The sequence below is a fragment of the Amblyomma mixtum genome, chromosome 1 (genome assembly GCF_055824585.1).
Source record: "Amblyomma mixtum isolate Tamu chromosome 1, ASM5582458v1, whole genome shotgun sequence".
Lineage (NCBI taxonomy): Eukaryota > Metazoa > Arthropoda > Arachnida > Ixodida > Ixodidae > Amblyomma > Amblyomma mixtum.
The window spans coordinates 167,032,333-167,176,511 of record NC_143012.1 but is presented as its reverse complement, the minus strand read 5'-3'; the positions used below and the strand labels follow the sequence as shown (position 1 = coordinate 167,176,511).

The 144,179-nt window shown below is 47.6% G+C and overlaps 1 protein-coding gene and 1 pseudogene across 1 annotated transcript; both read left to right on the top strand.

The window, feature by feature from the left end:
- The first annotated feature begins 27,972 nt into the window (after nucleotides 1-27,972).
- On the top strand, nucleotides 27,973-29,393 carry LOC149369706 (uncharacterized; annotated as a pseudogene).
- A 51,355-nt stretch (nucleotides 29,394-80,748) lies between these two features.
- On the top strand, nucleotides 80,749-139,719 carry LOC149369705 (uncharacterized). The gene is made up of 11 exons (XM_089576163.1): nucleotides 80,749-81,108; nucleotides 82,481-82,777; nucleotides 96,181-96,228; nucleotides 96,640-97,004; nucleotides 99,033-99,046; nucleotides 101,797-101,807; nucleotides 109,146-109,393; nucleotides 112,712-113,052; nucleotides 118,923-119,134; nucleotides 121,868-122,062; nucleotides 139,483-139,719. Exons 1-11 carry the CDS (start codon nucleotides 80,749-80,751, stop codon nucleotides 139,717-139,719), a joined length of 2,328 nt encoding a protein of 775 aa, XP_089432289.1.
- The last annotated feature ends 4,460 nt before the right edge of the window (nucleotides 139,720-144,179 follow it).

Here is a 144,179-nt window from a genome sequence, read left to right as displayed (position 1 = left end):
TCGTGCTTGCGGTAGTTGTGGTAATTTTTCGCGTCGTCGTCGTGCTCGTCGTCCTTGTTGTCGTTGCCGGTCTGGTTGTAGTGCTCGTGGTCGCTGGGCGGGTCGTCTTGGTGGTTGTTGTTGGTGTGGTCGTAGTACGTGTACTCTTGGTAGCACTTTCTGTGGTGGTTCTGGTGGTTGTCGTCCTCTTAGTTATCGTTGGTGTGGTCGTAGTACGTGTACTTCTGGTTGTACTTTTTGTGGTGGTCGTGGGTGTCGTCTTGGCAGTTGTCGGTGGTGTGGTCGTAGTACGTGTTCTTCTGGTTGTACTTTTTGTGGTGGTTCTGGTGATTGTTGTCCTCTGGGTGGTCGTGCTTGAACTGGTGGTCGGTCTTCTTGTCGTACGTGTAGTCATTCTTGCTGTGGTCGTCTCTGGGGTCGTGGGTACAAGTATCGTCGTTGAGGGAGTGCGTGGCGGTGGGGGCTCCGTGGGGGCTGCAGGGAAATGAAAATGTCGCTTGAATTAACTGAACGTACCGGTCGAGAGGCCCCATATAGAGTAGAAAGTGGCTGCTTTACTCAGAACATGTCTAAATAACTAGCGCGTAGGGATTAGCATCGACGTCGAGACCAGCGCTATCCCTCCAACTTAGAGCAGAAGTCATATATTAGGGAGGAGGAATAACCGCAAACTTGACAGGACTGAAGATCGAGAAGAGGACAGGACGACCCAACATGTCTGACCAACTGGCCCAAAGCTTCCCCTTGTTGAATCATATATTAGGTTCAGCCATATAGCCCTGCGTTTTATGGCGGAATCTACAGCGTCTACCGTAAGGCCTTAATTGCTTAGTGCAATATAACTTATTTAATAAAATTTACTTTATAGAATTAAATTTTCACAAGCAGCGGGGGCGGTTGACAACTGAATTGGGTTGAATCAAGTTAAATTAATTCGAAGTAAATACAATCCAATTGCCACCTGCCAAGCGTGACAAAAGGCAAAATGCCGAACGGTGAATCTTCCACTACGCGTTTACAGGGGAAGAGGATGAGGCAGAGAGTAATGCGAGAGGGAAGGCATAGAGGTGGCAGGCGACGGGTGGTCTGGTGCCCTGGGGGGTAAGGCGATATTGGAGGAACGGGCATCCGGATGGTGGCTGCCACCGGAAGAAACCTGCGGAGAGGAGGGAGATACTGCCGTGGAAGGAGAATGTCATGACGAGGACGGAGAGATTCGCAATCAAAGGGTGGTTCTAAGCAAGTCAGCAAGCATAGCTTCTTTAAAGTTAACGCCAGCTCCTGATTTCAAAAATACTGAGCAGTGAAACATCATTCGGCAATCAGTTTATGCAGAAGGAGTTTCATTTCGCACTCCGTTGCAAAAAAAAAGCTTCTGGCGCAGAAAAGCTGGTCCTTTGCATCGCCGATCTTAATCGAGTGTGCGTACGTACACGAAATTGTTTTGAAGTTGCACTGAATTAAAAAAAGAGCAGTGCGTCCAGTGCACTCGAGTCCACAATTTTACATTAGTGGTTCCATCGGCTACTAGAAAAACGAAACATTTGTTACTTGTCATTCGAACAACTATGTAATTTTATTCACTGTGTAATCCCACTCTTTGCGCGCTTGCTGACACAGCAAAACCAAGACCTCTCTTCACGTAAACTGAGACAAAAGAACTCAGGAAAAAAAATCGCACGGGACGCTGCAGACTGACAACGTTTGCATTTCACGCGGGCCGAAACCAATGCCGAACGGGCACAGAGCGTCAGCCGACCTCCAGTTACTTTCTGCCTTCGTTCTTCGTCAAGCTCACATCGCGCGCGGGACGGAACCATCGCCAGCGGTTTTCGCGACTTCCTCGTTTGTATTCCTCGCCAGCTGGGCACCTCTACACTGTAGTGGAGACAAATGTGAGCTGTCACTGAGTCGGCGTGCCATCGTGGCCTGCTGCGTAGCCTGCACCCGCTGTCGCTAGCTTAGCAACCTACGCCCGGCCCTGGACGCCTGCTGTCCAAGCAGTTATCACCACTTACTGCGATGCTGACCGGCGCCGAAGTAACTTGCGAGCACGGCAACGTCGCTTCAAAGCGGCCTGCATTTTAGATTGTGTACAAGTTCGCCGTAATGCCGTCGCGTACGGATACGTAATGGAGTCGCGTAGCTGTTAGCGAACATTCGAGATACGGCGTAAAAAGTTACCGCAACAGTGTGGATCAACGTACAATCGGCTCCGCCTCGATGCGATCAGTCGAGATAAATATGGTCGCGTCTTGCATCACAAACAAAGCGATAATGTCGCGTGCCGGCAGCTTTGAAGAATGAACAAACAAACAGTACAAAGATTCGCGATAATAGTTGCTAGCTGGTCTAGCATGCGCGTTCCCTCATACCTTAACATTTTTCAAGCGAATATATTACTGGATTCAGGCGACTGGACTACTCGGCCATCTCTCGTCCCGGAACTTTTCATCGCGATTACACATTGTGCAGCCCCCTTCTTTTTTTTCGAGTAAGAATTTTTGGAGAAGCTCCAGTGCGAGGTGTAAAAAGGTGGCATGCTCACTTGTCATTTGCAAGACGTAGGTAGCGAAGATTAGGGCCACCACTCCTACCAGAAGCACAGTGATCGCTGCACACCAAAGCCAGCAAGGCGCTGATGCCCTGCGAGCATGAGAGGCATGTTTCCGTGCATTGTCATTCAAAAGTTTCTTTCATATGGTAGCCGCACAAACGTCAGAGCAGCACAGAAGGTCCGAAGGCAAACAAGACAACATGTACAATTTTTCGCTCTGCATATCTGTTGTAGCAAATTGTTAGTATCGGAATAAAACTGTACCTGCGTGCACATAGCAAGAGCAGCATGTTATTCCGTTCTAATTCTAACCATGACTTCCGTACCGGAAATTAAAGTAATCATTTGCCCATGAGAAAGCGCCCTGGAGTCGGCTACCAGCATGCACATACCAGGGCAGTACACGATCCGATAATTAGCGAACACAGAGTGAACATGTGGGGCGTTAAATCACGTGATTTATTTACTATGCTGAGAGTGGGGATGAATTAGTAATATAGGCCATTATTATGTCACGTCACCCTACACACGATGATTGTGCTTGTTTATTTATTTATTCAAATACCCTAAAGGCCCGAGCGGGCATTACATAGGGGGGAACAACAGAAAAAATTTCCGATGAGTACAAAATTCGTTGGCCGGGAACACATTGTTGAAAAGCATCAAACACTCAAAATATAAAGGCACATGACAAAGAACACTCAGGTTTCCTTCAAAAGCAGTGCTTCAACAAGAATGCAAAAATATGAAGGTTACAGCTCGAAGTGACGTTTTAGAGCGGTTACAAACGCTTCGTAATCATTGGCAGACGCAATGGTGCCAGGGAGTAGATTCTATTGACGGATGGCGATGAGGAGAGGCGAATGAAAGAAGAGATTAGTTCTAGCAAAAATGGGTTCTACTTTCAGTTGGTGATCAATGCGTGGGAATACCCGATGAGCCGGCTTGATAGGGTACGAAGCAAAGGAAGAATGACTGTGATATAATTTGTAGAAAAATGACAGTATGGAAACCATTCTCCGTTTTTCGAGAAGAGGTAAATTTAGAGCTTTTTTTATTTCAGTTACACTCGCTGATCGAGAGTAGTTCTTCGATATGAACCGAGCGGCTTTATTTTGCAGGGACTCCAATTTTGTTACTAGGTATGCTTGATGGGGGTTCAAGATTAAAGAGGCGTAATCCAATTTCGAGCTAACTAATGTAGTGTATGCTAATAGCTTTGTGCCTGGATTAGCTAAACGCAGGTTACGTCTGAGGAAGCCGAGTGTTTTGGAAGCTTTGTTAATAACTGTATCGATGTGCCTGTTCCATGAGAGGTCTGCTGCTAAATGCAAACCTAAATATTTTATGATGGGTGCCGATTCTATTCGCACATTGTTCAAATTGTAACGACAAGGTTCGGCGCTAGATATTGTGGTAAATCTAACAACTTTTGTTTTTGAGGTGTTAATCTCCATTTGCCATTGTGTGCACCAGTCATTAATTTTTTTAAGGTCTGATTGTAGACGAGTAGAGTCGGAAGGATCAGTAATCTGTCTGTATATCACGCAATCATCTGCAAATAATCTGACAGTGGAATTTAGGTTATTACTTATATCATTAATATAAACTAAGAACAAGATAGGTCCGAGTACAGACCCTTGCGGTACTCCAGATTTAACGGGGGAGAGGGACGATGAGTGCCCATTAACAAAGACTGTCTGATACCGACTGGCCAAAAAACTCTTGATCCAAGAAATAATTTTAGGATTTAAGTTCAGATTCTCAAGTTTATTTATTAGACGTATGTGTGGGACTTTATCGAATGCTTTGGCGAAATCTACGAATACGGCGTCTATTATAGAGTGAGCATGAATAGCGTGATGAAGGTCAGTGATCAGTTCAAACAGCTGTGTTTCGCAAGATCGACCGTGTAAGAAGCCGTGCTGATTGACAAAAAAGAAGTTATGCTGTACCAGATAGCCCATGATGGCAGATGAGAGTATGTGCTCGAGCAACTTGCAGCTGATGTTAGTTAACGAAATGGGCCTGTAAATTTAGGTTACTAAAATAAATATTCCCTGTACTATTAATCGATTAGCGGCTGAAGCCGCCAATATGTTGCTTTGTCATAAAGGGTGCCATGCATATTAGATGTTATTAATGCGAAAGCATTACTATGCTATGTCGGTGGATTTCTGTCATCAAAGTCGTGTCCCCAGTGATTGCGGCAAACTATAAAAAATATCGTCTCAAAAGTGGTGACAATGGAAGGACGATGATATGAGGGTGTGGCACAAAAATTTTGGTGCCAATCGGATCAGTAGTTGAATTATCAGAGCCAAAGAAATGACCAAAAGTGATCGTGGTCGGGCCGGCAGTGACGCGAAGTTTGAATCGCCGGAATTGCGGTGCCACACCATATGATGTACCACGTGAAGGGTCCACGTGACCGGATAGGTGGGCGGAGCCAACGTGCGGCGCCAAATTTGAATGTCCGAAATGAATACCGAGGTGGAACGTGGGGGCTTCGGAGTTCATCGAAATCTAATAGATAATAACAAATTATAGGAACGGCAGTACTAAATGAAGATGAATTAATGTGCATTAGAGTGGATTACGATGAATTAATTGTGAATTAAGGCGGTGTATTGCAGGAATATTGTGAATTAAGGATGTATTGCAATGAATTAAAGATGAATTAAGGTAAATCAAATGTCAATTAAGTGTTAAATACATGAATAAAATCTGAATAAGGGAATTAATTGTGAACTAAATATTATAAGTGTTTCACAATATTGATTTAAGTGAAATAAGTATGATCTAAACGAATTATTTGTGAATGAAATGCGAAATAATTGTAGGGTAAGGTGCAATAACTAGCTTAAGGTGAATTATGTGATTCAATTCTCAGAGACGACGTGACAGTCGATATAGAGGAAAAGAGCAGCTAGAGAAAAAAAGAGGTGCCACTACAGGGAAAGAGGAGCGAGGAGGCGTCAATGCTTTCGCGTTACTCCAATGCGGTTTCCGCTGTGCCCTCTAACGTTATTTTATCAACTGCTAATGTGTCAGGTTATTTCATATACGAGTGCATATAGACCGTTTACAGCGCGCAGTTCATCAGCTTGAGACCAGATGGCGCCACACGTGAGCTCGGAACACGGTGCCATTATGGGCCTCATAAGTCGCCGGCGTGTACGCCTCGACGGAACAGTGGAAATATCGCGGGTGGCTGCCGAATGTGTTCTTTCTACGAAGTGAAAAGGCAGAGGAAATACGTACTGTGCCGTGGATTGCTAGAATTGCTACAGAGTTAGAAGTGCGGGAGGCGATCGTTCGCGAGCTTCACGGAACCGAACTGGACAATGAGGTAATGTCAATGTTCGCGCCCGTTCTCCGCGCACCCTTTCCGAAACGCTGAGCGCAAAAAACACGGCCGCCAGCGCTAGATAGCCAGTATAGAAAGAAATTGGTTTCGAACAGTGCCGCATAAACAAGCTATAGTGCCACAGAAACCGTCACTTCGTTCTTTCTCTTGCTGTGCACTGTGCTCAGACCCCATTGCTCGCAAGTTAAAGGGACCATGAAAAGAATTAAAAGACGCTTGTAAATGTTAGAAGTTATGCTCAGAAGCACTGACACCAAGTATGAGTCTTCGGAACTGAGCCGGCAATTTATTATGGCTTTTTAAAAATCGCGTTTTTTAAAATTCGCGGGCCGATTGGTGTCTTCGTAGGGAGCGATTTTGAAACCAAAACCGGGAAAACAGACGTCACTAGTCCCATGACGTCGGTAGGCCACCACACGCTGTCATTCGCTCGAGCCGCGGCAGCTACGACGTCACGGGCACACTTCCGGTAGCGGTGAAAATCGTCTGCTCGAGGCGCCGCGCGACCCCCTCGGCAGGGCATTGCCTTCACGCATATGTTTCCAATTTACCTCTGCCGCCTCTTTCTGCCGGAGTTCGGGAGCAAAGAAAGCGCCGAGACCGGAGAGACGCTGCCGACGCACGCTGCTCCTCGGGAGTGCGACAACCGGAAGCCGTAAACCGAACGCCAGCGAATGACGTATTCATGGGCGGAGCCCAGTCCCGGAGCTGTTTTCTTTATTTTTTCTTGGTGCTCCGCGCGTATGAGTTGAGGGGGGAGAGGAGGAGCGTGATTTTTAATCGTCTATAACTTCGTTGTTATTCATGCTAGCTCGAAAATTCTTTCGCTGGGGTGACGAGTGATGGATTGCCTATCTTTACGTAATCTCAATTAATTTGTTTCATAGTCCCTTTAAGGTGTGCTGCTATTAGTAGAAGGAGCGCCCGATGCTGCATTAGGAACGAAAAAAAAAGAAAGACGCTCCTACATACCGCTACTCTTTATTATGCACAGCACAGCCGTGTGAGCGGATAACGCTTACCGTTAGTCCGTGTATTACACGCCGCATTGGTGCTACTGAACTTTGCTCCAAGTAGCGCGGTTTTCTTGCACCATATTCTGAATAAAGCATTTGCTTCACGGCTGCTGTGCTGGCTGGGTGTCGCTGGCTCGCGGTACATCCGAGACTGTCACTAAAAGTGACTCGCACGTTCAGAGTGAAGCTGATGAATTACAACCAAAGAGACCTCGAGAATTTATACATCCGCATATCGAGCGTGGAGCGTACCACTATTTTATATGTGAGGCTGACATAATTATGAACTTCATATAGTAGCTTTGCCATGCTTGCGTTATAACAATTATGTCGCTGAATCCTTCGAAACTGTTGAAGGTCAGTTCATGAAGGCTGCTTCATGCATGGTACTGATAAAATGATAGACATCATTTCTGTGTCTTTTTATATTTATCGCCTTTATGTGTTTAACAAACATGCAGAAAATATTTCAAGTCTCCTAACCATCGTTAAAAGGTTATAAACAATCGCGTACGATGTGCATTTGAGCGTTTTAGATCAGGGTCCGCATGCAGATACACAATAGGACAACGACCTGCGCGGCCGCAGGAGCATCAAGCCTTGCCATTTTAGATAACAATAAATAAAACATTAAGCACAGCCTTCACCGCACGCAAAGACAATCATTCAGACGATCCATCCATTGGCTCGAAGACGCAGAAAGTGAGCGGTTCTCCGCAACATGCAACCCAACCACGTATTCATTAGGCTTCTCACATGTCCTTCGAAGCTTTGGCAGAAAGCATAGTGTCGTCTTCCCACTCCCTTACAACCGTATCAGCCGAAACACTGCCTGTCGGAACCGAACCATCAGACGCAGCAGCCTTCGCGACAAGGCACGCGCCGAACAGTCACGAGGTACGTAATGGCGTCGTGATCACGTGATCAAAGATGGCAGTCCCCATGATACGCCGCTGTAAAGCGTGTATAGGTGCAATCAGGAATGAATGAAACGCGAACATGGAAACTGAGGTGACATCTCAAAGACGCCGTAATATTAGCTCCTGGAATGGAAATGCTAGCGCGATTGAATAACACTCCTGAAGAAGAGTCTTCGCGCCTTCCAAGTCAAAACAACGCGAGCAAGTATTGAGCTTCCCCGGGCTAAAATATTCTTATTTTGCGTTTCGTGGCTCAGCTGTCTTGTTCGCGTTTCATTCCTTGCTGATAGTACAAGTGCGGAAGCGCGAAACAGAAGACGCGTGCGAAACAGAGGAGCTGCCTTCTGAGATTTTTTACGCGTTTAGTAATTGAAACTGGCGTCCGCTACCAGCGTGCACATACCACGGCCTCCAGTTTCAATTACCAAACGCGTGAAAAATTACTGAAGGCAATAGTGTCCTCAGTTTTTCTTTTGCACTTGTAGCTATATGCACTGGTATATGAAATAACCTGACAGATTAGCAGGGGATCAAATGGCAACAGATATGCACTGTACTTTTTTGACAAAACAACGTGTTAGCGGCTTCAGCTGCTCAACCTCATCGATTATTATTAGAGGAAATATTTATTTTAGTCGCCTAAATATACAAGCAGAATCGCCGCGTGTAGCGCGACGTGACATAATTATGGCCTACATTACTAATTCAACCGATATCTCAGCGTAGTAAACAAATCGCGTGATATAACTCAAAAACATGTTTACTCTGTGTTCGCTAACTTTTCATTTTCATTTCATTTTCATTTATTTACCTTAAAGGCCCCTTTAGAGGTATTACATAAGGGGTGGGGTAATCAAAAACTGTTACATTTGTTCACGATGACATATGAAGTTCAATGTTCGCGTTGAAGAGTGATGGGCAGGTGATAGCAGCAGCCGAGTGGGAGAGGCCGTTCCAGTCTGACGCGGCTCGTGGAAAGAAGGAGGTGGAAAAGGTTACGGTACGGGCACGTGGACGAGTGACTTGAAGGGGGTGACCAGTGCGAAGTGATATGCGCGGCGGAGGTGCGCAGATGTATAGTTCGTGGCCGAGTGAGCTCTAATAAAATTTATGAAAGAGATAGGGTTGCGACGGAACGACGGCAAGAAAGACTTCTTAAGTTGGACAGTAATTTCAGGGACGACACACTGACTTCGTATGAATATCGGGAGTGAATGAAACGGGCGGCGCGATTTTGCACGGCTTCAAGTGCATCGATTAGACGATCAGTGTTTCGTCCTTAAAAACAGCATCCCGATTGTCACCCTTATCGCTCCGCCGTCGCATTTCTAGCATGTCTTTATTTCACAAATTCTTCCACAGCCCTATGCACATCGCACCTTATATTCTTCCACCCGCACGCATATCTCACCGCACCAGCCATCGCCTACAAGTTGCCCGTCCACGATCACGCACCGTCACTTTTTCTAATTCCTTCTTTCCTCGTGCAGCCGCAGACTGGAACGGCCTTCCGAACAACGTTGCCATCATCACTTGCCCAAGTCTTTTCACTGACAACGTAGAAACTTTCCTGTCATTGTGAATTTGTGTGTTTACTCTTGCCACCCCTTATGTAACACCCCTTTTAAGGGGCCTTTAAGGTAATAAAATGAAATGAAATGAAATATGCTTGATGGGGGCTCCAAATGGGGGATGCGTATTCTAGTTTTGATCTTACCAATGATGTGTAAGCGAGTAATTTGACCTCGTTTGTTGCGTGACGTAAATGGCGATTCAGATATCCAAGGGTTCGGTTTGCAGATGAAATAACGTATGTTCCCGCCAAGTTAAATCATGACACACTGTGATACCTAAGTATTTATGAATGAATGTGCTCTATTCGATTGTTAGACATTCTATAGGAAAAGAACAATGGATTAAGTCTCCGGTGAAACGAAATAAGGTTGGTTGGTTTCTGGGGTTTAACGTCCCAAAGCGACTAAGGCTATGAGAGATGCCGTAGTGGAGGGCTCCGGAAATTTCGACCACCTGGGGTTCTTTAACGTGCACTGACATCGCACAGTACACGGGCCTCTAGAATTTCTCCTCCAAAGAAATTCTAGCCGCCGCGGCCGGGATCGAACCCGCGTCTTTCGGGACAGCAGCCGAGCACCGTAACCGCTGAGCCTAAGCGGCGGCTGAAACGAAATAAGCTTACATTTGTTAGGGTTAAGTGTCATTAGCCAATCATCGCACCATTTTTCAATGCGGTTAAGAACATCCTGAAGGGCTTTTTGGTAGGAAGTGTTGTTATTGAGTGGTAGATAACGCAGTTGTCAGCAAATAAACAGATATTGCATGATAGATGTTCTGGCAAGTCATTTATGTATATTAAGAAGAAAAGTGGACTTATCGGATCGTGGGCTGTACCTTTTTGATTATGGGTTACAGTTGCAAAGCACTGAGTTCAATTGAATATCTGTAGCATATACTACCTTTGGAGACCATCACCTTCTAATGTAGGCAGCCCTGGCAGCGAGGGGCTTTTCTGACTCGTACAATAACCTCGTTTTACACTCGCGGAAAAATGACGGCAACGGTTCATGAGACCTATAGCGCAGCGCCCATAACTAATGGTATCGTACTCCTTGTATTTTGTTGTGGGGCTTGCATCCGACACTGACGTTAGTACTCCCAAAACTCCGCGGTGTCCGTTATGAGTGAAAAATTGGCAGTGGTCGAAAAGGTGGCTAGTCAGGCGGGAAAGAGCGAATTTAGGGTTATTGAAGGTTGCAGCATTACTCAAACCTCATTAAAATTAAGTATATAGAGTAAATGCAATGCACTGAATATAAAATTGGTGTGATCAGTGCGGAATAGAAGCCCCTTACGTTGCGAGCCAGGGCCCATCAGCGTTATCACGTCAGACCATTAAAGGGAGACTGAAGCACTTTTTCTGAAAATCGGGCTGGCAGCGGCATCCTATAGTTCTTCATGCTGTATACTGGAATATCGCATCCAAATAAGGCAAAAACAAGCGCGAATTGCCTTTTTTTGCCGAAATATGCGGCCTGTGCCGCGGGGCACGCCGCGCGGCGCGCCGCCGCCCGTGATTGGTCAAGAGAGGTCGTGACGTCACTTTGAGGACTGGAGAAGCTGCCGATGCGGATCCGGAGCTGCGTTGAGGGCAGATCGCAGCTTTCCGTGTCGTTGTAAAAGCGAATACGGCGACTATTTTTTTTTTACTGACCACCGAAGAAAAGGATACTACAGTTTGCTCATTCCACTTATCGCCTGAAACCAAAAAAGACACAAGAAAAAATTCTATGCCTAGCACAAGCATACGCCAGCATCAAAGACGCGATGCAGACCATGCGTAAAAGGTGCCAGCACAACCTCGGCTCATACTCTCGGAAAGGAAGGGGTGCGAACAATACTCAAGTCAATTACCACTACCGGACGCCTCTTGGCTCGCCCGGAAGAGCGTCATCCTGAAGAAAAGGCCCAAAGCACTGTGTACAAAAAATCCTGTTCTCAGTACCCGGCGTTGCAGGTTGGGGCAAGAAAGTATTTCAAGGAAACGATGAAGGAGCACAAAGTTGGTGTCAAAATTAGCGAAGCGCAGTGCATTGGCCAAGCACTGCGAGGCATGTGACCACAAGATAGCGACGCAATCATGGTGCGCTGGAAACCAAGCCAAATAGGCGCACAAATACGCTTCACTCCTGGCGCGTTCAGCAGATGCCAGAAAATATTAATCGCTGCCTCGGAAACGTTCGCCCTTCCTAGATTTGCAGTTTAGGTTCAGTGAAGTAGTTGCCTACTATATGTGTGTTTAAAAGCCAAGCTAGCTGCAACTCGCCTGCTGCCACAACTTGATGAAGAAACCGAGTAAGGTTGCGGTGTTTTTTTGCAAAAACTCGGTTGGCATTCATTTCTCTCATAAATTTGCATCCGAAATCAACGTCGAACGCTTTCATTTTAATTGCTTAGCTAGGATTAAACGAGATGCCGCATATGAAGAGCTTCGATGCTTGCTTGCTTTGCTTTATTGTGTGCTTGCTTGCTTGCTTGCTTGCTTGCTTGCTTGCTTGCTTGCTTGCTTGCTTGCTTGCTTGCTTGCTTGCTTGCTTGCTTGCTTGCTTGCTTGCTTGCTTGCTTGCTTGCTTGCTTGCTTGCTTGCTTGCTTGCTTGCTTGCTTGCTTGCTTGCTTGCTTGCTTGCTTGCTTGCTTGCTTGCTTGCTTGCTTGCTTGCTTGCTTGCTTGCTTGCTTGCTTGCTTGCTTGCTTGCTTGCTTGCTTGCTTGCTTGCTTGCTTGCTTGCTTGCTTGCTTGCTTGCTTGCTTGCTTGCTTGCTTGCTTGCTTGCTTGCTTGCTTGCTTGCTTGCTTGCTTGCTTGCTTGCTTGCTTGCTTGCTTGCTTGCTTGCTTGCTTGCTTGCTTGCTTGCTTGCTTGCTTGCTTGCTTGCTTGCTTGCTTGCTTGCTTGCTTGCTTGCTTGCTTGCTTGCTTGCTTGCTTGCTTGCTTGCTTGCTTGCTTGCTTGCTTGCTTGCTTGCTTGCTTGCTTGCTTGCTTGCTTGCTTGCTTGCTTGCTTGCTTGCTTGCTTGCTTGCTTGCTTGCTTGCTTGCTTGCTTGCTTGCTTGCTTGCTTGCTTGCTTGCTTGCTTGCTTGCTTGCTTGCTTGCTTGCTTGCTTGCTTGCTTGCTTGCTTGCTTGCTTGCTTGCTTGCTTGCTTGCTTGCTTGCTTGCTTGCTTGCTTGCTTGCTTGCTTGCTTGCTTGCTTGCTTGCTTGCTTGCTTGCTTGCTTGCTTGCTTGCTTGCTTGCTTGCTTGCTTGCTTGCTTGCTTGCTTGCTTGCTTGCTTGCTTGCTTGCTTGCTTGCTTGCTTGCTTGCTTGCTTGCTTGCTTGCTTGCTTGCTTGCTTGCTTGCTTGCTTGCTTGCTTGCTTGCTTGCTTGCTTGCTTGCTTGCTTGCTTGCTTGCTTGCTTGCTTGCTTGCTTGCTTGCTTGCTTGCTTGCTTGCTTGCTTGCTTGCTTGCTTGCTTGCTTGCTTGCTTGCTTGCTTGCTTGCTTGCTTGCTTGCTTGCTTGCTTGCTTGCTTGCTTGCTTGCTTGCTTGCTTGCTTGCTTGCTTGCTTGCTTGCTTGCTTGCTTGCTTGCTTGCTTGCTTGCTTGCTTGCTTGCTTGCTTGCTTGCTTGCTTGCTTGCTTGCTTGCTTGCTTGCTTGCTTGCTTGCTTGCTTGCTTGCTTGCTTGCTTGCTTGCTTGCTTGCTTGCTTGCTTGCTTGCTTGCTTGCTTGCTTGCTTGCTTGCTTGCTTGCTTGCTTGCTTGCTTGCTTGCTTGCTTGCTTGCTTGCTTGCTTGCTTGCTTGCTTGCTTGCTTGCTTGCTTGCTTGCTTGCTTGCTTGCTTGCTTGCTTGCTTGCTTGCTTGCTTGCTTGCTTGCTTGCTTGCTTGCTTGCTTGCTTGCTTGCTTGCTTGCTTGCTTGCTTGCTTGCTTGCTTGCTTGCTTGCTTGCTTGCTTGCTTGCTTGCTTGCTTGCTTGCTTGCTTGCTTGCTTGCTTGCTTGCTTGCTTGCTTGCTTGCTTGCTTGCTTGCTTGCTTGCTTGCTTGCTTGCTTGCTTGCTTGCTTGCTTGCTTGCTTGCTTGCTTGCTTGCTTGCTTGCTTGCTTGCTTGCTTGCTTGCTTGCTTGCTTGCTTGCTTGCTTGCTTGCTTGCTTGCTTGCTTGCTTGCTTGCTTGCTTGCTTGCTTGCTTGCTTGCTTGCTTGCTTGCTTGCTTGCTTGCTTGCTTGCTTGCTTGCTTGCTTGCTTGCTTGCTTGCTTGCTTGCTTGCTTGCTTGCTTGCTTGCTTGCTTGCTTGCTTGCTTGCTTGCTTGCTTGCTTGCTTGCTTGCTTGCTTGCTTGCTTGCTTGCTTGCTTGCTTGCTTGCTTGCTTGCTTGCTTGCTTGCTTGCTTGCTTGCTTGCTTGCTTGCTTGCTTGCTTGCTTGCTTGCTTGCTTGCTTGCTTGCTTGCTTGCTTGCTTGCTTGCTTGCTTGCTTGCTTGGACACGTCGAAATGTGTATAAAATCACTAACCGAGCCTTGATGAGCACGTCTCAGGTGGTCTGGCCGCACCTAAGCTGAAGAGAGCGATACATGCTTAAGCCTCTATAAGGTTTCTTCAGGGGCTAAGTGAGCATGTTTCTACTTTTAAAAGAGGCGCTTCTTCGGAATGGTCGGAATGGGGACACGTCTCTTATGCGCGAGGAAATCGATGAAACTGTGTCATGGTTCAGCCGCGCCTTTTCGACAGAAATCTCCAGAGATCACACTAGGACAAGCTGCCTGTAGCCGCTGTTACGAAAGTGTTTCGAGCAGAGTAAGCTTGCTTTAGTCGGCTTGAATTCTTCGTCACAGCAGCGAGAGGTTGCGCTGCGAGCTTGTGATCTTGCGGAAAACAGTGGAAGACGACACAGTCGCGGCCGTAGTTGTTCGTGGACACGAACGCAGAGTAGTACCTGTTGAATCTGATTCTCAAGGTCGGCTGACACGCTTTGTACGTCACAACGCACGCAGTACGAGGAACAACGCATGCAGCACGAGAAACAACGCGCGCTGAAAGCGCGCTCGGGTGCGCCGAAGCATCCCCGGCTCCTCAACATGACGTCACGCTGGCCGACATGGACGAGGTTTCCCTCTCCGCTGTTCCCCTCTCCAGCGCTCGCGCGGGGCGCGGGAAATTTAAACATCGCGTTTTTAATTGGTGATTGCGCCACTGTTCTAGCCAAAATCGAAAAACTAATTGCACAGACGTCATCAGCAATGACACTACTTCAAAACCCTAGAAGGTTAGCTGATTCGAAAACCGCCTCAGTATCCCTTTAAAGGCAGAGCTTAAGTTCCCTCATCCTTATTTTTTTTTAATTTACTCACAGGAGATTTACATGTTTACTCAACATTTCATCTATCTTGTCGGCCCGACTAGATATCGGTGCATACGCCAGCACTACTTCCAATTTGCGCCGCCTTTGACAAAAGTATCCTGGCTGCCATGAGCGCGGGAAAGGCGAGCTGGAGAACCAGCGGCAGCACTTCAACCGCCAGCGCCCCTGGTCTGCGAGAACAACATATCTGACGTAAGTCTCCGTCTTCAAAGTGGCTATATTCTTCCAATAGCATAAGAAGCAGTTAGTGCAGCCTGGTTGCTTAAAAAAAAGATGGTACCACTTATTATTGTTAAAACCGGCCACTGTGATCATCTGGCTTCAGATGATAGGTTAATTTCGCCGCCGCGGTGGCTCAGTGGCTATGGTGCTCGGCTGCTGGCCCAAAAGACGCGGGTTCGATCCCGGCCGCGGCGGTTGAATTTCTTTGGAGGAGAAATTCGAGGCCCGTGTACTGTGCCTTGTCAGTGCACGTTAAAGAACCCCAGGTGGTCGAAATTTCCGGAGCCCTCCACTACGGCGTCTCTCATAGCCTCAGTCGCTTTGGGACGTTAAACCCCATAAACATAAACATAAACATAGGTTAATTTCAATCCTGTGGACCAAACCTCAACAAAAGAATAGGTTGCCCCGTATCGACAGGGTACACTATTCGAATCGCAAGCAGACCACTCGCACCACAGACAGAGCTTTTATCAGCTAGAAAATACAAACAAACTAAATTTAGGTGCCGCTATCACATTCCGATTTGGCAGGTAAACTGCAGGCGTCGACACTGAATTTTTGCCGAAGGTCTCATAGTGTACGCAGCAGCACCATTTACTTCAAACTTGCGGCAGCCAGTCCGTTCCGTGCAGGCATCACGAGTTAGAATCCTGTGACAAATATGGCTCGAATGTTATTCCTTTGGCCATGCGGCAGCAGGCACTCGGGGCTACAATTGACCCTTGGTGCGTTGTTATCATACGACGTGGCTGAAACTGATATCGCGTCTGCAAAGCGTGCTCGAAGGCGCATTCACTGCTGAGCACGAGCTATGACGAAGAACTTGTTTTCGAACACGCCCTCATTTATATAATTGGGTAATGGAGTCAGGTTTTTAAACCAAAAATTGTAAGTCACACGAACTCTACTACAGAAATGACCTCGTCCAAGTTGTGCAACACAGCTGGCCGTGCTGCTGGGTTTAATTCGCATATTCTTCGGGCACAATGAGCTATATTGTGCGTTTTAAAGCTGAGACATTTTGTGTTTGATATATCTTATACCTTGCCACGTTTTTTTTTCTTATGCTTCCATCTTCTCGTACTCTGAATACGTAGTTTCCATAAACCCTATATCATTTTAAGGCCCTTGGCCAGCAGTGAACAGTCATCGATGCAACAACAGTCGACCAACTACAAGTTTTTCGCATAGTGCAATTCTTCAGTAGGTTCAGGTTGCGCGCTCTGACAATATCACCTTACTAACTCCTTCAGGAACTGCCTTCAAATTTGGCATATGAGCACTGTCAAATGGTCGTATGCAAGACGCAGTGTCTGGAAAAGTTGCCACTATAAAAAATCCCAAACGTGAAAAACATTCTGTACTACTACTCCAAGCAGGCATCCCACAGGAACGCAAGGAACATAATTCCTAACATGGACACCTCCTCTTTCTACGCTAGCTCTAATATGGTTGTGGTTGATTTGCAAGCATGAGGGCTTTAAAATGCCACAAATGCCACAATATTTTCAACGACGGCTTCCTTTCACAGGAGTTACTTGCGACGAGGATCACGATACCCTGAAATAAGTGTTCAGCCATGATGTGGAGATTTGAGGTCTTGAGAGAAACTGCTTAATTAGTCTAGGAGAACTGGAATATCTTTCTGCGCAGCCTTTAATATGCTGAATAGATAAATCTAAATATTTTACCATTTTCCCCTTTTTGTTTAATAATTTGTGCCTGATGGAGCTAATGACGGCATCGGTACGAGCAACTTTGGCAGAAAAAGCTCCAGTTCTCACCTGCGCTGTCTCCGCCGCACCACGACAGCACGCACAGCACGGGTATTGACGGATGGAGCTACGGCGCTCGATCCCGTGGGCAAAGTGCCCCCGGTTCCGGTTGTGAACAAGGATGTAGAAGTGGTGCCTGGAAGGGTGCTCTGCGAGCAGCGGTTGCATGAAAAACTACACCGCTCACACAAAAACACATAGTACGTACGTCAGGCAAAGTTCTTTCCGTGTTCCTTTTCTTCCCTCTTTCATTCTTTCTTTCTTTATTATGCATACAATGTTGAAAATACACTCCAGAAGTGTTCGGACATGGCCACAAGGCTAGGGTTCGGTCAAGTGCAGACCACGGTACAAGGGCAAGCAAACACAAAATAGCAGCGCTTCACAAAAGACCTCTAGATTATAGGTACAAAACAGCAATGGTTCACACAGGCTTTGTAGTGGTCAAACATGAATATCTTAAAAGAAGGGTGCAAAGTAATCATTAGGAATTTAATTCCACATTCGGGTACCATTCAATTCGCATAGTATTGGACCTTAACTCTTATGGCATGGCAGAAGGTTGAAATTGCTCTGGGTTGCCGCTCTCATTCTATATCCTTTAGGAAGGCGTCAAGATGTGCGTTCCGTGAACTATATGCGACTAAATACTTATGTGCGGCTTCTTTACGAACTAGATACTTGTTAACCATATATAAGTAATGAATAGTTTTTTATTTTGGTAAAACAGACATGAACGCACTTTTTAAGGTTCCAATTCTTCAAATGAACACCATATCTAAAACCGTGTTGTATCTGTTTGTAAAGACAAAACATCATGGTTAGCGCATAATTTTTATACGCACAACAGTCATCAATAAATAACCGCACAGAGGATGTTATGTCTTCACAGATATCATTTACATATACCGAGAACAAGAATGGTGCAAAACAGGGCCTTGCGGAACACATGTTGGAACATTTACATACCCTGAGCTTTTCCTATTTTATACAACACACACCCTCGCCGCTGAAACGAATAGTTTTCTATTGATTTTAGTACAGAGCAGTCAATATTTATTAATTAAAGCATTTTTACAGGGATTGCCCCTATCCATCGACACCTGATGCTAAGCTGTGATAAAACTCGATCAGCTCGATGGTGCAAGACAGCCCCTTGCAGAATACATGCTGTTCTATAATTATTTATTCTCGGCACCATGCCACATTATCGCTTTATATAAGATATGTTAAAGGCTATTGCATGCCAGTGATATGAGTGATATGGGTCTGCAAGTACTGAAATCTGTTTTTCGAACCACAGTACTTAGCAGGAACGACATGAGCAATTTTCTAGTGAGCGGCTAAAATAGGTAAAATGTTGTTAAAGCTTTCATATAAGTCAAACAGCGATAAGAGAAGTTGGTGCATAGCATCGTTTAAGAAAACGTGACGAAATATTTCCAACGGTCGCTCAATGCCGCCTTCACTAACTTCTCCTTATAACATTGCATTGACATTGTTCACAGGTGGTACCGAGTTTAAATTGTATTTAGGCAAATAGAGTGATAGTAGCTACTAAGACACGTTGCTTTCTGTGCATCATAAGCTAGGACCTGACCATTTAAAACAAGGTTTGTTAACAATGTTTCATGAATTGCACAACAGAAGATTCAAAATATGGTTATCGCGGGTTGGTTTATCTAAGTATTGCAGCAGCCCAAAGGTGTTAGCTATATATTTCATATCCGAAACAACTCGACGACAAGCTCCGCCCACGCATGAGCCATCGTGCCAGCGGAGATCGCGATCATTAATCTCTTCCCTCTAGCCGCCGCAGTGCATCCCAATCGGTGGTTATCGCGCTCGGCTGCTGACCCGAAAGACGCGGGTTCGATCCCGGCCGCGGCAATTGTATTTCAACACAGCCAAAAATATAGAGGCCCGGTTACTGTGCGATGTCAGCGCAGGGTAAAGAACCCCAGGTGGTCGAAATTTCGCGAGCCCTTCACTACCGCGTACTTCATAGCCTGACTCGGTTCGGGACGTTAAACATCCACAAATTAAGCTACCCCCCCCCCCCCCCCCCCATGTGACAGCGTGTAAGCGCATGCCTCGGAAACTACATAGAGATTGTAACGCTCTAAAGACAGAAATTGGAGGGCGATAAACCGCTCCAACAGGTAGTGCAGTCGAATCAGGCAGGACTACCCTGGACCAGACGGATTCAATGTGTGTCGTCGTCGTCAAGATATAATGTCAATGATGACAGAGCATTGCACACAAGCAAGAAAATTCCTCCACTACTTGTGGTCTATCTTTATGATAAACGGCAAAATCGTTCTGGAATACCTCAAAGTGGGAAATATCTGGATTCAGCTACATTCTGTGCCAAAATAATGTCAGCCTTTGCTGAGTGAATAAGTCCAGCCAATTCATCAGCATTGTTCAGTACGCTTCGAAAGTTAACAACTGGAGCAACAAGGGCGCGACGTATACATTGCGGATTTCATTACGACGTCATGTATTCTTGACAGGCATACCTTCATCATCATCAGCCTCACTACATCTACTGTAGGGCTAAGGCCTCTTCCTTGTCTCTCAATCGACCGTTTCCATTCCAAGCTGCGGCCACCGTATCCCCACAAACATCTTAACCTCATCCACCCACCTAACATTGTGCCACCTCCTGCGACGCTTGCCGTCTCTTGGAACCCACTTCGTTACCCTAACTGATCGGCCTTTATGTTGCCTTCGCTTCAAATGCTCTATCCAAGTCCATTCCTGCCTCGACTTCGACTAGGATGTAATTAACCCGGGTTTGTTCCCTCATCCACTCCGCTCGCTTCCGATCTTTTAACGTTACACCTATCATTTTTCTTTCCATTGCACGCTGCATTGCCCTTAACTTAAGCGAAACCCTGTTTATTAGCCTCCATGTTTCTGCCCCATAGGTGAGTATCGCTAAGGTACAGCTGTTATAGACTTTTTTCTTGAGGGATATTGGCAAACTACAATTCATGATCTGAGAGAACCTGCCATATGCGCTCCACCCCATCCTTATTCTTCTAGTTATTTCCCTCTTATGATCAGGATCAGCGGTAACTACCAGCCCTAAGTAGACATATTCTCTTACTACTTCCAGCACATCGCTGCCAATCGCGATACTGCTGCTCTCTTGATAGACTGTTCAACATTGCTTTCGTTTTTGCATGTTAATTTTTATCCCCACCGTTCTGCTCTGCTTGCTTATCTCATTGATCATGCTGTGCAGTTCATTTCCAGAGTGGATTAAAAAGGCAATGCCGTTTCGTTCATCTTTAAATGGGGTTTAAAGTTCCAAAGTGACTGAGGCTATGAGGACGCCGTATTGAAGGGCTTCGGAAATTTCGACATCCTGGGATTCTTTAACGTGCACTGACATCGCACAGTAGATGAGCCTTTAGAATTTCAAAATTCGACCGCCGCAGCCAGGATCGAACCCGCGTTTTTCGGGTCAGCAGATGAGCGCCATAACCAATGAGGATCGTAGCACATATAAATGCAATGATCAGCGAACGGCAGACTACTAAGGTATTCTCCATAACTCTTATCTCCAACTATTTCCGACCTAGGCCCCAGAGTACCTATTGCAAACAGGCGAAGAACAGCATCGGCGAGGTCGAGTATCCCTGCCTGTCACTCTTCCTCATTGGAATTTTATTACTGGATTAATGGAGGACTCTTGTAGCTGTGTAGCCGTAAAAGATATGTTTAACTATTCCGCAGAAATTTAGTAGCCTTGACCTACGCCGCGTATTTTGAATTTCTTTGCAGTTAGCAAACACGGTTTGGTTTAAGTTGGTTAAAATCCCAAGGCAACTTAGGCTATGTGGGACACCGGAGTGAGCGGCTGCGGAAATTTCTACAACTTGTGTTGTTTGCCGTGCATTGACATCGCACAGTTCTGTACTCTCTATCCTGGGGGATGACGGCATGCCGCCGTCGCCTATTCGGCACGCGTCCTCAGGTGTGTTGTCACTGGCTGTGCATTGTACCCTCAAACAAGGTACAAGTACGCCGCAGAGTAGCTCAGCTGACCGACATCGCAAATTACACGAGCCTCTAGCGTTTCGCTGCCATCTAAATGGGGCCGCTGTGGCCGGGATCGAATCTGCTTCTTTCGGCTCTGCAGCCGAGCGCCATAGCCATTGAGCCACTGCAGCTGCTAGCAAGATGTTCTGCTGCTCCTTATACAGTGAAAACCTGGCAGTAAGTGGTCTTTCTATATTTTCAGTCTAACGGCGGACTTGATGTGCTCTTTTTAAATAATTTCCTCTGATTCCTCGGACGTCTCAAATGGACTGTTATCGTCTGTACCATAGAAGACAACATTCTGACCGCTGCTCTGGTTTTCCAGATCGGCCGTCTTGCTTTGCAGGATATTAACTTGTTCCACGGGGTGTTGAATTATGTCAGTTTGGGGATTTACTACTTTGTTAGTATCTTGAATCCTGCCTTGAGTTAAGCTTATTTTGTCTCTGACTACTTTGATTGCAGTCTCATGCTGGGAAAACGTTGTCCCGGTACTGCCAAGTTTACTTATCAATGTTACCTGACCTTGATGCAGCTCTTTCAACAATAAAACGACCAATTTCGACCTCCATATCACCCGCAAGCAATACTGATAAAACCAAATGGAGTACGCGGTGGTTCTAGTGAGTAGTCTTAAGAGATCGAACCGAAGTAGGTGATTAGGCGCTACATACCTTGGACTGTTAATGCCGTTTTTAGTATGTATTGAGAGTTCAGAGGTTGCAATGAGCTTTTTGAATAATGGAATTGTTGAGTCCGAGCACTTCGAAAATATACATTGCTACTTGCTCGTTTTCGCATGCGAACTGTATCTAGACGCATCGTATAAGTGGTACCCCAAGCTTCTGTGTGCCGAGGTCAAATCGCATGCTGCCAAGTCAAAGCATATAAGTACATCTATCGACTTCAAGATGTAGCTTGCGAACTGCCAGCAATGAGCTCCTATAAAAAACAAGAGGTATAGAGTAGCATACGCAAGTTTACATAGAGTAAACGCGAGCATTTTGAGAACCTTAAGCCAGAAGTCTCATGACAACACCTTCTCCTCACCTATAGAAAGGGCACATACGTAACACATATGGGACTTCGTCCCTGTAGTGAAAAAGTGAAGTAGCAAATTACTAACAAAAATTTCCGTTAACTGCGTCTTTTACAGTGCTCAAAATCTTTAGAAGCGTGCGTACTGACTCCTAAAAAAAAAGATTGAGCTCCAGCTAAAACTGAAAGTTGCTGGGAACAAAAACAGTAGAAAGGCGCGACCGGTACTATTTTCGGCTGCGCGCTCAATGAAGAATGTTATATGGGATAAGAAGGAGCACACTTGGCACCAAGGATAATGTTGGATTGCACTGTCTGCGTTGAAGCGGCAAGAATAAAATAATAAGGCTGGGCGCACCTACAAGTACAATTAGGTCCAAAGGTTCCAGGTGCAAAGATATTTTGCTCTTGCTTTTGATATATTTCTAGGTTTGTTCGCATTTAAAGGATACATTAGAAGAATATGTGCATTTGTGGCACTTTCACAGTTACATGCACCTAGACAATCTGTACGTTAAAAGTAATTCCTTGCCATAAGGTGCATAAGGACAAAGCTCAGTGATCGTCGTCCAAAAGGAATGAATGAACTGGCAGGTAGCCTGGGCAATATTTTACTGTAATGCTGGTGTCGCTCGTGCCAGAGTGCTTTCCGGTTATGTCACCTTCGCAGTTACTGGGGTGTAGATTACACAGCCGATGTACCACACGTTCCTTCATTATGGCCTTGTCGGTTAATTGCTATGGAATTCTGCACCACGTGCACGTTCGGACTGTTCGGGCCATCTCGTACAATGTCCGAACAAATTCATTGTGCGAACACGATGAACCAAGTTAGTATTGCATCCTACACAATGGTGCGCGGATCAGGCCGCAGTCCCCAGATTGCAGGCGCTCAATGTCAGAGAGCCTAACAGTGATTTCGTAATGTGCAATGGCGACAATTTTCAGCTGAAAACTACATTAGCCTTGTAAAGCGCATGCTTACCGTGGTCTGCTGTGTAACGACTGAAAAGCACGTCACGCAAAATGGACATGAGAAATTTGCATGGAAACTTTTTATGCGCGTGAAAGTAGCAAAAAGCACAGAACAAACAAAAACACCGAAGGCGAGAACATAGCGTTTTAGCAAAACCAATTGTTACTTGCATGGTTTTAGTAGCTCTCCTTAGTGACGCTAACGAGGGTAATGGAGATTGCAGTATTGTATAAAGCAAGAAATTTATTTTAATCTTAATTTGAGGAGTTTTCCCTACAGATGGAGAAAAAAGCAATACAGGAACGATGTAAGCCTACTGTGTGAAAAATCTAATCGATAAATCGAGGGACCTGAGAGATAGCAGGGTCAATTTATTAAGCAGTCTAGCAGTTCTTCAATTTTCTAGTGTGTCCGTTATCTATGAAGAGAGCACGAGAAATATATCATTACCATTGAACAAAGAATTGGAAAATTCCTATAATATTACGGGTCATTTCGTAAAAACGACGGTAGGCTTGGGTGGAAGCGCAGGTACCTGGCAGTTCAAGGTAGTTCTAGTTCTAGGTAGTTTTTCGTACCGGTTACACTGCTGGAATTGAGACTAAGTTTAATCTTTCTGTTGACCATTATGTTTGACTATGAGTAGCAATCTTATAGAGTGCTCTTCACCGCCATTTACTGCCGCTTTTTCGCGGCACTTACGTGAATCAATCGGCTACCGTCCTTTACGGTGAGTTATGCGTCTGTTCTACTTGCTAATTTGCTACGGCGTTCTGCAGGTAAGCATGAGGCGTATTTGCAATCCCGGCCGCAGTGACCGGAATTTACCAGAAGGCAATCTGACGAGCATCAGTGAGATGAACTCTCGGTGTAAACTGATGAACGCCACCTGGTGGAAGTTATTCCTTAGTCTTTCAGTACAGTTTGACTTAAGAGCGTTCCCTTAGCCCTGGGCGATAAAAACAACTTCGTTACCAATGAGTTCAGGACGTCTAAGATTTAGGGTACTGCGAGTATTTATTACTGGTCACGTTAGGCAAATCTCATGCTGTCGAACAACTGAAAGCAGGGTTTCTCTCGACTACGATTTCGCTGCTCAGGCGTACCATTACATTTCAGAGAATAAGTAGATTTGCTCAATACGGCATGTGTTATTTTAGCGTTTCAGTATTGAAACAATGCTACTGAGTATGGAAAATGCAAGGCGATAGTATGTGCAGAAATAACACGACGCTGAAGGATGCGTAATTCGTACTACGCCTGCTTACAAGCTCTTCTGGAGGCAAAAATGAAATCATGCCGACAGAGTAAAATGGATTTGAATACTAGCTGTTGCAACTACAGGCTGGCATAGCGGTCCTTGCACTGAGTAGAAACGGCAGTCGGAGATAAACTCGGACAAATGTGATGGAGGATGCGGGGGTCACTTTTTCGTTAACTTTTTTTTTGTGGTGGTGCGCATACCACCATAGCAATACCACCACAGCCCTCCTCGCTTACGCAGCTTTTTGCGCACTTGTATAGCCATGGCTGCATATTGTGAGTCAGGTGCAGTGCCATTAAGCTATGACACATGTCGGCGGTAGCACTACCAGCGTTTGTAATAAGCAAGTGTTCTTTATATCTGCGACCGTCATAAGCGGGCCCGACTGCATTTGTTAAGCACAACCTATAATTCACTTCAGTGTATTTCGTAGCCCATGTGTAAAGTATAAAGGCTTTTTGTGCGTCTGCCAAGCCTATAATTATAGCTGCATCTGCAGAGTTTGTGTTTGTGAATTGTTGATTCGCTGTCGGTTCAAAATTGCCCCATCTACGTAGTTCCACAATTACCCATAATTTTTTTTTGCTACCATGACTTCGCGAAAGGCTTATTGTAAAACGCCATGTTGTTCTAAAAGGCAAAAAGCGAGAACGTGGCCACCAGGCAGAAGAGCAATAATGAGTAGGTATTAGACTCTGCGTCCTACTCATTTTCATAAAGAAAAAACGCAGGCACATGTTTTGTAATATTTTTTTTTCACAAAGTGTATCCTATTGCATCAGATTGCATAAGTAAACGCGCCAATTAAAGCCAGCTCGCCCGGAATCTGCAGTTGAAGAGGGTATACTTTAGAGTCCCCATCACCAAACTCTGTAAATCTTTTAACAGGTAACTCTGGCCCACCTGCTGGTTCTTACGACGATACAGAACGCCCAACTCCTCGCCTTAACATTAGTAGCATAGCATAAGTGTCTTCTTTCCTGCTGTGTTCACCATAAAAGCTGTTTTCTTCCAGACTCAGTACTTCTTGTATACTTACATGTGCTGGTGGTACCTGTACACGGAGAGAGATATGCATATATCTGTTGCCATAAAGGAAAAATATATCTGCAGAATTCATTTCTCTATACCGTTCTTGCTTCTTGATTTCATAAATTAGTTCTAAGTGGGAAAGCGCAACTTTGCGGAGTGAAATCTAACGAATAATCTTTTGGCTTGCATGAAATTCAGTGTGCAGAAATAAAATGACGACTGCCGGGACTGTGTTTCGAAACATGATGAACTTATTGGCCATTGCACGAGAGCACTATGCTTTCGCCGCTGCTGATCACGCCTCGTGTTGAACTGCAACACACTGTCCTGCTGTGCATTGCACATCGTCGCCTTCATTATATTTCATTTGCAGTGCGAACAGGTCAGATCAGCTTAACCTCGATCAGAGCTTAAAATGAGTCTAATATCGCCGCCAGGCGGGCTGACGACCCAGCAAAGCAAAGCCATCAACCGAACAGGCTTAACACATAATTTCGCACGTCTACTCGGTTTAACTACTTTAAAATACTACCACATTTTTCATCATAGCGAAACTGATCTAATGTTAGAGGTACCCGCGGGAGCCGTAATCCCTGGCCCGCTGTACGATTGCCACCTTTTCTAGCTTCCACCAGCGATTTCTTCTCGAGCACTAAGAGAACAGTGGAGTTTTACACACAGCTCACTTATACGTAAACCGCTTCGTATACATCCTTGCACGCTAAAACATGTGGTTTGCCACGAGAACATATGCCCTCCCACCTAACGAAAAATAGTTTTGCAATAAGTACTAAAGTCACAAACTGCGGGCTGTATTATTTTCTACAGTATTGTTGCCCCTCGAGGAAAACAAAACACCGTGCACCTACACTCTGAGGCCTTAACTATATAAGCCGAGTATCCCAAACAAACGAAGAAACAAGCGGGCTTCTTCCGGCAGTATTACGCAGCAGACTGACTAACAAACGTGCACAAAGATGCATCCGCGTACGCTGCGGTTCCAGAGCACAAGCACATCACCAAACATTTTTCCTTTCTAGCTCAATCATCAAATGAATGCTCTGAGAACGATGTCAAATTAAATACCTACCAAATTCATAACGCTAGAACAATTACCATCACAAAACAGCAATTTTTAAGCGTCAACAGTAATGTGTAGACCTAGTGACAGCATTGAATCCTGAGGCGCTAAAGCGCAAAATAAAATTTAAAGACAAACATTTTGCTCAGATGAGCCACAGTGCGAATACCCGGCTGTAGAAAGATTCCACTTCATTTCCACACTTGATAACAAGTCTTTATAATTTCTGCTGGCTCACCTAGTTCTGTGGTGGTGCCTGCGAGTCAGATGGAAGAGGAAGAAGAAACGTTGAACAGCAACGGTGAGCATCACAGAGTGTTCGGCATTGTTGACTAAAGCAGTTGATCTTACAGAAAGTTTGTAGAATAAAAAAATCAACATGCTAACCGCTTGCAACACATATGCTGCGCATCCTCAATGGGGAATGTTTGCGGTTCAACCTTCACTGAGCTGTGTCAGCCCTGGCGACACATTAGACACGTCTGTCAAGTAGCTTCTTCACTAAATGCCAAAAGTACGCAGCTTTCTCATAAGACAATAATGCAGGGCACGGAACGTCATGTAGGGCGTAGAATCGCTTGACACCAGCGACATAGCCGCAAACCGGGAAGCTGAAATCTCTCTCTTGAGCAGCAGGACGGCTGAGGGAGCAGCGTGCACATTAAATTTCGCATGTACTGCCCTCTTTATAAGAACATTATTCCTGTTTAGTAGGATTCACGGCGGCATCATTAGCATGCCCCGCTGGCCTTAACTCCCTAACAGCTGCCAAAACTTTAAGCAGGCCGAAGCAGCTCCAGATGGCCTTTCAGCACAGAAAATATTTTTTTTTGGAGTGCGCGCAATCAATCTCCGCTTTCCTTAAGATAAAATCCGTCTCGTTTTCCAGATCATTCGCCAGCTCTTCTTAATCCGCCGTAACAATGTTTCAGCCAGAGAATGGCGACGCAAGCCACTCTGCTTGACCTCTGGCTGGCTCCAAAAATGTTTCGTCAAAAATAGGAACACTTCCATATCATATTCAGTCTGGAAGTGAATGTGAGATACGTGGCCATACCTCCCGCCTATCATTAGCGCACTTGCGGGAATATAATGGACGTCTTAACGCCACTCATTACTCGGTATTCTGTTTCCCAGTTCACCCTTTCAAGACTATTGAGGCGATGCACAATCAATCATAATCGGTGGAACTAGTCATGTTTCGCAAATTTCTCTTTTAATACAAAATATAAGTTTTGGAAAGGCGCTTTTTCAAGCTTGGGCCTTGTGTAAAACTTACCGAAATCTGACGCCCCTGCGTATCGTAAAGAAACAGTTTTAGTATTGCTTAACTCAAACAAAAGTACGCTGTCGCACAGAGAACCTTTGCTTCTACTCAGAAAGCGTTGATTTAACTACAAAGCTTGAACAAACTAATATTATCAGCATAATTAGAATGATGCTGTTAACTTTTGTCAGGTTTTTTTGTCTTTTCCAAGCAGAACATGACAAGAAGTAATGCTGACGGCGTAGTGAGGCTCAGAACGGCAGACAGCATCATATTATATTGTCATGTGTGTTATTTGTTATTTTCCACTTAACGTCATCTTCAACCAGCGGGGAGCCGATCGCCGGCAAAGAGTTAGAGGCTCGGTGGGAAATCGCTCGTGAGCCCGGCCGCGACCGCTTGGACTGTCTGCCGCCTACTCTCCTGTGGTCCTGGTCCTCTAGTGTCCCCACGACCCGCGTCGTTTGAACGACCCGTGACATTCTGGTGGAGGTGCCGTCTTATGCCACGTCATCCCCTACCTCCCGCTTCGCCGAGTCCCATTCCCAGCCCGGGCCGCCGCCCCTCCGCTGAGGAGGCCGAGATACGTGCCAGCCGGCGAATTCAAGGACTCGGCCCCGAATTCGGCCTCTTGCCGCACCTTACCACAAGGTCCGTTCCGGCAGCGCACATGGCTCGGTCTACCGTGAGCCAAGGCCAGCAGACGGATTCTTCGTCCGTGTCTGCCGTGGTTTACGTCCCCGTCGCTCCTCGTTCAGCTCTCCCGTTCCGTGGTGAAGCCTCCGAAGACATCGACGATTGGCTTCAGCACTATGAACGCGTGGCCCGCTACAACGGCTGGTCTGCGGAACATTGCCTGCAAAACTTGTATTTTTGCCTTGAGGACACCGCCCGTCACTGGTATGAGAACCCCGAGCACACCCTTACGTCGTGGGATACTTGCAAGGCACAGCTGCGACTCACTTTTGCTAACCAGCATCGCCGCCAACGCGCAGAGGACCTCCTGCAAACCAGGTTCCAGGGCCCCAATGAAACCTTCACAAGTTTCGTCGAAGTCGTGTTGCGCCTTAGTGCCCGAGCCGATCCCCGCGCCACGGAGGACAAGAAGGTGCGCATTCTTATGGGAGGAGTGAAGTTAGACATTTTCGGCGGTCTCACTCGGGATCCTCCCACAACCGTGGCCGGCTTTATATCCGAGGCGACTAACATCGAGCGCGCCCTGGCAGCCAGAGCAGATCATTACCGTCGGCTTGCTGGAGTTTCTACTGCTTCCAGTATTTGCGCTGACCACCCGGCGCTTTACCCGGGTGGCTTACCCGTCGACGCCATGCACCTATGCGAGGTCATCCACGCAGTTCTTAGGGAGGAACTCCAGAAGTGTCTGCCACCCACCGCTTGCTCCTCTTCGTCCCCCTTCACGGAGGTTGTCCGAGAAGAAGTGCAACGCGCACTTTCTCCTCGCTGCACCGTCACCTCTCCTCCGGCACAGCCCGCCATGACGTACGCCTCCGTCGTCCGTCGCTCGTCGCCGCCACCGCTCGACCACCCGTCCCCCCCCCCCCTCTGCAGCCACTGTCACCTCCTGCGCCTGTCTCCACGCCTCGTCTCCAACAGCGTGGGCCAAGCAAGGCCGACGCGTGGAGGTCCCCCAATGACCATCCGCTTTGTTTCCACTGCGGGGAAGCCGGTCACGTCTATCGCCGCTGCCCTTATCGTGAGCTCGGTCTTCCCGGATTCCGACGAGATGCGCCCCGCCCCCGGTACGGCGAACAGCCTCGGGAAATTGAGGAATTTCTGCGCCATTCCCCGCCCCCGCCACCTGAGCGGCCATCTCGTCGTGCGTTTCGCTCGCCGCCGCCGCGCCGCCTCGATTCCCCTCTGCGCGACCGCCGCGGAAGCCTTTCTCCTCGTCGGGAAAAGTAACCCCGGCGACGCCTGGAGGTGGCGTTGCCGACCGAGAATCTGTAAAAGAGCCTCCACGTACGACGTCCCGCTCCCCCTCACCGACCGACGACCTTTCCGCCGATCCTATAGCCGCCTCTGCTCGCCAAGTGTACAATAATCCTGACGTGCTTATCGACGGCCACGCCACGACCGCCCTCGTCAACACCGGCACCGACTACTCCGTTGTGTGTGGGGAGCTGACCCGCCGCCTTCGCAAAGTACTAACGCAGTGGGCTGGCCCACAAATCCGAACCGCCGGAGGCCACCTCGTCACCTCGGTAGGCCGCTGCACTTCTCGCGTTGAGATTACCGGTCTCGCGTGCCCCGTTACCTTCGTCGTCTAGCAGCGCTGCTCGAGAGATATTATTCTCGGTATGAATTTTCTGATCGAGTTCGGCGCTGTTATCGACCTCGCCGACTGCCGCCTCACCCTTCGACGACCTTGCCTTGACCCGCCGAGCTCCGAGCCGACGTTCTCCGAGGCACGCATCTTAGCGGACCACGTGACTTTGCCGCCTGACTCGAGCGTGTTTTTGCTGGTCGAGTCCACACCGGTTGCCTCTGGCGAAGTTCTTCTTGAGGGTAGTGTGCAGCTGCTTCTTGGCAGGGGTGTTGGTGTTGCTAGAGGTGTCACGCGCCTTCACTCTGGTTGCGCCCAAGTCCTCGCCACGAACTTTCGCAGCGCTCCGCAGCAACTCACCAAGGGCACAGTAATCGGCGTTATCGAGCGCCTCAGCGCACCTGTCGACGCTGAGACCCTGTCTGCGGCTCCTTCCTGTCCGCCCTCTCCCCAACACTCGGCGCCGCCTTTAGGTGTCAGCATTGCACCACAACTCTCTGCTCAGGAGAGAGACGAGCTCGTCGCTCTGCTGGGTGAGTTCCTGCTTTTCTACGTCACCAGGGGATCGCCAGACGCCAATAGCCAAGCACAGAATAATTACCGAAGACGCTGTCCATCCTGTTCGTCAGTCACCTTATCGAGCTTCGTTGAAAGAACGTGAAACCATACAACATCAAGTGCGCGAAATGTTGGCTGATGACATTATCCAACCATCCCACAGCCCGTGGGCTACTCCGGTGGTGCTAGTGAAGAAAAAAGACGGCACCCTTCGCTTCTGTGTTTACTACCGGCGCCTCAACAGAGTCACGAAGAAGGACGTATATCCACTTCCACGCATCGATGACGCTCTTGATCGCCTGCGCCATGCCCGTTACTTTTCGTCCATCGACCTTAAAAGCGGGTATAGGCAGATAGAAGTGGATGAGCGCGACAGAGCGAAGACTGCTTTCGTCACTCCAGATGGACTTCATGAGTTCAAGGTGATGCCCTTCGGACTCTGTACAGCCCCAGCGACCTTCCAGCGCGTTATGGACACCGTGCTCACCGGCCTGAAATGGTAAACATGCCTTGTCTACCTTGATGACGTCGTCCTTTTTTCAAGCACGTTTCATGAACATCTGGTTCGCCTAAAAGCCGTCCTGCAGGCTATCAGAAACGCTGGCCTCACCCTGAAGCCTACGAAGTGCCAGTTTGCCTATGACGAACTGAATTTTCTCGGTCACGTCGTCAGTCACGAGGGCGTCCATCCTGATCCAGATAAAACAGTGGCCGTCGCGCCTTCCCGACGCCGTCAGACAAGAACGCCGTGCGGAAATTCCTGGGCCTCTGCGCTTACTACAGACGCTTTGTTCCCAACTTTTCAGATATCGCCGCGCCGCTTACTTGCCTCACGAAAGAGTCCGTCCACTTCCAGTGGTCTGATGAAGAGCAGATTGCATTTGACCATATGAAACGGCGCCTGCAGGCTTCCCCTGTACTAGGCCATTTTGATCAGGACGCCGCGACTTAGGTCCGCACTGACGCTAGTAACATGGGTCTCGGGGCCGTCTTGATCCAGCATCAGAATGGCGCCGAGCTTGTCATCGCATACGCCAGTCGTGTTTTATCGAAGGCAGAAATCAATTACTCGAGCACCGAGAAAGAATGCCTCGCAGTAATTTGGGCGATCACAAAGTTCCGACCCTATCTGTACGGACGCCCATTCCAGGTGGTCACAGACCATCACTCCCTGTGTTAGTTGACCAGTCTAAGGGACCCTGCAGGCCGACTTGCGCGGTGGGCTCTCAGACTGCAAGAATTCGACGGTACGATCGTCTACAAGTCTGGTCGTCGACACACTGATGCTGACTGCCTGTCCCGCGCTCCCGTCGAATCTGCGCCTACTGATACGGACGACTTTGACATCTTCCTAGGTACTCTAAGTCCTGTAGATATGGCTGCGCGGCAGCGACTCGACCCCGAACTTCGCGCCGTTATCTCACATTTGGAGGGTCAAGGAGGCGTAGTTCCACGTCCTTTTGTGCACGTACTGCCTAATTTATGCCTCCGAGACAACGTCCTTTATAAGAAGAACTTTGCCGAGAGCCCGAGGTCATGGCTTTTGGTTGTGCCCACTGATCTACGCGACGAAATTATGGAAGCGTCTCATGATGACCCCTCCTCAGGACATTTGGGGTTCAGTCGAACGCTCGCGCGAATACGGTCGAAGTATTATTGGCCACAACTTGACAAGACAGTTGGCCATTACACAAGAACCTGCTGCGAGTGTCAACGGCGCAAGACCCCACCCATGAAGCCTGCGGGACTCCTTCACCCAATCGCGCCACTGCTCAGTCCGTTCCAGCAAATTGGTACGGGCCTACTCGGACCTTTTCCTCAGTCGCGATCGGGGAACCGCTGGATCGCAGTTGCGACGGACTACCTTACGAGGTATGCCGAATCACGTGCTCTGCCGTCATCAACGGCTTCGGATGTGGCTAAGTTTTTCGTCGAGTCAGTTGTTCTTCGGCAGGGTGCCCCAGAGGTCCTTATCACTGATCGTGGTGCCGCGTTTGTGTCGCAACTTCTTTCCAAGATACTGAGCTTTAGCCATATCGCTCTCCGCAAAACTACCGCATACCACCCGCAAACAAACGGGCTGACCGAGCGCCTTAACAAGACCTTGGCTGACATGCTTTCAATGTATGTAGACATCGAGCACCGAACCTGGGACGAAGTGTTACCTTACGTCACTTTTGCCTATAACACCGCGGTTCAAGAAACTACCGAATTTTCACCAATTCGCCTGGTGCACGGCAGGGAAGTCACTACCATGCTCGACGCTGTGCTGCCCCACCAGCCAGACTTATTTTCTAGTGAAGCAGCGCAATGGCACAAGGCCAACGGAAGAAGAGGACAAACACAGCGCTGTGTTTGTCCTCTTCTTCCGTTGGCCTTGTGCCGTTGCGCTGCTTCACTAGAAAATATGTCATACCAACTCGCCCACCAGTTCATGTTGACCAGCCAGACGTCTACACTCACGCCGATGCTCAACTCGTTGCCCAACATGCGGAAGAAGCCCGACCACTGGCCCGCCTTCGCATCCAAGCCCGCCAACAAGTCGATGCTCGGCAATACAACCAAAGCCATCAGGATGTTCAATTCAATCCTGGTGATCGCGTGTGGGTGTAGACTCCTATTCGACGCCGTGGCCTTAGCGAGAAGCTGCTCAAAAGATAATTTGGCCCGTACGAAGTGATTCGCCGTATAGGCGAGTTAAATTACGAAGTGCTGCCGATAGTAACGCGTGCGTCCCGCCGCCCGCCTGCCTCCGAGGTTGTTCACGTCGCTCGCCTCAAACCGTACTGTGACCGCTCGGAGCACGTGGCCTAACGCTTCGCGCTTTACGCGTTTTTCAGCGTTAATTGTGCCTCTGCGCATCGGGCCGATGCGGCTTTCGGGAGGAGAGCAATGTCATGTGTGTTATTTGTTATTTTCCACTTAACGTCATCTTCAACCAGCGGGGAGCCGATCGCCGGCAAAGAGGAAGAGGCTGGGTGGGAAATCGCTCGTGAGCCCGGCCGCGACCGCTTGGACTGTCTGTGGCGCCTGCTCTCCTGTGGTCCTGGTCCTCTAGTGTCCCCACGACCCGCATCGTTTGAACGACCCGTGACAATATAACACAAATGGTACAACCTTAGGGGGACAAAACATTTTGCACATAAGCACCGGTTCAGAAAAAAACGCAAGTTCCTTGAAACAGGCTCGTACAGTAAGACATTACTAATAATCAAAACTCAACACCGACGGCGGTACCCTGAAAAGTCGCAGAATTTGCAATGGAAGCTGCCTAGGCATGTGTAGTTTCAATGACATCAAACGAATCCTTGTGCATGACATGAATGAAAGGAGTTAATCTCGGATACGAGCTCTGACATTGCGAATTCGACGGAAATCGCTAATAAAATTATTCGCTAAACTTTATCCTTTGTCAGAAAATGTTGACCCTTACTGGTAGCCTCGCGCGTTTACATTGGTCATAAAGCTAGCATTTAAAAGTTAATTACCTAATATGTCCAATCGACCCGTAAGTACTTATGGCTTCTCACCCCGAGATTTCAGCCGTGCTGACAAGGCACATAGCGAAAGTGGAATTTCCTAACCGGTAATCTGAAAATTTTCAGTTAGAGATAACCTCTTGCGAGCACTACACTTTTCCGATTCACCTGCCATGTTCTTCAAAAATCTGCAGGTAAAATTGTTCACGGTTAGAAAAGAGCTATAAAATTGCATCGCAATATTACGCGAAAACATATCTGCAAAATTCTGTTTGGTTGGGAGCCCACGTTATAATGGAATTTCAGACCGAAGACAATAAAACGTGCTACTTTCAAGTGATGCACACTTCCAACGAGTTTTCATTCCGTACTGACACTTTCAAATATTCATACTTCCCTCATGCTATACGCGAATGGAACACCTTGAACACATCCATTGTTAGTAATCCATCATTAAATTTCTTCAGCACACGTGTGGAAAATCAACTACTTATATCTTAGTATTTATTGAGTTCATATATACGAAGTTACTCCTTCCGTTTGTGTTATCATGTGTAGTATTATTTGTCTGCCAAAATCTTGTCACTGGCAACTCATTCTGGTTTATTTGTTACACGTATCTTCTAATGTATAATCTAGTGTCATATTTTTGATGTACTTCGATTAATTACCATTTCTATTTTTTTGTGCCTCTGTACTTTTGAATGCCCTCCCTGTTACGATCACTGATGGGATTGACAGTATCGAATAAATAAATAAATAAACAGAGAAATAAATAAATAAATAAATAAATAAATAAATAAATAAATAAATAAATAAATAAATAATTAGCAGAGCTCTATGATCCTATTGGTACTTGGATACAAGGTACTCTGCGTTGTAAACGTAGCCCTGTGTAAAAAAGATCACCTGTGCATCAGTCTACCGTGGTCTGATCACTCAAGCCAGGTTTACGCAGTCACTTGCAACCTTTCGCAAACAAGGTATTTACGCGTGTCGTGCTAGCGGCCTAAGGATGGCCAGTAATGAAAAACGGAGAGGCAGTAGAACGTTAGGTCGCAATCGAGAGCATCACAAGTGCAATTTGCAGGTCTTTTACTTGAACCTTTCATGAAAGTTCGAGCGTCGCATTTCAAAAGACATTTAATGTCACTTAGAATTTCCAAAGACGTGAATTAAAAATATAGTTTGGGCCTCTTACGTTTCGATGCACACTTCCAACGCATTTAGTCACACTTCTCTGATATATATTTCACTTAATGGCAGCATTTATCGCAGAAGTTCCCGCGTTAATGCACTGCTGTCTGAATTGAAAGCGCGAACGTTCCTCCGCGTGACAGGAACCGTGATATTCAGAGATTTCTTTCTTTCCATCAGCGCATTCCAACCTTTTCAAGGGCGCTCCGCAAAGGAAGATGCTTCAGCGGGAATTAGTGTTCGCCACAAATCACAATCACAGCGGAACTGAGAATAATGAAACTTTCTCCTTGGCCGCCCTAGAAATTCATTTAGAAACTGTGCGATACAGTGCCCATGAGTTGCTTTTTCTCTTTTTCCCCGAGCCAAGTGCGCTCCAGGATGATCTTCATCGATGCTTACCACTGCGCGCCGTTCCTGCGTGACGTGCAAAAAAAAGGTGTTATTAGAAGGCAGATAAAATATGGCGCATTTATATTTCCAATAATTATGCATGGAAACGAAGTATTAAAGGGCCACTGTGCATTGTCTTAGACGGGCGGTCCGCAAGGTGCTTGAGAGCGGTCTTGTTTACTGGTGACTATCGCGAAGGTTTCACGGGTACAGATACGAGGCAGATCAGTGTAAGGACCCAGGGCGTATTTCACGATCTGGCTGTCAGGCACGATCGAATAAGCAGCAGTTCCGACCTGAGCTCGTGAAGCCTCTGTGCTGGGAAAGGTAAAATCTAGGGGATAAGTGTGCTGAGTAATAGGAGCAGCGCGTCCGCCCGGGTTGGGATCATCTATGAACGTAAAGTATTGAATGAATTAGCTGTAGTCTGGGGAGAAGGTGAGGTAATAAACATTGAAGGTCGCGACCAGTCACAAAGTGCCAGAACAAGCGACCATTCTTAATAATGCGACGCCCGATTCGCCGACCCTGCGCAGAGATACGCCGCACTTTGAACGAACTGAAGAATTTTAGTTTTCCTTCTTCCCTCGTACTTCTCAACTCGCCGACATAATGAGTGACGGCGCATAGCGATGCTCCAATATTTCCAGTTCTTCATTTTAGACTGAAAACTGCAGGTCACGGTAGAGCTTCAAAAGTCATTTCATTGCTGAAGCCTCACCTTGAATTGTCCTTGTGAGCCTAAATAAATAAAACAAATATTGCCGCGGCTGTGTTTCGTACTCGTGGCGGCGCGAACAGATCACCTTCGCTGGCCTCTGCGCGAGAGCACTGCAAGCTGTCGCCGCAGCCAATCGCGCCTCGTGTTAAACTGCAACACTGCTATCGAACTAATACCGTCGGCACTTCTGCCGAAGGCTTAGCAAAGCAAAACCATGAGCCAAAAAGTTCAAACACATGCTGTCGCACCTCTCCTAGGTTGAACTACTTTAAAGTCTAGGACTTTTTTTATTGTTGCACTTCTGCTTGGATCTATAATACGGTCTCAAGTATAGCCTGAGTCGCTTTGAGACTTGAAACGCCCATAAACCAACCCGAAAATAAATGAGCAACACTTTATAATGATACGCGCCGGTGGTGAGACGACGGGAACCCATTGCTTGCTTCTGCCGACGTATCTGTCGGCTTGGGAACCACCCGCACCTACAATCAACCAATCTCGAACACTTCCTTTTACGGCTTCGCGGCGGTGCCTCTCCTGTTTTACCATTCAGCGTTCTTGTTAAAGAGGCAATGAAAGCTAGCTTCTAGAAATACAGCACGATAGCCTCAAAGATGCGGCCGGTAGCGAGAGTTCAGACTGGAGCCTGCGACACGCAGCATAAGCACTGTTTTATTTACAAATGCACAGTCAACTGAATGCGTAGAACAACACAACTAGGAATAGCTACAACAAATAACTCCAGGAATTCCTCTATTTCCATCAATACAATCAAACCTCTTCAAGGACGCGGAGTGAAGGAAAGTGCATCAGCGACAATTATGGTTCGCCACAAATCACAGTCACAACGCAGTTTAGGTTGTTAATTTTTCTTTCGCCATCCTATAATTCTATCTGCCAAATATTCGAAACAGTGCCCATGAGCTATTGCTTTCTGAATTCGGTGTGCCAAATTCACTAGAGTAAAAATGGTCAACAAACCTTACCACTGCGCGTAGAAGTGCATCAGCGACAATTATGGTTCGCCACAAATCACAGCAGTTTAGCTTACTAAAACTTTTTTTTCGCCGTCCTATAATTCTGTCTGCAAAATATTCGAAATATTGCCCATGAGCTATTGTTTTTTAATTCGGCGCGCCAAATTCACTGCAGCAAAAATGTTCAGTAATCCTTACCACTGCCCGCCGGTCCTGCGTGTCGTACAGCAGAAAACAAAAGGGAGTTTTTCGAAGGTAGATTAATGTAGACGTGCGTACACTAACAATAATTATGCAATGAAATCAAGAATTAATGCGATAGTATTCGAATTTACATTCCGCAAAATGGCGGCGTGGGCAACAAAATTCACTAATTGGTCGGGAGAGGTTACGTAACCTTGCGACGTCATGACAAATTGTCCACCATGGCAGGCGAAAACCAGCCCACTGGACTGAGGAATCCTGTGACCACTTGAGGCTATCAAAGCCTACCCATAGGGGTAGGCGGCAACCGTAGGCGGATAGGTGGAGAAATGCCCACCGAGTCAAGTCAGAATCGAATCAGTGACTGTTAGAGGTCGTGCGACCTAGTGGCACCAACACAACGGGAGAGAAGGAAGAGAAGCAAGAAAAAGTGGCAGGGAAATCCGTTTAGAACCAGTTGTTGCCTTGCGGTAGTGCAGAATAACCGCTTTTTTTCCCTCTTGTTTATTCAGCAGTTAGGTCAAAGTGAACGGATTGAGTGCTGACGAGCGTCTCAGGAGTAATCCGAAACGCATAACATAAAGTTACAAAGAAACATTAAGTAGCAACAATGACGGTCCCTTAATGATATCGCATTCCACCCTTACGTTGCATCAAGCGTTAGCCGTGTTGTTGTTCTTTTTATTTTAAGCGGCAGTGCAAACTGCCTCAGGCGGACGGTATGTAAGGTGTTTTCTTGGGATGGCGTTGCGCACACGAACAAACGTACACAGGAAGAGGCAGAGGACAGAAAGAGCGCTCTTTCTGTCCTCTGCCTCTTCCTGTGTACGTTTGTTCGTGTGCGCAACGCCATCCCAAGAAAGCTATGCACCAACTCGCCCAGCAAGAAGTTCTTCTACGTATGTAAGGTGATTGGGAGAGGTCTTGTATTTATAATGATGATTATCGGTAGAGTTTCGCGGGGAGCGGCAGGAGGCGAATTCGTGTAAAGTCCGAGGGCGGATTTAGCGATCTGGCTGCCGCGCGCAATGGAGTTGGCAACAGTTCCGATCTGAGCTAGTGAAGCGTCTCTGTAGACTATGGTCGAACCAAGGCGATAAGTGTGGCGGATAATATGAGCAGCGCGTCTTCCCTGGTTGGAATCGTCTGAGAACGCAAAATATTTTTGATGAGAATATGCTGCCGTCGGACGAAGAGTGGTCGAATCGACAAACGTCTCAACCATCGGTAACCAGATGCTACTCATGCGATGGCGGTTCCCTGTAACCAGCTGTTAAACGTTCAAAGTGCCAACAGCCTTCTCAGCGCTGCGTCCAATTCGCTGACCCTGAGCGAACTTCACAATGGGGAGCGCTTTTCGCGATATGAAGGAGAGTTTCTGCTTTCCTGCCGATGTAGTTATCTGCCAACTGGCAACTGGCAAATTGACAACTGGCAAATATCGAACACACGCTACTCCAGCTTCGCGGTGCCGTCCACTCCTGGTTTAGCATACCGCTTATTCATGCAAGAAAGGGTTGGTATCTAGCTTCCAGTAATAGAGCACGACAGCGCCAATGATTCCGCCTTGCCGCGAAAGACCAGATTGCGGTGTCCTACGGGCAGCATGTGCGCTGTTTTGTTTACAAGCTGCAGGCTCAACTTAGGGCGAATCAGTACACATCAGTACACTGCTTAAGAAACGTCACACCAAATACTGCAGAGATTTCCCTCTTCCCATTAATACACTCATGCCTCTTCAGGGAGGCTAGGCAAACTAAGGTGCTTCAACGGCAATTATGGTTCGCCGCAAATTGCAATCAAATCGCAACTGAGACGAATAAAAGTAGTTTTTTTTTCTTGGCCGTTCTAGAATTTCAGAGGAAAATTAGGCAAAATTGTCCTGATTTTTTTTTATTCCCACGCGCGAAGTACATACACTACAGGAAAGATGCTTAGTAATGCTTACGACTGGGCGCCGGTCCTGCGTGACGTGCAAGAAAAAAACAAATGGGTGTATGTCGAAGGCGAATTAAGCACGGCGCATGTACACCTACAATATATTGAATTATAAAGCAGCAGAGCGAATTTTCTGAGACGACCAGTACTTCTCAGGTAACTGTTTGAAAGTATGACTTGAGAGTATGTCAAGCTTACCAGGTCGGCGCATGGCTGGCCCCTGTTTAGAAAGAAAATACACATGAATTACTGAGGTGGAAGGAAATAGGACGCAGCCGACGCATAATAAGTGGGCCTATGTTAACATCAGACAATTAGTTGCTCACAAACCACAACGTATATGTGCTGTTATAGCGTCAGAATAGCGTAAAGTTTTGGAATCGTGAAAGCATTGTCTTAACACGTTTGGTAGTCTGTAAACAATATTGTACGTGAAAAATATCTTAGAATTTGTCTGACGATAACGCCTTACTATAGTACATTTCTTTGTACAGAATGTATTATTTGTGTACGAGAATACGAGACCTTGTCCTTAATAACAAAAGAAATAATCGAACTTCTTTCAACCTTGTTACCACTAAAGCTAACTGCCGCAAAAATAAGCCTATTCGTCTGTTACTAAAGTGTGAGGACACATAGGAGACACTGAGTTCAGGTATTCCTTTTCTTCACAGATGTCATTAGGCGTATAGCTGTGTTGGCAAAAAGTGGCGAGCCCCACCAAATTCCCTCTACGGTAAATTATACAGAAAACTTTTCTATTCGATATACTCAAGGATGTTAATTCAAACAGCAGTAAAAATGGCGACGTGTGATTTATTGGTAGAAATCTTTCAACCGGTGAACTGGTAAGGCTGTCTAGCGAATTCTGGTAGAAGTATTCCCGCTAACTAAGGCCATGCTCGACGCTGAATTACGTGTAAAGTGACGTCACTGTTGGTGAGGAAGAAAGTACTTTGGCACTTGCAAGTGCGTGCGTTGAACATAGTTTGATGGAACACCCTTTATAACTTTACCTACCGGGGCCATAAACAACGGTGGGGCGGACCATCCGAGTACTTGAACGTGTGGTGAGCCTCCAGCTTAAACCAACAGTCAGTAATGATGATCGAAAGAGACCTCATGTTTAGTATAGTGACACCATAACTGAAACGTAGCGCCTTCAGCTGTCGCCAAGATTTGCGAGTAATGTTCAAGATTATGCCGCTAGTAACTTCCTAGCACAGGGTGAAAAAAATCTCCTAGTTTTCTTATATAGTTTAAAATAGATGAGCTTCTGATGCCTTTGACTTAGGGCTAGCTCTACATGGGAACAAGTTTTGGAAACGGCTCCGAATCTCTGCAAACTATTCGCAGCTCCACAAAACAGCCCAAAGAAAAGCTTGGCAGAGTACCGCGCCTTCGCAGATTCTGTCTCGTATAGCCGACCATGCGGTGTGATGCTATGCGCCTGCCGACCACTTCATTTAGCATGCCTCATGTAGCTTGCAAAATTGGCTGACGTTTCGTTCCTGCTGGTCGCTACGAATAAGACATGCACTCAAGGGTTAAGAATGTGTTCTGAAGGTGAGAAGTTGTGTTTTACACGCATGTGTAAAGTATCAAATTTAGCAACTAAGATTAATATAGGCGCCGCCTTACAATGGCAATAGGGCGCTGCTGTATCGCGCACCCACCAAAGAGGAAATTGCGCAGAATGGAAGCAGTAGTAACACGTATTGGCTTGATGTGAAGTCACTATTTTATGTTCTACACTGTGACCATGAACTCCTCTAGTTCAAGAAATCATTGATGCTGTCAGCAGAATAAAACATTCACTCCTGCTCAGAGAGGACACAGATAGAAAACAAATGCAGAGCCGCTATCGAAGCGCGAGGTTATTTGCTGCGACGTGACGATGTCTCATCTGTGATGAAGCAACTGAACAGATAGTGCACCGCGAAACATTTACATCCGAAACAAAAACTACGGATCACCGTTTGTTCTTTTCAGTGAGGTTGTTCAGAAGGGAACAACCCCATGAAGAGTTGAGAACAATGAGAGTTAAGATGGAAAGCAACGGGGGCGAGGAAGAGCTAACGGCCCGGGGCACAAGATGAAAATTGGTGTTTTAGAAAGACAACACAACACATGACGTTTGCATAACTGCCCTCAAGAGAAGATCAAACTATATTCATCATCATACTAGCTATGTCAACTGTAGGGCAAGGTCCTCTCCCATATCCCTGCAATTCACCTTGATCATTACCCTATGGAAGCGTGGATTTGGTCTTAACACAATATCCTCTGCCAGTGTCTATTTCTTGTCTTCGACCAGGCTACATTTAGCTCGCGCTTCTTGCATGAATCGTTCTGGTCCTTTCCCGTCACCTAACGTTACCGCTATCATTGTCATTTCGATAACTCGCTGTGATTTCAACTTCATTTCAAGGCATTACATTAGGCTCGAACTTTCCGCCCTATAGGTGAGCCCTGGTAAGAGAGAACTGCCGCATATATCCTCATGAGGGAGGCTGGTAAGCAAGTTATTCATTATCCCAGAGTGCCCCCCAAATGTTCTCCACACAATTCTTATGCTGCTGCTTATTTCACTCTCGTGGTACGGGTCATGATTTACTACCTGCCCTGAGATATCTTCCTTGATGACCTAGACTATAAAGCCGTTCCAACACTACTGAGCACAACTTTAGGTTTATTCATATTCATTTTATGGCAAGAGCAGTTGTACGCAGCCAGCCCTAGGTCTTCGTGCAACTGAGGTCCATAGAATTTGGCAGGCGCCAGGAGGCACACCCACCGGAGGGCGCTCCAGAGGAGGCACCTTGGCGGCCCGGAGGGTGCCCAGAAGTTGCCCCGATCTGCTGAGATCCGTTCGGGCGCCGGGAGTGGAGGATTCTTCCTCTCTTTCTGACATGCGCACGCATGCAGATTCCGGCTTCTTCAAACAAGAGGGCAAACCTTGAATTGCCATCTGAGGCGAGGTTCGTGCTAGGAGGGCCGTTCAGCAGGAAAAATGCAGGAAGCGTCGGCGCTAAACAGCCACCACCTCCGCGTGACTTTTCCGACCAATGCCGACTTTCGCTGAGTCTTTTTAACAAAGCAGCAATCTAGTTTAGCTAGTTATAACAATTTTTAACCTCTACCTTCTGCCTTACTTGTATAGATCCTCAGTTATGCTTTTATATTTGTGCCCGTATTACTTAGCATGGCATTATAATCAGGAAATCTCAGATGGATGGAGATGATGAGAGGATGCTTGCACAACATAGTACCTTTTTTATTTTTCGACTCGCCAATCCGGCTCTTTCAACGTCGCCTCTGGTTCTCCCGCTGGCCGATGAATGAGCCGTAAGCTATCCGTTTCTGTCAACCCTACTAAGAAATCCCTTCTAGGTTTCTCAGGATATATGCCGTAGTCTCACGATGCCTCATCTCCTGCCTGGTTCTTTTCTTGGAATTCGGCGATCAGTACAGCGCACTGAGTTTTTTTTTTTTACTCCCAGTTGGTTTAGCGCCTTAAGGGAACTTTTCGTTTACCCCGTCATTATGAAAATGTCGCTGCGTATGCCTGTTTCTTTCAGCTTCAAACCTTTAGTTTGTACATTTTTACAGGCTTAATAACGATAACTCTTCCTTTCTCGCTAATGCTGCAGAATTTCTGTATGGTGCCAGCTGTATCCTTATTGATCAAGAATACCACAAGTCGCTTTCTTCTGTGCGCGAAACCGGGACAGCGTAGTCTGGGCCCGCTTTTAGACGCTATATAAGCTTTATCTGTAATCTTGGCCTCGCTAAACCCCATGAGGTCTCATTTATTACCCGCTAGTTCCTCGACCAGTCATGCTAAGCCAACCTGCCAGGGTATGTTGTGTTACGAGATGTTTCTAAGAGGTTTCTATTTGCAGCGTGCCAGAATCTATATTCTTAGCACCCTTCGCTTCATCTCATGTCTGACCGCTGTCTTGTCGAGCTGCTGAGCTGACGCTAGGGACTGAGAGCCAGGTGCAAAATGTGTATTTACTAACATGTTTCGGTCATTGCAATGAAGAAGCACTCGAATATGAGTAGTAAACATACAGCATGCACTCGGATGAAAGACAGGCGGTCTTTACCGTACAGGTATACGACTGCTCCCTTACTGACAGTAGTCTCATAGCCGCCTTTATTTAACTGTCTCGTGTGAGTGCCACACCCGCACCATCCACTGAACTTTCACCACAACTTTCTACTTCACCTGCTATGGCTTGCTTCATTTCCAAGCCCTAAAGAAACATTGGTGCACATCTCCACCGACCTCTAGACACGACATAAAGAATTCGGCTTGGGTGCCTTATGTGCGCTATCTGGCTCTCTTGCAATCTCTGAAAGAGGCGATGCAAATAACAGGATGTTGGCCTATATAAAATGCTTCCCACTGTTCCAACGACAAACACACTATTTTGGGAGGTTTTAGACGGTAGAAAATTTCAAAATATGTAGTACAGGTAGCGCCCTCGGAGGCAGCGTTCACAAGAAATCTTGGATGACGTCACAGTTCTTTTTACTCTTATATGGAAGGAAGACCATACCAAAATGCAGTTCTAACCAGCCTTCGCGGAGTGCATAATAGTATTTCCTTCATCCTCAACATCGTAAGTTTTGATCGAGTAAAAGAGGGCTATAATTTCTCAGCGCGCAATCTATATTTTGATGTTATTATTTTCTCTTTACCAATATCTGCAATTTTTACGAAGAGTGCTGTCTGTTAGGAAAAGTAACGGCGAAGTAGTGCGTCAGAGCCGGAGTTCCCGGGTTCAATCCCGGCTGGTGCGGCCGCGTTTCGATAGAGGCGAAATGCAAAGGCGCCCTTGTGCTGTGCGATGTCACTGAACCTTAGAGATCCCCAGGTGGTCGAAATTATTCCGGGGCCCTCCACTACGACACGTCATTCTTTGTTTGTTCTTTCACTCCCACCCTCCTCCCTTACTTTACCGCTGTTCGGGTGTCTACCGAAATGTGGGACAATTACTGCGCCATTTCCTTTCCTCAAAACCCAGAAACCAACTACGTCAGGGTGACGAATCAATCGTGTTTTTGGTGTTCCTCCAATATGTCATACGTACATGCGGTTTCACGCTGGCTAGCGTAGCTCTACTTTTCTCATGGTTGTTCGGCGGGATCAAGCAACGACCGCGAACTGTTCCTTAACTCTTTATTGGCAAATTTGTGAATTAAGCAGAGAAAAACATCAATTCTACCACACTGCGTTCGTAGTGTACCTGCATTTAAAAGGCAGTAGACAATTTTTATTACCACCAAATAATAAATTATAGATAGACATGTTGCCAACGAGCAAAAATTAGCATTTCCTCCGTTTTCCGCAAATAGTTGGAGTTACGTGCAAGACCAAATCAAAGGCATCCAACCACCTTAAACTCCCCGGCATAGTAACCAAGTTTTTATGCAACAAACGTTGCATAACAACATTCTGTTAAGGTTTCCTAATGCACCTGAAGAGTATCGCACAAGACCAGTGCGGTCGCGCCAGAAGACGAAAGAGCAGCGTAAAACACGAATTCTTTCTCTCAACAGCGCAGACAGAGTGCACGTCTTTCTTTATGCAAGACAACGTTGTAATACGAGACGTCAGCGAATTCGGTTTATCTACCCCAATGCTTATAATATCCGACTGTTCAAAAACGAAACCACCATCAGAAGAGTCATTTTTCAAGGAAGTGGGATTTCTCATATGGTGAAAGTTCGACTTCATAAGGCCCACGCTGTTAATCGCGTCGCCACGTAACAGTGGGTAATATTCGGTTATAGATTACACTCCACAACATGTTTAAATGCCCATGACCATGGAATCAGCCTAAAAGGAGCTTTAATAAGCAGTTAGAGCTGCGTCGCTCATATAGCTTTTCACGTGAGAAAGGACAGCGTATAAACTGACGTGGTATTTTCCCATTTTTGATTATAAGGGGATTTCTCGCGGTTATGAATTTTGCGGAACCTCAGCGTAAGCCACGGAAAGAACAGTGCTTCTTTCACTCGTTATCTTGGTAACGTTAAATTGAAATGAGCGACGACCTGGACATTTTCTTGGAAGCACAATCTGAATTTTTGCCACCCGAACTGCGGCCTCACTTGACGTGCGCGTTGCGGCTGCTAATTACAGGTGAAAGGTAGTATATAGTGACACGAATATTTCGTGCGGTGAGCAGTGAAAAGGAAACTATAAGCTAAAAACCCGGTATATGGCCGATTGATAATCTTTTACAGCCGTGGCGTGTTTTCCAGCGTGCATTATTTGGTAGCTTCAAACGACCATGGCTTCTATCGTCTCTTGTAGAACTATCCGCATGGCAGACGTAGTGCTTTTATCTGAATATGTCATCTTGAAGATATCTGATTGAATCAAAGGCGTAGAACACAGGCTGTACAAACAAGTTCTTGCTTTTCAAAAGTGCTGTTCCTCCGAGGCTGGCTATACACTGTAGCCCTTCAGCAACCCAACATAGCGGTGACAGCAGCTCAGTTTGGCGCTCCTCTGTAAGGTCTACCCCGGACGAGGACAGCCATCTTCCTCATTGCAAATAATTTTCATTTGCAGATGCACGGATGAGTATGTCATGAATGGTGGTCATACAGAAAAGCGCCAGTTTTTACGAATATGTGTGAAGTTAAGATTTAGGTAATTTCTCCACCAAATGACACAATACATGGGCTCGGTCGCCGGTATATGCTGCACGGCCTCTTTTCAAGGCTACGCGCGGGAAGTATCATTGTCATCTCATTTCAAAAGGTGTATTGTTGACCGCTTTGGGAATGACGGTTTTGAGGCTCTTATAAAAAATCAGTGATGGTTGTAGTAGACTGTACTCTCAAACAGTTCGCTGGTTCTACAATTCGTATCTACTGCTGTGCCGACTGAAACACTTCGAAAGTAAGAACGGCTGCTGATTCGCTAAAACCCATCACGATCCAATATAAGATAGCCCAGCGCACAATATCACAAGTGCAAGCGATTATAACGGCTCGTTCAAAAACGAACACTTTCGTAAACTAGGCTCCTGATTTAGTGGCGTCAGCCACAGCCTGTATTTAAGCGCCGACATAATGCAAAAGTGAGCACAGTGGATTTGTGGACGGTGACGCCGCGCCGTACACAAAAACGTTGAACTAACTGGACACAAAAATCTACTGTGAGCAATCTCTGTGCCCTGAGATGCACAGGGATATGTCTAAAAGGTTTTCATCTCGGACGGAATCGGTATTGGATTCGACGAGGGCGCAGACTGATGGTCAGAATAAATAAGTGTGTTTTTAGCGATAAAAGGCTACAGCAAGCGATCAACACAGTTTTAGAGCCGTCGTCGCAGAGTTAAGTTCAGACAGAATTCCTTCATGCAGTTCATGTTCGCACATTTTCATGCTCATTGTAGTGCTATTTATGTTATAAATTTGCTACTTGTCATCAATAATTTTTTTAGAAGCTTGTCGTCGCAACTACTGAATTAAGTACTTAAGTTTACGTGGTTTATCACAGTAGCTCACTGCTAATGGTTAGCCTGACGTAAAGTTTGCGTAACGCCTTTAGTGTATGCTGTGAGGCTCTGAAGTTATAAAATTCGCAAAATAACTTTCACATTCACGGATTTTTGGAAGCCATATTCGAACCCAGTCTCGACCTCAGGAACAACCATACGCTTTTCTGCACAGCTGTTTGCTTTCAAGGCATCCTCTGCGCATGCACAGCAGGTGGAAACAAGGCAGAGTGCGGTCAGGGAACGATGCCAGCAAATAATACCCGAGCTGCGTCAAGAAGTCAGAAAGGGCAGAAACTATATAGCAAAGGCCAGATAAGTGACGCAGCTAAGGCTAATAGTCTAGATTCCAAGGGAAGGCAAATGTAGCAGGGGGTGGCACAGTTAGGTGGGTGGATAATTTCAGGACGTTCAGAGAGATAAGGTGGCCGTATCTGGGGCATGCCGGAGTTAATTTAAGAGATATGGGAGCGGTGCTTGTTCTGTAGAGGGCATGGTTAGACTCATGGTGCTCGTACCGAATACATGGAGCGACCAAGGCCGACGCGGATGATTGGCGACCATGGGTGCAGCAATGTGCAGAGTGTTGAAGGGGTTGAACATTATGGTATTCAGGAAAACTAAAAAGTGGGTAAAAATTCTGTGCAATCTCGACACGTCCATTCGGTGAAGAGAACAGGTATTAAAGGCTGCGGCGCGTGCACAGGAAAGATTAACACCTGTGGAGACGTTGTCTTAGTGGTGCGTAGACTGCTCTGTTACCTTTTCTTCCAATTTAACTGTATTTACGGAATTCGATTCAACGCCGCCGCGGTGGCTCAGTGGCTATGGTGCTCGGCTGCTGTCCCGAAAGACGCGCGTTCGATGCCGGCCGCGGCGGTTGAATTTCTTTGGAGGAGAAATTCGAGGCCCGTGTACTGTGCGATGTCAGTGCACGTTAAAGAACCCCAGGTGGTCGAAATTTCCGGAGCCCTATACTACGGCGTCTCTCATAGCCTTAGTCGCTTTGGGACGTTAAACCCCATAAACCAAACCAAACCAAACCAATTCGATTCGGATGCATAGTTTCGCAGACAACAGGGATCATTGACGGTTGGGAGAACTCCTGTTTGGAAAAAGCCTATAGCGTGGCATCGTGGTCCGGCCGCAGAAGACGACGACAGCCCCAGCGCGCATGCCAAGCAAGCGCAGACTGGATTTCGTGGCTGCATGTCGGCGGCACGCGCTGTACCGTTCCCGCTTGGCTGAGCGCGTCCAGCCAAATATATTTGTCGAGTAGAGCAGAACTTTGGGCCAGTTGGTGTAGCGACATATTCAAGAAAACTTTGCGCAGAATGACACAAGACGGAGGGAGAAACACGAAATTGATTTTCTTCGCGACCGATAACCCGCTTTCTTGTCCCTGCTTTCTGGGCTTTTCCGTTGAGTTTGAATTGTCTTGTGCCGATCACTGATGCTATATTTGCTGTACTAACGTGCTCCCAAAGGTGTTGCACTGGCTATCGTACGCTTGCGCCCTTTCTGCTTTTTAAGGCGATGTATCGTTTCCGAAACTACAGTTGCAAGTTTGCGCTCGGGTGTGTGTCGCTGTTTCTCCCTCCGTCTTGTGTCATTCTGCGCAAAGTTTTCTTGAATATTTATCGAGACCCGAAGACGACTTGTGTCTGCGATTCGTCTCCAGAAATTTATGCCGCACCACGATGACACGCTATAAGCACACAAAGACACAGCTGGGTAAGTCGCGCCATGCGACTCACGTCAGCGATGCTCGGCAATATACGATTTAGAACTCTATACAACGGTCAAAAAGGACGCCTATTTCTCAATGTAAAAATGGTCCCTCTGAATTAAACACGGTCCTTCTATGGTCCCTCTCAAAATAACGCACGTCGCCGAGTTCGAAGTAAAGAGTGCTGGCCAATGGCAAAGAGGAGTCGCGGGCATGCCGACCACGCCAAACGTAAAATACACGTTTGTAAACACGCACAGTTAAACACGAAAGAAAATAACAAAAATCAGACGACATCTCTTCCATTCAGCTGCGCTGTTGTCCTTCCGGACGACGCGAATTCGACGTACTCATGATAATTATTTCGCTTTGTGTATCTCGCATCTTAAAATGTGGTCAGAATAATCCGTCGGAACGCTTTAACACTATATCAGGATGAGAACACCAATCTAGAGTAATTAGTGGGAACATAGCTGCTTCGTGTTGTTGCGTCTTCGTTCTTCGTGCGCTGTGTACCCGCTAGATTGAACATTAAACCATTTCAATTCTCTTGCGACAGAATATAAATATTTTTTCAGTTGACGTTTATAAACAACCGACGGCCCAATGCTTCGTTTATCCTGTTTTTCGGGCAGCCCAGCTCACTGATGCACCAAACCACAGCCATATTAAAGCCTACAGCAGCAAAACACTGTGCGGAGAGCGATGAACGTCGTAGCTGAAAGCGCTGTAAGGATTAGAAAATGATCCGAAGAGAACTTTCGTAAAAAGCAGCAAACCGAAAAAGGGGTTCAGGACGTGATGCAAAATCATTGCAACAAAAATTGAAGCTGAAGCAGTAATTTATTCGCACATAAGACGCGTATTCAAAGAATGTATGGCTCCATAAATCTGTGTATATATGATGTAGGGCATGACGATTCAAAATAAGTGCCCGACGCATGGGGTAATAATCCCTTGGATTTTAACTCATGCGCCTTAATTCCACTACACGGGATTCTTACAGCTGTCCTGATGTCTATTTCCACTTTGTGTACCATGCTGTGGGAAACCGTTGCTTTCCGCAGACACGGTAGACAATGCCTGGAGCGGGGCACACATGAGATATATGTTCTGTGAGTGCTCCTGTGATATTAGTTGAGCTCTACAGAATTACTCGAAACACGACCACTTCATATGTCAGAAAAATGCTGTTATCTACAGCATTTGTTATCTACAGTCACTTGGCAGCAGCGACGTGCCCCGTGCGCACTGTGTTAACAGTTGTACGCTGTTGTCACAGGCACAAACCGCTTGGCTGCACTCAGCGCCCGCACCGGACCAAGCCAGCTCTCCGCGCCGGACTTCAGATTGTTACGCCGGATTTTCCGCAAGTTGTACCAGGAGGCGTGACCGTCAGCTGCGCAGAACTACTGCGCTGCCCTACGCCAGTGCCAGGAGCTACAAAAGGGGCCACATCAGCGCAGCTAGCCTCACTTGGCAGCAGCGACGTGCCCCGTGCGCACTGTGCTAACAGTTGTACGCTCTTGTCACAGGTTAGTGTTATCGCCGTATCGATTCCTTGACTTATCTTCTGTATTGTGTGTCGTCGCTGCTGCCTGATTTGGACTTGTGCTTGTGTGTTGTCTCAAGCTGTAGTGCTTTATTATCATCTTGTTGCACCCGAAAGGCTCCTTGCTTTCAAATGTCTAAAGACATTTGAAAGCAAGGAGGAAGCTGAAGGAAGAAATGAGGGCTGAATTAGTTAAACTTAAAGACGAAGTAAAACTTGAACTGAAGGCCTTTCGAGAGGCGATGGAAAGAGATTTGCGAAACGAAATTCGTGAGCTATAAACCGAGCAAAGAAACTTGACCGAGAGCCTTGAGTTCGCGCATGTAACAATAGAGGACATCAAAAAACAACTGGATGATGAGGTTTCCAAAAACGTGCAACTATCAACTGATAATGAGGCGCTGTGTGCCAGATGCGCATCTCTCGAAAGTAAATTACAAAATGCAGAAAGCAGGCTTACTCATGCTGAACAATATTCAAGGAAGTGTAATATTGAAATACAAGGAATAGCAGAGACTGAAGGCGAATCCCTGAGTGACATTCTCTCTAAAATTGGCAACACCATCTCAGAACCGATAGAAGAAGCTGACATTGAAGTCTGCGATCGTGTGCCGACGCGAACTGCTGGGAAATCGCACATCCTCGTTCAATTCAAATCCCGCAGGAAGCGAGACATTGTCCTGACGAAGGCGAAAAAAACACGGCTTACAAGCAAAGACATCGGCCTAGACAAATCAGATGCAATATATGTCAATGAGCACCTCTGTCCCGCATTGAAGAAACTACTTGCAATGGCTGTGAAAAAAAAAATATGAGTGCAACTGGAAATCGGTGTGGTCCTACAACGGGAAAATCTTTGCCAAGCAGGCAGATAACACGCCCACTGTGCATGTGACAGGTGAGGACGTTGTCGACAAGATTTTTTCTACTCAAGCGGGCAACACAGCTCGTGATGCCGATAATGTGTGATTGCCCACATCGTGCTCATCTGGCTATCTGCTTCGTGTTTTCAAAGCCTTGAAAGATGGATTATCAGGAGCTTACTCTGCCATCTGATGTGAAGTTTGATTATTTATCATGCGAATCAGTTATGCATATCAATGCACGTTCAGTGAACTGTAAAGAGGATGACATTGTCCTTTTATTACAGCAATTTTGCTCTCAATTTTCTGTCCTAATGCTGTCGGAAACTTGGTATACAAACAGTAGCAAAATGTTGGAACTAGATGGTTAGAATAACTTCTTTCTTAATCGTAAAAACAGCAGGGGTGGTGGCGTCGCAATTCTAGTTGCAAAGCACAAGAAATGTGAAATTTTGCCGGAATTCAGTAAGACCACTGTGGATTATGAAATCTTAACGCTGAAAAATAAACAAGAAATAATTTCTGTCTTGTATCGTCCACCAACTGGGAATGTTGCACGCTTCTTAGAATTTTATGAAGACTTCTTGGAATTTATTTGTAAAAACAACCTTAGGCTCATCAGTGGTGGTGATTTTAACATAAACATGTTAGAGGAAAATAACTGTGTTCGTGACTTTAGCACAAAACTGGTTTCATCTGGTTTCATAAATGTGATTAAAACACCAACTCGAATTACATGTTCTACATCATCCATGCTAGATCTCATTGTTACGAATCTTGACACTGAAATTTACAATGCAGGCACAGTTGCCTGCGACGTTAGTGATCACTGTCCTACTTTCTTAACATATCGCATTGATTCACTGGACAGGAATGTGAAAACGGAAACATTTTTTGTTCAGCGCATTACCGAAGGAAAGCTAATCTCGTTCAAGAATGAAATCATGAACCAAGATTGGTCTGCCGTGCTAAAAAATGTGGATGCGAATGACGCGTATAACGAATTCATAAATCGTTTTGTGTGCATCTATGCTAAACATTTCCCTTTGCAAACTATCGTGCCAACAAAAAAGATTAAGAAACCATGGGTCACTCGAGAACACTTACAAATGATCAAAAATAAAAATCGTCACTTTCATTCTTTCTGCGTACACGTTCAAAAGAAACTCTAAAGGAGTTTAAAATATTGCGGAATAAGCTAAGCGCTGAGCTTCGGAGAGCCAAATCTTTATACTATGAGCAGTTATTTGCAGATTGCGCTCGACAACGCCCGGATGCTGCATGGAAAGCAATAAACACTGTTTTGGGTCGTAAAAGTAAAAGTTCCTTTCCGGATGTTTTAACACATGAAGGTGGTGAATTGAGCGGTAAAGCGCTTGCGGATTACCTTAACAATCATTTTGTGAGTATTGCAAATCCTTGTGACTATCCTCCAGATACAACTGGAATCTCCACTAGTACAATGAAAACAATATACCTTCAGCCTACTGATGAGCAGGAGATTTATAACACTTTCATGTTGCTCCGAAACAGTAAGGCGCTTGATATTGAAAACATTCAAATCATGGCGATAAAGTATGTATTGACCTTACTTACATCCGTACTTGCTTACATATTTAATTTAATACTGGATTCGGGCGTCTTTCCTGAAAAAATGAAATGTGCTAGGGTTTCTGTAATCTTCAAGGGCGGCGACCCAAACTTGGCAACAAACTATCGCCCAATTTCAGTCCTCCCTGTATTTTCTAAGGCACTAGAAAAGATCATTTTTGCTCGTATAACTAACTTCTTTGACAAACAAAACATAATAACAAATACACAGTTCGGTTTTAGGAAGGACAGATCGACGGAAACTGCTTTACTAACGTTAAAAGAAAATATTTTACGAAACATAGAAAGTAATTTGTTCTCGTTGGCTGTTTTCATAGATTTCAGCAAGGCCTTTGACTGCCTGGACCATAACATTCTTCTATCCAAAATACAAGCTTACGGGATCCGCGGCACGTGTCTAGCGTTGCTGAAGTCCTACCTCAGCAACAGGTTTCAGAGAGTGTTTCTCAAAAACTGCAGCTCATCCCTTTTTCCGATAAAGAGTGGCGTACCCCAAGGAAGTGTGTTAGGTCCGCTGTTGTTCAATACATACGTTAATGACTTGGTGAATATTGATAATACAGTAAAACTAGTGATATATGCTGAAGATAGTACTATTCTTATTTCTGGCCCTAATGCTGATGGTTTAATCATGCAATGTAATGAATTTTTAGCTAAGCTATCTACATGGTCCAAGTTACACAGACTTCAAATCAATTGCACTAAAACTAAAGCTATTATATTCCGCGCTAAAAACAAATTAGTTGAAATAAATCACACTATAACCTATGAGCACCAAGAAATTGAAATCGTTGACAACCATAAAATATTAGGTGTACATTTTTCCTCGCATCTAACCTGGGATGCTCACATTGATCACCTTCGTAAAAAACTTTCCTCGATTACAGGAGTTATATCGCGCTGTCGTACAGTACTTCCACCCAAGATAAAACTTCAAGTATATCATGCTTTGTTTAACTCTCATTTAAGATACTGCAGTCTAGTTTGGTGCACAACCACCAAAACCAATTTAAATAAACTCCTGGTTTTACAGAAAAAAATCATCCGTTACATAGCAAATGTTGAGCCCATGGAAACTACAAAGAGTGCATTTGAATCATTCAATATCATAAGTGTAGACAAGTTGTATGAATTTCGCCTATTACCTTCAATCTACTTTTCCTCCCCTGAAGTTACTAACCTTCTAACGTCCTTGGCATCCTTAGAGCGACGAAATATTAGCGTGCAAACAAGAAATGTTGATGCGTGGGCAGTTCCTCATTTTCGTACATCTTATAAATATCAGTCACTTACCCATAACCTCCCTACAATACTAAACAAATACAGACACACAGTGGGCTTGAACAAAAAACAATTACATTCCTATTTTGTGCAGTTGTGATCCATTAATTTTTTTTGTTGTTTCCGCGTATGTGCTTTTCAGTTGTTTTATTTTGGTTTCAGTTCATTACTGGTTGCTTTATGTGATTGACATCATTATTACTTGTCACAGTAACTGTTTTAATATTACCCTATTACTGTCTTGCTATGTACTATTCATCTATTATGTTTCTATTCTTTACGCTGCAGCCTTGTATTGGTCTCTTGGGCCTCGTCAAGCTTTTGTGTAGCTTTTAGCCCAAGAGACCATCCAGTTGTCTTCTGGAAAATAAAGATGTATTGTATTGTATTGTATTGTATTATGGGCCCTGTTGTCCCGCCTTTCTGTCCCGCGCGTAATTCTTTGCAGCGTTGCCAATTTTATAGAAACAACCACCTGCTTGACGTTAACGCTTTGGTGAACACTGACGATGCTCAGCTAGTTTTCTTTCCTTAATTACGGTTACCTGAGGGCTGTTAGAAACGAGGAAGTGTCAGGGTTACGCTTCACCTGATATGACGGCGGTCATCGCGATCAACCTCGGCTGATTAGGAAAGTACTTCCCTCCGGAGCATCGAACATCAAGCACTTCATTGTAGGACTGTTCATGTGGGGCTGCATTCGCTTTAGGGTCATCATTCGTAGCCTGAAAACTATGCATAGTGCGGCTTTATGTACCGAAAATTGCGCCTCTACCAGGTAAGAAGCTGATGGCGAATTACTCCAAGAGGTCAGATCAGACGCATCCGGCCATTACCTTTTTGAGTCTGTGACAGTGTAGACTCCTCTAAGCCATCTGATATACATTCTGGTTTTATAGGGTTTAATGTTCCAACACGAGTAAGGCTATGAGGGACGCCGTAGTGAAGGGCAGCTCCAGATAATTTCGTCCACCTGAGGTCCTTTAGCGTGCACTGATGTCGCGTAGTGGACGGGCCGTGAGCATTTCGCCTACACCTAAATTCTGCCGCCGCGGACGGGATCAAACCTGCGTCTTTCGGGCCTGCAGTCGAGCACGATAACCACTTAGCCTCCGCCGCGGCGGCGGTGCGTTCTATTGCGTTTTGAAGTTCACTTCACGGTGACGTCTGAGCAGCGTTGCTTTGTGTACTTTTTTAGCGTCACTCACCTGTATGTGGAGGGTGGGGCTGAAGGGGGCGTTGAGGCGTCGTTGTCCCTTGTCGTCCACAGGGCGCCGAAGTCTCGAAGTCGCTAAAGACAGGACGAGAGGTGCCGAGACGTCCGTGCGCACGAACAACGCTTCTTCTTCTGTCACTGCTTCTGCTTCTTCCCAGCTTTTGCTCTAAATTTTCGTTTTCATCCTCGTCGCACACATTTTTAAGAAAATAATGCTTTCAAGATACCAATTAAGTAAAGCTTAATTAGAGGAAAGGCGGAAAGATCTCGATGGAAAGGTCGTGATGCTTGTGGGTTTCCTCAAATTCCGTAAAAACCACTTCCCAGGAGGTACGTTAGCAAATGAAACTGGATCTGTTCTTTCTGAGCACCTATACATCTTAACAAAATGCACTTAGCCTTCAGGTGAATATTAAAAGTAAGTTATCAAGCTGAATATAAAAAAGTACTCTGAGGAGCGTCACATGGTGGCAGAGAATATGTCGTTTATTTGGCTGTGCTTTCTTTGTTTTATTATCTTTAGCTCAATTTGCGTGATACAGCCTGTATATCTAGTAGCAAGAAAAAAGAAGGCTGTGTTTGAACAAGGTGACTGCCTAAGATTAATATTACAAGGAAAAAGGCACACATGCCTTGCATAGGCAAATAAAATGCGCATTTCGTAGTTTTTGTAGGGAGAGCTACATTCGCCAGAGTTTCGCCTTTTCGCGTGCCTCCAACAGGTGCAGTTCTGCGCATGCGCAAAGAGCAGAGTGACGTCACAGCGCGCATCCGGCGCGCCCTTCGCAGCTCGCCTAGCCGATGCTCCGACCGCTTCGCCTCTCCAGCTGTGCGTACGCGCGAGGAGCCGAGTGACGTCCTTAAGAGCAGTGTTGCCAACTCAGAAATAAAACAAAACCCGCGACAGGAACTCCCAAAACGCGATAAAAACTGGCAAATGTAGTTTTTGTGCCATAAAGTTCATTTTTGTACATTTTATTCAAACCAAAACTGAACCATTTTATTCAGTCTGGAAACAAATATAACTAACCGCAAATATAGAAAAAACGCAAAAAACAGCCAACAAGGCTTAAAAACTGCTAAAAATTCCGCCTCCCTCAATACAGTATTGTCGACTTCTAAATATTGTAAAAATTCGCTAAATTTAGCCGCAAAATCGCTAAATTGGCAACACTGCCCACGAGCGCCGCCGCCTTGCCAGCTGTGCGCATGCACGGAGCGCGCTAATGCGCAAGCGCAAGGAGGCTGCGTCGCCGTATAAATGAGGGGTGATACAGCCGCGGGGCCTAGCCGTATGCCATTTAGAAGGAGAGTCGCGCCGTTGCCGAGTGGCGCTGGAGACTGAAGAATCTCAAATCCTGCGACCCCGAGGTTGTGGCCTGGCGGCTGGCCGCCGAGAACAGGAAGAACGAACGGCGCAAGGTCAAGCGAGAGACTGAGACGCCGGAGCAGGGAGAAAAGCACCTGGCCAAGAGACGACGTCGGGAAGCACGGAACACTTTGCAGCCTCATTGGACGACTCACGTTTCAGCTGCATGGAACTTTGGTACACATGTGGAGAAACCAGGGATCGGTATGAAGGGGCTTCGCAAGCATATTCGGAGGCGTAGTTTTTCCTGCGTTTTGGGTGTTCATGACTTGCCATTAGTTCAGGCAGGAGCCAAGGTGTCTGAAAAATTCATCGCTGCCCTGCGGAAGCTACAGGTGTCCCCCACTCGTCAGAAGTGCAAAAGAAGGAAATGTCAAAGGCAATTAAGATCATCGTATCTGCTGACCACAGCGAGAGCCGGGGCGAAGACTATGGAGAGGGACTTAAATCGCTTGTCATCTAACACTGTGAAGGCATACTGGATTTTTTCTTTCTTGTTTTCTGCAACACCTGTCGCAGGATCGGAGGCAGTGACAGTAGTAGCAGAAACAAGAATAGGCAAGCACACAACTTTCATAGGTTGTCGATTGACGCTAGCAAAAATACGTATAATTAGTGTCTGCTTTGCGGTTCCCCACCGACAGGTAGTGACTCCTGTGTGGTTGCACCTGTCCTGCAGAAAGAGACAAGAAATTTTGAATCAAGGCACAGCGCAATTTTTTTTTTTCAACTAGACCATTGCATTAGAAACTGTGAGGTCGGTGTTAGAGGTTGCCAACAATTATGCACGGTGTTTCAATTTTTCAAATACTGCCTTTTTGAATTAGAAGAGCGCTTTTTTTTGCATTGCATTGTCAGCGGTGCAGTGCATCAAAATACAGCCAAGACATGATAACTAGCAGGCTGTTTAATTAGATATTCAGCAGTTAAGTTTTTGACTGTTACTTTTAGGCTCCTTATTTATTGAGATGCGTGTAGCCCACCGTGAGTAATATCCATATCGGTTTTTAGACTTTCGAAAACGTGGGTACTATGGGCGGCGGGGTCCAGCAATTTTGAGTATTTTTTGCTGTTTTGGCTGGGGAAGTTGCTTTGCCTGCAAGCTTCTCGAAAGCGCATGTAGTTTTGTGCGATGTAGCCAAAATTCGTTGGGCCCCAGCGCTGAGGGCAACCGCGTTTGGAAATTCTAAAAACTAATACGGGCATATTTTACGGTGGGCTACATCCCTTTCAATAATTAAGGAGCCTAACAGTATTAGTTAAAAAGTTAACTTTTCAATATTAGTTAACCAGCCTGCTTATTATAAGCACGTCGTATCTGTATCCTGATGTACTACACTGCTGACAATGCTATGCCCGAAACAGCGCTCTTTTAACCCAAATACCCTATTGTGTGAAGTCTGAAGTGAAAGACCCTGTATATACAAGCGTTACTGTAACAGGGGTCGACAGGAGAGAGTAACACAGAATATATAAGAAGCCGGATATGAGGTCGTCACTATTAGTTAAGCCGTTCGACTGTAACCTTGGCATATGCCTGCTGAAATATTTAGTTTGCTGTGTTGCAATGTGAATTGCCATTAAAATTTGTCATTTACTTTCAACAGGGTTTCCTACATTTCTAACCTGATGCCACCTCTTTGCTTTTCGGCCATCAATCTACCAATCGCTTTTTGCCAACTTCCACAGCAGATTTACTTACATGGCCTTTGCTATCTCTAAACCCTAGGGCCTCAGGGAGAGTGACTGTGCCTGCTCCGACATCCGGACAGATACCATCACATTTGAATAAGAGGTGTTCAATTGTTTCTAGAAATACGCCACACACATCAGATGTGCCATCTTCTTCGTTAACTTTGTTCGTGTTCTAAGACATCCTGACCTGGCTTCAAAGAGCAGGGCACTTGCCTCTCGAGATGTCACAGAAGAATTCCTTCCTGATCTGCCTTTTTCAGTTTCTATATAGTTCGAGTGCTATGCTTCTTTTCCATTGAATTAATCCATTTATACCTGCTGCGTTTTTAACCTCTCTTTAATGGTCTTTCCTTATTCGTTCACGTGTCCGGCATATTTACTGTTTAGTTTCCTCAATCTTTTCCGCCATTCAGTCAACGCTCTTTCTGTATAAGTATTTAAATACCTTAGCTACCCACCTGTTATCCTCCAATACCTTCAGGCGTTCTTCGTATGGTGTTTTATTCTGATCTTCCCGTGCTTTGAATGGTGCTGAGCCCAAATCTCTCTGTACTGCCTCGTTTGTGGTTTTGCCGTGGGCACCTAGGGCTAATCTTCCAACAGCTCTCTGATTTACTTCTAATCTTGACTGAACTTCTGCCCTTAAGCACAGAACCACTTTCCCGATAGTAAGCCCCGGCACCATTATTCCTTTCCAAACACCTCTTAGTACTTCATATTTTTTGTTCCCCCATAATACGCTATGGCTCATTATCCCGGCATCTCTTCGCCTTTTTGCCCTTAGAGACTGTTCCTGCTTTTCTGTGTATATCTGCCCTTCATTTAGCAACACTCTGACATATTTGTATTCGCCACTATGGGTATTTCGTGGCCTTGTATTGTAAGCACCTGATCAGTTGTACCGTTGAAAATCATCACACCTGCCTTAATTGCGCTTAAAATGAAACCTAGAGCGCCTCTTTCATCTCCTCAACAATCAACCAGAGTTTTCAAACCTTCCTGGCAATCTGGTAACAGTACAATATCGTCCACGTACATTAAACATGGGCGCCTTTGCTCAACGACGTTTCCGCCTAATTTGTACGGCATATTACCACCTAGGATACTTCCTTGTAGTCTTCTTTCCATATTTATCACATAAAGCATGAACAGCAGCGGTGATAGAGGCTAACCTTGCCTTAATCCTTTGTATACATCGACAGTTTCGTACTTTATTTTTCCTTCCCATGTAATTTCAACTTTATTTTCTTGGTAGATTTCCTGTACAAAATCTGTTACCTCCTTACCGAAGCCTTCATTTTTTAATGTGTTTCATAGGAGTTCTCTGCTGGCGTTGTCGTATGCAGCCCTCATGTCCATAAAGGCTAAATACAGAGTTCTCTTCTCCGCCTTAGCTATTTTTATCACTGGGTATGTACGAACAGGTATCATCAAAGCGTCTACCCCTTCTGAACCCGTTCTGAAGCTCTTCGAGTATCCTATTACTTTCTACCCATGACTGCATTCTTAAATTCACAGCCTGCATTGCCAGCCTGTATATAACAAATGTTACCGTGATCGGTCGGAAGGATTTTATGTACACCTTATCTCCACTCTCTTTATGAATCAAATTCATTTAACTCTTGTCTCCTGCTGAGCCGAATTTGCTTATTCATTATGGCTGTCTCCAGTGCTTTTATCAGCGTTTCCTTGCTTCTTGGGCAAAGTTAATTAATCAGCTTGATTGGAATTTCGTCCATGCCTTCGGATGTTGATTTAGGAATATTTGCTTCCGCCTTTTTCCCGCTAAGACCAGTCAGGTCTCAGCTGTTCTCTATTTTGCTGTCCTGTGTTGCTCCCTCACTCGGGGAGACTGCCCCAGCGTCGTTCCTAACAACAACGGTAACAACAACAACTGTAGTTTAGCGCGCAGTGTTGTGCTGCAGTGATGGAGCAAAGCTCTAATTAAGTGGCCGACGGAGCTGACCTGCTGGCGCCGACCTGGGTTCGATATCCACTTCGGAAGAAATCTTATTTTTCTTTCTTACCTGAGATGTAGCCAATACCGTAGACGTCATGAGGTCATGTGGGTTTTCGGTCCGTTTCTCATTGACGGAACGCCGGGTTTGCTGACTGATTAGCCAGCCATATTGTGCTTTTGCTTTTAAAAGAGCTCTAGACGTGCGCGCTGCCTTCTGATGAGCGATGCCCATTTCCACCCAAGTTATTATTTTCGCTTCACTTATGAATGCCTCGTAACAGCAAATAAATTATATTGTAAAATATTGTGGCTTCGTGATGCAAATACGATGAGAGTGGCGTTATAGTGCACCTGCTGCATTTTATTTGAAGCGATAAATCGCATCCTACCGGCCGCGCTCAAGAACAACCCATATCGCATTTGCACTGCAGCGACATTTGATATTCTGCTATCTGGAATAACGCTAGAAACCTCAGCTCCGCTTTTCCAGAGGCTACACCTTACATCTTGAAGAGTTGCTAAAATAACATGCTGATAGGAACCCCAACCAGAATCAAACCTTCTGCAAGGTCGGAAAGCCGAGGCAATCCAAGCCTTTTCAGTTGTCCGCTTATCTCGTTCTGGGCCACACCGGCGCCTTTCCAGCAAGCAACTTCGCTCGAAGAATTCCGCGCTGTTCAGCGCAGCTCATGGTGCGATTGGAAGTTGAACCCTTGGCTCGTTCTGCTTGAAAGGTAAGGCATCGCACGAATTTCCAGCTTTTCCTATGGTAGTGAATGGTTGTCTTCGAGCACAGCAGTGGCAACAAATTAGATAATGCACTAGCAATCTGGAGGAGACCTTCAAGCTTGCCTGCCTTTAGTACATGAATCTTTGAAGCAAAGCTACCGCGGAAAGCACCATTTTGAAGAAATTGCCGCCTGAGGCTGTGGCTGGGGCTGATACAATGTTGTAGGCACTAGTGCCCTCGTCATTTGCTTCCTTCCGTAGACGGTGGTTACGGCCGTGCAAGTTCAACCACGTCTTAGCTTTGCACTCTTGGGCAGTGGCATGAAAAAAAAAATTAACAAGTGTAGTGCGGCGCGCCGCAGAATAATTTTTACAAGACCTTCAGTTCCGCAAGTTTGATGGAGCACTATACTGAAGGTTACGCTACTGTGAACACCTAAGGTGCGGCGAATGTACTGAGCGCAAAACTCGCTTTTACTTATTCATGGTACACAGATTTAAACAGGAGCACAATACTCGATTACAAGACCGAAAAAGAAGTGAAGATGAGTGGTCCTGCTGTAGCATTCAGATAATGTGCACCCCTTCAAACTTGCAACCATGAACCTATCAAGCTTTAGTGGGAGCAGGCTGAGTTTTCGGCATGTTTGTGTGTTTGCTGCGAAAGCGTTTTGTAGCTAGAAGGGGTAGGAAGTGATTTTTTTGACGGTGTCATGTGCTTGCTATGAATGCGCACATTGTTGTGGAAGTGGTACGTTAATATTGTATGGCTATGAAACATCTGGGATAGGGTAAACTATAGTGAAAAAAAGCTCTGACCCTCCCGATCGCAGCACATGGGATTCACGCGGGACAATGCTTTTGCGACGGATGCATTCTATGTCATGAATAACGCCGCAACAACGAATTGAAATTATTGATGGGAAGAACCTTTCTTAGAACTTTCCTAATTGCTATTCCCTCGTTATATTTTCTTTTTCTTGCGGCTAGGGTTAACCTTGAGAGAGTAGCTACTCTGAGTTTTTAATATTTGGTCATACCAGTGTTGGAGAGGTTGCTTGGGCAAGGCTTAATTTTAAGTTCATGTCCCTTCCTTTTGCTTGGTTCCATGTTGGGCGGCTCGCACCGTGGCGGATTAGCATATATATTTCAAAATGATCACCCTCTAAAAAAAGAGGCCGGACCCAGGCAGCAGAATTCTTCTGAAGGAATACCCGAAATTTCCCCAAATATCTTGTTTCCCACACTGAAGAAAAACACGATCCGGCCCGGAAAATATCTCCATTCAGCTTATAGAAAATTCTGGCTGGTATCCTGGGCACAGGGACAATGCAAAAGAATTGACCACCGGGGCCTTGTGGTCGAACTTCGAAACAAGCCAATTGTCGCGAAAGCTTGTAATGCTTGTTTCTTCACGCTCAAAGCTGCCGAAGCGCGGCTGTCTCGCTTTGTGATGCAAGGCGCGACAAGATTTATCTCGAATGATAGCATTCAGCAGCCACTGCTTCTACGTTTGCCGAGATTGATGTGGTCACCTTTCGCGCTTCATGTCGAAAGATCTTTGTCAGCTGAGTGCGGCCGAGAGCAGCGGTAATTCTGCTCTTCGACGACCACGGAGCCCGTTGGTTGCTATTGTCATGACTGGCATCCAGGAATTTGGCGGCCTAAATGAGACATCGTGGAACGTTTTTTTCTGCTACTTCGAAGGCTACAATCAGGTTTCAGTACTGAGTGCGATGGGCCCGTACGTGCGTTCTTTTTAAAGCCAGCACGGGCTATTAAATGAGCGATAGCAGAAGAGTGCGCATGCGCATACATCACGCGGTAACAACACGTGTGCGTAGTTTCGCGCGCGCACAGCTATGGTCGCCGCCACATAGTTCCTCGAATGTTTTTGGCGCAAGTCAAACCAACAAAGGATTCCTCTAAGAGCTACTTCAGTGTACTAAATTTCTCACGCCATTCGCACCATCACGTCACCATATCTATGCAAATCTTTCGAAGCCTCTAATACGAGGACAGCCCAATAAGATGACCTTCCTTAAGCGCTGTCCGTGTAGCAATATCCGAAAACAACTTGCTGTATTTCGAAGAAGAAATGAAAGAGGGTGTTTTAACTGTCAGAGATTCCTCCTAGTCTTCCAGACGTGTCGCGGCCGCCTCACGAGAGCCAAAAGTGCTTGCGCTTTGGTATGGTTAATGGGGTTGTAACGTCCCAAAGGGACTCAGGCTATGAGGGACGCAAATGTGCCTCTAGTGGTCAGCACTCCGAAGACTTCGAGGCCGCGCCACGCTGCTCAAACTCTGCAGGGGAGTACCTCGCCCACTTAAAATCCTGTCCATCCTGGAAAAAAGAGGTCATAAATAAAAAAGGCAGAGGGAAATATCACTTTCAAAGTAGCACGATGGAATTTTACAATGACACAAGAACACAATGTTCACCGCATAAACAAATTCAGCACATGCGGTACAGCACAGTCGGTAGCCCGCAAGGCCTTCCCCATGGGGAGGGGCCGACAACCCGCATACCCGCGGCTCCTCGGGCACCTCCAGCGGCTGTAGTGCCGCAATGGACCCAACCCGAGCTCGCCCGTGCTACAACGCGGCGTAGCTTGCTTCAGTTGGGTATAAAAAAAAAACAACTCGTGTAACGGGCTTCAAGAAAAAAAAAACGAACGTAAACCTAAGTGCGAAACTGCAGCGGCGAAAGTGATGAAACATAGCGTTCGTAATACATTGAAACTCCCATAGGCTTATAAAAGCTGCTACTATGTAACAGATTTTTCCAACCTGTTTTCAGCGGTCGTTTTATGGACATCAGCACATAAATACTTTAAAGGTCTGTAAAGTATTAAGGCGGAAGCCTTTAATGCCTCATCGTTGTAAGCAGGGGTTGTCGACAGAAATGTCACGCTTTTCAACTGGTCGAAACGGTCTAGACGTCATAGTGAGCGAATTTCAAACGGGGCAATTGCACTTTGGCTAGTACCCATGCAACCAATTAAAGGGATCGCACAGTGATACTCCAAGTAAGTGGGAATGAGTTTAGTTAATTGCTTAATTACTCAATTAGCCTAATCAACCTTTCTAGTCAGGTCAGGTAAATAAATAAAACCGAGTAGAAAATCGGTCGAGTTCGGGAATCGAACCCCGGTCTCCGGAGTGCGAGACGAGCATGCAACCACTCCGCCAGGCCAGCTTTCTTCTTTCTTTATTGCCTGGCTTTTGCAAAGGAAATTGGACAAAACAAACAATCAACAAAACACAATAAACGCTATGTACTACATACGACTCGTGGTCAGCCAGCATGAATCTGGCTTCGTCTAATTAAAATTCAGGCAATGTAGAGAGCGGCTCTAGTTTTTAGAGCCACTCCGGAGGGTCCGCACCGGTCTCCTGAATGGCCAGAAACATGTCCATATTTTCGCGAACGTAAATCCTGGCAGGTCTTGTGTCTCGGTCACAATGGTAGCCTACCGTTCTGGAGCGCCATATACAGTGGAGGCCTGTCAGCATTATTAAGTCGAAAGGCACCCCATCCTCATTTTCAACAGATAAGTACCGAATGCCGTACGGGTCTGGCGGAAATTCTTTCTTTAAGGTTCGCTGCAACACATCCCACAAATAAACCCCTTCCCAAAAGTGTAAAAGAACATGGTCTATTGTTTCCGGCTTCCTGCAAATCAAACAGTGAGATCCCCAGGGTAAAAGAATTCCTTTCCCTCTAAAAATTTTTTAACCGGTAAGGTTCCGGTGTGCAGCCTAAAAAAGAAGGTTTTTGTTCCTGGCGGCACCTGCATTTTTTTCACTCTCTTTAAAACACCTTTGCCTGGGCCTCCACTGTACAAGGCCGTGTACAAGAGCACGGGGAAAACTACATCGCACAAAGCACGGTACATTTTCTTTCGTTTCACAGTGGACAGAAAGTCATTCGAAAACCGCGCGGAAAGAAACCTTCCACTGGCAACGACTTCCCGGTAAAAACCGCTGACCCTACTGTAAACCTCAGCAGTTCCGACTACGTACTCCGGCAGCAGGCGCCGCAGCCTAACTTGGCATACGGTGCACAAAAAACGGGTCTCTTTTGTCCCGAAAAAAACAAGAAACGATTCACCAGCTGCCGAAGAAACAAATGGCCCAGTCCCAGCCCACCTTGCTGTACCCGTCTGAACAGGTTGGTCCGGCTGTAGCGCTCCCATTCAGGCGACCAGATAAAGAGGGCGAAAATTCTGTGCAGCTTTTGAATGCTTAACCGTGAACAGTGCAACACCTGCATGACGTACCGGAGCCTGCTGATGAACAGGTTGCAAACAGTGGCTCTTACAAAAATTGACAAGGTCGTTCCTTTCCACTTATCCGCTCTCTCCCGTATCTCTTTGACCTGCCCTGTCCAATACTGTTCGCTGTCACGGTACGCATCGAGCGGAACGCCCAAGTACTTATCTGGTGTCGTCGTCCAAGGCACACTGGCGAACCATTCAGGCGTAGACGCCCACCCGCCATGCCACAGCCCGAGGCACTTCGACCAGTTAACCCCGCTTCCCGTAGCTTGGCTGAAATCGCGTACACATTTAACTGCCTCGCTTATGCCTCCCTCGTCCACGGCAAACACTGCAATGTCATCATCGTACGCTAAGAGCTTAACTTCGGCTGCTTGCAAACTGAATCCGTTTATACTCCTGTTTTTCAGTATCTTCAAACGAAGGGTCTCCACATAAATACAAAATAAAAGGGGGCTGAGGGGACAGCCCTGGCGCACCGAACACTGCACGCTAATGGGGTTCCCCAGACTCTTGTTAACGATCAATCTCGTCGTGCAGTTCCGGTACGCCAGGGCCACACCCTCGCGAATAACAGAACTGTAAGAAAGAGAGTTGGGGTTTGCTGCCTCAGCGGCTAGCGCTGCCGAAGGAGAGGAAGATGACGGAAGACGAAGCGGACGAAGCTCGGGTGCGCGCTTGTGTCAGCCTATACCCTATTAATACTCCTTTTCCTCTAAAACTCCTAATCATTCCAACAGTTCACCGCCTGTGTCTTGGCCACTCCCCCGTAGTGGGTATGTGCCATTCTACTTGGGGCCAACCAACCAACCAACCGAACGCCGGCCTGCTGAGCAGCACTGCTGAGACAAGGACTGTGCCCGACCACACTAACTGTGCGAGTTTCCACATTACACTTGGCGGAGGTGCTGCTTGTTCTCCCCGTGGATCTACGCCACGATGCCCAGGCTACCAGGCTCTACCACGACGTCCGACACCTCGGTCCAACCTGCCCAGGCTGTCATCTGTTCCGGTGCCGTCCGTCAGCGCGACCCGGCAATCTTCAGTGGCACTGACGACACCGACGTAGAAGATTGGCTGGCCTCCTACGAACGCGTGAGCGCCTACAACAAATGGGATGACGTCGTTAATTTCACGAACGTCATCTTCTACTTGACTGACGTCGCCAACTTGTGGTTCCGCAACCACGAGGCGGATTTTACTACCTGGGCGGCTCTCAAAACCAGCCTGACAGATGTCTTCGGCCGCCCCGCTGTCCGAAAACTTCGTGCCGAACAACGTTTGCGCAGTCGTGCCCAGCAGAATGGCGAGAATTTCACCAGCTATATCGAGGACGTTGTTGACTTGTGTAAGCGGCTCAATCCATCTATGAGCGAGCCTGACAAAATCGAACACATTCTGAAAGGGATTGAGGACGACGCATTTCAAATACTGGTGTCTAAAGATCCTCAAACCGTCTCAGACGTCGTTTCTTTGTGTCAGAGCTACGACGAGCTCCGAAAACAGCGTCATGCCACCCGCCGTGTCATTTGCCCGGTCGAGAACCTTTCGAGCTTGGCGGTAGGCGGTCCTGCTAACGATCAGCGGACCCTTCTTCAGCACATCAAGCAGTTTGTGCGAGAGGAGGTCGCCCGTCAGTTATCGCTGGTTACCTCCCAACCCGCCCCAACGCCATCACTATCGCCTTCGATTCAGCGTGTAATCCAAGAGCAGGTAGCTGAGGTCCTGCCGCCCACTCATTCACCTACTCTGGTCACTGCACCGTTGACATACGCTGAAGCAGTCGGCCGGCCACGACCTCAGCCGGTTCTTCCGACCTATGCGCCGCCTGTCAACGCGTACCCTCAGCAGCGCTCGCCAACGTACGACGCTTCATTTCCCTCCGTCCCTGTCTCTTCTCCTCTGCCGCCTCCGAATCCCTCTCCGCCTCGCTCCGCCTCCTACAACCGAAGCCATCGGTCACCGTCTCCTCAACGCCGTTCGCTCTCTCCTATGCGCCGCCGGTCCCCACCTCTTCAAGCGGAAAACTAGGCGCCGCAGTTCCGGAGGCAAGAACTGCGCCGTCAACGACCGTCTCAAGCCCTATGAACGTTATTGAAGTGGTCGTTGAAGGTGTTACTGTTGACGCGCTTATTGACACTGGTGCTGCCGTGTCCATCATTAGTCGCAACTTGTGCCACAAATTAAAAAAAGTGATGACGCCGCTTTCTGACCTTTCGCTTCGCACCGCCAGCGCTGACCCCATTCGCCCTATCGCAGCGTGCACTGCCCGCCTCGTCATCCAAGGCCTCTCATACACCATTGAGTTCTTCGTTCTCACCCGCTCCTCTCATGACATCATCCTCGGGTGGGACTTTCTGTCCGCGCATCACGCCATCATTGACTGTGCACGAGCAGAAATTGATTTGTCGCCGCTGTGTGATGCTCTTGTGGACGCCTCCCCTGTTACCGCCGCGCCTATTCTCGCCGCTGACGACGTCGACGTGCCAGCTTTCTCTTCTGTTCTCGTGCCGCTGACTTGTGCTGCGCTCTCTGACGCTACTGTCCTTTATTCACCCTCACCTCTTTGTGCGCACCGCAAGTCTGTCTTGATCCCTCATGCCGTGCTCACACTTGCTGGTGGTTGTGGCGCTCTGTACGTCGCAAACCCGTTACCTTTCCCCACCACTTTACTTCGGGGAGAATCGCGTGGTACGGCTGATGTCATCGATCTCGACGACGCTTCTCCTGTCCTTGATGGCCCTGACGCCCATGACATCAACGCCCTCACTCCTCCTGCCAACGTCGCCGACCCGTCCTCCCCGGATATGTTTTCCCATTCTGTCGATGCCGCCGCGGTGGCTCAGCGATTATGGTGCTCGGCTGCTGACCCAAAAGACGCAGGTTCGATCCCGGCCGCGGCGGCTAGAATTTCTTTGGAGGAGATTCTAGAGGCCCGTGTACTGTGCGATGTCAGTGCACGTTAAAGAACCCCAGGTGGTCGAAATTTCCGAAGCCCTCCACTACGGCGTCTCTCATAGCCTTAGTCGCTTTGGGACGTTAAAAACCCCATAAACCAAAACCATTCTGTCGATGCCGCTCTACCACCTCACCAACGCGCCCAGCTCATCGCTTTGCTGCAGCACTTCCGCGCATCCTTCGACTCTCCTCAAGCACCGTTGGGTCGTGCCGCAGCGGTTCGCCACCATATCGACACTGGCACCCATGGACCCTTGCGCCAACGCCCATACCGCGTCTCCTCCGCCGAGCGCCGCATCATTGATGAACAGGTGAACGACATGCTACATCGCGGCGTGATCCAGCCCTCTCACAGCCCGTGGGCTTCTCCGGTCGTGCTCGTAAAGAAGGACGGATCCATTAGATTCTGCGTAGACCACCGCCGGCTAAACAAAATTACTCGGAAGGACGTCTACCCCCTGCCTCGTATAGACGACGCGCTGGATTGCCTGCAGGGAGCGGAGTACTTTTCTTCGTTGGATCTGCGCTCTGCGTACTGGCAGATGCCGATGGCCGACGTCGATCGCCCGAAAACAGCTTTAATCACGCCTGATGGGCTGTATGAATTTAATGTGATGCCCTTCGGTCTCTGCAACGCGCCTGCCACTTTTGAGCGTATGATGGACAACATCCTCCGTGGCCTTAAATGGCAGACATGCCTCTGCTACTTGGACGACGTTGTCATGTTCTCTCAGAATTTTGCGTGTCATCTTTTTCGCCTCGAGAGTGTTCTTCGCTGTCCCAGTGACGCTGGCCTGCAGCTAAACTTGAAAAAGTGTCGCTTCGGCGCTCGACAGCTGACTATCCTAGGCCACGTCGTGTTCAAGGATGGTGTACTCCCGGACCCTGCCAAGCTCCGCGCAGTTGCTGATTTCCCGAAGCCCACATCCCTGAAAGAACTCAGCTTTCTTGGCCTTTGCTCCTACTTTCGCCGTTTCATCAAGAATTTTGCTGCCGTTATCGCCCCGCTGACGCAACTTCTCGCTGGTAGCCACGACTTGTCGGCTTGGTCCCTTGCATGCGACGAAGCTTTTGCAACGCTGCGGCAGCTCCTCACCTCTCCTCCGATGTTGCGCCATTTCGACCCTTCCGCGCCAACAGAACTGCACACAGACGCCAGCGGCATTGGTCTCGGTGCCGTTCTAGCTCAGCGGAAACCTGGTTTCAATGAGTACGTCGTTGCTTACGCCAGCCGTGCGCTCACAAAAGCGGAGACTAATTATTCCGTCACAGAAATAGAATGTTTGGCGATTATTTGGGCTATCACAAAATTTCGTCCTTACTTATACGGGCGCCCGTTCGATGTCATTACCGATCACCATGCCCTTTGTTGGCTGTCGTCACTCAAAGATCTATCTGGCCGCCTCGCTCGTTGGGCTCTGCGTTTACAAGATTACGACATTCGGGTCATTTATCGTTCCGGTCGTAAACACTCCGACGCCGACGCTCTCTCGCGCTCCCCTGTGACCTCTGAGCCTGACCCACCATCTATTTCCGGCCTCACACCTTCTCTCGACACTACTGATATGGCTTCTGAGCAGCGCAAGGATCCTTGGATTACTTCTCTTATGCATTTCCTAGCCAACCGCTCAGCGCGCCTCCCTTCTTGAGCGTTCCGACGTCAAGCCCATCACTTTGCCGTGCGCGACCAGCTGCTGTACCGTCGGAACTACCTCCCCGATGGTCGCAAATGGCTGCTCGTGATTCCAAGGCATCTCTGCTCCGCCATTTGTGCCAGTTACCATGATGACCCCCAATGCGCTCATGCCGGTCTCCTGAAAACTTTTACCCGCCTACGCCTTCGGTATTATTGGCGGGGCATGTACCGTTTCGTCCGCCAGTACGTACGCTCTTGCCTGGAATGTCAGCGTCGCAAGAACCCACCACCGCACTCACCTGCCCCTCTGCAACCTTTACCGTGTCCCGCCCGGCCATTCGACCGTGTTGGAATTGAGCTTTATGGCCCTCTTCCTATCACTGCTGCAGGACACCGATGGATCATCGTCGCCATTGATCATCTCACGCGCTATGCCGAAACTGCCTCGTTGCCAGCTGCGATGGCCTCTGACGTAGCCGGTTTCATACTTCAGAACCTCATTCTTCGTCACGATGTGTCTCAGGAATTGCTCAGCGACCGTGGGTCGCGTCTTCTTGTCCGGCGTCGTGGAAGCCCTCCTTCTGGTGTGTCGTATCGTTCACCGCACGACGTCTTCGTACCATCCGCAGACGAACGGCATGACCGAGCGCTTTAACCGGACCCTCGGCGACATGATGGCCAAGTACATTTCTGCCGACCACTCAGACTGGGACCGCGTTCTCCCCTTCGTTACATACGCCTACAACTCTGCAACGCAAGCCACTACTGGTTTTTCCCCGTATTTTCTTCTGTACGGACGCGAGCCTTCCTCCATCATGGACACCATACTCCCTTACCGCCCCGATTCGTCCGAATTTACAACCGTCTCTCAGGCCGCTGCACATGCCGAAGAATGCCGTCAACTCGCCCGTTCCTTTACTTCACACGATCAGCACCGTCAGAACAGCTGCCGCGCCGCTTCTCCCAGTCCGCCGCCGCCTTATCTTCTGGACTCCTTGGTTTGGCTTTGGGTGCCCTCCTCCAGCTCAGGGCAGTCTACAAAACTGCTGAGCAAATACCAGGGCTCCTATAGCGTTGTTCAGCAGACATCGCCAGTTAACTATCTTGTGGAGCCCATCACGCCTTCGTCGGACCATCGCCGACGTGGCCGTGAAATCGTGCACTTAGACCGCCTGAAGCCCTACTAGGACCCAGCTCTCGTCTCGTGCCCTTAGGCCGCCAGGATGGCGCCTTTCCACCCCGGGGGTATTGTAAAAAAAATTACCGACGATTACGTTACTTCCTAATGCGAAATTTGAGCGCAGCAAATAAGCTGTTTCACCTTTTCGATAGATTGGTTGGTTGGTTTGGTTGGTTTATGGGGTTTAACGTCCCAAATCGACTAAGGCTATGAGAGACGACGTAGTGGAGGGCTCCGGAAATTTCGACCACCTGGGGTTCTTTAACGTGCACTGACATCGCACAGTACACGGGCCTCGAATTTCTCCTCCAAAGAAATTCAACCGCCGCGGCCGGGATCGAACCCGCGTCTTTCGGGCCAGCAGCCGAGCACCATAGCCACTGAGCCACCGCGGCGGCTTTCGATAGATTGAGGCAAAGAAATCGAGCAACACATGTATGCGCTATCACAGAATTTTTTTTAAGCATGAAATGCTTTTAGCTCCCGTTGTCGGCAGTGTGGTGACGTCACGCCGAGACCGAGAGCCATCATCCGGGCACTGAAATCCACTCATCCGGGCACTGAAATCCACTCATCCGGGCACTGAATTCCAGTCATCCGGGCTCTGAAACGAGAACATCCGGGCATCGTACGAGACTTAACGAGATTTAATGACTCTCTCTAAGCCCTCCTACGCGACCGGCATGCAAGCGCCGGTTGGTCTCCAAACGAGACAAAAAATAACTGCTGCCAGTGCCTTCTCAATGTTTATCAAGATATCAGTGGAGCTGTGGGTTTGATAATGCACGGAATTATAATTTCCGATTTCTAATAACGCGTGCAAAAAGCACATAAATGCCACGTTACACTTCGTTGTCATACGTGATCCGGGGGAGAAGCGCTGCGTTCAAAGGGCAAGGCATCGCGCCGAACGGGTGGTGGCGTTCCTCCCTTCCTTTACGGTGCGGTTCGGGTGTCCACCGAGATGACATTAGGCCCGTAAACATTTCATGCTTACTCTACTCTCGTTTACGGGAGAGGTCGGGTGTCCACCGAGATGACATTAGGCCCGTAAACATTTCATGCTTACTCTACTCTCGTTTACGGGAGAGGCAGAGATTTTTTTATTTTTCACACGTATTCTTCTGCCCCCATCGTTTGCCGCTGGGTGTACACGCCGCCCCCCTCCCCCCTCTTCCTGCGAGTCTCCGGTTGTCAAAGCGCCGGCTCGAACTTAATTCCTTTCTTCGCTCCTCCTCCAATGCAACCCCTGTGCGGTGGCAATCAGAGAGCCAGATCAGTGGCGGCGGATTTTCACACGTATTCGCAATTTCGGCTCGGGCGGTGCACATATACAGATCCGCCACCATACATAGCCACCGAGATGCGTGTCACTACCACCAACGGTCAACCGGCAAATTGGGTGTATTTACCTGCGATATTAAACTGCCACAACATTTGTGCTACATGAACGATTATATAAGTGAGATGCGCCTCGCAGGGGCATCTGCTTCATGTAGATGTTGGCGAGTAGCGACGCCATGGGTTCCTGAGCATCCGCAGGGAAATTCCCGCAGGGGGATGATGGTGAGCAACTCGTCCCCACGGACCCGAGCGCCCACGCTCAGCCGTTCGTGGCGTTGCCGTGTCCGGGGAAAAGGGGATCCTGCTGGTTGAGGCGCTGCCAAGCGCTTGCACCTTTAATGCCCCTCGGTAGAGGCAACATAAAACTTGGACCCAGCTTCCTGTAGACGGCACCTTCGGCCTGAGACGACCGGGGGAAATCGACAGTCGCCTTTTCCTGTCCTCCAGTTCATCTTTCGCTTTCTATTTTATTTCTTGCAACTTTCCTGTCTTCTCCTTTCTTACTGACTTTTTCCTTTCTCCAGGCGGCGAGGCTTAACCTTGTGTAGCGAACTACCCTGCGTTACGTCATATTGGGTTATAGTTGGGGTGAACAGATAACGAGGGTAGAGCTTGTTTTCAAGTTACTGCCCCGTGCCCTCGTTGGGCTCCATGGTTGGTGGCTGGCACTGTAGCCGAAAAACATACATATTCTATGGCTCCCCCTCGGCCACAAAATGATCACCCTCAGTAAAGAGTAACCGCTCAGTTAATAACCAAACCCGCCGGGGCACCTTGAGTCTGAAGGTGATGGTGCTTGGCTCCACCAAAGGCCATTAGCTCCCATACCGATGCTGTCATCTGAACCGTGGCGATAGGTTTTAAAGTGAACATGAGCGATGGTGGTCGGGGCCATGGTCAAGCTCCGGCCGACGGGCTCCCCGTCTGTCTAAAAGTCGGGGGGCTCCCGGACCTCCCCATGAATGAGACGGTGAACCACAGGCGACATTTTAGGAAGCGTCAGCATATCCTCATTACATAAGTAGTTCTTCAAAAAACCTGATTGGTCCCTGAAAAGGAACCGCACCGATGAAAGCTCTACCAAAACTCGACCTGACCGTGAATGCTTTCCTCATTTCCTGGTTATCCACTCTCTTTTAGGTAACGACATAGTCAGGAATGACCGTTTTTCTTATCGCTAGAACGCTTGAGAAAAGGATAGCGAAATACTACTGATCGAAAGAACTTTCACCTGGTGACCTTCTTGTGGAAGTGTACAGACAGGTCGCTCTGATATCCTTTTGAGGCATAAGCAGTTGGCTCCCCTCCTTGTGACCATCACCTCCCACAGCAGTCTAAACAGAGTACAAGGTGTCATATCAGAAAGAGATCTGATCCGCGAAGCTGAGTCTGATCTCCTGGAAGGCTTCCGAGATCAAGGTGTCATTGCCCTTCGCCGCATCACCATAAGGCCGAACGGTGAAGAGGTGGTGACGCCCCATATCGTCCAACCATTTGAAAGGTCCCGTCTTCATGTTGTGAAAGCATAATTCAACCAGTGTAAACTTTGTCCCTATATTCCAAACCCGAAAAGATGCTTCGGCTGCCAAGAGTACGGACACGGATCCAAAACATGCCGTGGAAAACTCACCTGTGCGAAGTGAATTGTCCATGAGGACCCTGCAGAAAACAGCAGTGCCACCCAAACCGAATATCCCAGCTGCACGGGCCACATGTCGCACAGCCGCGAACACGTCAGTCATTCCAGAACGAGAAAAAAGTAATTCAGATCAAGGTAACAGAAAACGTAAGATACTTTAAAGCCCGTAGAAAGCTCTCGCTTCTCTCCGGAAGACCCTATGCTGACGCAGCCCGCCGGGGGCCGAGTGGCGGCTCGTCACGGTGGGCACGCAGTACAGCATCGCTGATGCACGCCCATCTCGGCACCCAGCAAGCAGCCAGCGGCTGCATTAATATTCTATGTCCCAGAGGTCAACGTTTCACATACCTCTGGCAAAACGCAGACAAGTGAGAGGGAGTCTCTCCCTCCCGTCAAATCCTTATCTGCTTCTGCGTCTCGACCAGAAGGAATGGAGGTGACACCGGGACCTTCAGTGTCAGAGACGCTCAGAGAGTCCACCAAAGAGAGGCGGAGTCTGCTAGACCATCTTAAATCGAAAATACCTCTGCTGGTCAAGCCGCCCGATAAAGTGGCGATATCTGAATAAATCTCGCTAGTCTTCCTTTCCTCACTAAGAACAATGGCTGTCGAGATCATTATCCACTGGAACTGCCGAGGACTACTAAAACCTGGATTACATATACAAAATATTCGTGCAATATCAACCAAACATACTTTGCCTACAGAAAACAACACTTAAACTCCACACATAAAACTTTCTCTAAAGATATGTATAGCATACCGGAAGGGCAGGCAAGGCTGTGCCCACTCATCAGGTGGTGTTGTTATTGTGGTTCAGAACTCAATTCCCTCTCAATATTTTCGACTATCTACTGATTTAGAGGCAGTGGCAGTACCAGCCCTTCCTTTTGGTAGAGTAATAACTATGTTCCACATAAGCCGCCGCGGTGGCTCAGCGGCTATGGTGCTCAGCTGCTGACCCAAAAGACGCGGGTTCGATCCCGGCCGCGGCGGCTAGAATTTCTTTGGAGGAGAAATTCTAGAGGCCCGTGTACTGTGCGATGTCAGTGCACGTTAAAGAACCCCAGGTGGTCGAAAATTCCGGAGCCCTTCACTACGGCGTCTCTCATAGCCTTAGTCGCTTTGGGACGTTAAACCCCATAAACCAAACCAAACCATGTTCCACATATATCCCATCAGATCATCGCATAGCCATTGACGGCCTTGCAAAATTTATTGACCAGCTCCTGGAGTCGTTTCTGTTGGTAGGCGATTTTAATTCGCACCCCCTATTATGAAAAGGTACTAGAAATGATTATCCAGGAGTGCTAATTGAAAAATTGCTATTGTCGTCTGGCTCAAGCATATTCAATAGAACAGTTCCAACACACTTCAATGCAACACACAACTCATACACAGCAATAGGCGTTGCCATTGGATCTCCGTTGCTCTTGGCTGCTACTGGGTGGCCTGTTATTGATAACCTTTATGGAAGTGACCACTTTTCCATTTCATTAAAATACACACAAAATATAACTCCAAAGCTAGCAAGTTAAAAGAACAGATTGCGGACTGGAAGTTCCTCCGGGAAATTTCTGTATTACCGAGTACACCAATTACAGGTCTACGTATGGAGGAATCGCAGTCTTTGAACACTCTTCATATTGTCACGTTGTTGTGACGGACGTCGAGCGGTCAGTAGCACACAAACACGACTTGGAAACGAAGCTCTTTATTTGGGCTGACTTGCGCCCGCAAAAGAACTGAATCACTCGACGGCGGCGTAAGCAACAAACGTGTTCGTCAGAAGTCGAACTACGAATGCCGCCGCTCGCGGCATCGCTCAATTTAAAGCCACCAAGGAAACTTCGAGATAACAGGTCAAGATCATCTACAGTATTCTAGAAAAACGTAGATGCAGCTCTCCATGGCTGGGATCAATCGAGATTAGTCCGCTCGCTTCTCGCGTCACAAACAAAAATGATAACACCCCTTTCCTGCGGCCTTGAGCGCTAACGAACGGACACTAAAATGATACGTGCATTACCCCCCTCCCAAAGATGCTTTAAAACGAAAATAAACACGGAGAATGCAAACTTCGAGTTCTTTAGCGTTCATAATACGGCTTGAGGCGTACGACATGTACGACTTCCGGGCGTCTGCGGCGTCGCTGAAATGCTGTCGTGCCGTCGGGGATGACTTCATAGTCGAGGTCACCGATGCGACGGAGAACCCTGTACGGGCCAAAGTAGCGTCGCAGCAACTTTTCGCTCAATCCACGGCGGCGAACTGGCGTCCATATCCAAACCCGATGCCTGGCTTGTAATGCGTGTCTCGTCGGCGCAGATTGTAGCGTGGGGCGTCGGCTGATCTTGAATGCTGGTCTTGAATCTAACAATATTGAAACACTTGAAACGCGAAGAGGAAAATACCGCCTTGAGTTTCTTTATTCTTTACTTAACCATAAGTTTTATTTGGATCCTTCACAGTACATATCCCCTTTAACCACACGTTATACCCGACATCATCACATTCACTCATTGACACCGTATTTTGCGAAAACTGACAGTTTTAAATATTCGTTTTTTCCACGGACAATATCCGATTGGAACCATGTTATGGCATCGTAATAGTTTGCAAAATGTGTCTCCTCATTTTTATGTATATTTCTTTTCATTGTGTTCTGTATCTTTTGAGTTTTAAGAATATATGCCTGTCCTGCTTAGACCCCGAAAAGGGTCGGCAGTATGTACTAAATAAATAAATAAATTAATAAAAAAAAGGAAGAGCCCAGATAACGGGCCGAAAACCGAAGTAAATCTCCGTTCCACCGGAAACAAACAAACAAACATGACTTTTCTAATACAGTTAAAATGTAGAGGGCTCCTGCGGAATTACAATGACATAATACATATTTTAGGGTCAATGTGGCCTGTAGCATTATTTCTTCAGCAAACCAGTCGTGGTCCACAACACGTGAATATCCCGAAACTTTACAAAACTTCAAGACGCCATCGCGAACATGCAAGTAGACTCTCGGGAGGCGTCGCAATTGTCGATCAAAGCGGCGTGCCTGCTCAAGTAATCAAATTTAATACAAAATTTGAGGCGGTTGCGACTAGCGTCACCAGCTACAAAGCCACACTAATATGTTCTATCTTCCCGCGCGCATCGCACTAACAATCCAAGGTTTAAAAAGCCTGATTAATAGACTGCCGGAGCCATATCTGGTAGTTGGAGATTTCAACGCGCACTCCCCGTTTTGGGTAAGTGAGCACTGTGACTAGGGGCCGAACAATTGATGTCTGAATTTAAACCCGAGAAAAGCCCCCTCATCGTGCTCAAGCTCAGCAAAAATAAGATTCGTAACACCATCTCTATTTAACGATTTTAAAAGGGATATTTTAATTGACCCCTGGGAAGTGATCATTTACCTACAGTCATCAGGTTCCCATCATCTACTCCAGTCATCCCAACTTTTTACAAGAAGTGCCACTCTGGAAAATGAATTTTGTGAAGACCTCAGCACAGATTAAATTAATGGCATGCATAACATCGGCCGCAAAACTCGCTCTATCAGGAACAACAGGGCACGTACAGAAGAAGCACAACGTATGGTGGACACAAGAATGGACATTGGGAAAAAAATAGCAAAACAAAGCCTGGGGCGCTCTCCGTCGGTGTCCCACTGCAGAGAACTTGCTTACCTTTAAGAGGGCTAAGGTCAGAGCACGGTGCGTTCGAAGAAATGCAGAGAAAACCTCCTGGCAGAAATGTGTCCTACATAAACAGGTCGAATGCAAGGAACCTTCTGGCAGAAATATGTGTCCTGAATAAACAGTTCAACGCCTTCAAAAAAAAATGTGCGAAAAAGTTCATAAATTCACTGGTGACCATACTCCTTTCATACTTCCGCTTTTGACGAGACTCTCTGCGAAACCTAAAGTGATGAACTCACAGTAAATGACATTTTTTTTCATGTGCAAAACTTAAACAACTAAGAAAAAAGTATTTTAACTTTCTACAATGAATAAATCCCATTACACCCCATGTTGGTACAGAAATATCTTTAGAAGAACAAGCTCGCCCAACTTCACAAACATATCCCAGAAACAAAGCAATAGCTTAAAAAAGGAGCAGGTATGCACGAGGACTACAACCAGCCTCTCACACTGCAGGAATTAAATAGGGGGTTATCTTCTGTTAAAACGACAGCATCAGGCCTAGACAATGTGCATTACACTATGCATGCCCATCTCTTTGAGGGGTAGTAGAGGCATTGCTGAATTTCTTTAATAAATAATGGATTACTGGAAATATACCTAATGAGTGGGGAACAGCAGTCATAGTAACTTTTCTAAAACCCGGAAAACCACCAACAAATCCCAGTAGTTACAGACCAAGAGCCATCACTAGCTGCATTGCTAACCCTTTCGAAAGTCTAACAAACATTATATTGACCTTCGTACTTGAATGCCGGCAGATTTAGACATACATCACTGCGGATGTAAAAAGTAATGGTAAACCACTGATCATCTTCTCGGCCTAAAAAACACCATCCGGGAGGCGTTCATCCAAAAGCAGCACTGTATCGGGGTCTTCTCCGACCTTGATACGGCCTATGATACCGCGTGGAAGTTCGGCACCCTCCGTGATCTAGCAGAGCTAGGTGTCCGCGGCAGGATGAACTTGAATGACCTCCTGGCTAACCGAACATTCCGAGTCATCCTAACAGCAAGTTGCTCGACGACTTTCGGCCAAGAGAACGGCGTACCCGAGATGTGTATTCTAAGCACGACACTCTTCATAGTAAAAATGAATTCCCAAATTCCCCTCCCTACGCTGAGTAGCATGCCAGCGATTTTTAAACGCCGGCTAAATTCTCTGCTCTTCATTAAAGAGTCTCTCTCTCTCTCTCGCATTCAGTTCTTTTAGCATGTGAGAGCCAAATGCGAATCGTACTAAATAAACTAGCTGCTTGGGCAGAGCAATGGATTCAAATTTTATCCTTAAAAACCAGTAGCTGTTCTGTTCTCATTAAAAAAAGGCCTACAGGTCGGTCCCAATCTATACCTGAACCAAACCGCGCTACCAATTAAACAAGAACAGAAGTTTTTAGGCACCACTTTTGACAAAAAACACACATTTCTATCACACATTAAAAACCTCAAACAGAAAGCCTCCCAAGCTTTTAATATCTTAAATGTGCTCTCACGGAAACGGGGCGAGGGGGGGGGGATCTGATAGACTATGCCTTTTACAATTCTACTGGTCTCTGGTGTGCTCCAAGCTGAACCTCGCGTGCATAGTATATGGTTCAACAAGAGCGTCCTACATGAAAATATTAGACCCTGCTCATAATTTGGTCTGCGCCTATAATCTGGAGCATACAGAGCATCGCCTGTAGCCAGCCTTTGCGTTGAAACTAATGAGCCGACTTTAGAGGATCGAGGATTCGCACTCACATGCACATATGTCATGAAAATGTGTTCTCCTTCAAAACGTCTATGCCACCCCACTGTCACCAAGCGCCCATCTAAAAGATTATTCATCAATAAACCACATTTTATCAGGGCACCAATACTGGGCTTTGAAGACAAATGCGAAGAGATAGCGGTACTAGATGCTCTACCTAACACTGCATCGAGACAAGACCATTTGCCACAGCCTCGCCGCAGTATGTGACTTCACAATGACACATTTGGACAAAAAGCCAACGCCAAGCGTGCACACACTACAACAATTCTTCGGATAGCAGGAAAATATGGCACCCACAGAGAATTTTATACTGATGGCTCCAAAAAGAAACGCTTGTCGGAAGCGCAGTAATTTAAGGCAAAAGGGAAAAATTGATACGATTGACACAATGTGCACTGGTTCTTACTTCTGAGTGTTAGGCCATCGCCATCTTCGTAGCTGTAGAGCAGATAGTAAAAGAGAACATCAAAAACAGCATCATCTACAGCGAATCCCTGAGTATGCTCAAAACACTGCACTCTAGAAACGCTGCTGAAGCCATAATAGGAAACATCATACATAGCTAAAATCACAAAACAAAATCTTAACGTATTCCGCTGAGTCCCTAACTATGTTGGAATTGCGGGTAATTAGAAAGCAAATGCAGGCGCTGCTCAAGCCTGAATTGGCCAAATAAAACAAGTGAACATACCGCACAGGGAATTTTTGAATTAATGTACAGTAAACTCAGAAATAAGTGGTAGGTTACATGCGAGGAGCAAGTAAACAACAAACTACTCTGTAAAGCCCAATTTAGAAGAATGAAACTCATGTAGACGTCAGGAACGTTTTGCAGAAGTTGTTTTATGTCGACTACGCATCGGACATGCACGCTTTACACACAATTTCCTACTGGCATTGCAAGGCAAACCTCTCTGCGAAATGTGTGGTAATTAACTCACAGTAAATCATATCTTTATTTCATGCCCAAAACTTGAATAACTAAGAAAAGGTTTTTTAGAACATTCTACAATGAATACATCAAATTACACCCCATCTTTCTCTTAGGTGGTCATGTACTTATTGATTTTTCAAGTATTTTGAAGTTTCGTAAAGAACAAACCATAGACATCTCCTTTAGCACAAAACATACTGGCCCTGTGTTTGCCGCATCATAGCGTTTATTGCTTTGCAACACGAAATCCAATCTAACAAACATAAGTTAGGTCCATATACTATTTCACTGATCTCCGCTAACTTCGCCATTTATTCGCGCATCAAACGTGAACATGCCACAAACAAATCCTTTAACCCTTTGAAAGTCGGCGCGGACGTAAATCGTACGCAGCCAGAAAATCTTTTCCATGATGAATAAAATGAAAACACTGATGTCTTCTGTACGCAATCATCTACTCCGTTTGCAATTTTCCCGATTTATAAGGTCTGTGTAAGTGCAGGTTTTTTGTAACGGCCCGCCAAGCACGTAGCTGTCTTCTTGCTCTTGCTGCTCGCAGAGCGTGATGGTCCGGCACATCATTCCCAAGGCTGTACGAAAGTACACTGGTGGAGGCCTGCCAAAACATCCTGCCCTGCTGGCACTGCAACCCCCTGAACCAAGTGGAGGTTGCCTCGCACTGCCCACCCGCTGCACTGGCAGTGAGGAGAGGGTGTGTCATCTCGCCAAGAATCTGCCAGCGGTCAACAGCCTGCTCTATTTCGCGGCGGCAGAGATGACGGAGGTAGCTCTGGGAAAACTGGCGCTTCGCTCGCTCAAGAACTGTTCGCCCAACATACCCGAGGAGGATGAAGAGTGCCGGGAATATGCGGCCGTATTTCTGCACTACATTCTTGCTCAACACCACTGTGTGGAAAGCGCAGAGGTAAGAGCCATCCCAGACTCGTAGACGTCTGGGCGTCTTTATATCCTGTGCTCATTAAGAAAGAACAATGACGGCTTTGCACTGTGCTCATAAGCAACTTCGATCCGAAGGTAGGATAGAAGCAGGCAGTCCAGGGACCACTAGTAAGCTATGACAATTTGTAGTTCAGCAGTCTGGGTAGCGAGCAACAGTTTAAGGCAGCTAGCGAGATGTTGGAAGTGGCAAAGGAATATAACCATCTAGGACAGCTAGCGACAGCACATACCGGCCACGAGGAAGAATTATCAAGATAGAACGGGGTGGAATGCGCCTCGCAGGCGCTCCGAGGTCGTGATAGAACCTTACCAATAGAGTTCGCCCTACTTATAACAAAATTAAGTCTAATGATATTTCATGGAAGAGGTGGGCAGTCCGTCCTTGGTATATGCGAAATGCAGTCGCCTACTGAGTTCACGAGGTAATTCGCATTTCGGAGCAGACATGGTTTGCATGTTGCCAATAATACGGGCAGGGGCTATTCACCAATCGACATGCTTAAGATATGGTGTAGTGAGCGTGCGTTGATGGCTGCCATGTTTCAATATGTCGTAATGACACTGTGGGATGTCGTCTGGGTAAGCACCGATTCGCAAATATCCATCCTTAGACAGGACAGCGGCGGCGCCCGAGGCAATGCTCCGACTTTCATAGTTCGCATAGTGAAGTAGAAAGTTTGATGCATATTGCCATTTTGTTATTCGCGTTGGTGCGTGCTCTATCACATAGAAAATTTTCTTGTTTACTCTGCATCAGCGCAGCTGCCGCCTTGGCAGGAATTGTTAAAGGTTGCCACCCCGGAATTTTTTTTTCTTGCGCCTCCGTCTCGTTGAGCAAGTTTGTTCTTACTTTTCACAGAGCGCGTGTGTTAAACGCAGTCGTATTTTGAACAATGCGTACAATAGCGCATCGCAGACACACCGAAGGCGAGGTGTGGAGATTATTATATGCATTTATCGCATGCCATGACGCAATTAAAGCCATCAGGTTCACGCCCGCTGCGGCGCGCACGAGTTGACAAACACAGGGCGATATTGGCGAGGAATCACCCCGCTTGCCTGCGCGTTCTTGGCGAATGCAAAGTTCATTGCAATTTTATCTACTAGGCAAATAATATGAAGAAGCGTCGTTAAAAAATTTTTAACAGCAGTCGCATTGAACTCATAGACGTGTATGATGTCACTGCTCATTTTTTTACCTAAGTGTCCGCCCCAGGTTAAATACAACTGCTTGATAGATCTTTTGCGTCCATCATTTGCGTACCGTTGCCCTCAGTAGTTTCTCAGTGACGGGTGCAAGTTGCGCCGCGAATGGATGTTTTTTTTTTTATGCGCAGTTACTTCTTTCTTCGCGTGGAAACCGACGCTCCATGTTACTTCTGTCCGATGCCCTGATGTCGGCCAAGTCCCTAACCTGCCTGCGCCTTTATGGATGCGAGCTCAGCGCCGAGGCCACGTCGAATGCCTTCGCTGCCATCCAGCGTCTGCTGATGCTGAATCTCACGGACCTGGCTCTGGACAAAGTAGTTGTCGTCGTGACATCGCGGGCGTCGCTGGATGCCTTGACAGAGGGCCTGTCGAACACGAAGACTCTCAAGCGGCTGACAATTGTACAAGTCGACGTTGCCACCATAGTAAGGCCATCCGCATTGGCGCCGCATACTCTTTCGATAGTTGGTTACCACTCACAACTGCGCTGCTACAATGGACAGAGCATTTCGCATTTTAAAGCGTAACGGCTCTAACAAGTTCTACATCACCGCCAGCGTCGCGTGGCCAGCACAGTGGGACAGGATGACGGGGGAGTAAACTTAGGGGCAGTTAGGATGGACTTTGTTAAAGCGGAGATATTTTCCGCAGTAGCTTCGGCCACCACTTCTCTTTACATGCCCGGACGTTGCTATAGCAACGCCGACGTTTGGTTATCCTATTCTTTCTTGACTCTGTAAATCTTTATATTCAGTGCAAAGCGGAGGCGTTGCTTTTCCCCATTTTACATAGGCACGTCACAAAAGCGCTGAATTAATAATGTCAGTGGACAACGAAGAAGACAGTGCTGTGCTCGTGCAATGAGCGCGAAGAGGACGAAGTGTGAGCTGTGCGCCGTTGGCCGGCAGTGGTTCGACTGAGCTGCTGTGAGCTGCTGTCAGCATTCCTCAGTGACTACTCCTTGTGTGCCTACATTTACGCAACATCTCTTGGTGGAGGTGCTGGGTTCGAGCCGCCATGCCGCTGACCCGACGAGCCGACGAGCCGACGAGCCGATCCGTCGAGATAGCTACCGACGCGCCTGCCACGCCAACTGTCGTCCTAGCCCACCCTCGAGACCCGGGCACATTCTGCGGGACCGATGGCGTGGACGTCGAAGACTGGCTCTCGCTGTACGAGCGTGTGAGCACGCACAACAGGTGGGACCCCACGATGAAGTTGGCCAACGTCATTTTCTACTTGACGGGCACCGCAAGGGTCTGGTTCGAGACCCACGAGGAAGAACTGACCAGTTGGGACCTGTGCAAGCAGAAGCTTGCCGAATTGTTCGGTAAGCCATTCGGACGTCAGCTGGCTGCGAAGAAGGAGCTTGCATGCCGCGCACAATCGTCAACAGAGTCATATGTGTCCTATATTCAGGACATTTTAGCCCTCTGCATGAAAGTTGATTCCGCCATGTCAGAGAGTGACAAAGTCGGTCACGTTCTCAAGGGAATTGCAGACGACGCCTTCAACTTGCTGGTGTACAAGGACTGTGGAACGGTTGACGCCATCTTAAAAGAATGCCGCCGGTTTGAACAAGCGAAAAGCCGCCGTATTTCCCCTCAGTTCACGCGGTTGCCGAACACGGCGGCAACGTCGTCCTGCGTAGACTCATCCCAATCGTGCTCCCTGCCAACATCCGACAGCCTGACACGACTTGTACGCCGAGAACTAGAGGCAGTGTCTCCCACAATTTCCCAATTATCGGTACCAGACAGTGCCCCTGCAGTATCCCTTATACAGGCTGTTGTTCGACAAGAATTCGCCAATCTCGGGATCCGACCTGTATGCTCCATTAGTTGCCCAGATGCTCGTAATGTGTCTCCCGTGCTCGGTGTCCGACATCCGTACCACACTCGCCGCAGCCGCAACCCGGATGAGTGGAGAACACCTGACGACAGGCCCATCTGTTTTAACTGCTCCCGAGTTGGTCACATCTCCCGACACTGCCGAAGCCGTCCGTCCTCGACCTACCGCCGCTATCCTGATTCTTTCTATCCCCGCCGCTCGTCGTCGCCCCATGAACCACAGCTCGCAAGCTCCGACGCTCAGGCCCCTCCAACTAACCGCTCGTCGTCTCCTTACCGTCGTCGATCTCCATCGCCTCAAACTCGCCGCCCATCATCTCCTGGCCCGTATGCTCGATCCCGTTCGGAAAACTGATGGCTGCAGCGTCTGGAGGTGATGCTGCTCCGACGACCGACCTTGGAAATCCTCCTTTGACTCTACATGCCCGACGGAATATACTTAGCGTCGACGTGGACGGAGTCCCTGTTACCGCTCTCATCGACACGGGAGCGCACGTCTCCGTTATGAATGCCTGTCTACGCCGTCGCCTAAGGAAAGTGCTCACTCCTGCCCGCTCCGCTGTTGTTCGTGTCGCCGATGGCGGTACTTCCGCTGTCGTTGGAATGTGCACAGCCCGTGTGTCAATCGCCGGCCGCCATACTTCGGTTCTCTTCACTGTCCTCGAACACTGCCCTCATGACCTCATCCTTGGCCTTGACTTTCTTTCCGAACATTCCGCCCTCATTGATTGCGCCACAAGTGTCGTTCAGCTCGCCCTACCTTTTAACGAGGAGCCACCGGCTCCAGTTGTCCATCGCCTATGTACCGTGGATTTTGTCCGCCTGAACCCCGAAGCCGTCACTTACGTATCATTCTCTTCCGTCCCACCAGTTCCCGATGGCCAATACGTCGTTACTCCAGCCCTTGATGTGCCTCTCACACGGAGTGTTGCCCTCGCACATACAGTGGTCACTATGTTTGCCAATCGAGCGTCCCTTCCGATCCTCAACTTTTCATCGCACGTTCAGCCGCTTCCCCAAGGCATGTCGCTCGCCACGCTGTGCCCTGCTTCCGACTGCGTTGTATCAGCTGTCACCGGCTGTGTACCTCCCTCGCCGAAATGCCCCGAGTCCAACGTGACACCATCTGACCAATACGCAAAAATGATTGCCCCTGACCTCTTACCAGCCCAAACTCACGACCTCAGGTGTCTTCTTTCCTCATTTCACGACATCTTTGACTTCGACAACCGCCCTTTGGCTCGGACCTCTGTGGTTACGCATCGCATTAACACCGGTGACGCCGCTCCTATTCACAGACGTCCGTATAGGGTCTCCAGTGCAGAACGGAACATCATTCAGCAGGAGGTGGACAAAATGCTTACCAAAGACATTATAGAGCCCTCGTCGAGTCCTTGGGCCTCACCAGTTGTCCTAGTTAAAAAGAAAGACGGGAGCTGGCGCTTTTGCGTTGATTATCGGCACCTTAACCGCATTACGAAAAAGGACGTGTATCCTCTCCCCAGAATTGACGACGCTTTGGATTGCCTTCACGGAGCCAAATTTTTCTCTTCCATCGACCTTCGATCCGGCTATTGGCAAATTGCTGTGGATGACCAAGACCGTGAAAAGACTGCATTCGTCACACCAGACGGCTTATATCAGTTCAAAGTTATGCCGTTCGGTCTCTGCAATGCGCCAGCTACCTTCGAGAGAATGATGGACTCTTTGCTTCGAGGATTTAAATGGGTTACATGCCTGTGTTACCTGGACGACGTCGTGGTTTTTTCGCCCTCATTTTCCACGCACCTCGAACGACTGACGAGCATTCTTTCTGTCTTCCGTAAAGCCGGGCTGCAGCTCAACTCGTCGAAATGCCAATTCGCTCGTCGCCAACTGACCATCCTTGGACATCTAGTCGATGCCTCGGGTGTCCGCCCGGACCCTGCTAAAGTTCAAGCTGTCAAAGACTTCCCTCCTCCGCAATCGTCCAGGGACGTGCGCAGCTTTGTAAGCCTGTGCTCTTATTTCCGACGTTTCATCAAAAATTTTGCTGGCATCGCTCGTCCCCTCACCGACCTCCTTAAGAAAGACAGCCCTTTTACCTGGGGCCCTGCCCAAGGAGAGGCCTTTTCTTCCTTAATCCAACTGCTCACTTCCCCTCCTATATTGGCCCATTTCGACCCGTCGGCACCAACTGAAGTTCGCACAGACGCCAGCGGATATGGTATCGGAGCTGTGCTCGCCCAACGTCACCAAGGTCAAGACCGTGTCATTGCATACGCCAGCCGTCTTCTTTCCACCGCCGAGCGCAATTACTCCATAACGGAGCGCGAGTGCCTCGCCCTTGTTTGGGCGGTCGCTAAATTTCGACCCTACCTGTTTGGCCGCCTTTTCTCAGTTGTGACTGACCACCACGCTCTTTGCTGGCTTTCTTCGCTGAAGGACCCCACCGGCCGGCTTGGTCGTTGGGCATTGCGCCTGCAAGAGTACTCTTACACCGTTGTTTACAAGTCCGGGCGCCTACATCAAGACGCTGACTGCCTGTCTCGTCACCCTGTGGAGCCGCCAGATCCTGGAGACAATGATCTCGGCCCGTGCTTATTCGCTATCTCTGATCTGCTTAACATCGCGGCCGAGCAACGGCAAGATTCCTCCTTGCGTCCCCTTATTGACCGCCTCGCCTGTGCCAACCCCGATCCTTCGCTCCAGCTCTTTGTTCTTCAGGATGACATCCTCTACCGACGCAACCTTCGCCCTGACGGCCCTCCGCTCCTGCTCGTCGTTCCTCAACGTCTCCGCTCGTCTGTCCTCACGGAACTACACGACCTGCCCACCGCGGGACACCTCGGTGTCTCCCGCACGTACGATCGGGTCCGACGCCGCTTCTTTTGGCCCGGCCTTTACCGTAGTGTTCGCCGTTACGTTGCCAGCTGTGACCTCTGTCAACGCAGGAAGCGGCCCTCCACTTTGCCTGCCGGCCTTCTGCAGCCTATCGACGTACCTCTGGAACCCTTTCATCGTGTCGGACTAGACCTCCTCGGACCTTTTCCTACGTCCAGTTCCGGCAACCGTTGGATCGCCGTCGCCACTGACTACGCCACTCGGTACGCTATCACACGTGCCTTACCAACCAGTTGCGCCACCGATGTCGCCGATTTCCTGTTGCAAAATGTCATCCTTCATCACGGTGCCCCACGCCAATTGCTGACGGACCGCGGTCGCTACTTTTTGTCCCGGGTAGTTGACGACATACTCCGGTCCTGTTCCACGCAGCATACACTCACTACAGCGTACCATCCTCAAACGAACGGGCTTACCGAGCGCCTGAATAGGACCCTCACTGACATGCTATCTATGTACGTCGCACCCGATCATCGTGATTGGGACATTGCCTTGCCCTACGTAACATTTGCTTACAATTCATCGCGGCATGACACCACGGGCTATTCGCCTTTCTATCTTTTGTATGGCCGGCATCCTGCGTTGCCATTGGATACACTCCTGCCGCCTTCTTCGGCCTCGACCACGGAGTACGCACGTGACGCAATCGCTCAAGCAACCTCGGCCCGCGAAATCGCCCGCGACCGTCTCACCGCCTCCCAGACCTACCAGAAGTCAGTTTACGACCGCCGACATCGCCCAGTACACTACACGCCAGGATCACTCGTCCTCGTTTGGTATCCCTCTCGCCGTGTCGGCCTTTCAGAGAAACTCCTACATCGGTATAAGGGCCCTTATCGCGTGCTCCGTCAGGTGACCGACGTGACTTATGAGATTGCCCCCCTCGACCCTCCGTCGCCATCCACCCCCCCTACCACTGACGTTGTTCACGTGGTTCGCCTCAAGCCATACCGTGCACCTGCTCCGTCTTCCACTTAGCATCGGGACGATGCTTTCGCCGCCGGGAGTTGTGTCAGTGGACAACGAAGAAGACAGTGCTGTGCTCGTGCAATGAGCGCGAAGAGGACGAAGTGTGAGCTGTGCGCCGTTGGCCGGCAGTGGTTCGACTGAGCTGCTGTGAGCTGCTGTCAGCATTCCTCAGTGACTACTCCTTGTGTGCCTACATTTACGCAACAATAATTTTGGTTTTGAGCTGTGTGGAATGGAATGCACTAACGCGAACACACGGCGATGAAAAGTAGTAAGTTTCCTCCTTTATTTTAGACCCCGTCTATTTGAGCGTAAATAACGAACGGCCCTCACGTAGATCTGCGTAATGCGTAGAACTCCGTTGGTGTCATGTGACGTTGGAATTATCAGACATCATTCCAGCGCACAAAACACACGGATGAAAAGAGTAGACACCACGGACGCCGGACTCCAAGTGAGGCTTCGTTGAGTTTCCCCTTCAGGTGGTGACGAGAGGAAAACTTGATGATGATGAATAGATGGTTCGGACTCGCAAACAATCACGTTACTCGACGGCTGGACAAAAAGGTTAACTATTTTTTAACACATGAATAAACGAGAAGAAGCAAGCAAAGAGAAAACTATTTTCAACATGACTAAACCGTTGATTACACGAAATCAGCCTCACTTAACTGGGAGCGTTCCGTTTTAAGCCTTCTGTCTCCGCCCTGGGCGGGAACAGCAACCAATCAAATACTGGGGAAAGGATGCCAGCCAATCAAATACCTAGGAAAGGAGAGGTTCCGAGCACGCACACAAAAAGCACTGAACTCGCCGCGTTCCGAACCTCCGCCTTCCTCTTCGTTTCCCCTCCCGCACACGTGCATACGAGACGCACGTATGCCACGGGAACAATCACCGAAGGCTCCTCATATAACAAAAAACGGAAAGCTGTCGCCGAGGGGTCAAGCGTCCAGTGGCAACAAACACGACGACTGCAGGCGTTAAAACCTGCACTGTAGAACGCTTCGTGATAGAAAGTATCTGTGGTGGGGAGGCAAACCGGAGAGAGAATAAGCGTTCTGGCGACGGCGCCGCCAGCAACAGCAGCAGCCACCGACGCGCGTCGCGCCGTGCGTCCGCGGTGCGTCCGTCGTGCGTACGCGGTTCCATGCACTGTGCTGGAGGCTGGACCGCAGAAGGTCAGCGGACTTAACAGGCTTACTCCACAAAACAGGCCATTTATGCGCAAAACGGTACTGGTGACCCCTGGGCCTGAAAAAGTATTTCCCCGACGAGATAACAATCGGTCAAGGCGGCAGAAAACAAACCAAACGCAAAACTTAGGCAAAACACTGTCTTGCTACTCACACTCCAGACATTAGCGGGCCTACATATCGCCTGGCTGACCCACCAAGCACATCTGCCGTAAGATAATCTATTTCTTTTTTCGGGAGCGCAACAGCAGGGCTGCTGACGCAGTGCTTTTTTTGAGCAGAGGTACAAAAGGCTTCGAAAGTTTTCCGGCTCCTTTGAGTGCTAAACTTGCGCAACTTGCGTGTTTCTCTCAAAGACGCCTTGCATGCGGGCTCGTTCCAGCAACGGTGAATGTGGTCAGCTAAACGACTTCCACCACTTAATTAATCAGCTGTCCTGCGATGCTTGAGTAAGCTTTTATAGATGCAGCGCCTCAACTGTCAGAATTTATTTTCCGCCGCCTTGAATAATTATCTAGTTGCGGAAATACTTTTCAGCCCAATGGGTCACTAGTACCTATTTGCATATAAATAGCCTGTTATGTGGATTAAACCTCAGTTGAAATCCGGCGTCCGTGGTGTCTACTCTCTTCGTCCGTGTGTTTTTGTGCTCTGGAATGATGTCCATAATTATGCCCAGAACCAACTAAGCCCAGCTCTCTACGCTTAGCCATGTTCGAATTAAAGGCAACGTGAGAGCAGACTTGTGCGCAGCTCAAGCTCGTGGCAATCAAAGTAAATATTCCCTTTAAGGACTGCATGGATTTAGTTAAACGTAATTTAGGAGAAACAATGAGTACGTTTTGAACAGCGAAGTAAACAAAATCCTGCAGTTTTTAAAGCCAGTTCTATATGAATTGCACCCACCAAGAACATTTCAAGATAGCAATTCTATGCCAACTTCGGAAAGGGCCCATACATTTTACTGATAGCTTTATACTGACAAAACAAAACAAACCCCTATACGAATCACGCGGCGATGAGCTAACTGTAAACCATGACAGAAGCCAACAACCACAGAAACCGAGAACCGCAGGGGCTTTTTAAAAATTTCTGGTGTTGATGAATCGAGATAATTAGAGAATATTTTATCGTTTAAAGGTAAGTGCTTACAAAACCAGAAGAAAAAAATCACATGCCGCTAGTGGGGACCGAACTCATGACCTCCGATGCTCTACCATTTGAGCTACGGTGACGGTTGTCAAATGTTTTGCTTTCGGAGGTATTTATGCTTCCATGTGACCTAACCTTGAGAGTGTTCACCAGCGCCACCCTCGTCCATATGCGGCGGAAGTACGTCCTGTGTTATCTATGGTGCGACGTGGAACGTCATCGAACGGCGAGGGCGGCAGCTATGCGAGAACCCTCTTATGCTTCCTGTGGCATGAAGGCTGCCAGAAACGAGAGCCTCGTTAAGCAATTAAGCAGGCAAGGGAAGGAAAATAAGGGTTTCGTTATACATATGAGAGAAGCCAACAGCCACAGAAACTGATAAGCTTATGATGAGGTGCTGGGTTTGGTTCCCACGGACGGCATGTGGTTGCTCTTATTTTCTGCTTTTCTAACAAATTATCTTTAGCGATAATATAGTCATTAATTGTCTCCATTGATCAACCCCCAAAATTAAAAAAAAATCCCCTACGCTTCTTGGGTTTCTATGGCTGTTGGCTTCTGTGATATGTAGAACGAGAACCTCATTTCCCTTCCCTTGTCTGCTTGATTGCTTAACGACGGCCTCGGTTCCGGCAGCCTTAATGCCGTTGGAAGCATGAGTGTTCTCACAAATCTTCCGCCGTCGCCGTTTTATCACCTTCCACATCGTATCAGCGGTAATACAGGACATACTACGTCCGCCGCATATTGACGAGGGTTGCGCTGGTGAGCAGTCTCAAGGTTATGTGACAGGTAAGCATAAATACCTTCAAGAGCAAAAAAAATGGCTGAGGCTTAACTTGGTTAACCCTGGTCAGATGCGAAGCATATTGATGGCTAGGCTTGGTAATACATGGCTTTCCTTGGTTGAATACTTGGTCATTTTAATACAACCACTAGAAGCCTTCGTCGTGGGGGAAGACAACGGCATGGCTACAGCGGAACGCCGACTAACCCCGAGACGCGCGTTGGGTGGGCGCCTGTATTGCCACGGAAGCCGCGTCCGCCTGCCCGGTGGAGCGAGCGTTTCACCTACACCGAGTGTGAACGCGCGTTCGAAATGCGCGGGAATGCCGCTCGAGGACATTCCGGTGTCTGTGCGATGGCATCGTTCTCCCTCTCCCAGCGCGTGACGGCGATCTGTCGTGACGTCATGTGTCACGTGGTATGTCACGTGGTGTGTCGGCACTGTATCACGTGATCTGCACGGCGTGCAACCACAGCGACGGCGCGAGGTGGACCCTCATATTCCTCTGTCGTGACGTCATGTGTCACGAGGTATGTCATGTGGTGTGACGTCACTGTACCACGTGGTGTGCACGGCGTGTAACCACGGCGAAGGGCTGTAGTGTACCTCCGTCTTCCTCTGTTGTGACGTCATGTGTCACGTCGTGTGACGTCACTGTACCACGTGGTGTGCACGGCGTGTAACCACGGCGAAGGGCTGTAGTGTACCTCCGTCTTCCTCTGTCGTGACGTCATGTGTCACGTGGTATGTCACGTGGTGTGACGTCACTGTACCACGTGGTGTGCACGGCGCATAACCACGGCGAAGGGCTGTAGTGTACCTCCGTCTTCCTCTGTCGTGACGTCATGTGTCACATGATATGTCACGTGGTGTGACGTCACTGTATCACGTTGTGTGCACGGCGCATAACCACGGCGACGGGCTGTAGTGTACCTCCGTCTTCCTCTGTCGTGACGTCATGTGTCACGTGGTATGTCACGTGTTGTGACATCACTGTTCCACGTGGTGTGCACGGCGCGTAACCACGGCGAAGGGCTGTAGTGCACCTCTAGTAATATGCTTCGCATAAAAGATTTGACGCGTGTCGACTTAGCTTAGTTGGTAGAGCACCAGACGCGTAATTAGGCGGTCGTGGGTTTGGTTCCCGCCGGCGACATATGATTTTTTTTTCTGCTTTTATACGCAGTTATAGTTAAGCGATAAGGCATTCACTAATTATGTCCTTTGAAAACACCACAAATTAAAAAAAAATGAATGTCCTATGCTTTTCGGTTTTTGTGCCTGTTGGCTTCTCTCATATCGAGGCCTTCATTTCCCTTGCCTTGCCTGCTTAATAACTGTAAATCATGATATCTTTTTTGTGCTGGGTACTGGAAAAACTATGGAAAAACACTCATTGTGCTATGTTTTACAATGAACAGATTGCACTCCATCCAACATTGCTCTTAGGCGAAGGCGGCCTTGTTGATTTATTCTGCATTTTTAAGTTTTTAAAGAAAATGTTCACAACTAAGTTTATTTGGAAAGATGGAGTCAAATAAGTAAACAGACTTCCAACAACGTCTTCGGTGAATAATATACAATATCGATTAGGCTGCATAAAACCCAACACACCACAGATCTGCATAATGCCCGTCCTGGTTCTCGGCGATTCGGCGTTCATTTCACTTTTCAACTTCCCTTCCAGGGGACACTCTCGTATTACCTATTCTGGTACAAGATTCGTCGCGTTTCCTCTATACATACAGAAACATATCATAAACCTTAGGATTAACTTCAACAAGAGTACCAGTCAAAGATCGCCGCCAGGTTGTGAAACTTCGCGATATCTTTAACAAAAATTGATTTTTGCTGCAGGCTGCTTTATTTAGAGCAGGGAGGACAAGGTGGCATCTGTCGAAGCAAAGATTCAGTAATTTTTGGTTAGTTGCAAAAGGAAGAACATGGGCAAACGGAGCTATTATATTTACATGGCCAATGCAATATGCTAGAAGAGATTCCACAACAAATGTTCTCTGAAATAATCTGCCATCAATGATTCCTTGCCCATGATTTGCATGAATATTATCACATTTACAGACGACAAAAAGTGCGGTTGAAAGCGTGTGAGAGTTATTCTCTCGCTCAAAAACGAAGCGAAATGACTCTAAGGATGTTTCGCCGCTGTAAGAAATGCTGCGTTATAGCCCACTTGTGGGACCGGTGAGTAGTGTTTCATGGTCTGCCTTATAGGACACAGTCTCATGGCTCTGTGCTCTGTTAATATGTGCATGTGCATTGCTGAGAACTGACAACTTTCGGAAAGGCGGGATCACCCGCAGTGCGCCGCTATCCGTTGCTGGAGTAAGAAGCCGGAGCACCGTGGAACCACTTCGCGTTGAAACCCTCCGGCCGGCGCCAGTTTAAGTATAGGAATTACGAGCGATAGCACAGAGAGACCACAATCAGAAAGAAAAGCACCGCAACGTCAGTCAACGAAACGGACAATGCAGACACCTCCGGCGTTTTGCGCACGGTTTGTCACTAGCGTGACACTGCAGAGCCACAGCGGCTACAAAACTTTGAAACAAGCAGTGTTTTAGGGGCGCCAAACAGCCTACAGCTAGAGGAACGCAGCCAGGATCGTCACCGCTTGCGTTAAAAAATCTCCACATTCACGACGCTCGAATGCAAGGCATGCCGAGCAGTGTGATGGTCCTGTCTACAGGAGGCGTTCCTATTCGAGCTACTCATTCTGTTTTACTTGGCGCCCAGCTAGGTGGCGCGGAACTAAGTTTCTTTACTTTATCAGCGCGCTCCGTTTACTTATCTTGGGGCCTGTGCAAGGCAAGCGCCATCCCGGATAGCTGAATTGCAACAATCTGAACTAGATGTGCTCTGATCATGTTATTCATAAAAAAATAATAGCCAAAGTCAAAAGGTCCAGTAGGTATGCTCAGAAAACTTAAAATGTGCAAAATAAGCATTTCGACATCCCGAATGTTATTGAGATACCCGAGCAAAAGGAAATCGTCAGCCTGACTACGCGCCTTGCCGAGCAGACTCTGCAAGTGTCTCCAATTAACCCAGTCCTTTGCCAGCTGCTGCCACCATATCCCCGCTTACTTGCCTTGCCTTCTCTTGTTATCCGCTCCTTTACCCTTAGCAACCAGCGGTTTCCTTACATTCGCATTACATCCCGTGCCTAAGCCCATTTCTTCCTCTTCGTTTCGGCTAGGATGCCATTAACCGGCGTTTGTTCCCTCACCCACTCCGCCTGCTTCCGGTCCAACGTTACAGATATCATTTTTCTTTCCGTAGCTCGCTGGCCCTTAAGTTGAACCCTTTTCGTTATCCTCCATGTTTCTGTCCCACAGGTGATTACCGGTAAGATACAGCTGTTATGTACAGTCGAGAGCAAAAAATATTAGCACAGATCACTGGCGATCAGAATTTGTATATCTCGCCACGCGGCGCTGCGGTACGCAGACTTGCCTAACGGGCCGTTTCCATGTTTGCAGCATAGAGGGGGACGGCAGGAAGTAAGCTTTATCAAGCGTGCACCGCCCGAGCGTTGAAGTGCCGGCCCTACATGACTGCGCTTGTGGCATTTATTTTGGCTAGGTTATCATGAGCAAAGTTGGCTTCTTTTTATTACTGTTTTTTTTCATGCCCGCGATGGTTTTTCAAAAGGAACTCGCGGGAACAGTAGATGATAGCGCTGCTTTTAGCCAGTAATTTTGCTGTATGTGGCAGTTTGCTGAACCCCCCTAAAACTGTAGAATGGGAACGGCCCGGCACAGTCGTTATCTGTCTCTTCGCCATTCGCAGCGCCACGCGTTGTCATTCCGGCGCTCTGGTGGTCCGTCATGTGTGCTAATCTTTTTTACCCGGGACTGTACTTTACTCTTGAGGAATATTGATAAACTGCTCTTTATTATCCGAGAGACACGTTTCTCACAATAGTTTGCACATTCTTGTGTTCGAGATCGTTCACACTGCACTTACGCATATAACCTCAAAATGATTAAAACAGTGTATTAAATGCATTAAAATATATTTTTTAACAGTTCGAACGCTCAAACCTGAAGCTAATGCTGTGCTCTATAGAAGCGGACATGAGAATTTATTCAAACCTTGGCCACCTGCTGACAGACGAGAAGTACGGTGTTATTGGCCAAAGTGCTGTCTGCGAACGCTGCTTTAGGGTTATCACGCCGTACTGTATGCATAACATCACTAGCAGTGCTGCAAGCTTTCCGACCGATTGAGAGGTCGCGTAAATCCCACGAGCCGCGGCGCAGCAGCCGGGCATATAGAGTACAGGTAAGGATCTGCCCCCTCATGTGGACGCGTAGCCACCCAATACGCCTTAGTGTCAAGTGGGCGACACCATCACTTTTAATATCAATGCCAGCAGCGGCTGCGATTGGTCGACCTTTAATCGGTAGTGGTGCCTCTAGTCCTGAAACGAAACTTCGTGAGACGCTTCACAGCCCCAGGAGGGATTGGGCAGCTCTCGTATTTGTGTAGTTTATACAGGGGCGCAATAAAGTGAAGCTGCATCATTTAACAAAGAGCAAACGTTTGCAAGGCACAAAACTCCGCACCACCTTCAATTTGTAGGTAGGGTCCTTCCGCCACGTTCCAGGAGTTCCGCCAGGCTCTGCATGCGGATTTCAGTGTGTTTTTACATGCATATGCCTTCTGACATAACCTCGTAGTCAGTAGTGACCACCCTACAGAATATCAAAGCACCTTGGCTGGCGCTTGTGCGGCATATGTTTGGAGCCAATTTCTCGAGGTGTTTGGCAGCTACTGTGGATGGCCATTCGGTGTTTGAGGCGACATGTTAAGCGGAATCGGGCTCGGCGAGATATTTCGAGTGCTTCCCAAAGAGACTGGGACGAATGGGAAGTCTAATATAGAGCCTGTGCGATGGCTGAGCGTTCGAGGAAATAACTGGCTTCTTGTAAAATTTTGGTCCCGATTTCGTGGGCTTCTTTGTGCAGGACAGTGACATACGCAAGAGCGGTGCGCGCGGTCACCGACGTAACCAAGTGAGTAGTTACTATCCTTGGGACACACAATGCAATCATGGTCATTTTAGGAAGGAGTTCGTTCTGTTTTACCTGCTACTTTTCTGCAACTTTAGTGCCACGCAGTAAATTATGTGCGAATAGGCTTCCACTACCACACTGTAGACTTCGGTTCAGCGTCCTTCTTTTACCAGTGCATTACAGTGCGTTGAAGGAGACGTGATATTTGCAGCAGTTGTTGCTAGATTCTGCTTATCTCTAATTACTGTATCGGACTCTTTAAAACTCGAAGTACGAATGTTTTTCACTTTTATAGAGCGTTGGCTAACTACGTGGAGGGGCAAATCACTGTTCTTTTCTAACACTTGCCATTACCGCACGTTAACTACAACTGCCACTAAACCAGTGCCACGAACCGTCCTCCATTTGCAGAGATCTCTTGCAGTGCACGCTGACGATTTACCAGGAGCGGTTATGCGTGCCCTCACCAGCAACAGCAGCCTCTCCATGCTCGTTGTGGACGCCTCTTTTTCCGTTCACCAATACGGCGCAAGTTTCAAACAGATGCTGGCCAACCCATCGGCTCCAGCCGAGCTGACCGTACTGTGTCGCCACCGCTCTCATCGACGCAAGGCAAACTTGCTGTTCGAGGCGCTGGTGGCCAATACAAAGGTGAAAAAACTTTGCGTCGATGGCTTCGATTTAGATTCAGTGGATGCAAAGTCATTCTCCAAGCTCCTAGCCAAGAACAACACCATCGAGGATGTCAGCTTGGCGGAGAGCATGTGGACCATAAGGCAACGGCATGGAATGCAAGTAAGTGGACGTGGTTTCCTCGTACTGCGGCAGTCATTTTCCTATACAATATAGAATATTTAGCCTCTCTAGTGTGCAGTTAAATTTATTTGCGTTTGACCGGATGGATGCGCGACAAGTTCACAGGAAATATTCCTGGCACCTCTTCAACTTCTACGTTTCTTGGTAGTGAGAGGCAACATTATTCCCAATGCCTTTGCGCTTCTACACAAAATTGAAAAGGAAGCCGGTGGTGAATTTTGTATCCGCAACATTTCTAACTAAAATTCGGGTTAGTAACTAGAAGGGACATTAGGCCAACCCAGTAGCTTTTTGCTGCCACAATTCAGTAGCCGGTCTTTTCGTGACTGCCCCCGAAAGGTGCTCCATCCGCAATCATCCAACAGAAGCTCGTACAGCGCTGTGGAAATCCGGAGTGGTTACATATGCTGCAAACGTATTGAATTTGGGCCCACTGCAGTATTCTCACTTGTTTCACCACATCGGTTTTCTGCACGCCGTTGTACAAGCATTGGTTTGATTCTCGCTCGCTCGGTGCTACCAAAGAATTAGAAGGTTTTACACCCTTATTTTACGCAGGGATCAGCACACAGCTGATTCTGTCTTCAGCGAGATGGCAACACAAATATATTGTAGAGTGGTAATTAGCACGTACACTTTGTTTAACTACCATTATTTTCTTATGTATCTACTTTTATGTATTCACTCTATTATCTCCCTCTTTGTTTTTATTCCTCCCACCTTTCTTGTTTGGAACGTTGTTCCTTGCGGTAAGTGCCAAACCAACCATTAGGGGCTATTTATTAATAAAATAACAATAGAAGGAACAGATATTTCGAGCCGCGGCATCTGCCATTGAAACATGAAGCACATGAGCTGCGACTAACGTGAGTAAAAGTACTGGGAGAGGACAGGAAGAGGGCAAGAAAGGGGAGCGATAAAGGATAGGGGTAGGGAGGAAATATCCACTATTTGCGAATAGAGAATGTACAAAAATACATGTGTGACTGCCAAGTTCTCTGCTCGCGGAGGCGCAAATTGCTTGGTTAGTGTGGAGGGGGGGGGGGGGCAGGGGGGGGGGGCGGCCAGTCAGGGTCCACCTTGCGCGCCGGCGAGGACTCCGCCGAAACATCGTGCGGGGACGTCGTCTATGCGTGGGGGAACCGACGCACGCACATACTCTTGCTTGGACGTTACACGCCAGCCACTCAAGGTAAATATTTAGATGCCGCGCGCGTGCCGTGTCCTGTCACGAGAGGGGAAAAAGAAACAAAAAACGTATGCGCACAGATAACTTCAAGCCCCATTATAGGGGCTTTAGGATAACTATACACAAGAGCTGGTGTGGGGGCGCCCAGCTGTAAATTTAGCGTCCGAAGGTAGCACACGCAGAGCAGAGACAAGACGCCAAGCCCTTCTGGTGTGCGCACTTCAGTGCGCCCTGTACGCCGTAAGCATGTCACTAAGTGGTTCCGCAAACGCAGTGCAGAAGAGGAGCAAGTGCTCCTAGTGTTTTGACCGCACCACAATCACCACACTCGTCGCACATGTCTTGAGGATCATCACGCGCTTTGTCGTGTCATGGAGTGGCCACTGAAGCTGTCGATGCGCTTACCTCGTGCGATGCGCCGGTCGTGGTGCTGCTTTCGGAGGTGTTTGTAGATGGGCATTCGAACGTCCTCTATGCGACAGGCAGGTCGCTAGGAGGCAGCTAGTGTACGGCGGTCGCAAGTTGGCCGGCTTGCGCGTTGTCCACAATTCCTCAGTTGCCGGTTACCCACTGTGCACAAATGGCGCAACCGTGCTCCACTAAGCGTTCTGGGCGCGCGCGTATTGCGTCTAGCAGAGGGGAACCGTGGTCTCCGGTTTCCAGGCGGCTGAGCACATTGAGTCCCAAATGGATACCCAACAGCCCCGCCTTGGTGGGCTGTTCAGGCGCAGGGTGGGAAGGTCGCTGCTGCTGCGAGCGGGCAGCTTCTGCTCGCCACGGAGCCGTAGGCGTACACCAGGAGGTGGTCTCGAAGTTCCTCGCACATGATGGCTCCGGCCGTCTGCTGCAATGCAGAAGAGCGGAATACTCCCCAGCCAACCAAATAATGTTCAGGGGATATCCATATAATATAATTTATAAAATATCAGATGTCCATATAATATTCTCACAAGTTCATATTATGTCCACAGAATATCCATGAGCTTCATTTTGATAACAGTGGATGTTTATATAATGTCCATATTTTGGCCACATATGGTCACTGAGATATTTAAAGGACGCTGAATAGATATTCATCCGATATTTTTGTGGGTTGTGGAGGGAGGTGCCGGGTGTTCTACGCTGAGTGTAATGATGCTGTGTCAATATAACAAAGCACTGGGCAAGACCACCATTATTCTTATGTATCTTTATTACCTAGTCAGGTACCCCACCACTGTGACAAAGCCAAGGTGCAGGCACAATCCAGCAAAATGAGGAATGGCGGACGACTACTCTGGAGAGGTCCCCACTTGATTTCGAGTGGCCTGTGAATATAATAGAGCACAATACATAGTATTAAATAGTAGTCAAGTAACTAAAAAATGCACTTTGTGGAGAAAAACGTGCATGCTAAAGCAGTTTCTGCTTGTAAAAAATTAGCTCCAGAATGACACTACAGGCGAATACAAATGCAACTAGGAATCAAAACCTTCAATGACGTGCTATTTGTACTAAATCAGAGAACTTTTCAGAAAGTGACTGCATTTAGGCGCCATTTATCGTATGCTGTGCGATGTCAGTGCACGTTAAAGAACCCCAGGTGGTCGAAATTTCCAGAGCCCTTCGCGACGGCATCCCTCATAGCCCGAGTGGCTTTGGGACGTTAAACCACATAAAACAAACTCCGATTCAAAACAGTCCTTATTATTCCAGCGGAGAGAGGACACAAATGGCGAACGTTTTCTAGGTATCGAAACTGCTAAAAAGTTGGAAACAAAATTTTTTAAATCCAGATCTATGAAATTGTCACCCTAGGCATCTTCAAATCATTTTGAAGACAGATGTGATGTAAGGGCGCATGGGCTCTAACCAGTCAGTGGTTAGGGCACTCGACTACTGAGCCAGGCAACCCAAGGTTTGATCTCGGCTATGGAGGCTGTGCCTGTGTGCATGCAAGGTGCCTGTGTAGCCTCCTTGCGTGCTGCACAGGCACGCAAGATGCCTGAGTAGCAATGCAGTGCATGGTAAAAAGAACCCTGAGTGGTCGAAATTATCCACAGCCCTCCACACAGCGTCCCTCATAGCCAGTCGCTTTTTGACGTTAAATCCCATGAACCAAATCAAACCGAATTCTGAGAAAAACAAATGGCATCAGTTATAGGGCCAAAATCTATCACCAAAACATTGGAGGTCACAGTGCCAAGCTTACGATTTTGTGAAATATATTTGCTCTTTCAGTTGTATACAAAGCGTTCTATCTGCTCAATTAATTAGCCTTAAATGAAACAATTTAAGCTACACAGACTACGCTCCAAGCTTTGTGAATTTGCAGTGCACCTAATTGTGTACCAGGGGACTAAAAATGTTAGGCTACATGAGGCAGCAAACCAAAAAACTAATAGTGTGCACACAAATGCTCACAAAAATCAAAAGTATCTTTCTCCATAAAAGTGGATAACACGAGGTGTGGAATGTAACCTTTGGGTATACCAGGTCTATGCAGACAAGCGCACTTTTGGTCATCACTGTACACACAAAAACAGTCTCAAGCTCAGAAAAGGTATAAGGGAATCAACTTGCCTCAGCTTTCTTTGCGTGCCTTTCCTGCAGCTGCTTCTGCCTGCAGGACACATGCTGCAGCCATTTATTACCACTCCTTCTATCTCGGCCAGTGTTGTTGAGAACATCTTGTTCGATCAAACAGCATCTATGCAGAACGATAGGACACATTCAGTATGAAAGCACACATGGAAAAAAGAGCCGTGAATGGTCGATATTGTAATAAGTCTGGTTGGTAGATCATAAACGGGGAATGCAGCATGAGGAAACACAGATGGGAACAAAATTGGAATGGGCTGGCACGTACTTTTTCAACAAAACTTGGGTAGGGCCTAGTTGGTACATGATGTTGTGAAGGTAAAGGATGCGCAATCAAATGACGAACCACGAAGAAAGACACAGGGACACACACAAGCGCTGAAGGTAAAGGATGCGCAATCAAATGACGAACTTGCTCAAATGACGAGCGCTTGTGTGTGTCCCTGTGTCTTTCTTCGTGGTTCGTCATTTGATTGCGCATCCTTTACCTTCACAACGTACTTTTTCATTGCCATTGTGAAAATTGTTTTCTAAATGCATCAGCATGCAATTAGATTTTGATATTACTTAAGCAATACTAGTTGGACTTCCATAAATTTTTGCTAAAAGTTGTATAATGCATGCTAAAGTACTTATATGCAGAAAGTCAAGGCAACTATTTTTAAAAATAACAAGAACAGGGTACCTGGTTATGAGAAATGCTCATAAATTTGTAACAAAAAGAAAAGCTCCACATTCTAGAGAAAGCGTTACACAGCGTTACTGAATTCAGTCTGAAGTGATGCAGTGTCGGAACCATCAGTTATTAAGCAGTAGATGACACAATCAGCAGCAAAAAACAAGCAGAAACAACACTAAATGAACTGCTAATACAGGTCAGAAAGAGTTAACATTCTAAAGCACATCCTTGATGCATGCCTGAAAGGATTGGAACACCATAAGAGTTGGTTGCATTAACAGTCAAATGATGTGCAGTTAGAAAGTCGGCGACCCTGTAGAAAACCAAATAGTCATTGTTGAGGTGCCTTAGTCTTATTGTAGAAACCTGGAGTTTAAAATAGAAACCTGCCTTGGAGACGTCTAAAATCAAAGATCTTTCCAGACCCAGAAGCTATAAATGTGTGTTAATCACTACCGAACATTATAAATTGTGCTTCATGAAAGCATTTGTGGACATAAGTTGGGACGTGTGAGAAAACAGGTTTAACTCAAGGGAGTTAATTAGGCAAGTGAAACGTGATTGCTTGAATTTTTATGTGTTATGTTAAGATGAAAGATGTGGCAGTAGTTGGCAATTAGCCTGTCTTTAACGAAGAACTAGAATATATTTGGTGAAAGCTATTTGCTTTCCATAGGTCATGACTAATGACCTAAGAATGAAGCACGAAAAACAGTTGCATACCAGCGCTTTGTCTTGATGGATCAAATGCACCTAGTGAGTGACAACATACAGACAGCCTCTTTTCTGAACATGCTCTCCAAAATACCTGAAAATGAAGAGGAGAGAAGAATGGTCACACCCAGTTGCATTACAGGTTTACAATTTGCAACTCTCATTTTATATAATGTAACCCCGTACTGGGGCACACGAACAGTAGCAAGAATTTTCACAGCACTACTTGCATTGACACACTGCAATAAAAAGAAATTTTCAGCAAAAGTTATAGAAACCACAAGCTGAAAGACAAAAATAGTCAAGAACCAAATATCATGAAGTGAGCAACAACTGAAATAGGAGAAAATTTCAAGTAAGAAAGAACCCACAAAGGTTTTTTAAAAGCACAAAGATGAAAAAGCAATGTCAAACCGCAAAAGGCAAATTTAAACAGAAGAGCTTGACTAAAAACAAAGCCCAGTTAGTTTTGAAGAGAAGAGCAGCAACGAAAGGGGACCTGTTAGCAAATTTTACACCAACAGAAGATCTACCAAAACTGTCTTCTTGAGCCGCCGGAGACTGGAAACTGTCTACCTTTGTAGTGAGGGTCATAGCATGCCAGGCGGCCGCCACAGGCATTCCCGCGCCACTACTGTACCATGTCTCCGCTTCGGGCACAAATCCAGTTAACTAAACGCCACGCATTTTTAAGCTGTCTATGCCCTCCACGAACTGATAAACCGGCTGGTGAAATCGCCAGCACGAAAACTGCACAATGGCACAAACGAACACTAACACTTGTTTGAAAGAAAAGTGTGCAAAAACTCACCATTATTGCCGTCCTTCACGTAGTCCCCCAGTACACTGCACAATGCTGGCACAGGACGGTATACGACGCGCACAAGCTTGCCGCCACAACGAAGAAAATGTGAACACGCGAAAAAATAAAATGTGCAAAGGAACGCTGAAAGGAACCAAGAAAACATCGCTTCGCGGCCGCCGCGGCTAATGATGATGCCCATGGCCGTTGGGCTGCCTAATTTCAATAGAGTTCTAGTTACGGTTCTGGTTTGAAATTCGCGGCGTTTGTGGCTTTCAGTCTAACTTGAGAAGTTTCTTCAAATAATCGTACTGCACATGCATTTGCTTGCATAAAATAAAATCAAAGCATGTAATTGCTGACTGCTTAAATAATTCATTCCTGAAAACTTCAGATTGCGAAAGCAAGAAAAATTAAAATCTAAAGGCAACATAATTTTAATGTGTTTTCTGGTAAGCTGTTTGCACATTTCCAAATGTTCCACTGTGCTGAAAGAAAAACATGTATGAATGTCATCTGAATATCCACTAACTGATATCTGAATCGGATAGTCCTCTCAATATGCAGAGGATATCATAAATAGACATTGCACGTTAGGACCATTAGTGGACATCCTCTGCATATTCATGGTTTGCTGGGTCCGCTTTCCCACGATGCCGATGATGTCTCGTTGAACTTGAACCTCCGAAGCAGCACGCCAGTGCGAACCCAGGCCATTTGAAGCCATGGCGTTAGTGAGCTGCTCGTATTCCAGCAGCGCTGCTCCCATGCGAGAACGCCGGTAGTGGCGCGGTGTTTTCTGCCGATGTGGTGCAACGCCCACCGCGTGACCTGCAGTCGACGTAGCTAAGCGTCCACCTCGGTCAGTGTCCCCGCGCACTGCGAGTTCAGGGGGAGGCCGAGGCATAAACGCACAGTTTTGCGGTGTTGCACATCGAGCGGTTTGCAGTTCTGTTTGCGCACCTTGGCGAGCGGAAACGTGTAGACAGCGGCCCCCAGGGCTGCGGCATTGTAGACTCGCAGCGCGGCTTGTAGTGAGATACTCTTGCTTGTATCGGTGCGCCTGCGTGCGGGGGCGGTGGTCCTCCCCATCTGGGTTCCGGCTTTGGTCTCCGCGGGGCGCAAGGAGAGGCGTTCGTCGATGTCCACATCCAGGTAACGAACGGAGAATTTGCACTGCAGCGAAGTCCCGTCCAGTTAGAGCGGCGGTGGTCTATCGCACAAGAGCGAAATTCAAGCCATGGCGACGGACTTCGCAGCACAGAGCGGCAGACCGTGGCCGCGCAAATGGGTGCCAATTGCGGTCACGGTCCCTTTAGGCACCCGCGCATGCAGAGTGCCTTGCTCGGTGATCCCTGGCACATTGTCATCTGCGTAAATAAACATGTGCACACGGTGCCGGGCACCCGCAAGGATACAGCCCGGCACCACCGACGTAGCCACATTAAACAGAAATGGCAACAAGACAGAGCCCTGTGGCACACTGAGGTCCGCTGGGCGAGGCTCGCAGAGCGCGTCCCTTACTAGCACGCGCAAAGTGCGCCGGTTAAAATCACCCGAACATAGCGCAACAGGCGCCCGTTCACTCCCGCCCTTTCAATCGTCGCAAGGGTGGTTGCAGACAGCTCCGGTGAGCACACAGCTCTAGGCCCAGATGGAATTCATTGCGATTCGGTTATCGTTTTAAACCCGCTGTCAACACTACTGAATTTTTTGACAAGATATTGGCATCAGCAGAAATACCATAGGCCTGGAAAAAATTTATTATTCTATCATTCTAAATATTTTAAAAGCGTTCTGAACGTAAGGTCAACGTTTGTACTGGAATCCCGTGAACTTCTTGACAAACATCAGTGTGGGTTTTTTAAAAAGGCATGCTCTGCAACTGACAATCTTCTCTGCCTTGAAAACAGTCATAGAAGCATTTATACATTGACAGCACTGCCTTGCGTTCTTTCATGATATAAAGAAAGCATGATAAACGACGTGTAGGTTTGGGATTCTACGTGACCTTGGGGACCTCGGCATCCGCTGCAGGGCGCTGCAAATGTTTGAGTGGCTTTTTGTCCAACCATTAATTTAAAGTACCTGTCGGTTCAAAACTTTCAAGGAACTTCACTCAAGAGAACGGTGTACCGCAGAGGTGCATTTTAGGTGCTACGCTCTTCTTAGTAAAAATAAATTCCGTGGCGAAAATAATTCTGATGTCCACCATGTACTCAGTCTGCATGGACTACATCCAGATTCTTGCAGATTCTCTAGCGTATCCTCATGCGACAGACAAATACAACTGACCGTAAATAAACTGACGACATGGCCAGATATAAATGGGTAGTTTTCCTTGCAAAAGTTAGTAGCCCTTCTGTTCTCACTTCGAAGAGGAGTACAGACTGAACCCACACTACCACTAAACGATGAACAAAAATTTTTAAGGATAACTTTTTCATAAAGATCAGATTCCTTCCACATATAAGCAACGCAAAAATTAAAGCCTCAGCATTTTGAACATACTCAGTCCTCTCATGGAAGCACTGGGGGTCCGATGGGACATCGCTTTTACACATCTACCGCTGTCTTGCAAGTTCATGCTCACATTGTGAGCGCATGGCGTATAAGTGTTCAAGACCATCATACCTAAAACGACTGGACAGCGACTGGACCGGACGACTGGACTGGACTGCGTGCCGAAAGCTCGGAACAAAGAAATAAAGAAAATGAGCATTCCCTACAAAGATTGCATGAAGTTAATACAGTATAAACTCAAAGATAAATGGCAGTCTGAATGAAATATTGAAGGTAGTAATAAGCCGCACTTAGTAAAACCTTTCATAGAAAAATGAAAGTCATGCTCCCACCAAGAACGTTTCCTGGAAGCTATTTCGTGCAGTCTTCGTATTGGACACCCAAATCTCACACTCAACCTCCTACTTACAAAAGAAAACAAACCTGTTTGCGAAAAATCAGGCGGCACTTTGTTGACCTAAAGTGCGGTGAGGCGAAAGCCTTAAGCGTGGTGTTGCTGCTTGTGTCACTGATGTGTGGTTAAGGTGTTAAGCTTCGCCTCTAAGAGCGGAACGCCACAGTGTCTTGCAACGCTGCCAGGGAGTACATTGAATGCCATCGCCCGTTCGGCTGTATGCCTTGCTCGTCGGTAAATTGGTTTTTGAGGAAAGGAAATGTATCTGTCGCTCATATCTTGGTGGACACCTAAACCTCGTCGTAAGGGGAAGGGAGGAAGATGGGAATGGACGAAGACACCGTATTCACTACACACGCCTTTGTTCATTCCAAACCATTGAGCTGGCATGGCGGAGTGGTAGCGTGCTCGTCTCGCGCTCCGCAGACCAGGGTTCGATTCCCGAGCTCGGCCAATTTCCTACGCGGTTTTGTTTATTTATCTGGTCTGACTAGAAAGGCTAATTAGGCTAATTGGTTAATCAAGCAGTTAACTAACCTTAGTCCCACTTGGAGCATCACTATACGATCCCTTTAATTGGTTGCATGGTTACTAGCCAAAGTACAATTGCCCCCTTTGAAATTCTCGCACTGTGACGTCACAACCGTTTCGACCAATTGAAAAGCGTGACATTTCTATCGACAACCCCTGCTTACAACGATGAGGCATGAAAGGCTTCCGCCTTAAAATGCGGACATGAACTTGCCGTAATACACATATTATTCTCATGCACAACCACATATTATTCTCATGCACAATACTCGAATCACTAAGGAAAAAAATTTCACTTTAACTCACAAAGAACATATTGTCACGTTGTAGTGACGGCAGTCCAGAGGTCAGGAAGACACCAACTAGTCTTGGAAACGAACGTCTTTATTTGGGCTGACTTGCGCCCGCAGAAGAACTGAATCACTCGGCGGCGGCGTAAGCAACAAACGTGCTCGTCAGTCGTCGAACTACGAATGCCCGCCGCTCGCGGCACCGCTCAATTTAAAGACATCAAGGAAACTTCGAGATAACAGGTCAAGATCATCTACAGTAACCTAGAAAAACGTAGATGGAGCTCCTCATGGCTGCGATCAATCGAGATTAGTCCGGTCGCTCCTCGCGTCACAAAAAAAAAATGATAACACCCCTTTCCTGAGGCCTTGAGCGTGAACGGACGGACACTAAAATGACACGTGGCATTTTTCACTTTAATTCACAAAGAACATAATCTATTTCATTCAGCTTTGATTTTATGTGAAGATGCACTTGTTGGTATGTTTTATGATTTTAGCTTTTTAAGGGAATCCGCTATTCTTCAAAAACTCTAATGTTGTGAGCCTGTGCTTCTCTGCTTAGAATGATACGCCTCGGCCACTTTCTCAAACCTGAGAAGGAGGCTGAGGTCTTTATTTGAGTTGTTGGGAGCCTCGAGATTCTTGCAGAGCCGGGGATATCCGCGGAGGTTACCCAACCTTTGAGAGCTTCTCCAAACAGACATTTCTAGAAAGTTTTTCCTTCATCAACTTCGTAGTAAAAATAACTTTTAGGCGCTTTACACCACCGTTTTTATACACTTTATTTTCAAACTCACAAAAACGAATTTTTCCACGCCTTGAGCTTGGCGCATGATAGCCTTACATGATTATACGCCAGTAAACCCCACACACAGTTTGCTTCTCAATGAGGAGGATGAGAAGCGCGTGGTTACTTATAACTTTGGGATATTTAAAAGGAGATAAGTTGAGAATATGGGTGGAAATTAGCTCTAAGGCACTAAAAAAAGTTGTAGTACTGCGCGTGGCGTCCTGAGCAAGCGGATTAGATGCAAGTAGGCGCAGATATTTAATAGATGCGCTTTGAAGAAAGCTGTTTAAGAGGACCATTATCATATTTGATTAAAATATCTGGTAAATTAAAATCTCCTACTGAGAACACGTGAATGTCATTTTGGGTATTAAGTAATTAATTTCAGAATGTGATGGTCATTGCAGAAAGTATGCTGAAAGGAAGGCGACTTACAAAGGCCTTCTCACAACCTCGAATGAACCGGTTTCTTGTGCTGTTGGAAGGGAGATAAAAACACATTCAACTACTTCCTCTTCTACAAGCACAGCCCAGTATTCAGTGTGGTGAAGCCCTTCGACAACGTTTTCAAAAAGATCGCCGGGAAGGCAGCCTCGGCCAGATTCCCAGATATTTGCAGTTATATAGGTGTGTCAGCGCCGAAACCCGTAATCTTGATCTCTTCATCTCAGTCGTAGCGGATTTGCATGCCGTAGATCATACAGAACTGCAGTTTTCATAAGCCCCGCAACAAACTTCATCTAATCTTACTGCTTCAGTGACGCCTTGATTCCGAAGAGGGCTGCCGCACCGCAGTACAGCCCGCGAATGCACATCCAAAGCGCCTCCCTGCATACATCCCGACGCTGTACGGAGAATGCTTTGAACGGTTCGACGGACGAGTGGCGTGCCGCTAATAGGCGACTGCACAAGAGCCCCATGTCCCTGCACCAACCGGCAGTGTCACACTTTGCCACTTGTGGGGTGACAAATCACGCTTTTGCAAGTGGCAAGAGCCAGCTGCTAAGCTTGGTGGACGTCTGCCACGGTTTGCAGGTGCAAAAGGGGAAAGACGGAAATCTCGCTCCCCACTTGAATGGTACGTGTGGTCGCGCATGACACCTCACAGGAAGGTTCTTATGCTGTCGTACTGTCACATCTAATAGTAATTAGGTGTGACCTATGTTTTTACGTCTGTGCCTCAACGCGCGGAACCTTCGTAGCCAAACGCCCAAGCATACTTAACGCACAACAACCGCTTTCATTATCGTACGACGGCCGCTTTTCCACGTTCTTCTTGATCTACATCAGACATGGTAGTTGCGCGAAGCACACTCACACACAAGGTAGGGTACGGGACGAGCGCAGGGTACGGGATTGCGCCCGTCCCGTACCCTGTCTTGTGTGTGTGTGTATTTTGTGCAACTACCATGTCTGAAGTATTTAACCAACTAGCCAGACAACACGTTCTAAATCCACGTCAGTGTTACAAGTATTCTTTGGAAACGTGCAAAATAGCTATAAAATTCGTAATGCGAAGTACAATCATTAAATAGTTTTTTTTTATTCTTTTAGGGCTAAGATTCGAGGAACTATGTGACACCAGGTGTTTTTCGTTCACTCGCAGGTGCATGCGGATCGGTTGAGCTGGCACGTGCAGAACTTGGTGCGGGGTCTCGCGGCGACAAAGTCGTTGCGGCGGCTCGCCGTCAAGTTCACCTTCTCCACCAGAGAGATGCATCGTCTCCTGCTCACAGCTCTCAACTGCGCCACACTCGAGGAGCTGCACATTTCACGGGTTGAGCTCAGGAAACTTCCTACCTTATACGAGGCGCTGGTGCGTGCGGGCTCCATGGCCAAGCTGACCGTTGGCATGTGAGTAACCGCTCTGTTAGTTATGCTCTCCATAAGTGGCTTCCTAATTGTCTGAGAAAGAAAGGGTAGAAGTACATACATGAAAAACACGACCGCAATTGCGACGGGTGCACTTTTTTTACTGCTTTGTCTGTCGGTCTGTCACCGACCTGATTGCGTCCAATCGCATTGAAAGTAGTATTTATTTATTTATTTATTTATTTATTTATTTATTATACACTCAGGGCCATTAAGCATTACAGAGGGGAGTGGTTACAAAAAATGAAATTTAACAAACAGGAGTTAATTAAACAGGCAAAGTACAAACATGACTACTACACATACATTGTTAGCTAAGGCGTTCAGGGAAAGAAAAGAAACAATAACACAGTATAAAATACATCCTAGTTAAACAATATTAGCTATGACATTCTTGAATAAATGATGATCGGTGATGGTGGCCGTCGAAGAAGGAAGGTGATTCCACTCATTCGATGTGCGTGGTAGGAATGACTGAAAAAAGTTTTAGTTCTGCAGAAAGGGATGCCAACCTTATGAATGTGATCTAGTCTTGATGATACGTACTGAGGGGGTGAGATAAGTTCGGTATGAAACTGCGGGTGATAAAATAACTTGCGAAAAAGGGAAAGGCGAAAACTTTTGCGACGTGATGATAAGGATGGTAGGTTAAGGCTAGATTTCATGGCACTGATGCTTGCTGTTCTGGTATAGTTAGAAAGAATGAAGCGAGTAGAGTTGTTCTGAACCATTTCCAAAGCTTGTGTTAGGTTTGTTAGGCCGGGATCTCAAATTGACGCGGCGTATTCGAGTTTGGGCCGTGTTAGAGTTTTGTAAAGGAGTAATTTTAAAGAGGATGGTGCTTCAGAAAAATTGCGTCGTAAGTAGCCAAGCATTCGATTAGCATTGGATATTATATGCGCGATGTGAACGGCCCATGTTAGATCAGAGATGATGTGAAGGCCAAGATACTTGTAAGTAGTTACCGGATCTAAAGGTGCGTTATTACGAGAATACACAGGAAGTTCATTAGCATTTCTTGACACACGCATAAATTTACACTTGTTAACATTTAATTCCATTAACCATAACTTACACCATGCAGAAACAGCGTTAAGGTCTGATTGTAGTCTGGTTACATCGTCATCACAAGTTATTTCGGTGAAAATTACACAGTCATCAGCAAAAAGGTAAATGTGGGAGGAGACGCAGGAAGGTAAGTCGTTAATATAAATGAGAAATAAAAGGGGCCCAAGCACAGAGCCTTGAGGTACACCCGAGTGAACTGGACAGTGCTCCGAGGTTACGTCATTAACTGAGACAAACTGTGAGCGGTTAGTCAGGAAAACCTCAAGCCAGTACAGGATTTTGGTATCAAGGTTTAGTTGATGCAATTTATAGATTAATAAACTAGGACACACCTTATCAAATGCTTTGGAAAAATCTAAAAATATTAAGTCAGCTGCTCAAGTGTGATCAAGTATTAGGTGCAGTTTATGCGTGAACGAGACTAGTTGGGTTTCACATGAGTATGTTTTGCGAAAGCCGTGCTGAAATTGTGAAAAATTTAGTTCGCTTCTAAAAAGTTGGGAATCTGAGAAAAGAGGATATGTTCAAAAATTTTGCATGGTATACTGGTTAAGGAAATGGGCCGATAGTTAAGTGGGCAATGTTTTGTACCTGATTTGTGGAGTGGTATCACCTTCCCAACGTTCCATTCTGCAGGCAGTGAACCTTTGTCAAGTGATTGCTGAAAAATCTTTGAAAGTATAACGGAACAATATGAGTTAGTGTTTTTCAGAAACTTTGGATTAATTAGGTCACAGCCAGGAGCAGATGAAAGTTTCAGTGATGTGATTACTTTTTCTACGCCGACTGGTTCAATGGTTAAAGGGTACATTACAGCAAAGTCGTAAGAGTGTGTAGTTGGATGAGTGGCATGGGTGGGTTCCGAAAAGTTGCGTGTAAAAACCTCAAAGCGCGTTCATCCTCTAACTAAAGCTTCCCAAAATTCTGCCACTAAAGTGAAATAATAGTGATGCTCATTAGCGACTCTAAAGCGTTAAAATTCGCTCGTTCCTCAGCTTCGAGCCGTACTCTTCGGCGTACGCAGCGCAACCGGTCACGTTCCGCTTGTCTCCTCGGTTTAAACGTACAAAACTGCATAGATGGAAATGCCTCTATGCGAGAGAAAGCGAATGAAGGCGACGGGTGGCGAATTTGAGAGATGGAAAGCCTCCTACCCAGCTTTAAGGGAAGAGATAGAGGAGAAAAGGATGAAAGGAGCGATGATGGGAGATGAGGAGCGGCCGAGCGGCTTGGACGCCCGCCTCGGCTTCGCAAGGTAGTTGGCTCGAAACACACACGAATCCTCTCCATGGTATCACTGCAGTCTTGGGAAAGTCCTGATTCACGTCTGGCTGTCTGACGTTGTAACAAAAAAAAACACTTCATAAGCGTGAAAAATTCTGTGCTGTCACACCGCAGGTAGCGCTCAAACATTCGGGTTAAACACTTGTAATCCTGCGTTTTTTCTTCCGCGGATATGCTCCTCGACATATCGTTTAGAACCTCTACCCACTGTAAACGGCTGCCAGCGCTGCTCACTGGTATGTCAATAACAGCAGAAGTTTCGCAAACATTTTGGTGCAAAATCTGTCGTTCTACGGATGCATTCATGGGTAGATTATCTGAGTTGAATAAAATGCAAATGCATTTCTCCACAATCCATTCAAAGATGAGGCTGAAGCCCCATTTTCCAAGTATTTCACCCTACAGAGAAGCCAAGCGCCAGGCCAGGGCTAAGCTTGTACCCATTTCATCGCGGGTGGGGAGCCGGCGACACAGGGTATCGAACCTCGCCGCTTCAGCATGCGAGGCGGTTGCTTAGCCACTAGTTCACCGTTTAGTGTTTATATAGGAGGCTGATATGAATTCCGAACATCATAACGACACGCGCAGGTAAAACAGATGACAATAACAACAAGAATAACAGTAATGACATTAACAAAACAAGAACACAGAAGTACCTGCTGAAAACGAAGCACAGGTGCAGTTCAATAACATTTCAACGCAGTCGTCTTCACGCAATCGAGCTGAAATTCAACTGCTGTGGTGGTCACGCTCCTTCAGGTAAGCTCCCTGCATTTCGCTGCCTTTGAAATTGTTTTGCTCGCGTTTCATATGGCGGTGACAGCACGTAAGGCTGTTTAACAAATACTCGCTGCACGAATCCAGTCTTCCTTTTTATGACTGACATGTTCTTTAATCAATGTCTTTCTACAAGTTTCCAACGACCTGAAGCCTGCCATGTGATTCCAGGTTGAGCGCACACACAAATATGTGGTCGGTGGTGCTGGTGAACGTGTTCAGCTCTGTATTGGAACTCTGCCCTGGTATCTCGATCAACCGGATGTTCACATCACTGCGTGGAGCGTGCCGACTCAGGTGCCAGTGTGGAGGGGATCATCTGTCATCGCTTGAGGTGATGCACCGAGCGGGAGACGGAGATCCAGTGATCGCATCAGCGCTGAGAGCCTACCTGCCCCTTACACGGAGTCTCAGGCGACTCGACATACGCTTTCCGGCATTGCCTTTTGAAGCGCACTCTATAATTGAGGGTATCACTCTGAACAACAGCATCGAGGAGCTCAGTTTAAAGTGTAAGTAACCCAGAAAGAGAGGTGCATGGTTATCATCTGTGAGTGCGCAATATTCATAGGTGCCACTCAGTGCAGTCTCTGCCAGTTTCCTCCTGTACGATGGCCTTGACTCTGCTTGTTGTATGTGTGCAGTAGATAATGGCTTGAAATAACAGGAGCTATCAGCTGCCTGAAAACTCGAATTATGTCTTGCTATGACCGCATTTGTTTTGCGCCGGTTTACGTGCAGATTAAAGTTTTAAGGCGAAAGCCTTTAACGCCTCATGCTCGTGGTGTCCGTCCGTGCTCGCGGTGTCCGTCCGTGCTCGCGGTGTCCGTCCGTGCTCGCGGTGTCCGTCCGTGCTCGCGGTGTCCGTCTGTGCTCTGGAATCATGCCAACTGTGGCAAGAACTATTAGTGGAGTGTTTCTTGAAGGGATATGTGTGAAAAATATCAAGTCTGTAATTGTACATACAAGTCTTCATTAACACTTCTTTTTGGGCAAGTTGGTTCATATTTGAAAACTTTAAAAGGGCGCAAACACCCACGACCACAAAGTACAAGAGACGAGACACAAGCGCCGACTGTCAACTGATTTTTATTGGAGCAAGGGAACAACTTATATACACAGCAGCATACACAAGATAAGAAGTTGCGGAACGCACGTGCGAGCAAGAGACACTGCGGAAAAAAGATACGAAAAACCAAGCAAGGCGCTCAAGGGGTGAACAGATTAGTCGCACCTAAAAAACAGACCTCAGCGTTTAAGAGATATATCGAAGGCTTGCTAATGCAACTGTTGCCATATTTCATGATATGAAAGGCTTCCAAGCTGAGACGTGCCGTCTTATCAATGCTTTTGCCGAGAATCTTCGTCTCATGAAATCGGGCCACGCAACCACTGCAATTACTAATATGCGCAACTAAATGTGCGTACTTGTCTTTAAAATTCTTAACATTTCTTGAATGGTCCCCTAATCGATCATTGATGCAACGGCCGGTTTGGCCGACATACACCTTCCCGCACGTCAAGGGAATAGCGTAGACCACTCCCGTGGAACATGTCGCAAACCGATGCTTGTGATTAATTTGGCACCCACTCTTTTTCGGGCCACAGATGCGGGGGCATAGCCCTCCCAGCTTACTGGGTGCCGAAAACACAACCGGCACACCGTGCCTGTTGGCCACTTTTTTTAGGTTGTGAGTGGTCTTGTGTAGGTACGGCACAACCAAAGGTTTTTCGGCCTTTTCCCGATTACAACCGGTCATTCCTGTTCCATGCTTCAACTTCTGGAGGAGGGTCTCACAAACAGCAATCAAGATCGAAGAGGGGAACCCTGCCGCTAAAAGTCGGCTTATCTGATTAAGGAAGCTATTTTGCATTCGATGCGGGCACGACCTCCTGAGAGCAGATTCCATGCATTGCAAAGCTATCCCTCTCTTCACAGTCTTGGAATGCGCCGAGCTATATGGCAGCAGATCTTTTTTCGCTCGAGGGTAGTAAGACCAGCAAACATGTGTTTCACAGAATGTTAGTTCGAGATCTCAAAACTGTAAAACAGATGAGTCAGGTAGTTCAGGGGTAAAATTTAGCCCAAGTCCATATTTTTTGAAAGCTATTAAAACTTCACCTACTGTAGAGGGGTAGGTGAAGGTAGTCTGTTTTCTTAAAAGCACTAAAAAGTCGTCAACATATCTAAAAATATTTAAAATCCTTCCCCCATTAAAATACTTATCTAAAACTTTGTCGACCTTAGCTAAAAAAATGTCACAAAGGATGGGAGCCACGCAGGACCCAATACAAATGCCATCGCGCTGCAAATAAGGCAGGTTGTCAAAAACAATAAAAGTTCACCTCAAGTAAAACTGCTTGAATCTTGCTTGAAACTGCTTGAAACTGCTTGAATCTTGATTCCCTTGCCAAAAGCATTGATAAGAGCAGAGGTAGCAACCTAAATGTATTTTTCACAGCAAAGACTCATAAGCCGGAAATACCTTTCCGCACTATTGTTAGTGAAGAAGGGTCGTGGCAGAGAAATGTTAGCCAATTTTTGCAAAGGCACCTAAAGATGCTTGTTTTAGATGACCCCTTCCTTATTAGAAAGTCTGCAGATGTGGCTCTTTTCCTTGAGAACACAGACGATATTGGTTTTGGTTTCTCTGTAGATGTAGAAGATTTGTTCTATTCCGTGCCTCAAGGCGAGCTAATGCTGGCTGTAAAAGACTGTATTGAAGCCAACGGCGACGTGTGTTTCCAGAATGCAACAGGTTTGACTGTGGAGAGTTTTACTGATCTTTTGCAGTTTTACTTGAGGTCAACTTTTATTGTTTTTGACAACCTGCCTTATTTGCAGCGCGATGGCATTTGTATTGGGTCCTGCGTGGCTGCCATCCTTTGTGACATTTTTTTAGCTAAGGTCGACAAAGTTTTAGATAAGTATTTTAATGGGGGAAGGATTTTAAAGATTTTTAGATATGTTGACGACTTTTTAGTGCTTTTAAGAAAACAGACTACCTTCACCTACCCCTCTACAGTAGGTGAAGTTTTAATAGCTTTCAAAAAATATGGACTTGGGCTAAATTTTACCCATGAACTACCTGACTCATCTGTTTTACAGTTTTTAGATCTCGAACTAACATTCTGTGAAACACACGTTTGCTGGTCTTACTACCCTCGAGCGAAAAAAGATCTGCTGCCATATAGCTCGGCGCATTCCAAGACTGTGAAGAGAGGGATAGCTTTGCAATGCATGGAATCTGCTCTCAGGAGGTCGTGCCCGCATCGAATGCAAAATAGCTTCCTTAATCAGATAAGCCGACTTTTAGCGGCAGGGTTCCCCTCTTCGATCTTGATTGCTGTTTGTGAGACCCTCCTCCAGAAGTTGAAGCATGGAACAGGAATGACCGGTTGTAATCGGGAAAAGGCCGAAAAACCTTTGGTTGTGCCGTACCTACACAAGACCACTCACAACCTAAAAAAAGTGGCCAACAGGCACGGTGTGCCGGTTGTGTTTTCGGCACCCAGTAAGCTGGGAGGGCTATGCCCCCGCATCTGTGGCCCGAAAAAGAGTGGGTGCCAAATTAATCACAAGCATCGGTTTGCGACATGTTCCACGGGAGTGGTCTACGCTATTCCCTTGACGTGCGGGAAGGTGTATGTCGGCCAAACCGGCCGTTGCATCAATGATCGATTAGGGGACCATTCAAGAAATGTTAAGAATTTTAAAGACAAGTACGCACATTTAGTTGCGCATATTAGTAATTGCAGTGGTTGCGTGGCCCGATTTCATGAGACGAAGATTCTCGGCAAAAGCATTGATAAGACGGCACGTCTCAGCTTGGAAGCCTTTCATATCATGAAATATGGCAACAGTTGCATTAGCAAGCTTTCGATTTCTCTCTTAAACGCTGAGGTCTGTTTTTTAGGTGCGACTAATCTGTTCACCCCTTGAGCGCCTTGCTTGGTTTTTCGTATCTTTTTTCCGCAGTGTCTCTTGCTCGCACGTGCGTTCCGCAACTTCTTATCTTGTGTATGCTGCTGTGTATATAAGTTGTTCCCTTGCTCCAATAAAAATCAGTTGACAGTCGGCGCTTGTGTCTCGTCTCTTGTACTTTGTGGTCGTGTGTGTTTGCGCCCTTTTAAAGTTTTCAAATACAAGTCTTGCTCGAGTTGTTTGCCTCAATCTATCGAAAAGCTGAAACAAGTTTTGAGCTGCGCTCCAATTTCGCATTAGGGAGTAACACAATCGTCGGCAAAATTTGTTTTGCTCTTCAGTACTACCGTGAATTGATTGCTTGTTTGTCAAGCTAACCGCAGTCTGTCGTGCACGTCAACCTGCCTGCTATACCCGTGCAGCTGAGTTTGGAATAAATAGATGGTTTGAAGTCAACCGTCTGGTCAGGAATGGTTGAAGTTCGCTGCTCAGTGACCATGGTCCAAAAAAATGTATGACGCTTTCGGAGTGTTATGGTTTTCTTTTTCAGAATAAGCCAACTGCCGGAAATATTCGGTTTTTCTTGTAGCGCTGAGAAGAATTTTTAGTGACTTGGCACAGACAGGGTGCCAGGTGGCAAGTGTGTTAGGCCTTGTCTCGATGATGGGGGACACGAAGTTTTGCGGAGATGATACATTCTTTTCTGTTGTCAGTATCTCCTTGTCGTCTAGTTAGTCGCGTGGCCATTTATCTCCGTATGTTCAGTGGCTTTGTTGGTTTTCTTTTTTCCTTTATGTCGGTTTAACGTCCCAAAGCGACCCAGGCTATGAGAGACGCCGTAGTGAAGGGCTTCGGAAATTTGGACCACCTGCGGTTATCTAACATGCACTGAGATGGTCAAACTTTCCGGAGCCCTTCACTACGGCGTCTCTCATAGCCTTGGTTTCTTTGGGCCGTTAAAGCAACAAAAAAACAAAAATAAAAATAATACAGTGGCCGAACATGCGAAGAAAGTGGCCACGAGATTACCTGGACGTTGTTTCTTTTTCGTTTCGGACATCGTTCCGGTGTTTTCTCAGGCGTCTCACTCATGAATTGTTTGTTTCGGCAATGGAGACTGATGAACAGCCAGATCCCTCAATTTCGTAAATTTCGCAACTCCCACGAGGGAGCTAGTCTTCTACGTTAACAAGCTCAGTCCGTATCTTGCTCGTTCAAGTACGCGCAGTATTGAAACCGTGCTTGCGGGAAATGCGCGAAAGCGCCTCGCTGATTTCTGCTGCATACGGGGCCAATATACCTCATGAGAAAAGTATACAACAGCTGTATCTTACCGGTACTCAACTATCGGGCAGAAACGTGGAGGCTAACAAAGAGGGGTCAGCTTAAGTTAAGGACAACACAGCGAGCTGTGGAAAGGAAAATGATAGGTGTAACATTAAGAGATCGGAATAAGGCGAAGTGGGTGAGGGAACAAACGCGGGTTAATGACATTATAGTTGAAATCAAGAGGAAGAAATGAGCTTGGGCAGGTCGTGTAATGCGAAGGCAAGATAACCGCTGGTCCTTAAGGGTAACTGAGTGGATTCCAAGGGAAGGAAAACGTAGCAGGGGACGCAAGAAAGTTAGGTGGGCGGATAAGATTAAGAAGTTTGCGGGGATACAATGGCCGCAACTGGCAAAGGACAGGGTTAATTGGAGAGACATGGGAGAGGCTTTGCCCTGCAGTGGGTGTAGTCAGGCTGATGATGATGATCACGATGATGATGGGGCAGACACTCGTTTCATTTTCGTTTTTTTTTATTGGGTTCCCCTCGAAAGCAGGCAGCTTGCGGATAAATAGTCCCGATTGTGCCACCTGCCAACCTTGACACGTGGCAGTTAATGACAGGTCACGAGAAGTTGCTAGTGGTGAGCAACCTGGATCTCACGAGTCCCACAGGTGTCTGTGTTTGGGAGAGCCGTGGCGGTGGTGCATGGCTTAACGGCTGCGCCACTGGGCTAGGAGTGCTGTGGGGGCTCCTCGCGATCAATTAACTTAAAGTAGACGATGACCGTGTCTGTAAAGTGAGAATAAAAGAGGACACCAGTCTGCTAAACGGACCCAATAACGTCATCGCATGATACCCTTAAAGCGGAGCTTATGTGTCTGAAATTTTTTGATAATGATGGCTGCTTCATCTAGACGTAGAGCCTGAAGACATGTCGCAATTCTTATCTATAGTAATGCGATACAAATTGCATATTAATACATTAAAATGCATAGCGCGTCGTTTTTAACTCAGAAAGAAGTTTGCGCTATGAGAATGTCTTCGTTTTTATTTCAACTTCTTAACTTTTTCAGTTAAGTTGCAGTACTGCTTGAGCATGGAATCGAATGGGAAGCAAAATGCGATTAAAATTGCTTCATGCAGCTTCTAAAATAGTCCAATCACAAGTTCCTCCGCATCCTCGCAGGGTTGACGGTGTGCGAAGAAGACGTGGAAGTGCTTTGCGACTGGTTAGCGCGCAACCGCCGTCTGCACAGCCTGCAGCTGGCACTGGCCGACGAAGGAGACGAATTGGTGCTCCATATTCTTTCCACGCATCTGCAGAAGAGCTACACGCTCACATCTGTAGATGTGAACAAGTGGCCGGAGGATGAAGTTGGACTGAACGCCATGAATCTGGTAGGCAGCTTATGTTTGGCGTGCAAAGTAACATCCTCTCAATTTACCACGGCTGTTGATGGTGCAGGAAACTCCTCAGTAAAGAATCATCATCGGACAACGTCAATGTTGTCAACTTTCGTTTATGGCCTAACTCCCACAGCGCGAGACGTACCCATCTCACCTGTTTCGGTTGCGTTTTCTGAAGAGCACTTATTTATAAGCTTTAGCACAAAGTTCGTATTCCTACTTTTCTGGTGTGCACGTTTCGTCATTGGTTTCGTCATTCCTACTTTTCTGGTGTGCATGTTTCGACATCAGAACAATATCATGGGGGATGATAAGTTGTAACAGCCTACATCAGATCTACGTTTCCGTAAAGCAGATCTGCCTGCGGCATGGTCAACAAGTTCGACAGCACAGCAAAACGTTGGGCCCAAAAATGATATGCAGAAAACAAAAGTAATGTACAACGCCCTTGGAAGAGAACTGCAGTTTAGTATTCGTAGCAAGGAGCTAGAAGTGGTAAGGGAATCTGTCTGCTTGGGGCAGGTAGAGACCGCTGATCTGAATAACGAAAGTGAAGTAACTAAGATAAGAATGGCGTGGAGCGCATTTGGCAGGTTCTTCGATGGAACAGATGGTCATTAAGAGTGACGGACAGGGTTCCAAGCGAAGGCAAGATTACGATTGGAAGTTTACCAATATCCCCCAAAAGAAAAGTATATAACAGCTGCACTTACTCGTACCCACATATCAGGCAGAAACGTGATGGATAGCGAAGAGGGTGCAACTTAAGGACAACGCAGTGACCTATGAAAAGAAAAACTGTAGGTGTAACACTAAGATACAGGTAGGGGGAAGAGTGGGTAGGGAATAAACGCAGGTTAATGATACCATAGTAAAAATCACGAAAAATAAATGGGTTTGGGTAAGAACCGATGGTCATTAAGAGTAATGGAGTTCAGAAGAGCAAGTTGCTGGGCTAGTTGGTACTTAATTCCTTGTTTCTTGTGTCCCGTCCTTGGCGCTGCTCCACCAAGATGCAACAGTACCAACTAGCCCAGAAGCTTGCTCTTCTGAACTTCATATCTAGTTCATCGGGCTCTGTAAACTGCCTCCATTCAACAGCGCCTGTGTACGTCCTTCCTTGTTTCTTGAGTTCGGTCATTTGCGCTGCTCCACCAAGATGCAAGAGTAATGGACAGGATCCCAAAAGAAGCAAACGCAGAAGAGAGGACGGCAGAAAGTTAGGTGGGCGATGACATTGAGAAATTGGAATCGGGTAGCCGCAGCTGGCACCGCCGGTTAATTGGAGAGATAAGGGATAGGCCTTTTCCTACAGTGGGCGTAGTCAGGCTGAGAAGGATGGTCATGACAGCAAATGTCACAACTTTTAAGAATTCAGAGGGCACCCCTTTGTCGGGTGCTTACAGGTAACAACCGCTGCGTTGCCTCCCCCCCCCCCCTCAACCGGCGCCATAAAGCGCCCACGCACAATCTCGAGGACCTACCTCCATGGAAATAGCGTGGCAGGTTTGAACTACATTGGTCACATGACCTCGCTGAATAAACGCCGGGAAACAATCCCTTATCTCTCATTTTAGCAAGATTCCGACTGCCTAACGTGTAAAGTTTTACGGTGGTCACTGCATGCCATCCGCCCGTCTATGCAGGGCGCATTCTCTGAGGAGTGGCCACATAGAAGGCACACTGAGGGCAATAGAATTTGGACTACGAAGGTAGAGTACCGCATCCTAATCACAAAGATTCCACTCTCAACGAAAGCGGCGTTTATAGGCTATAAATGACCGTTACTAGGTTACAAGTGCTGCCCTCACTGGCCAATTTCTCAGCTAAGTTGTCGGCGTCGACACCACCTTTTTCTCGCGGATTCCTGAGACAACCCTATTCAGCCATTCTGTTCAATAGGTTTGCAACTCGGCTTTTCGGAAAAGACGTCTCAATTTCTAATTCACTGGCAGGGTCAATTATAGGCCAAGTTTTGATAGCGATAAATGTATTTTGCTGACGGAGGAACGTGTATGTAGTAGACAGGAGAGGTGGGCTCTTAGTTTGAGCATCTGTTTCTCATGCGGGAGTTGCGTGGTTCCACCCCAGTGCCTCTGGGTGCCCACAGTCGTTAAAATGGGTACAAGCTTTCTCCTTCCAGGTGTCGGCTGCTTTAGGGAGCAATGCTTCGGAAATGCGTATTTTACTCCACCTTAGATAGAAGACGAACCTTGTGTCGTAGCCCCCTTTGGACACAGGCGCCCTGCGCGATAAAAATTCGTCATTATCATCGACGTCTGCGTAGTCAGCAAGAGGCAGAGATAAGTTTTTATTCAAAACAATAATTGGACGAAGTTGCACTCAATGTTCGTTTAAAGACAAAGTGGGGGTTATTTTCAACTCTTACAGAAGAAGCATCACCACGTTAAAGATATGAGCTCATATTTAACGCACGATAGCCCTTGCTTCTTATGTGCCACTAGTTCCAACACGAGCCAAGGTTATATCGTTCTAGAGCGCGTGCAGTACAGCTCGCGAGGCTACCGGGCCCGCTCGCCGACAGGCGGCCACCGCAGTGGTGGCTCTGCCATGCTGCGTCCACGGAGACGCTGCTTACACAGCTTATCATCCTGATGCAAGCGATAATTCACCGCCTTCGGGCATGCCCGGGTATTTTTCGCATCAAGCCTCCACCAAAGCGAGTGTGTGCGACTGAGTAGCTTCGCCTTTTTACGCTCGCAGGTTCGGCGCAACTACGGACTCGTCCAGTGCGCGGCTGCTTTTGTCCTGGGCTCCTCGCTGAAGCGGGCTGCGGTGGCCTTCGAGCTGGTCTCGTGGCATCCGCAGGTGTCCACGGCTGTTCAGCGCATGGGGTCCCTGAGCGAGACAGATGCCGCGCAGAAGATCCGAGAGGGCGCCAGGCGTCTCCACGACGAGGTAAGCAAGCGCAGAATGACGATCTTGTGGAGTCCACAAGATCGATTTCGGTCGATTTCGCGGTGATACGCAGCTCGCCCGTGTGTTCTGCAGCTCTCTTTCCACTTTGAGCAAAGCTTTTCAGTGTTAAGGGCAAGCAATGCTGTCGGCAATCTTTAATGCTTCCTAGGTTACGATGGACCGATAAATGGACGGGTGGACGGACGGACAGACGGGTGGATGTATGTATGTATGTATGTATGTATGTATGTATGTATGTATGGATGGATGGATGTGGACTGGTGGATGTGTGCGCGTGCGTGAATGCGCGTGTGTGTGTACGTGTGTGCGTGCACGTGTGTGCGTGCCTGTGCGTGCATGTGTGCGCATGTGCGTGCGTGCATGTCTGCGCATGTGCGTGCGTGCTTGTGTCCGTGCGTGCTTGTGTCCGTGCGTGCTTGTGTCCGTGCGTGGATGGATGGATGGATGGATGGATGGATGGATGGATGGATGGATGGATGGATGGACGGACGGACGGACGGACGGACGGACGGACGGACGGACGGACGGACGGTCGGACGGACGGACGGACGGACGGACGGACGGACGGACGGATGCTGAACCCTTTAAATCGGGCGATGGATCACGCCACCTTGCCGCGACTAATGAAGTCTGACTCTTGTCTTTATTTTAGGCACCAATCAGATAACCTTCGTGTCGTGTCCGGTCGCTGTGTTGAATGCAGCGAAGACGCACACGGTACTTTAAGACTTCGTTTATTTAAAGCCGATGAGGGTGCGACCAGCGTCGACCGAGGCAGGAGCCGAACTGGCCGCCCGAAGAAAGGAGGGAGCGGAGAAGCGTCCACGGGAGGGAGTGGCTTCCCAGAACAGGAGGAGGGTGCGGGGGCGCACCATGGGGGGGCATCTGGCGACAGCGTGCGACGAAGGGCAAGTGGTCGTTAGGAGGAGGGTGCGGGGGCGCACACACACAAAAGCAATAAGGGGACACAACACTTCCTTCCCCCTTAGAAAGTTGCCTGGTATCGTGCAGGGGGTCGGCGCTCACGCGTGGAGGCGCGCTGGCTTTGTGCGCTCGGGGGAGAAACACTTGTAGGCTGGCTGTTGTTCGCTGTGTCTCCTAGGTCTGTCCTGGGCGAAGTCTCTTCTTCCGGGAAGAGGTGCCAGGCTATGTGGGAAGATGGTGCACGTGTTCTCTCCGCTGGCGGACAGCTCTCAGACGGCGTCGTAAATCTACGCAGCTGGTTGAGATGTCGGCGTGCTACTGTGCCATGTATGTTGACGAGCCAAGAGCGCAGGCCTATGCGTCTGACAATTGTAGCTTCCTCCCAGCGTGGCTTTTTCAGAAACTGTCGGGCGAGGACGCGCTGCCCCTCATTAAGCGTGCCGCAGCGCGGAATTGCTCTTTCTTCCCGGAACGTCTCTGCCTTTGGCTCGGGGAGGATGGCTGTGAGCTGGGTTCGCATTTCACGCTCGAACATCATTTTCGAGGGGGTCTCGCCTGTTGTGCTCTGAACCGTCGTGTGCTGCTTGAAGAGAAAGCGCGCAAGGCGGCGCTGCAGCGAGCCTGTCTGATCTCTTTCAAGGGCGCGTTTTAGCTCGGCTACGTAGCGCTCGGCTTGTCCGTTTGTCGCTGGGTGGTAGGGGGCCGATGTAACTGATGAGATCCCGTTGTCGCGATAAAACTTGAGGATCTCCGCAGACACAAACGGTGTTCCGTTGTCCGACACTACCTTGCGCGGCAGGCCGAACGTTGCAAATAGTGATCGGAGGTTGTCAATGACTGCTGCCGAAGTCGTCTGTCCCATTTGCCTTATCTCAAGCCACTTTGTGTAGGCATCTACGACCACAAGGAAAGTGCAGCCCTCAATTGGTCCTGCAAAATCAATGTGCAGTGTGTGCCATGGTGTGTCTGGCTTTTCCCATTCTGGGACAGGAGCTTTCGGCGGGGCGCTCCGGCTGCTCTGGCAAGGCTTGCATTCTCGCACCACTGTTTCGATGTCGTTGTCAATGCCAGGCCACCACATGTAGCTTCTGGCACACTTTTTCATTGCAACGATGCCCCGATGTCCGGCGTGGATGAGAGACATAGCTTGTGCGCGTAGTTCCCTCGGCATCACAACTCGGGACCCAAATATGATGCAGCCGCGATGGGTGCTCAACTCTGTAGCTCGCCTGCGGTAAGCGTCGAAGTTGTCCGCTTTGAGTTTATGCACGTTGCCTTGTTGAACAGCTGTGTAAACTAGCCGGAGAGCTGCGCACTTCTGCGTAGATGCTGCAACTGTGCCTGCTGTAAGCGGAGGTTCTGGCAGTGCTTCGAACATCAGAACGTCTCCTGGTGGAAATGGTTCGTCAACAGTTGCGTCTAGTGGCAGACGGCTTAGCGCATCGGCGTTTTGATGTTTACTCCCATTGCGGTAGACCAGAGCGTAGTCGTACGCTGAGAGTTTGATGCACCAACGTGTCATTCGCGGAGACAAAGTTGGTGGCATAGGCCTTTGTGGTCCCAGAATGCCCAATAGCGGTCGGTGATCGGTTGTAAAGGTCACCTTCCGGCCGGCAATGTACTGGTGAAAATGTGTCGCCGCGTAGACGAGTGAAGTAGTCGGTGGCAACCACAATATACCGGTTACCCAATGATGACGTGGGAAATGGGCCCAGTAAGTCCATGCCGACTTGGTGGAAAGGAATTCTCGGCGGAGCAATGGGTTGGAGCAAGCCAGCCGGCTTGAAAGGTGGTTTCTTCCGACGTTGGCACTCGCGGCAAGTGCGTACATAACGCTTGACAGCCGCAAAAAGCCTGGGCCAGTAATAACGGTGACGAACTCGTGCCATCGTTCGAGAAAATCTAAGGTGGCCGGAAGGAAGCTCGTCGTGGCATGCCTGCAAAACGTCAGTGCGGAGCGCCGTTGGAACCACGAGCAGGTAACCAGAGTCCGTCGGGCCGTAATTTCGTTTGTAGAGGACGCCATCTCTCAAGCAAAACGACGACAAGCCACGCGCGAATAGACGAGGCGGTAACGAGGCGGTACCCTCAAGATAATCGATGAGTGGCCGCAATTCCATGTCGTCCCTCTGTTGTTGAGCGAGGGCGGACGTGGTCAGAGCACCAATAAATAGAGGGTCATCTTCGAGGTCATCAGAGCTGGACGGGATAGGAGCACGGGACAAGCAGTCTGCATCGCTGTGTTTGTTGCCCGACTTGTAGACAACTGTTACATCAAATTATTGCAAGCGACGGGTCCAACGAGGTAGCCGGCCCGAGGGGTCTTTAAGATTCGCGAGCCAACACAGTGAGTGGTGGTCACTCACGACCCGAAACGGGCTACCATACTAGTAGGGCCGGAACATCGTTATGGCCCACACAACAGCTAGGCACTCCTTTTCAGTGGTTGAGAAATTCGCCTCGGACCGAGACAGCGTGCGGCTGCCGTAAACAATCACGCGCTCAACACCATCTTGCCACTGGACGAGGACTGCACCGAGGCCAATGCTGCTGGCACCGGTGTGAAGTTCTGTGTCCGCCTCCTCGTCAAAATGGGCAAGAATGGGCGTTGTTTGTAGGCGTTTGCGGAGCTTTTCGAAGGCGTCCTGCTGTTCCTGTGCCCAGACGAAAGGCTGATCGTCTTTTGTCAGCCGTGTGAGAGGCTCAGCTAGCCTGGAGAAGTCTTGCACGAAGCGTCTTTAGTATGCGCAGAGGCCAAGAAACCGGCGCACAGCTGGTAGTCGGGAACGCAGCTCCAGCGGCCGTCTTGTCGGGGTCGGGGCTGACGCCTTCAGGTGTCACAACATGGCCCAAAAACTTCAGCCGTTGGTACGCGAAGTGGCATTTTACGGGTTTTAGAGATAGACCGGCTGATCGGATTGCCGTCAATACTGCAGTCAAGCGTTTGAGATGTTCTTCGTAGGTCGCAGCGAAAATAACCACATCATCAAGATAGACGAGACACGACTGCCATTTGAGGCCAACCAGGACAGTGTCCATCATTCTTTGAAAGGTGGCAGGAGCGGTACACAGGCCAAAGGGGAGCACCTTGAACTCGTACAAACCGTCGGAGGTTATGAACGCGGTCTTTTCACGGTCACGTTCATCGACTTCGATCTGCCAGTACCCACTGCGTAGATCAAGAGAGGAAAAGTATCGGGCATCACGCAGGCGATCGAACGAGTCATCAATTCGGGGCAACGAATAAACGTCCTTTTTAGTAATCTTGTTGAGGCGACGATAGTCGACGCAGAATCGGAGAGTGCCATCCTTCTTGGCGACCAGCACAACGGGCGAAGCCCACGGGCTTGTTGACGGCTGGATAACCTCGTCGCGGAGCATTTCCTCAACCTGCCTCCGAATCACCTCCCGTTCTTTCGCAGACACACGATAGGGGTGGTGTTGTATAGGACCGCAAGCTTCGGAACGTCTACTTTGCCCTCCAGGACGCCGCCTACGTGGTTCGAAAACCACGAGTCCGCCATCCACACCTGGCAAGACTTCCGGCGGCAGTTGCTGGATACGTTCAGCAGCAACGAACGGAGGGAGCGTGCTGAATTGGCCCTGCAATCGAGAGCGCAGCAGCCAAACGAGAGTGTGGCGGTGACACTAGGAGGCTGCTCCACAGAGCGGAGCTTCTGCAGCTCTTCGCGAACGATGCTCCTGATGAGCTCTCGGAGGGAGGTGTTCTCATCCCCGGGCCTCGGCATGTGGCACTCCACAGCAGTGATGTTTGATGTACGGCCGTAGTGCGCAAACCGCTGTTGCAGGGCGCGCTCCATGCCTGCCGCTTCCTTTGCAAAATCGGCGACCGTAGCCGGGGGATCGCGCACGAATCCAGCGAACAATTGCTCCTTCACTCCCCGCATCCACCGTTGTTTGCCGAACTTTAGAAGTGGTCGCAAAGCAGTCACGAAAAGAGTCGAGGATCATGTGGAGGCGGTGTTTCTGATCGGCGGTTAGGTCGGGGTTCACGTCAGTCATAACGGGGGCGTCAGACGTCGACGCATGGGTATCGTTGAGGGACAAGGCGCAGTGGAAGACTGAGTCACTAATTTCATCGAAATAGGCTATGGCGGTTGCTTGCGGCAAGTGGCGGTATTCGGCGCTAAAGTTGGTAACAAAAAGCTGCGTTCGCAGTCGGCGGAGGGAAGTAACACCCCGCGCAACGCAGACTTGTTGACTCAGCAGTAACAACAGGTTACTTTCCGCAACCCCGTGAGGCGTGCGTGGGTTGGAGCATTCCACCGTAATAAACAAACTGGAGTGTGGTGGTAGCGTGACATTGTCATCACACACGCGAAAAACAGGCCTGTCGGGCTCGCTGCTGTCGGCTATAGCACACTGAGGTGAGAACGTCACGACAAGTTCGCGGAGGTTGATTATCGCACCGTGTTCCCGAAAAAAATCAAACCCGAGGATGAGGGCCATCGAGCAATGAGCCAACACAGCGAAGCACGCAGTGAAGGTGACACCACGAATCTCCATTCTGCCGCCGCGGTAGCTAAGTGGCTATGGTGCTCGGCTGCTGGCCCGAAAGAAGCGGGTTCGATCCCGGTCGTGGCGGCTGAATTTCTTTGGAGGAGAAATTCGAGGCCCGTGTACTGTGCGATGTCAGTGCACGTTAAAGAACCCCAGGTGGTCGAAATTTCCGGAGCCCTCCACTACGGCGTCTCTCATAGCCTTAGTCGCTTTGGGACGTTAAACCCCATAAACCAAACCAAACCGAATCTCTATTCTAGCGGTGCAGACGCCAAGCGGTGTCACCAGATGGCCTCCAGCTGTCCGGATGTGCGTTCCAGGCCAAGGTGTCAGTACTTTCCTCAGGACAAGCGCCAGACCACGACTCATGACGGAGAAATCGGCGCCGGTATCTACGAGAGCAGTCACGCGGCGGCCGTCAACGATGACCGAGATTTCAGCCGAAGCTTGGACACCTTCAGAAAAACGCTCTGTGGGGGAGGCCGGACTAGGGGATCGTTCTCGCGGTCGGGTTGGGGCGTCAAGCGGAGGTGTCTCTGTTCGTCGAAAAGTCGTCGGACTTAAGGGTCGTTCAGATTGTCCAATTGAGTCGTCAAGCGAAGGCGTCTCTGGGCGTCGAAAGGTCGTCGCATCGTGGGGTCGGAGGTCGGGTCGCATGCTAACGTCGGTGAGCGGAGGATGTTCGTCATTATGTCCGGTGACGATGGCCCTACCTCCGGGGGTCGCCGTCCTCAGTTTTCCCGACGCGGGCTGGAGGACTGCCGGACGTAGGACTGGCGGGCTGGTGAAGAAAACCGTCGAAGCGACGGTGACCTGGACTGACGTTGGGCAGTGGGTGCAGATGGGACGTTGGCCGCTAGGTACTGACCGATCTCGCAGGGTCGTTCACCATAGCGTGGCAGAGGTGCGTCAGGCGAAAAGCCGCGCAGGCCAATCCGGCGGTACGGGCAGTGACGACGGATGTGGCCTGCTTCGCTGCAGTGGAAGCACAGGGGCCTGTTGTTCGGCGTTCGCCACATGTTTGCCTTCGTGACGGGTGGGCGGTCGTCTGGGAGCGCTGTCGTATACGGGAATCGGTGGGACGGCGCGGTAGGGGCAGGAGAGTAGAACGCCGGCGGTGGTGGCGCAGGTATTCGCAATGCCTCGCTGTATGTCATCACATAGGGCGCTGGCGGTTGGGGAGGTGGAATGGGTTGCGGCACCGTGCGGCGTATTTCGTCACGGACAGCATCCGAGATGGCGGTGACACTAGGAGGCTGCTCCACAGAGCGGAGCTTCTGCAGCTCTTCGCGAACGATGCTCCTGATGAGCTCTCGGAGGGAGGTGTTCTCATCGCCGGGCCTCGGCATGTGGCACTCCACAGCAGTGATGTTTGATGTACGGCCGTAGTGCGCAAACCGCTGTTGCAGGGCGCGCTCCATGCCTGCCGCTTCCTTTGCAAAATCGGCGACCGTAGCCGGGGGATCGCGCACGAATCCAGCGAACAATTGCTCCTTCACTCCCCGCATCAAATGGCGCACCTTCTTGGCTTCCGACATCGAAGGATCAGCGCGGTTGAAAAGCCGGGTCATGTCCTCCACGAACATCGCCACACTCTCGTTTGGCTGCTGCGCTCTCGATTGCAGGGCCAATTCAGCACGCTCCCTCCGTTCGTTGCTGCTGAACGTATCCAGCACCTGCCGCCGGAAGTCTTGCCAGGTGTGGATGGCGGACTCGTGGTTTTCGAACCACGTAGGCGGCGTCCTGGAGGGCAAAGTAGACGTTCCGAAGCTTGCGGTCCTCGTCCCACAGATTAAATTCAGCGACCCTGTCATACCCGTCCAACCAGTCCTCTACATCCTCAAACTTGTGACCATGAAACGACGCGGGCGTACGAGGCGTATGAAGAAGCAGCGCTGGCGAACTCACAGATTGCTGGAAGGTCTGGCTGGCCACCGTAGAGGTCATCTTGCGGGAAGGCGCGTTGAGGGGTTTGTACTCGGGGGCTAAGCCTTTCAAGCGGCGGCTTGACTTATGGACAGGTGTCGTGTCCAGGGGGTGTGACGGAGCGCTGGAGGTTCCTGGGACCTCTTCGTATATAGATCGTACCCAGCAGCTGCACCAAAAAATGTCACGGACGCCGGTAGAACGTTCTATCCCTGGCCGAACAGTACGTGGCGAGCACACTGGGCAGAGCGCAGCCGGCAAGGCCCTAACACCGAGCAGAAGAGGACGAAGTCCGGCGCGCGACAAAGGTTGAAGACAGACCGCCCGGGGGCGCCGGTGGAGTGATGGCTAAACTAAGTGCGGCAATATCATACAAGAATTCCCTGCACTCTAAGAAAAATACAGTAGGATTACAGAATATTATACTCACGGTTCAAAAACGGATGTTTACGTAGGAAGCGCAGTGCGGCGATGGAATTCGAAAGAAACAGTAAGACTTCCACAGTGTGCATCCATTTTCACTGCCGATTGTTATGCGATTTGTGTAGCTGTAAAAAATAAGAAACAACCTCATGAACAGTAGTATTTACACAGACTCCCTGTGTGTAGTTAAAGCTCTTCAATCTAGAAATGCAATCACACCGTTCTTTGATGACATCATACATAACATAGAAATAGCCCCAGCTCAAGGACAAAATATAAAACTCTGCTGGGTCCCGAGTCATGTCCGAATAAAAGGCAACGAGAGAGCAGATCTGTGCGCTGTACAGGCTCGCAGCAAGGAAATTAAGTAAATATGCCCTTTAAGGGTAGCGTGAACCTAGTACAACGTCAATTAAGAGGAAAATGGCAGTCGTCCTTGAACAACGAGGTAAATAACAAACTACATTTGTTAAATGCGCTTTTAGGCAAACGTAGTCAAGGGTGCACCAGGAAGGTTTCAAGGAAGTGACTCTCTGCAGTCTCTGCAAACGGCACACATACCTTACGCACAATGCCTTACGCATTTTAATGGAAGCCGGATTTCTTGAGAGACTCTAAATTCTGACCAGGTGCTTTGCTGTATTTTGGTAGACCTCAGCTACTTTCTCATTTCTGAGAAGAAGGCAGAGGTTTTTATTTCATTGGGTGGGAGGCTCAACATTGTTTCCCAGCCGAGGATGACTGTTGAGATACCCGACCCCAGTTGAAGCTTCTACTATTTATCCAGTGATAAAATTTCGTTTTTTTGTCATCGATAGGTACTACAAACCAATCTGTTAGTCTCTCTACACCACTGATGATTTAAAGATTTCTATAAAATCCAGGTAAAACATTTTCCGTATACGTTGAGCTTGGCGCATGATGGCCTTAGTTGCCTTTGTGCCAAAAACACAACCCAACAACAGGCTACACTGACTTTAATACGCATGGTTCAAGAAGAGCAGTTTATGTCGGAAATGGAGTAGTGGACACAAATTACGAAAACAAGACATCCTCTGTGTGCATCAAAAATTACTGTTTAATGTTAAATGATCTGGCGGCTCCTGAAAAATAAATAGACCGTGAAGAACAGGGCTAACTGCACTGATTTCATCACCCTACTTGCAGCTTTACAGATTGAAAATTGTCATACCTCACTTAGTGATGTAATAGAAAGTATAATATTAATTATAACATAAGAACTCAACATAAAATTCTCCTAGTTCCCGAGCCACGTAATAATTGATGACAAAGAGAGAGCAGACGTATGGGTTGTAGAAATAAGGAAAAAGGAAATCAAAAAAATAATTTTGGTTCGTAAACAAAGCTTTGTAATATGTTAAATGAGAAATGAGTGGCAATCTTTGTTCAATATTCAATCAAATAACCAGCTACCCCCTAGTGAAACCTTTCTTAGGAGAAAGTCATGCTCATATAGAAAACGCATCACTGAAGTCATTTTGTATCGCCTTGGTATTGGGCGAACACATCTTGCGCGCAGCGTTACCCTAACAAACCAACGCAAACCACCAAGTGAACTATGTAGAGATGTGGCGGCCGGAAACCAGATTTTATGTTCGTTCAGAAAGCTGGAGAGATTAAGGAAAAAACATTTCCCAAATTTTTAATATGAACACATCCTGTTACACCCTAGCTTACTTCTGCGGGAAGAGCCCGAGTATTGCTGCTTCCTGCCTTTTACGTTTTTTGTTTTTATGTTTTTAAAAGAGGTAAACCTTCTCAACCAATTTTTAGATGTTGAATCAGTTCGCTTTTCTCGCGCAATACAAACAGATTAACACTGCATTTGGCGCATAATGGCCTGAGTTATCTATGTACCATAAAAGACAACTCACACACTGACCTTAAATTCGTTGCGAAATACGCACTGGCCCTCTATCGCTCCTCTTTCACGCCGGCTGTTATGAAACGCGGCACAACCTCCCTTCCTTCTCTCTCATTTATTCTTTTACACCCTCGAGAAACGAGACTGCCTTACACGAGGCTGCCGCCACCAACAAAGAGCGCGACTTTATCGTGAAAGAACGATTACAATCAAGCTGACCCAAAAAGGAATCCTGCATAGAGTCACCGTATTCGCCACATTAAGGCTAACCCTCATGGACGTGAAATCACCAACAGCATCCAGCCATCTGAAATCCGGAGGGTGTCGCTCAGGGCGCGAGCGCCGCGCGGCAAAAGACAGCGCTGTAAACTGAAACCTACATTACAACAGAAAGAGTGCTTAAGTGCACAAACAGCCTGATCTTCGTTAGTGCGTTAGACTTTAACAGACCTCTCGTGGTAATGTTAAAGTTTACGCGAAAGCAGCCACTGCTTAAAATGCCCCTCTAACTCCATGTAATCAGGAATTGGAGTTCATTGAGGAATGCCTGCCCTTTAGCTGTTGTCGACTCAGCTGACTCTGTTCCTGCAGCCCTGTTAATTAGTTACTGAATGATGAGTCTGGTCACAGCAGCGCCATGGAACACTCTGTTGTTGTCCCCTGCTCACAGATGGCATTGTTGAAACCTTGCTGCGACGTGATCGGAGGCAGCTTCTCGAGAAAAACGAGGTGGCTAGACTAAAAGCCGCGTGCTTTCCGCATGTTTGTAAAAAATATTTTTTCAATTGACTCTAATCGCCAGCATAGCATCCGACGGCGAGAACGTCTATAGGCGAAAGAAGCGCCAGCTGTCACGTGTTTGTACTTTCGGCAGCAAAAGTTTGCGGAGGGCGTATCTCCCGAAAAAAAAAAAATATTATTTTAGACCTGCTGCAAGTCTAGTCGCCTAGTATTGTTACTAGTGGCTGGCACCCGTGCATCCGCTCATAGCTTTAGACACTTCAGGCAACTGCCTTCAGTCAGAGAGCTGAAATATATATTTTTTTCACACTCGCACTTCACAAAAACGTATACTGCTCATAGTACGCGGTATTTCGCATCGGGTGGAAAACGTGGACCACGGCTTCGGTGAGGACGTCGTTTTCTCATCATCAGTTTGACTACACCCACTGCAGGGCAAAGGCCTCTTCTATGTCTCTTTAATGAAGCCTGTCCATTGCCTGTTGGATTAGGCATTATCTTGCCTCCGCCTTACATGCCTTGCGCAAGCTTTTCTTCCCCTTGATTTCGACTAGAATGTCGTTACACCGCGTTTGTTTCCTCACTTACTCTGCCTGCTTCCGGTCTCTTAACGTTACACATGTCCTTTTTCCTTCCATAGCTAGCTGCGTTGTACATAACTTAAGCTGAACACTCTTTGTTAACCTCCACGTCTCTGGCCCGTGGGTGAGTGCCGCCAAGACATAGCTGTTGTATACTTTTCTCTTGAGGGATATCGGTAAACTTTCATTCATGATCTGAGAGAAGCTTCCATATGCGCTCAACCCCATTTTTATTCTTCTAGTTATTTCCCTCTCATAATCAGGATCAGCAGCCACTGCCTGCCCTAAGTAAACGTATTTTCATACCACTTCCAGCACTTCGCTACCAATTAACTGCTGTTCCTTTGTTAGTCTGTTCAATATTACTTCGGTTTTCTCCATGTTATATTTTAGACCCACCCTTCAGCTCTGCCTCCCAAACTCACTGATCATGATTTGCTGTTCAACTCCATAGTGACTTAGCAAGGCAATGTCGCCATAGAATCCCAGATTACTTAGGTAGTCTCCATTAACTCTTGTCCACAACTGCTCCCAATCCAGGCCTCGGAATGCCTCCTGTAAACAGGCGGTGAATAGCATTGACGAGATCGTGTCTCGCTGCCTGAGTCCCTTTGCTACTGCAATTTTATTGCTCAATTTATGTAGGACTACGGCGGATGTGCATTCGCTATAGATATCTTCCAGTATTTTGACATAAGGCTCCTCTACACTCTTATTCCGTAATGCCTGCATGACTGCTATGGTTTAAACTGAGTAGATACATTCTCGTACTTGGTGAAGTATTTATATATAGGTCAATTCTAGTCTGCGTATTATTCTATCAGCTTATTCACATTGTTAGTGCGGTCTATTGTCGAATAGCCTTTTCGATAGCCTGCCTCGCCATTTGGTCGACTGAAGTATGAGGTTGTCAAGATGTCAGCATTTTTCCTAGATTCCGGTGTGCTCGAGGCTTTCTTTGTCTTTCATTACTGGCTGGACCTCCAATGGCTGCGCTCTCATACTTCTCTCATTAACATCCTCATTACGTTGGTTATTATAAAGATTTGCGTACAACTCTTCGGCTGCTATACCTATCAAATCCATATTGCTATTGCCAATTCCCACCTATTTTCTTAGAGCATAAATCTGATTTTTCAACGCCTATCGCCCTCTAGACCTCTTGTAGGCAATCTTCGTTCTTCGCAGCTTGCCCGATTTTCCCCATATTATACCTACTTACGTCGGTTACCCGTGTGCTTCTTCATTTGCTTTAAAGTTGTGCCGTTTCGTTTCTGTTGGTCGGATTTGAGGCTTTTATGCTTTGGCGTTTCTTACACAGTTGTTTCTTCTCCTGAGAGCTTTTTGGTAACCCGTCCAACAGTCTTACAGCCTGCTTCTGCTTTGCACTCCCCAGTGATAGCTGTGAGATTATCGTTCATTGATTGAACAACAAGGTCGTCATCCTCGGTTAAAGCCGAATATCTATTCGGCACTAAGATCATGAATTCCGATACTTTCCCTCTTACCGCTAACTCGTCGATGGGCTTCTGCCTTACTAGTTGCCTCCGATCCCTCTTTAAGTCTAGAATATTTCGAGACCTTGCCATCCTGTGGTCGCTACATGGTGACTTCGAGTCGGCCTCCCCATGCTGCACGATGCCAGGGATAGGCAACAGTATGAATTCTATTCCCTTCTTAGTACCCCCATGGGGCTCTTACACATTCAATTCTTGTTCGCCAGTTTTTGGGAGAAGGTATTCCGGATTCACAAATTCCCTCTGCGAGCACTACTAACCCCTCCCCACTGCTATTCCTGGAATCTATGCCATAGTATCCATCTGCCTCCTCTCCTGCCTGCTTTGAATGTCATGTCGTTGAAGTTGCCCATCAGTACAGTGTATTTAGTGCTTTTCTCATTGTCGATCCCGCGTCTTCATAAAAGCTATTTGACGATCAGGCCATTCTGCCTTGGTGCAGGTGTCTAGGCATTTACTACCTTCAGTATGTCCATCTTACTAAGCGTAATTACGATAACTGCCACCCTCTCGTTATGCTATGAAATTCCTCCATTTTCCCAGCTATATTATCATTGATGCGGTATCCCACACTAAGGTCTCATCGGTACGCTAATCAGCAGTAGCATCGTACGTGTCCGCCCTTTAGCACTGTAAATGCCTCATCAGTCATCCTAATTTTGCTAAGCCCTACGACATACCATTCATTACCAGCAAGTTCCTCGAGCACCACTGCGAGACTAGCCTCATTGGGTAAGGTTCTAGCGTTCAGTTCCCAGTACCAGGTTCAGTTTCCAGTTGTAGTAGTTGAATGTCAATGGCGCAGCAGCAGCTCGAGCCCCAGAAACAATAGTATAAGGAGAAAAGTAATATTCTACGCCAAAACAATTAGTTAGTCTTACAGGACAGATTGTCGGCATCGTGAAAAGGAAGTAGGGCTGGCTAGCAATGCTTAGGTTGCATTGACTCAGATGTGGTTTACATGGATGTGTCTCGGTCACTGTGTTCGTTGTAGCTTTCTCTACCGCTGGAATATACTTCGATGGCCAAATCAGCACTGGTTAGAGATGGTTTGTTGCTCTCTGCTGTTGCTTCGTTTTTGCGCTTCACTACAGAACATTTCTGTTTACAGGTGCGCACGTGCGCTTTGGACAGAGCCGCGTATGCGTTGTAAGATACTTCTGTGAAATACGCCAGCTGAAAGCCTGCTGTCACACCTGCGTGGCAATATATGTCAGATGCTCTACGTCCAATGATATTTCATTTGTTACTCTAAACCCATTTCGCAACTTTTCGATTCGTTATGTCTTTCTGCGCTGAGCTCAGAAATATCTGGCGAAAACAGACGCTCGGGCGAGTTGGTAATCCATGACTGTAGAGAGCGTGAAAAAGATCGAGACGTGGGAAGAACACAAAGAGTTGAAAGTTAGCGCTCGTCTTAGTGTTCTTCCCACGTCCTCGTCTTTTTCGCTGTTAATATTCATGAATCTCGGATATATATTTCCAATACATTGCAAGTATTACGAACTATTACAATTACTTGAAATATATTGCAACTTACAATATTGTTGCGACCAATATTGTTCCGAAGAATCCCGGCGCCTTGTCCGAATTCGTATTTTCGCCTCCCAAGATCGATCTAACGAGCGCTACGATGCCCCCCACCGTCATATCACCTACAGCCCTGGAGATTTGGTCTTATTGTGGTGACCTGTCATAAAGAGGGAATTATCTCAGAAGCTGAGCTACTACGATGGACCCTACGTCATTTTTGAGAAAATTAGCGCGCTCAATTACGGCATAGCGCGTATCACGGCGAATTTAAGTGTCTCACGTTGCCCGGCTGAAGCCTTACCGTTTGCGCGGCGTTTTTTTAACTCTCCCTGCGCCCTTGGGCTGCGTAAGGGGAAGTGTGACAGCCATGAAAAGGCGATACCTGTTATGCGTGGTCAGCGTCACTGACTACGCCGGAGGTGGTGGTGTCTCGTGCTGGGCAAGCGTACCCAGCTAGTTTCAATCACCCGTCCCGGTCTCAATAAACAGATGCAAAATCACACGTGCATCTAGAGAAACTTCTGCTCTACTTTAGTACTACTACATGGATAACAATTCGTGGGAATCAGCGTCTTCATATAAACACCTCGGCGTTTACATTTTAACTGATCTCATCATACCGAGAACATAATTAAAATGCCAATCGTATCATAGGGTAGTTACGTCGCATATTTTTTACGTTCCTTCCAATTTGAAACTATTGCTTCATAAAGTACAAATACGATCCGAACTCGAGAATGCAACACCTCTACGGGACCCTACTCATGGCAACTTAATGATCTTGAGATGGTGCAAAATAACTCGGCACGTTTTATTCTTGCCAACTGCAACCGCACAGGGAGTATAAATACTATGAGGTATAATCTCTGCTTCCCGTCGCACACATTGCCTAGAAAAGTGTTTCGTGTCCCCCTGTTTCAAAAGTTGTATCACCAGCCCGTTCTACGTGATTACCTCAACGCCAAGCCAATTTATGTATCCAGCCGAATTTATCATAATCACTACGTCATGCAACACGAAATTTTCTCGCAGTCATTCCTGCCGCGAACCTCGTGTGACTGAAAACACCTTCCCGCAGAAGTTGCTGGGATTGAAAATATCACCATTTCGGCGTAGCACTAACTAACATTGTATAATGAAGTGCTGTTTAACACTCATGTAACTAACTGTACATTTCACTCCGTTTAGGTATAGCTACCGCTCACCCTCCTTAAAGGGAGACTGAAGCATTTTTTTTTTTTAAATCAGGCTGGCAGCGTCGTCCTATGGTTTTTCATGCTGTATACCGGAATATCACATCCAAATAAGGCAAAAACAAGCGCGAATGGCCTTTTTTTAGCAGAAATATGCGACCTGTGCCGCGGAGCACGCCGTGCAGCGCGCCGCCGCCCGTTATTGGTCAAGAGAGGTCGTGACGTCACTTTGAGGACTGGAGAAGGTGCCGATGCGGATCCGGCGCTGCGTTGAGTGCACATCGCACCTTTCCTTGGTGTTGTAAAAGCGAATATGGCGACTATATTTTTTTCCTGACCTCCAAAGAAAAGAATACTACAGTTTGTTCATTCCACGTATCACGTGAAAGCAAAAAAGACACAAGCAAAAAATTCTACGCCTAGCACAAGCATACGCCAGCGTGAGAGACGCGTATGCAGACCATGCGTAAAGGGTGCCAGCACGACCTCGGCTCGTATTCTCGGAAAGAAAGGGGTGCGAACAATACTCAAGTCAGTTACCACCACCGGACGCCTCCTGGTTCGCCGGAAGAGCGTCATCTTAAGAAATGGCCCAAAGCGCTGTGTACAAAAAAATCCTGTTCTCAGTACCTGGCGTTGTAGGTTGGGGCAAGAAAGTATTTCAAGGAAACGATGAAGCAGCACAACGTTGATGTCAAAATGAGCGAAGCGCAGTGGCCAAGCGCTGCGAGGATAATGACGCAATCCCACAGGATAGTGACGCAATCATTGTGCGCTGGAAACCAAGCCAAATACGCGCACAAGGCTGCTGCTTCACTCGTGGCGCGTTCAGCAGATGCCAGAAAATATTAATCGCTGCCTCGGAAATGTTCGCCCTTCCTAGATTTGCAGTTTAGGTTCAGTAAAGTAGTGGCCAAATACATGTGTGTTTAAAAGCCAAGCTAGCTGCAACTCGCCCGTTGCCACAACTTGATCAAGAAACCGAGTAAGGTTGCGAAACATGGTTTCTTTTGGCAAAAACTTGGTTGGCATTCATTTCTCTCTTAAATTTGCATCAGAAATCAGAACGTAGAGCGCTTTCATTTTAATCGCTTAGCTACGATTAACGGAGATGCTGCATATGAAGAACTTCGATGCTTGCTTTGCTTTATTGTGTTTTTCATTGCTTGCTTGCTTGCTTGCGTGCTTGCTTGCTTGGACATGTCGAACCGAGTATAAAATCACTAACCAAGCCTTGTTGAGCACGCGTCAGGTGGTCTGGCCGCACCTAAGCTGAGGAGAGCGACACATGCTTGAGCCTCTTTAAGGCTTCTGCAGGGGCTAAGTGAGCATGTTTCTACTTTTAGAAGAGGCGCTTCTTTGGAATGGTGACACGCCTCTTATGCGCGAGAAAAATCGAAGGAACTGTGTCATAGTTTAGCCGCGCCTTTTCGACAGGAATCTCCAGAGATCACATTAGGGACAAGCTCTGCATGTAGCCGCTCTTAAGAAAGTGCTTCGAGCAGAGTAGGCTTGCTTTGGTCGGCTTGAATTCATCGTCGCAGCAGCGAGCGCTTGCGCTGCGAGCTTATGATCTTGAGGAAAACAGTGGAAGACGACACAGTCGCGGCCGTAGTTGTTCGTGGACACGACCGCAGAGTGATACCTCGTGTTGAATCTGATTTTCAAGGTTGTCTGACACGCTTTGTACGTTACAATGCACGCAGTACGAGGAGCAACGCATGCAGCACGAGAAACAACGCACGGCTAAAGCTCGCTCGGGTGCGCCGAAGTATCCCCGGCTCCTCAACGTGACGTCACGTTGGCCGACATGGACGAGGTTTCCCTCTCCGCTGGTCTCCTTCCCAGCGCTCGCGCGGGAGATTTAAACATCGCGTATTTAATTGGTGATTGCGCCACTCTTTTAGCCAACATCGAAAAAATAATTTCATAGGCGTGATCAGCAATGACACTACTTCAAAACCCTAAAATATTAGCTGATTCGAAAACCGCATCAGTATCCCTTTGGTGTCATTGGCCCTGAGGGGCAAGGTAAACAAAATAAATAAACTAGCCCGAGAAGCAGTCCGCATTCTGCACATTCACGCCTGAGTCGTGCGACTAACCATGCAACTTTGTGTACCGACAGCCCTGCCCGTTTGTTCTTTGGGCGCAGTTCTGGCAGTTGACCGGCATCGTGAAAGCGGAGCTGGAGTGTAACCCACCCCAAAGAGGACAAGAGGGCTCCGCGGAAAAGCCTCAGCTCGATGAACTGGGCCATTACATGCTAGAGCACGTCCGCTCTTTCTTGAAGGTCAGCGACGTCTTGGACGAGGAGGACGGGCAGCGTCCAAGCCATAGCGTTCCAGCCAGGGAGGCCGCTGCTACCCTGAGGCGCAGGCGCGCAAGGTGAAGCTTTGAAAGCTGCGCTGTGGGGAGGAAAAAAAGAAGGGGGGTTGACAGGCCTTACTGACGAACACCGCCGCTGATATCTGCAGGCGAAAACTTCTGTGAGTGCACAATCAGCTGCAGTGTACAAGTACACTTCTCTGCTTGGACATGCTGACAGGGGCTCAATACAGGCGAAAGTTTACAGAGAAAAAAGTGAATCGATCCTTCCCAAACTAAGTAGGGCAAGCCCATACTAGGGCAAGCTGGGAAAGAACAAGATGAATAAATTGATCCCCACCCAAATAAACTACCACGTACGACTGGGCTCTGCTGCTTTTATCTAATGACAGTGGCTCGTACTAGGGCAAGCTTTAAAGGGCGATTAACAACTCGATTCCCACCCAAATCAACGGCAGTGTGCGGCTGGACTTCACCGTTTTTACGTACTGACTGCTCCTCTTGTTAGAGAAAAGTTGAAAAACAAGTTGAATAAATCAATGCCTCCCCATACGAACATGCAGTTTGTCATTGATGTTGAATTTTTGATTATGATTGGGTTATGCGAAGGAAAAATTGGTAGAAAGATGACAGCGGTCCACCTGTCTTAAATTAAGCTTTAAGACATGTCAACCGCTCTTTTCGTTCCCCTACAATTTTTTCCTCATAATGAGCCCCGAAGCAGCTTGATTATATTATTCACACCGCGAAACCAAGAAAGTAAAATAGAACCGCCATAAACCCGACCGTTAAAAAATTATATCTTGCGGATACGCGGCATATGTGCAGGCACTTAACGCCAGCAAGAAGGAAAGAGCCCACATGATGATTGAAACGCAGTGACCGAATTAAGTTTTGTTGAAAGTCAGGCATTTAAAAACATTTCGCTTTTTTTCCATAGTGCAACCGATGCCAAATTAAACAAACACCTGGGGCCGTTTACGAAATTTTGTCAAACGTTATTGACAGTGATGTCAAAATGACGAAACGATGTGACGTCGACGCTTGACGCAAAATTGACGCAACGAGGAATCAGCCAATTACAGCAGAGCGGCGCCCCGGAGGCATTTGTCTGCACGACGAGAGACCGTCTGCTAAATTTTTGCTAAGAGAGTAAAGAAATGCACAACGATAAAAATAATTATTATTTTATTTTGCCAAAAAAGATGTTTAAAGCTGAAAATTATCAAGAAAAACAAGAAGCGCAAGAAGTTAGGCTATTAAATTTGCTAGTAACTAACTTTTGCTGCCGCGGGGGTGCGCAGACGGCGGTAAAACGTCAACAAGCCGCTTTGCACGGAAACAGCTGTTCCACACCTTGATACTCTTTTCTTACGCGGCGTCGCAAATTAAGGTACTGTGCGGTTGATCTAAGTGCGGAAAAATCGACGAAGCCAACTTGTTAAGGTCTGTGTTGTTCGGCTTTTACGATCGATGACAAAAGTGTCAAAGCGTGAAGCATTGCAGTATGTGATGTGTGGTCGTCTGTTTCTTTTTCCTCGACCAGGAAACAGAAGACGACCACGAGGTGTGATTTGCAGGGGAAAAAAGTTCTTTGCCAGCATAAGCATGTTTTATTTGTATGTAGCTGTGGCACACAGGTGACGTCGGCTGCCGAAGCTTGCATGAAAGCCGCCGGTTGCAAATAACCGCTGTGCACACAGCACCCGCCGCTGCACCGACAGCGCACTCGCACGCACACCTCCAAATTCATCGGCGAGTTCGTCGAGCAGCCACACCGCAGTCTGCTTCTCCAGTCGAAAAAGGCGTCGGAACAGCTTGTCCGGCAAGTCAAACGCGTCTTCGTGCGCCCTCCTTCACCGTTTCTCGCGTCGCCGCAGCCGCCCCAGTCTTACAGCCACATACGCCGCCGCTGCCGCCGCCGCTATTTTCTGTCAAAAACACAACGGTCCAATTTTGACCGCCTCGAAGCCGTCAAAAAAAAAAACGTCCAAATGCGCCTGCATAATTAAGTGTGCAACGTCACCACTTCTGTCATGTCCGTGACGTAAACGACAGCAACCCATGACGCAAGGCAGCAACATGGCCGCCGGCCACGGCCGACCAATAGGAGCGCGGCTACGGCGGGGCTTTTTGACAAGTTTTTAACGAGTTTTTGATTTGGCAGTTTCGTAATGCGGGCCCTGCACCCTAGGTATGCACTCTCCGCCACCTCGATCAGTTCCTTCACCCGGTGTTCCCTGACAGTCGAAACGTCATTTCGCTCAGATACAGACACTCATCGCTTGTATTCAGTCCGTTGCATAGACATAGCCGCGCTTTCACGGCAATGCAAGTTGATGTGGCCCTGATCACGATCATTAACATTATAGTCATGATAATAGCTGTTTAATCTGCTTATAGGTCATGTATACTGGGTGATATTTTTTTTTATTTTGAGAGCTTTTAAAATAAATTCAAGCTGATGGTCACGTGGATGCTACCTTCACCGAATCTGTTATTCTCTGCGCAAAAACGAAAACGAGGTAGCTGTCCCGATTATGTGACTGGCCCGCCGAGGTGGCTCAGTGGTTACGGCGCTCGCCAGCTAACCCGAAAGACGCGGGTTCGATCCCGGCTGCGGCGGCCGGATTTCAATGGAGGCAATATTCTAGAGGCCCGTGTACTGTGCGATGTGAGTGGACGTTAAAGAACCCCAGGTGGTCGAAATTTCCGGAGCCCTTCACTACAGTGTCCCTCATAGCCTGAGTCGCTTTGGGACGTTAAACCTTAATAAACCAAACCCAACCAATAAACCAAACATTTCTGGTATAGCGACTTTAAAATACGTTACGCAGCTCCCCGAAGTCTTCAGAGTAGGGTCTGTTTTGTATTTCTGCGCTCTTCCACGAGATATGGCTAGTCTTTCATGCTGCTCTATAATTGAAAGTAGCATATGTAAGTACATAAACGCGGCCGGGAGAAAACTATACGCCAGCGACTACCGGTGCAGTTCGTGGGGAACAAATATCCTGAAGTTTCCTCATAGAAGAATGACGTACTGGGGAATGGAAACGCGCCTTCTGACTTAAGATGCGTCGGCAGGTCCCCTGGCGACCAAACCATGACTTACTTCAAAAGAAATAATTCGAGACCACTGCGTTAACCGTCATTAGAGTAATGCGAAAGCAACGACGCCTCCTCATTTCAATTTGCTCTTTTGTTTTGAATTGGTTACTTAATTACCCATGTCACTCACAATTAAGTCATATTAATTCACAATAATTCAAAATTGTTCCGCAAATATTTCACACCTAATTTACTTTAATTCCCCCTAATTCACATTAATCTGCCATCCATTGATATTTAAATATTAATTGACGTTTTTTCATAATTAAATGACCTTTGTTCACAATAATGTACCTTAATTCACTCTTCAAAACTGCCCGCCGCGGTGGCTCAGTAGTTAGCGCGCTCGGCAGCTGACCCGAAAGACAGGGGTTTGATCCCGGCCGCAGCGGCCGAATTTCGATGAAGGCGAAATTCTAGAGGCCCGTGTGCTGGGCGATGATAGTGCTAGTTAAAGAACCCCAGGTGGTCGAAATTTTCGGATCCCTTCACTACGGCGTCCCTTATAGCCTGAGTTGCTTCGGGACGTTAAACCCCAATAAACTCTTCACAACTTTCTGAAGTCATTAATTATTGATTGGATTTTGATTAAGTGCACATTTTCTCTCGTTTCATCTGTGTTCATTCCGAACTTTAAAATTTGGTGTCACGCATCGGCTCCGCCCACACTTCCGGTCACGTGGTCCCACGCTTCCGGCATTTTCAAATTTTGTGCTACTTTTGCGCTGGCCGCGCCCACTTTCTGAGCATCTTTGGCTATAATTAATAAACTATTCATCTGCCGCCACTCGTTGAGAGAGAGAGAGAGAAAACTTTATTTACAGAGGAATTCGGGGCACGCCCCAGGGTCCCCGCACGACCCCACTGCACTCAAGTGTTTATGTTCCGAAGGTCCATAACACTGGCAGCACGGCCGGTGGCGATGGTCTGCACGGCCGGGTCCTCCGAGCGCAGCAGGGTCTTCCAGTCCTCCCAGGTCTTGAGGTTCTCTAGGTCCCGCGGCAGAGGGAAATGATGTGGAGGGAAGAGGCGACGGGTTCTGGCATAGAGTGCAAGCCGGAGTGGGGAAGGAGGGATGATAATGGGCTAGGGTAAGGGGTGAAGGGAGTGTGTGTGTCTGTAGTCTGCGCCAGAGTGTTGCGTGTTTGTTATCTAGGGAGGGGTGGGGCGGGGGGTAGAGCTGGCGTAAGGCTCTGTGCGCCTGGGTCAGCTCACTGAATGAGTGCATGCGCTCCTTCGTGAATCCCCGATCAGAGGCCACCTGAGCCCGGTTTAAAGAACCTCGGGCTAAAAGGTTGGCGGCCTCGTTTCCGGGATTCCCGGAGTGCGCGGGCACCCATATCAGCTCCACTTGGCGGGGCGGGGGGGCATCGGGCGAGTCCAGTATAACAAAAGCAGGGACATGGACTCGGCCTC

Bases quoted from the DNA above. Each gene is read 5' to 3' on its own strand.
- LOC149369705 (XM_089576163.1), top strand. From the start codon at position 80,749: ATGGTCCGGCACATCATTCCCAAGGCTGTACGAAAGTACACTGGTGGA. The intron at 113,053-118,922 runs GTAAGTAACCCA...GCATCCTCGCAG, and splicing joins CGAGGAGCTCAGTTTAAAGT to GGTTGACGGTGTGCGAAGAA. The intron at 122,063-139,482 runs GTAAGCAAGCGC...CTTTGGGCGCAG, and splicing joins CCAGGCGTCTCCACGACGAG to TTCTGGCAGTTGACCGGCAT.